This window comes from Myotis yumanensis, unplaced genomic scaffold (genome assembly GCF_028538775.1).
Source record: "Myotis yumanensis isolate MYYU_CA2020_CCGP unplaced genomic scaffold, mMyoYum1.0.hap1 SCAF_5, whole genome shotgun sequence".
In the NCBI taxonomy this organism is placed as follows: Eukaryota; Metazoa; Chordata; class Mammalia; order Chiroptera; family Vespertilionidae; genus Myotis; species Myotis yumanensis.
Genome location: NW_027223756.1, coordinates 20,646,354 through 20,762,502, shown reverse-complemented (window position 1 = coordinate 20,762,502; position 116,149 = coordinate 20,646,354). Strand labels below are relative to the sequence as shown.

The 116,149-nt window shown below is 52.0% G+C and overlaps 3 protein-coding genes and 1 long non-coding RNA gene across 6 annotated transcripts in view; 2 read left to right on the top strand and 2 right to left on the bottom strand.

Annotated features, from left to right (window-relative positions):
• The first annotated feature begins 28,715 nt into the window (after positions 1-28,715).
• On the top strand, positions 28,716-80,966 carry SYNPO (synaptopodin). Of its 3 annotated transcripts, XM_070414587.1 has the most exons (5): positions 28,716-28,737; positions 29,504-29,549; positions 43,936-44,544; positions 70,554-72,895; positions 78,282-80,966. In XM_070414587.1, exons 3-5 carry the CDS (start codon positions 44,145-44,147, stop codon positions 78,951-78,953), a joined length of 3,414 nt encoding a protein of 1,137 aa, XP_070270688.1. In that variant the 5' UTR covers positions 28,716-28,737; positions 29,504-29,549; positions 43,936-44,144; the 3' UTR covers positions 78,954-80,966. The 3 variants fall into 3 exon arrangements, with proteins under 3 accessions (XP_070270688.1, XP_070270689.1, XP_070270690.1); XM_070414588.1 differs by lacking the exons at positions 28,716-28,737; positions 29,504-29,549 and having other exon boundaries at positions 43,895-44,544; XM_070414589.1 differs by lacking the exons at positions 28,716-28,737; positions 29,504-29,549; positions 43,936-44,544 and adding an exon at positions 65,234-65,379.
• LOC139010318 (uncharacterized) lies at positions 58,043-89,317 on the bottom strand. The gene is made up of 6 exons (XR_011471499.1): positions 88,920-89,317; positions 77,188-77,284; positions 77,004-77,078; positions 66,500-66,574; positions 59,545-59,634; positions 58,043-59,010 (listed from the first exon to the last, which is right to left on the bottom strand). It is a non-coding gene; the product is annotated as an uncharacterized lncRNA (long non-coding RNA).
• On the top strand, positions 81,055-97,898 carry MYOZ3 (myozenin 3). The gene is made up of 6 exons (XM_070414590.1): positions 81,055-82,807; positions 84,711-84,772; positions 90,045-90,199; positions 91,238-91,367; positions 91,803-91,965; positions 94,865-97,898. Exons 2-6 carry the CDS (start codon positions 84,712-84,714, stop codon positions 95,031-95,033), a joined length of 678 nt encoding a protein of 225 aa, XP_070270691.1. The 5' UTR covers positions 81,055-82,807; position 84,711; the 3' UTR covers positions 95,034-97,898.
• A 6,719-nt stretch (positions 97,899-104,617) lies between these two features.
• Positions 104,618-116,149, bottom strand: part of RBM22 (RNA binding motif protein 22) — an 11,798-nt gene continuing 266 nt past the window's right edge. Inside the window, exons 2-11 of the mRNA XM_070414586.1 lie at positions 115,786-115,839; positions 113,390-113,419; positions 112,417-112,549; positions 110,870-110,970; positions 110,591-110,763; positions 109,582-109,782; positions 108,496-108,660; positions 107,501-107,589; positions 107,186-107,317; positions 104,618-105,704 (exon numbers count right to left, since the gene is read on the bottom strand). Of these exons, the coding sequence (XP_070270687.1) occupies positions 105,574-105,704; positions 107,186-107,317; positions 107,501-107,589; positions 108,496-108,660; positions 109,582-109,782; positions 110,591-110,763; positions 110,870-110,970; positions 112,417-112,549; positions 113,390-113,419; positions 115,786-115,839 (1,209 nt within the window). The 3' untranslated portion in view covers positions 104,618-105,573. The remainder of the gene's footprint in view (positions 105,705-107,185; positions 107,318-107,500; positions 107,590-108,495; positions 108,661-109,581; positions 109,783-110,590; positions 110,764-110,869; positions 110,971-112,416; positions 112,550-113,389; positions 113,420-115,785; positions 115,840-116,149) is intronic.

Sequence of the window (116,149 nt, the reverse complement as noted above, 5' to 3'; positions counted from 1 at the left end):
AGGGTCCTTTACAAGACTGACCTCTACAGTGTGACCATGTGGGAAGAGAATACTATAGCGTGTATGTGTTCTGGGAGTGTCTATAATAATAAAAGGGTGATATGCTAATTAGACTGGATGTCATTCCGGACAAAGCCGGGCTGGAGGGAAGCCCTCCCGGGTGCCAGTTGGAAGCTGGTGCCGGCAGCCGGGGGGAAGGAAGGCCTACTCTTGTACGAATTTGTGCATCAGGCCTCTAGTAGATATATATTTCTCACATCAAACATAACAGGAGGGGGAGGGAACAGGGAAGAGGGGTTTTCCTAGGGGACTTTAACTTTGGCTGAAACATTTTTTTAAAGAAAGATCATGTATTCATCGGTAGAATGAAAATGTTCTAATAAAAATAACTGGGAATGGGTGAAGCAGAAAGAGGCGGCTCCAGGCAGCTGTCCACTGTGAGATACGCCACAAAGGGGGTGACACTGCTGTCCTTCACCAGCCCGCAGGCTCCCAGCAGAGCCAGGGCCCAAGGAGGCCCCGGGCAGTGGGGGAAGGTCTCACCTTGCTGCAGTTTTCCTGAGCACTTGTCAAGACCCTGAGCTGAGGAGCCGGACTGCTGTGTGACTCGGGGCAAGTCTCCGCGCCGCTCTGGTCTTCAGAGCTCAGCTCCCACAGGCCCACAGATGGGGCCTTCGAGTTAGCGTCATCAGTCTTGGGGCAAACCAACGTCGTAGGAGAAGGACACAGCCTGTGCCGTTCCTGACAAAACCTGGTAACGTGAATCTAGCCAGGAGGAAGCGGCAGACACGTCCATGGTGAGGGACAGTTAGCAAAATAACTGGCCTGGCCTCCAAAGATGTCAAAGTCATGAAAGTAAAGGAAAGCTGAGAAATGTCTACGAAAGGGACCCGGCCATCACACGTCACAGGTGACCCTGGAGGGGTCCTGGACTAGGAAACAATGAGCTGTAAAGGATACCACAGGGACAACTGGCAAAACATGAATGCAGACTGTGGGGGTTGGAGAATAATCAACGTTAAATTTCCTGATTTTGATTATCCTACTGTAATGTATGAGTATATCACTGTTCTTACAGAGTACGCGCTGAAATATTTACAGGTAAGAAGAAAGAAAGGGAGCTGAATTTTGACTCTTACTCTAGGCAGCCGTGGGCAAACTACAGCCCGCGGGCCAGATCCGGCCCGTTTGAAATGAATAAAACTTAAAAAAAAAAAGACCGTACCCTTTTATGTAATGATGTTTACTTTGAACTTATATTAGTTCACACAAACACTCCATCCATGCTTTTGTTCGGGCCCTCCGGTCCAGTTTAAGAACCCATTGTGGCCCTCGAGTCAAAAAGTTTGCCCACCCCTGTGTCAGACTTATCTGGTGCAGTTCAGAATATGTCCACCAGGGGGAGATATCCCACTATCATCTCAAGGCTAGGTCAGGGTGAACCTCCCCATCGAAGACTGGGTTGGGGGGGTGGGATAAATGGTGGTGGGGTAATAATACTATAAATAAGAATATCAAATTAAATAACATGAATAATAAAAAGTATTTCTCACTCTGACTCAGCAGGTCCTCAGTTAGTAATATCTCTTAATCATCATGACAATCCTCTGAGGTAGGTATTATCAATCTCATGGTAAGCAGAACCTGGACATTATGTGCAAAAGTTTGAAGTTGGACCCTTACTTCACACCATATACAAAAATTAGCTCAAAATGAATTTTAAAACCTAAATTTAAGAGCTGTACTATAAAACTATTAGAAGAAAACAAGTGCACATTTCCATGACCTTGAAATTGGTCATTGTTTCTTAAATATGACACCAAAAGCACAAGCAACAAAGGAAAAATAGGTAAACTATTTGTCATTAAAATTAAAAACTTTTGTGCATGAAAGTACACTAACAAGAGAGTGAAAATACAATCCACAGAATGGGAAAAATATTTGCAAACAATATGTCTGGTAAGGGCTTACTATCTGGAATATATAAAGAACTCCAACAACTCAATTTAAAAATGAGCAAAGAATTTGATTAGACATTTCTCCAAAGAAGATATACAAATGGCCAACATGAAAATATGCCCAACATTCTTAGCCATCAGGGAAATGCAAGTCAAGACTACTTCATACCTATTAGGATGGCTATAACTTATTTTAAAAGGAAAATTAATTTGGATGAGGACATAGAGGAATTGAAACCCTCATACATTGCTAGTGGGACTGTAAAACAGAGCAGCCTCTGTGGAAAACAGTTCCTCAAAAAAAAAACCCGAAACATTATTTTCAACAGCCAACGCTGGGAACAACCTAGGTGTCCCATCAGCAGGTGAATAGATAAGCAAAATATGGCCTATGCACACATGGGAATATCATTTAGCAAAAAAGGGAAGAAATCCTGGTAAATGATAGAACAGGAATTAAACTTGAAAGCATTATACTAAGTGAAATAAGCCAGACACACGAGGACAAATGCTGTGTGCTTCCACTCCTATGGGCTATCTGGAACAGGCAGATTCACAGAGACGGGAGGTGGGCTAGGGGTTACCAAGAGCTGAGGGGAGAGAATGGGGCGTCATTGTTTCATGGGTCCAGAGTTTCTGCTTGGGGAGGTGGAAAATGTTACAGATAGTAGTGATGGTGGCACAACAATGTGAATGTAGTTAATGCCACTGAACTGTACACTTAAAATGGCAAGTTTTGCCACAATAAAAAAAATACACATATAGCACAGAAGGCAGCTCTTAAAAAATTGAGATGTAATTCACATACCATAAAATAATGCTTTAAAGTGCACAATTAATCCAGTGCTGTTTAGCATAGTCACAAAGCTGTGCAAGTATCACCACTAGTTCCAGAACATTCTATCACCTCAAAAAGAAAGCTCATGCCCATTAGTGGTCCTTCCCCATTCTTTCTTCTTCCCAGCCTCTGGCAAACACGACACTACTTTCTGTTTCTGTGGAGGATTGCTTTTTCTGGACAAGTCACGTAAATGGAATCCCACAATCTGTAGTCTTTTGTGTCTGGTTTCTCTCACCATAATGTTTTCAAGGTTCACCCATGTTGTAGCGTGTATGCGTACTTCAAGCTGTTTTCCACGGTGGCCAAACCATGTTCAGTCCCACCAGCAATGGAGGAGGGTTGCAATTTCTCCTGTCCTAATAAAAGCTTGTCATGTTCCGCTCTTTTCATTACATCTCTCCAAGTGGGTGTGAAGTGGTATTCATTGTGGGTTTTGACTTGCATTTTCCTGATAATTAATGACGATGAGCATCTTTTCATGTGTTTGCTGGCTGTTTATGTCTCCTTTGGAAAAATGTCTATCCAAGTTCTTTGCCCATTTTTGAATTGGGTTGTCTGTCTTTTTGTTGTTGAGTTTGTAAGAGTTCTTTATTCTGGATACTAGATTCTCATTAGATGGGTCATTTAGGTCTTTGATCCATTCTGAGTTGATTTTTGTGTATCATGTGGGGCTGGAGTTTAACTTCATTCTTTGGGGTGTGAATAGCCAGTTGTCCCAGCACCTCTTTGTGAGAAGACTGTTCTTTCCCCCATTGAATCGCTATGGCACCCTTGTCAAAATCCATTGTCCATAAATATAAGTATTTACTTATATCCTCAATTCTATTCCACTGATCTATAGCCAGTTTTAGACAGTCTTGATTACTGTAACTTTGTAGTAATTATTGAAGTCAGGAATGGTTCCTGTAGCTTTGGTCTTCCTTTTTAAAATTGTTTTTGGCTATTTTGGGGTCCTTGCATTTACATGTGAATCTTAGGATCAGCTTGTAACAAATGTACCTGGGATTTTAACAGGGATAGTGTTGAATCTGTAGACCATTGGGGAGTTGCCATCTTACAGATACTAAGTTTTCACCCTCCGCCATGCCAGGCTGTGTTTATGCAGTGCAAGATGGGCACAGATTCCTTCTCTGGATGATCCAAACAGCCCCATTAACCCCCTTTCCCCAAAGTCTCTCCCTTCTCCTCCATCACGACATTTTTGGAGGCTCATTTCCCCTACCTGTCAAATTCATAGCCCTTAAGCCTCTCTTCTTACAGGAAGTCTTCCTGGCTTGCCTCTATGTTCTCTGTGATCGCAGATATCCAAGATAGTCATTTAAAAATTTAAAATTTTATATTAAAGAGTATGATACAACAATATAGAATCTGATGTATGGGTTATAGTACAGATAATTTGACTATAGCACACTTCTATTACGATAGGACCTATGCTTTTATTATAGTACAGATAGGTATATTATCGGCCTTTAGTTCCAGTGCATAGATTTATGAGTTAAGCATAATGTGGTAGAGCTGAGAAGGCCCATCTGGTCTCTTAGTCCCTTTCTAACCCATTTTACAGATAGGCAAATTGAAGCTCAAGGGCACAGGTAATGGGGTTCAGGTGACTTTGAGGAGCCTTGGTCCCCATACCCCCTGCTCACTTGAATGTAAAAGCACTTAAGATTGACCCACCCAACTCTCTAACTGCCCAGCTCATGGCAGCTTGTAGTTAAAAATGGGAAGCAGAGGCAAGTCCTCGGTGGCCAGGCCAGCCCCCTGCGCCCCCAGCATGGACGAGGGGCCAGCCATCTGCACAGCTGGAGTTGGTTACCCAGCTGTTTATGGGTCTTTGCCTCTGGTGTTTATAGTTCTGCCTTTGGGCCTGCTCTGCGTCCCCACTAATTAGAACAAGACTGCAGGAGGCGGTGTGGGGTGGCGGGGAGCAGCGGGCGGGCTGGACCTGCGCCCTGGCTTCTGCCTTGCCTCCTTCCGCAAGGGTTTCGGGCCTTTTACAAGGAAGGACACAGGAAGGAGAGCAAGACGGCACCAATTAAAAGCAGGCGAGAAAGCAGGCACACAGTGGGAGAACGTGGAGGCAAGAAGGAGGCTAACAATGGAGTCCCCCGTGACTTAGAGACTCGATCTAGGCCAACTGTGGAGCCAGACCTCTCCTTTTTTATTTTTAATATATATATTTTATTGATTTTTTTACAGAGAGGAAGGAAGAGGGATAGAAAGTTAGAAACATCGATGAGAGAGAAACATCGATCAGCTGCCTCCTGCATACCTCCCACTGGGGATGTGCCCGCAACCAAGGTACATGACCTTGACCGGAATCGAACCTGGGACCCTTGAGTCCGCAGGCCGACGCTCTATCCACTGAGCCAAACCGGCCATGGCCAGACCTCTCCTTTTAAGAAAATACATTTTTATCAGAAAAGTTATAGATATTCGTTGTGGGAAATTGAGAACACAGACAAATGAGAAGAAAGGGGGATGCCTGTCCCTCTGCTCTGCGATACCATTGCTCATGTTTGAGGACGTCCTCTTCCTGGCTGATGTACAAAGTCGCTCTCCTAGCAATGGGATTCTGTTTTGCAAATCTCCTTTTAATGTAATAAATGGTCAACATCTTTTTGTGTTATTGAATGTTTTTTTCTGTGACATCAAATCATGTCGTTTCCAGTTTATTGTGACCCAAGATTATTGTGACAAAACTGCCATCATCAGGGAAATGCACGAAATCTAAAGACCAAGTATCCCTCGTGCCCTGGTGCCTGGGGTGAGACTCCTTCACACCTTCTCCTGTGCACGTTGCGTAGCTGGGTCAGCGTTTACTTGAATGACCTCTCGTGTTGGACACCGAGGTTGGGTACACAGCTGTGGCTGGGAGCCCACGGGCAGCCAGTGGGACCAGGGAAGCCTCCTGGTACCAAGAGCAGATGGGTTTCTCCCCCCAAAGTCTCGGAGTGCATCGTAAGCTATGTCCTCAACTACATGCTGGCAGCAGTGAGGTCCATAGGGCTGTCTCCTTATGAAGTCCTGCTTGTTTTTCTTTTTTAAAATTAATACAAGTCATACACATTCATTGCAGGAAAAATTTAAAAAACAAATGAGCGAACCTAAGAAAATAAACATCACTCGTGACATGGCGATCAGCTCTGCCCGCAGTGTGGGGCCTGTGATCATAAGAGCGAATGCGTACTGGACGCGTGGCCTGTGCCAGTTACACTCTGCTAAGTGCCAGGTGCCCCGGCCGGGCCCTTCCTCCCCCTTCACCGCTGACGCAGCGCGGGCTTTTCAGTTTCGTGATCGTTTGCTGTCTCCTGGCTGCAGGTGGCACGGCTGCCTTTGGACTTGGGCCCCTGGCTCCAGGTCTGCACTCTTACCCTGCAGCCCTGCTTCCCTTCCCTACCTGCCTGGGGGTCCCCTGTTCCACACGATGCTTTCTAACCTGCTGCTTCCCGTTAGAGGCGAGTGTGGCCGTCCTGTGTCGTTACCGCACTTCGCTTGCTGTTGAGCGTGCGGGTTATTTCAGATTTGTAGTGTCATGAACGAAGCTGCGCTGAATACTTTTGTGGCTTTACCTTTGAGCACGTCCATAGTTATCCTCACAGAAATGCCTTTCCTAAGGACCCTTACTGACCCGTCACACCAAAAGACCAGGGGCTGGGTGACGTCTCACCTTGAGGGAGACACCTGGTCCGTGCAGAAGACGGCAGGGGCCGCGTGTCCTTTAAAGCGTCCTACAAAACGGTCCCTCAGCGGAGCCCAGAGAACCGCTGAAAGGCTCAGAGCCAGGAGGGACCTGCTTGGCAAATGACCCCTGTGTAGCCGTATGGGTGCAGCCCCGACTTCACAGATGGTTGAGTTAAGAGAAGAGAAGGAAACATCCTGTCTGCAGCTGAGGGGAGAGGACGCATCTCCTTCCTCCACAGAGACAGACTCTGAATTTGGGGCCAGTCCCAGAGACGCCCACAGCCCCGGGCGCTCCGGGAATCACGGGGTGGGAGGTGCCTGGAGCCCAGGCCAGGCGGCTGCACCGGTGCTTGGCTGAGTCTCGGAGGACTGGCTAGGCAGGTAGAAAAGGACAGGGTTCCAGGCGGGTGAAAGTGCAAGCAGAGCCGGAGGTGCGGGACAGAGGGCCAAGGGCTGCGAGAACCCAGAGGCCTAATGGAGGCTGAAGGTTGGGGTGGGGGTGAGGGAGGAGCGGTGGGTCCTTGGGGCTTGTGCAAGGGGTAAGGATTCTACACATCATCCCCATGGTGACAGGACAGCCACACTGGAGACGTGAAACTCCCTCCCTCCCTCTGTTCTCAAATGCCCAGGAGCCCCTTCTCTGTGCCAGATTGTGCTGGGTGCTGGGCGGGAGGCAGGGAGAGGTGGCCCAGGCCCTCGGAGCAGGGCCTAAGGAAGCTCTGGGGGCGGGAACGGCAGCCAAGCAGGGAGCACGGCCCCCACAGCCCCGTGCACTGGAGGCCTCTGAAGGCGCTCTCCCTCCCCTCGGGCAGGCTGCCTGCCCCGGCCACGCATGCAGCAGAGCCCGGGCCCGACTGCATCACGCGGCCTCACCTGCAGCTCTGCCTCCTCTAGCTGCGTGCTGGCAGCCTGCTAGCCTACCCTGTCGGAGTCGGCGTTTTGTTATATGCAAAACAGCCACTGACAGAAGGAGGAGGAAGACCAGAGGAGAGGTGCTGCCCCCAGTCGGTGCTCAGCCAGCATTCGCATCTGGTCCTGCTATGGAAGCGGAAGCGTTCCTGCAGCAGGAGAAGTGGGGGGGGGGGGGGGGGGGGGGGGGGCGGGGGCAGGCCTCCTGGTCGACCCCCTTCATGGAGCAGAGGTCCCCTCTAAAGCTCCCTTTGTGAGGCCCCTTTGAGGTGTGAACCACAGAGCTGATTGCAGCCTCCCCCCTTCACAAACGAAGGCACCATGGACGCCAGCCCCTTGCTCCAAGCGGGGGCCTCTCCCTTCCCCATTAAACCACGTTCGTGAGCCCCTGGCCCCAGGCCCCTGGCAGGTTGGGCTGGACTCCAGGTATGAAGTGCACACCATGTGCCAGGCCCGTAGTACACACTAAGCATCACATCAGTGAATCCTCACAGCCCTGCTCCCCCACCCCCCACCCCCCACCACCCAAGGGGCTGTCATCTCTCTACACAGAGGGTGAAGCCAAGGCCGACTGAGACCAGCATGGCGGGGTCAGGACCCCACCCCCTCCAGAGGCCCCCTCACAGGCCTCCCTCCCGGAGGCTGCCCACCTGGCCCGTCCGTGCGGAGGTGAGCCCTGCGGCGCTCTCACAAGGCACCATTCATCTGCGCCGGCTGCTGATTGAAACCATGTGTGTGCGGCCGGCCGAGGTGGCGGCAGCTCCGGAAGCTGGGCCTGGCCGGGGCCTGTGGGTGCCGGGAGGACTGAGGGAGGAGGACTAGCTGACCCACAGCCTGCTGAGCTGGGGAGACCTCCCCCCACACATGCACACACCGAGGGGACACTGAGCTGCGGCCCTGACTCCTGGGCCCAGGCCTCGGGCGGACGCGGGAGGCAGAAGCTCGCTCCAGGTGAGGTCGGGGACTAGCCTGGAACACCTCGCCCATTCCAAGGCTGTTCTTGGCACAGCTTGGCTGCTGGGGAAGGTGTGCATGCGCCCGTGTGTGTGAGTGTGTGTGAGTGTGTGTGCGCCCCGAGCCCTTGGACTCATGATCTCCGCACGGTTTCCAAAGGGCGGTTTGGTGCAGTGGTTAAGACCATGGGCTCTGCAGGCTCGCAGACCTGGGTTTGAGTCCCACCTCTGCTTCTTCCCGCTGTGCCCAGAGGCAAGCTGCCCAGCCTCCTCTCCTCATTCACCAAAGGAAGACTGAGGCCTGGTCCGAGGGCCCAAGCAAAGGTGGAGCCAGTGCTCGGTGCTCCTGGCGGGCTCCAGCCCCAGGGCCCCGACTCCTGGTCTCTGAGCTGCGGCCTGTTTGGGAGTTTGGAAGGTGCTGAGCATGGGGTGGGTTTCCTCTGACGCCTAAAGGTGCCAGTTCGTGGGGGTGAGCAGGGGAGCGGCGGGTCCTGGCTGGTGTGAGGTGCAGCTGAAGCAGTCCCCCCTCCCCCCGGGGCCAAGAACAGAGCAGGGCTTTGTTCACGGGGCCGCCTCCCTGGCACTGAGGCCCCCACAGGAAGGGGTGGGCGGGCCACGGCATGGCCAACACCGACCGCAGTCTTGGCTGAGCCGGGACCCTTCTGGGGTCTGGTGCAGTGGTTCTCAACCTTCCTAATGCCGCGACCCTTTAATACAGTTCCTCATGTTGTGGTGACCCCCAACCATAAAATTATTTTCGTTGCTACTTCATAACTGTAATGTTGCTACTGTTATGAATCGTAATGTAAATATCTGATATGCAGGATGTATTTTCATTGTTACAAATTGAACATAATTAAAGCATAGTGATTAATCACAAAAACAATATGTAATTATATATGTGTTTTCCGATGGTCTTAGGCGACCCCTGTGAAAGGGTCATTCGACCCCCAAAGGAGTCGCGACCCACAGGTTGAGAACCATTGGTCTGGGGCCTCAGAAGGCGCCCTGGTTTCCCAGGATGCACATTCTGCTGGGCCACTCGGGCCTCGCCCAGGGTGAGGCTGGGGAGAGGGACACCTCGAGGGCGTTTGGCCTTGGCTGGGCATCTCCTGTGGGGTGCCCGTGGGACACCCCCGAGGGTGGCACTAACCTCAGAATAGGAGCTCCTGGGGACAGAAGTCCGCTAACTCCACCATGCGCTCCAAGGCCCGGCCTCCGCTGTCACACCCGGAAGAATCCCGCACCTCCTGACCCGGGACAGCGCGGAGGCCGGGGGGGGGGGGGGGGGGGGGGTGCCCGCGTCACACAGTCCTCAGGGGCAGAAGTTTAGTGTTCCCCTCCGGGTGGGCAGCCGAGGTCACAGGGAGTGAGCAGGTGGCTGTCATGAGGAGGGAACCTGAGCCGGTGTGGAACAGCCCTCTACCTCCCGGCTGAGTGACTAGGGCGGCCGCTCGCCCTCTCTGAGCCTCCGCCTGCCTCCACAGCAGAGAAGAACCCACCACAGAGGCTGAGTGAGGCTGGGAAGGACCAGGCTGTGAGGCAGAACTGGGAGAGGGAAGAGTATGAACTGGAGGCAACTTGGGTTCAGACCCCCGCTCCTCCTCTCAGCTCTGTGACCTTGGACAAGTCACCTTCTTCCAGAAAAGAGAATTTTACAAAACTTCCTCCTGGGATTATCAGAGAAACAAACCAGCTGACACCTAGTCGTGGACTTGGCATCCCATTAGGCCCAGGCTGTGATGCCAGTTTTATGTGCCAATGTGGTTAGGCTGCAGTGCCCAGTGTTCAGTCAAGCAGTCATCTAGGTATCTTATAGATTCGATTAGGTTCATAATCAGCTGATGTTAGTAAGGGAGATCATCCTAGGTGATTGGGTGGGGGCGGGGGCGGGGGCGGGGGGGGGGCGGGTGATGCATCAGTGGAATCAGTGAAGGCCTTGAGGGCAGAGCTGAGGCTTCCCCGAAGAAGAAATTTCATCTGTGCCTGAGAGTTCAGCCCACCACATGACAGCCCGGCTGTATTAGGCAGAGTTCTCCAGAGAAATGGAGAAACAGAACCAATAGAAGGTATATATTGTACCTCGCTTCTTTAAAACACACACACACACACACACACACACACACACACGGTGAGGTGGCAAGCTGGACCGGAGGAGAGCTGATGTTTTATTCTAGTTTGAGTCCAGCCTGAGAACCGGGAGTGCCAATGTTTCAGATTGAGTTCAAATGCAGGAAAATGCCAGTGTCTCCGTTCAAAGATAGCCAGGCAGAAAGAACTCTCTCTTGCGGGATGGTCAGCCTTTTGATTCTATTCAGGCCTTCACCTGATTGAATGAGGCCCACCCACATTAGGGAGGGCAATCTGCTCCCCTCAGTCTCCTGATTCAATTGTTGATCTCACCTAAGAGCATCCTCGGAGAAATGCCCAGAATAATGTTTGACCAGATATCTGGACACTTGGAAGCCCAGCCACGTTGACACATAAAAGTAACCATAACCTATGGACTTTAGGCTTGTCTGGCCAGCCCTAGAGTTGAGTAAGCCAGTTCCCTGTAATAAATCTTTTAATGTGTATCTCCTACTGGTTTTGTTTCTCTGGCTGAACGCTGACCAATATATACAGTAAGCTAAAATGAGAATAATAATCATGATCATTATCTCCTCTGAGAAGTCCCAGCAGTAAGTCCCTGGCAAGTGCCACGGAACCCTGTCCTGGAAGAGAGTAGAAGTCATGTTGTTTCTTCCACGACTCTATAGGGGTCCAAGCAGCAAACACAAGTTCCTTCCCAAGCCCCCAGCAAGGCAGCCTTGCAGCCCCATCCCATGGCCAGGCTTGCAGAAGAACAAACACAGGAGAGGAACCACCTTCAGATGCCATTGCACGCCAGGCCCTCTCCTCAACACTGCACATGTTAACCACTCCAACCCTCACAACAGCCCTCTGGCGTGGCTGTTGTGATTCTCCCCATTTTACAGAAGGGGAAACTAAGTCACAGGTGAGCTCACTGAAGGGTCTTGGCACTCTTGTTGAAAATCAGGCAAGCACAGATGTAAGGATCTATTTCTGGGTTCTCAGTTCTCTTTCACTGATATGTGTAGCCTTGTGCTGCCTTAATTATCGTGGTTCCGTAGTAAGTTTTGAAGCTGAACAGCCCTCCTATTTTACCCCTCTTTTTCAGGGTTGTTTGACTATTCCAGCTTGTCAATTTGTACAAAGTGGTCAGCTGGGATTGTGATAGGAATTGCATTGAATCTGTATATCGGTTTGGGGAGTCTTAACAATGCTCATGGAGTCTCCCAGTCCATGGATATATGATGTTTTTCCATTTATTTAGATCTTATTTAATTTATTTCAACAATGTTTTGTAGTTTTCAGAGATAAAATTGGCATTTCTTTTGTTAAATTTATTTGTATTATTTTATTCTTTTGGATGGTATTGTGAAGGAAATTGCTTTCTTAAGTTTATTTTCAGATTGTTCATTGCAAATGTATAGAAATACAATTGATTTTTGTCTGTTGGTCCTGGTTCCTACAAACTTGCTGAACTTGTTTATTATTATTCGTTCTAAGCATTTTTTAGTGGATTCCTTGGAATTTCCTATACACGAGATTAAGTCATCTGCAAATAGAGATTAGTTTTACTTCTTTCTTTCCATTCTGGATGCCTTTTATTTATTTATTTTTTCTTGCCTACTCGTCTCTCAATGTTGCATGTTGAGAGAAGAGGCAGGGGCAGACATCCTTGTCCTGGCCCTTTTCTTCAACAGTAAGAGAAGAGTGAGGAGAGAGCTTGGGTTTAGGGGTCACACAGACTCTACCATTGCCATGCTGTGTGACTCTGCACAGGTGACTCAACCTCTCTGAGCCTGAGTTTTCTCATCTGTTAACACGGAGACAAGGAGAGTGCCCCTCTCACAGGCATGGACACACAAGGCCCCTGTGTGAAGTGCTTAGCCAGGTCTGAGCAAAGCAGGGTGAGCCGTGCTAGTGAGGGTTAAGGTGCTCCTCCCAGGTGCCCCCTGGGAGACCCCTTTCCCCAGGAAAAGGCAGGGCCAGGGGGTTTGAATATGCAGACTGGGCTTGGTAGAGCTCTGTGGGCTCTAATAAATGGACAGGAAAAAAGATTCCATTACGCAGGAATGTCTGGGGAGGGGGAGGGAAGAGCCGACTCCCTCCCAGCACCAGCCAGCCCTGCAGCCTTGATTGATGTGCCTTGCACCACAGCAGCGTCTGGGCCTGGCGGAAGGAGGCCCCTCCACCACTCACCCCTCCTGGAGCCAGGCCAGCAGCCAGATGTTCCTGGCCTTTGGGGGGCGGGGATGGGGGCAGGGAAGGCCGGCAGTGGGCCAGGGGGCAGCCGCCCAGATGTCAAGCCCCTACCTCCTTCTCCGCAGCTGGGCTCCTGTGGCATTGGTCCTGCTGTTGACCTCTGGCCAGTGGCCCGTCTCCCTGGGCCCTGACTCGGTTCAGAATTGGGGACGGTGGTCCTCACTCACCCTGTGCTGATGGGAGGAGCCCATAGCTACCCAGGAAAGGGCTTTAAGCTCCAAAGAGGAGAATGCCCCCCCACACCCCAAGGCTCTGGGGGTATTCTGGCCAGAGCCACCAGGAGAGGCGTGACTGGGGCCTGAGCATCATGGGAGGGGGATCTAGGTGAAGTCTCTGGATTTCTGATTCTGATTCCGATTCTGAGAGTGAATCTGAAGGCTGATGCCGGGCAAGAAGGTGACGTTCCACCAGCAGGAGCTAAGACAGACCCAGCGTATTGCCTCATGTGCTCCTATCAAGGACCATGGTTAGGCAAGGAGTTACACAGCAGCGTCTCTGGGCTGTCCAGTGATTTTTAGAGAACAGGGAAATATATATGGAACAACAACAAAAAAGCTAAACATTCCCTCAAGGCTCACCATGAAGAGTGATTAACTGCTAACATGTTCCTGTACATTCTTCGGCTGTTTATATTCTGCGTCTATGTGTGTAAATATTTAAGTGTGCATATTTCTCCCAAAGTGGGCTCATCATGTACAGCTGGCTTTGTGACCTGCCTTCTGGCCCTGGCGCTGGGGAAGGGAGACCCACCCCCAGCAAGCTGCCGCCTTCCCCCATGGTACAGCTGCCTGGGTTGCTGGCTCTGGGCGATGTTCAGTTTCCCAAATATGGGCAATGCAGTGCCGAGTCTCTCTGTACCTACACCTTTGTACACATGGGGATCATTTCCGCAGGGGAAATTCCAAGACGTAAAATCGGTCCGTCAAAGAGTTTCGGGTATGGGGACTTGGGGGGTAGATGATCAAGCTGACTTTCGAAAAGCCTGAACCAATTTAACTCACACACACAGCCCTTGTTCCCTCAACCCCAGCTCGGCCCACATGCTCGCCCTGGAGCCTGCGGCCATGTGCACCCTCCCTGGCCCCATCTTTGGAGGAAGGTGGCTGGTGTTGGCTGCAGTGGGTCCCCTGTGGGGCCCAGAAACCAGAGGGCACCACGGGTGGAGAAATCCTGGACCTTGGGCAAGCCCTGCCCGGACCTCACTTTGCCCATCTGCAAACTGGGGAAGCCGGCTTCGCAGTTCTCTTCCAGTTCATATGGTCCCTGAACGCAGCATCTCCATAATCCCACCCGCTGGCGAGGACTTCTGTGACCCACACGGGCACTGTGGCAGGCACCAGGGAGGACGTCATTTTCTGAGCACTCACCCCAGGCACGGGCCGTGCAGTGACAGACCTGCTAACCACCAGCCGGACACGAGAAAACCAGGGTCGGGTGAGCAGCACAGCAGTACAATGGGCGGCTGAGGAGGGCTTGGTGGCCACCGTGGGTTCCTGGGGAGAAGGGTGTGTGACATCGCAGGAGCTGTGACCTCTCTGAGAATTGCTGAAGGGAAATGGACATGGAGGTGACCTCTCAAGGGTTCCTGGACCCCAACAATCCTGTGAGCTTTGCAGAAGCGGCGCCCCTTTCGCGACTGTCACGTGCACACACTCTCATTCAGCTTTGCCCACGAGGCCCACACGTCAGCCCCTCCCAGAGCACCCAGCATTCTCTTCCCGTCACACATGTGCACGCACACACACGGAAGCCTATACTTCAGCCTCGCACATACGTGATCATACTTAGACACACAATCATAATAATAGAATAGTGATAATTTTAATAACACATGTATTGCCCATTTACTACGTGCCAGGCACTTCCCAGGCCTTGTTGAGTCCTCCCAACAACAGGCACAGATGAGGTGAAGGCACCTGCCTGAGGTCACAGCAGAGTGAGGGGAGGAGCCCCGCCTTTGTCCCCCCCCATGCAAATTCCTCCCTGCCTCGCCCAGCCCTCGGTACACAATCGAACAGACCCCGCTTGTCCGGACTCAGGCAGCTGGAGACGCTGTAAATCCAAGCTGCAAACCGCGTTCTTGGCTTCTGCATAGACCCAGCGTTTTCCCGGACCTGCTCTGAGCGGGAAGGAGGCAGCACCCCACTCCGCCACTTTGCTGAGTCTGGTGCTGACTCCTTGGTTTTCCCATAGGTCCCCTGCCTCCTCCCTCCTCCCTCCTTCCTCTCAAGCCAACCTTGAGGACGGCGACTGACTGTATGTCTGGCTCTGAGGTCAGTGCTGGGCTGCAGTGGGAAGACAGCCCGGTTCCCATCCTCGAGGGACTGACCGCTCAGCCAGTCACATGAGGCCCAGAGGACGGGATTGCTCAAGGTCACACAAGAAGCGACAGCAGAGCCAGGCCTAACAGCCAAGTCTCCCTCCGCCCCGGCCAGGCTTTTCTCTGGGGAGACAGCACTTGCCCGCCAGGAGAGCGAAGGCATATACCGTTTCTCCAAAACGCAGGCTCTCCAGGCTGCACTCACTGCCGTGAGGAGGAAGGGACGGGCCCCCAGCTGGTGAAGGTTCTGCAGCAGGAGTTGAGCAGCTTTAAAAGGATGAGCGAGGGGATGGGAGGCGAGAGGAGCATGCTAGGAAGTGGGGCCAGCTGTAGCCACGGTTTGGAGCAGGGGTCCTCAAACTACGGCCCTCGGGCCACATGCAAATATAAATATTGTATTTGTTCCCATTTTGTTTTTTTACTTCAAAATAAGATATGTGCAGTGTGCACAGGAATTTGTTCATAGTTGTTTTTTTTTTAAACTATAGTCCGGCCCTCCAACGGTCTGAGGGACAGTGAACTGGCCCCCTGTTTAAAAAGTTTGAGGACCCCTGGTTTGGAGGCTGGAAGGTACCTGTGAGCCCAGCACCAAGGAGGAAGCAGGCCTATCGGGGGAGGCTGGTGGCTAAGGGAGCCATGCGAGCTCTTGGCATCCCTCAGATTCTTTCTGGAAGGAGGGGCTGACAGGTCTGGAGTGATCCCGGGGACTCTGCCAAGGTAGGCCCCAGAGGAGCCCCGGGAGGCGCTGAGCTGGGCAAAGGTCTCCCTGGCATCACTGACCAGGCCTCATGGAGGGCGGAGCCAAGAGGCCCTGTTGGCTGGGCCTCCCCCAGAGAGGGAGGCGGCCAGATGGGTGCAGGTACCAGGCTCTGAAGATCTGTGGGACACATTGGCTTCAAGCTCCCTGGCAGATCGGGCAACTGCAGGCCAGTGTGGCAGGTGGCAGAGGTGAGTGCTGGCCGGAGACTGGGAAATGGAGCCGGGAACCCCGCTGCACCGGCTGACTCTGTCGGGGAGGGGCAGCTGGGCCAGCACTGGGATCCCCAAATCGCACTGTAGCAGAACCAGTGAGGGATTCAGGCAGGAGCCTCCAAACCACAACCTGTGGGGGTTCACTATCCACCCCGATTCTAGTTAACCGCCTCCTCCTACATCAGGTCTCAGCTCAGGCGACCCCTCCTCAGGGAAGCTCACCCCGATACCTGCCCCACAACCCGCTTCACACCCTGGAGGTGTGGCCACACTCCTCTGGAATCGCACCGTTGGAACTGAGGCTTCTCCGAGCATCGTTTGCAATTATACTCTCCTTGATAGGGCTGTGTGATTGATTTTGTGCACCTTCTGTGAGCTCTGGGAGGGCAGGAGAGTGTCTGTTACGCTCACCATAATATCCGCAGGCCCTGGCATATAGTAGAGTCACAGGTGATATTTGTTGAACAAATGGGTGGGTGGACAGGGAGATGTATGTGTGAATGATTGGATGGGTGGATGGATGTGAGGATGAGTAGATGGAGGGATGGATGGGAGGGTGGGTGGATGGGTGTTGAGTGAAAGGATGCGTGGATAAATGGATGTGGGATGGCAGGTAGGTGAGTGGGTGGGTAAGTAGACAAACGGATGGGTGGATGGGAAGATGCATGAGTGGAAGGATGGATGGGTGCAACTTTGGAATGTTAGACTGTTAGAATGTTATCGTGAAACTCTGGATGCAGACTCAGAGAGGTGAAGTAGATTTGTCCAAGATCACGCAGCAAACCACGTGACCCCAAGCCCCTGCTTCCTAACCACTGTGCCAACAGCCTCTGGAAAAGGGGTCAAACTCCCTTATTCTAGTCCTGTCTCACTTGTGGTTTCTGTGTGACCTGGGACAAGTCCTTGGGCCTCCATTTTCTCTTTAAAAGAAACGGTTATAAAACCTAGGGTTTCCCTTAGCTTCTCGGGAAAGCCAGCCTCGCTGGGGTTTGCCCGGCCTGGTTCTCCCCACACTTTCCTTAAAGCCCAGTGGAACTGTCAGGCTGGGTACCAGGCCTCTGGGCTGAGGTGAGCCAGCCTGGCCAGCAGCCCTATCTCGGTGGGGATTTTCCACCCTCAGGTGTGCCCCGGGGGTGGGAGGGTGGGGGATGTAGGTTGTGGAAGGGGCTCCTCAGTGATTTTCTGGCTCCACATGCCCTGCCTGGAACTTTCTCACTATTCGTGCGACCGACCCCAGCCCAAAGCTGGGGGACAGCTCCAAGGAACAGGGGCTCCACATTTTGACAAGGAAGGAGCCTTTGTGGCAGCTGCCTTAGAAAGTAGGTCTTAGGCCCCAACACAGGACTGTGGGAGTCACTGGAGAAGGGGATCTTGGTGTGTGTGTGTGTGTGTGTGTGTGTGTGTGTGTGTGAGAGAGAGAGAGAGAGAGAGAGAGAGAGGACAGCTCTGTGCCCTGTGACAGAGGTGTGGGGTGCGGGAAGCCAGCAGAGGAGAGGAGGCTGGGGCATCAGTCACAAGGACTCCTAGGGCCATAAAATCAGGCAGAGGCCTTTGGACTTTATCCTCCAGGGCAAAGAACCATATATTTTTATTGATGTCAGAGAGGAAAGACGAGGGAGAGAGATAGAAACATCAGCGATGAGAGAATCATTGATCAGCTGCCTCCTGCAGGCCCCACACTAGGGATCGAGCCCACAACCCGGGCATGTGCCCTGGCCGGGAATCAAACCGTGACCTCCTGGTTCATAGGTTGATGCTCAACCACTGAGCCACGCCAGCAGGACAGGAACCATTTTTTTAAAAAAGGCTTTCTCTTTTTTCTTTCTTTTTTTGACTCTAGAAGAAATCATATGCACACTCATTATAATAAAATAAGAATGCTCGGTAAGAAATAAATTTCCCTTCTCTCTTCCCCAGTTCCCTCCCTAGAAGGCACCCCTATGCCAGGTCTTTCATATCTGTGAGATCTCGGCTGTATGAGTCAATGCGCCTATCCCTCCTTTTTACACAATGGACGCATATGCTACACACCATGCTGCTGTGCTGTGTGCTTTGCCGATCATCTCTTAGCATTGATTTTGCTGCCACGTGCCCTCCAGCTGCACGGACGCTCTGCACTTCATTACCCAGCCCCTCCCGATGGACAGTGACATTTTTTTCTAGCCTTTTGCTTCCACAAACAATTCTGCAGTGAATACGTCCTTGTTCCTCCACATTCGAGCACATGGGCTGCTACACGTGTCAGATAAATTCCTAGAAGTGGTGTTGCTGGGTCAGAGGGTATGTGTACCCAACACTCCCTCCACATGATCCAAGTGCCCCTGGGGAGGTTTTGAGCAGAGGAGTGACAGGCCTCCAGGTCCAGGCCACTGCGCCGGGTGCGTTTGGCGAGGTGGGGAGAGTGAGGTATTTGATGATGAGCCCTAGGTCTCGAGGTCTGAGACAGGCTCAGGGATCTTCAAATGAGGGTTCACTCTGTGTCTCCGAGAGCTCCCAGCTCGGGGGCTCCCTGGAGGGAGGGACGAAGGGGCCCCAGTAGACAGGTCCCTTGGCCGTGGGGAGAGGCCTAGCCCCTTGGCCACGCACGGACCACATCCCCCAGGCTGGCTGCACACAGCCCAGCGTGGGGAGAGGGACCGACTGCGGCAGCTGCAAGGGCCGAGTTCAGCCAAAGCCCTTGCAGAGGTTCTGCCAGGAGTTTCTTCTCTTCCTTTTCCCAAGTCTTATGCTTCAGGCGGGGCGCAGTGTCATCCTCCTGTTTCCTGTTACTTTACGAGGCTCCCTGGAAAGCGCAGTGCTGGAGGCCCTTTGATGTCTGGGCCCAGCCTGCCTCCGCCTTGGGGAGAAGCATCTTTGCTGAGGATCAGAGGGGAGTCAAGCTGAGATCGTCCCCAGGCTCCCCCCGGCGCCCCCACCGCCCTGCAAGGGCTCCCCTGGCTCTGCTCTGGCCAGGACAGCAGGCTCCTGGAGGGGCGGGTGGTGGTGGGGGGGGGGGGGGACCATTCCAGCCGGACCAAGGCCCCTGTGACAGAGTCCAGAAGAGCACACGGAGGCCCAGAGAGAGCAAGGGGCTGCCCCAAGCCACACAGGGGGCTGGTGACACGCTCCCTCTCAGGGGTGATCAGACACTGGGGGCCCTGGGGGAGGGATTTCTGCTGGGATCCTGGCAGCCTTGGGTTGTTGGTCTCAGTTTCCCCTCCTCACTTCCTGGGCCCTTTTCTGGCGCTGAGGTGGATGGTTCAGGCGAGTGTCTGCAGTCACTCCTGGCTCACTCCTGGGCTCTCTCTCTCTCAGCTGCGTGACCTTGGTCAAGTACCTACCACCTCTGAGCCTCAACCTTCTCTTCTTTAAAATAGGGTAACAGCCATCCCCACCCCAGAGGGTCTTCGGGAGGGAAATGAGAAGATTCAGAAAGTAGTTAGCACAGTGCCCAACACCTGGACAGTCTCAAGAAGAACAGCTCTTATCGCCCTGGCCAGTCTGCTCAGTTAGAGCATCTCCCCTCCCCGCCCTGCACCCCGCACCCCGCACCCCCACACCCAAGGGTAGAGGGTTCGATTTCTCAGGAAGGGCATTTATCTAGGTTGTAGGCTTGATCCCCAGCCCAGTGGGAACATGGGAGCGAGGCAACCAATCAATGTGTGTCTCTCACATCGATGTTTCTCCCCCCCCCCCCCACCCGCACTCAATCTAAAAGCAATGGAAAAATATCCTCGGCTGAGGATTAAAAATAAATAAAAGAATAGCTCTTATCACTGCTGTCAATGGTGATAAAAAGGATTGAGAAAGGGGGGTTTTGAAGGAGGAGGGGCTCGTGTGCAGGAGACTTGCTCATGCAGGTCCCCACCCTGTCCAGTCATGTTCTAAGAAAGGGCTGGCCCGGCCCTGCAATCCAGGGAATGAGACCCTTCTCTGCTCCTCCTCCTCCTTCTGAGCCTCAGCTGGAGGGGGTGGGGGATGGGTGGGGAGAGGGTGCTAGGCGTGGGTGGGGACACCGGTGGGGGTGCGAGGCGGGGGTGGGCGTCTGGGAGGCATAGCCCCACAGCCTGACTCCCAGGCGGGAGAGGGAAAGGGGGCCGGTTTCCTGGCAGAGCCGACAAGCTGTGGATTTGACTTGGAAACGCATTGAGAAGTCCCTGGCGGCTGCCTCCTCAGAAACAGCCTCTCTGAAGTTGAGCCCAGGCCGGGGAGGCTGTTTTCTATAAAAGGGGCTCGGGGGACCTCAGTGATGGAGGAAGGGCTGAAACCTTTCCCCCAGAATTGCAACACGCACAGCCTTTGCCCTTCCCAGCGCGCCTGCCCCGGGGGCTGGAGAATTCCAGCCACTGACCCTGCCTGAGTGGCCGGGAGGAAGGGATCCTGCCCCCAGGCACTCCCAGGTGGTGGTGGGGGGGGGGGGGCAGGCGGAATCTCGTCAGGTAGCGTCAGCCTTGTCCTGGGGGCTCCCCCTTCCTGGCTTTTTTTGTCATATCTGTGCTTAGCCTGTGATTTTACTTGCATAACATTTTTTAAAACTGACTCACTTGTTAAGACCTTGAATGCATTTCTTGAAAAAGGAACTGTACGCTGCTACTGTAAATAGAAGACTTGCGTCACTTGCCACACAGAGTAACCCCATAAATAAAATACAATAAAAAGAAAACAATGCTAGATTCTACATGGAGCCTGAGACTTGCTCTCTCTTTGATTAGAGAGAGAGATCAGCAAGTGTGAGAGAAAGACTGACTAGCAGCCACTAAGACTTTCTCCTTGATGTGAGCTGCCAGATCAAAATACAAGATGCCCGCCTGGCTGGCGTAGCTCAGTGGTTGAGCGTCAACTTATGAACCAGGAGGTCACGGTTCGATTCTCGGTCGGGGCACATGCTCAGGATTCAGGCTCCATCCCCAGTGTGGAGTGTGTGGGAGGCAGCTGATCGATCAATGATTCTCTCTCATCATTGATGTTTCTATCTCTCTCTTCCTCATCTTTCCTCTCTGAAATCAATAAAAATATATATTTTTTTAAAATACAAGATGCCCAGTTCATTTAAATTTCAGATAAACAAGGAGTAATAGTTTAGTGTAAGCAAGTCCTAAATAGCGCATAGGCCATACTTATCCTGAAAAAAACCATTATTTGTTGTTTATCTGAAATTCAAATTTAACTGGGCATCCTGTGTTTTTCTTTGCTAAATCTGGCCACCCTACCCTTGATGAGCGAAAGGCAGTATTAAATGAACAACTTTCTCAGTGCTAAGGGATTCGATGTTTGCATGTGGTGTCCCTAATGCCACCAAAAATAATCTTGAGAAAGGCTGTTCTGATTCAAGGTGGAGTTAGACCAAGAAAACACACCAGTGTGGGAATGTGGAGGCGGGAGGAGCACAGGGGTTGGGGAAATTCTGAAAGGCTCCCTGGAGGGGAAGGAGACTTTGGGGCTGGATCCTGGGGGCCAGTGAGTGCAGGGCAGCGGGCAGCAGCCTCTTGGAGATCTGAACACCCTTCCCCCCTCCAACCCTAAGGCTTGAGAGAGAGGACGCGCCTCAGGGATAAAGTCCTGACCCTGCTCTGCGAGGACAGAGGGGCTTGTGTTTGAGGAACTGCGGCTTGTGAGCGTGAGTGGCTGCATGTGTTTGCCCAAATCACACCCTCTCGGGACACAAAAGGGCTTTGAGGACATCCCCTCGAACACCTCCCTGAGCCCCTGCCCACACGACTGGGAATCTAAGACTTGCTTGCACTTCTCCAGTGACGGGGTGCTCACTACCTCCTTAGGCATCTCTTCCCATGGCCGGGCACCATGACTGTGAGAAAGCCCATCTTTAGACCGAACAGAAATCTGCCTTCCTGTCGCCTTCTATCTGCATATTCACTCTGGCTTGCGTAACAAAGTGCCCCCTGTGCCCAGGACAGACCTGATGTTTGTGGGCTGTGATGATAGCCCCTGGGGTCTGAAGAGACCCACTTCTTTGAACTGTGCCACTGATGACTTGATTTCTAGCTTCCTCATTTGCAGGGAAACCGGCTTAGGGCCTCGGACCTGGGACACTGCCTGGGGGGGCCCTGACTTGTGTGCTATCTTCAGGCAGGAGACGGGGAAAGGTTGCCCATGAGGAATGCTGGGAGCTGAGGTGAGGGGCTTGTGTTTGAGGAACTGCGGCTTGTGAGGGGAGTTCCTTTCTTGCAGATGCTCAGCCAGTAGGAGTTGCAGGAAGAGCCCTGAGATCTGGGGTCTGTTCCCCGCTCCGTCGTCAATTTGCTGTGGCTTCAGGAAAGTCCCCTCTCCTTTCTGGCCTCAGCTCTGCTTTATGTACTCAGTGGCTTGGCCTGTTCCCATCAGTAAAACCATTTGTGCCTGTTCTGATGGATGGGCGCTGGCTGGCCCAAGTCTGTTCTGGCTGGAGTTCTGGGATGAGAAGGATTCTGAGGCAGTGTCTGGGTTCAGTGGGAAAACGGGTCGTGTGTGGGAGGTGGCATGGTGGTCCGGGAACTGCATCTGTGCCAATCGTCGCCTTGAGGGGTCTGCGGGCCTGGCAGAGCACAGCTCTGAGATGGCAAAGCCAGATGCCAGGAGATGACCAGTGAAGTCAGGGGTGGGGGAGGGCTGTTCCTGCTGCGGGGAGGGAGGTGCCTGCGTGGTTTCGGTGGCCGGGCCCTGCCTTCTCCAGCCGGCAGACTATCACCCGTGTGCTTGCCCACGCCCTGCCACCCAGCCGGCCAGAGCACAGAGGCGCTCTGTGGAACCCTGTGAGCAGGCCAAGACACAGGCTAGCGGGTGGTGTGGAAGGCGGCAGGGGAGGCTGGCTGGGTGCGGCTGCGGGAGTGCGGCTGGGCCGTCTCTGCCAGGGGAAGGTCTCTAGGAAAAAAGACTCGGGTCAGAGCTACATAAAAGGGCTTTCTCCCCGTCCCTGCCCTGCACGGTCAGGAGGATGGAATAGGGGAAAACCCAGACTCCCAGTAGCTCAGAGGGCTCGTACCGAGTCTCCCAGCTGGACAGGATCCCTAAAAATCAAGGCGTCCTCCCCAGCTATGGACAGGCCTTCCTGACAGATGGCATCTCTTTCTTTGGAACGCAGTCCAAGAGGGGGTCCCACTACCTCCCCAGCTCTCTCCTTCGCTCCTTCTTGGTTCTCCTGCTCTCTTACCACGTGACCTTCACAAGTCCCTTCCCATCCCTCTGGGCCTCAGTTTCCCCAAATGCACGGGGAAGGACTTGGACAGATGGTCTCTGAAAGCCCTCCCAAGTCTCGCATTTGGGAATCCAGATTCCTCGTGCTAACAATAAGCTCTTGCCGCTTAGAGCTACTTCCCCCAACCCGGTGAGATGGACATGATGAGCGCTATCCCTCCACTTCTGTTCAGATGATGAAATGGAGGCCCACGGCAGGCACACCCCCAGAGTGTAGGGGTAGGGAGCATGCATCATAGCAGGCCCAACTGCTCCACTCGCCATTTGCTATGTGGATCTCCACGTAGGAAGTGTTGTGAGAAAAAATACTGTGTCCCCAAATGGCAAGCCCCGTGCTCTCCAAGGCGTGTGCGGTGGGAGCCGAAAAGGACCCCTCCCGCTGCACCCGTTCTGGGTCAGGGGCCTTGCCTGGACTTGGGCCAGAGCTTCCTGTGTCCAATGGTGATCAAGGGGATTTGCACATTTTTGACCAGAGACGTTTCCCATGGAGGCTGGACATGTTCACAACACAGAGAACCACAAAGTACGCAAAGGTGAGCGTCACAAAGTGTTAGCGCTGGAAGGATCTTTAGAAACCACCTGGTCCATCCATCCCTTCCTCCCTGCCCTTTACTGAGTGGAAACTGAGTCCCAGAAAGGGGAAGAGATTTGTTCCAGGTCACACAGCATCAGTGACAGAGATCGGACAAGAACTTGAGTCTCAGCTGCCTCCTGCACATCCTCTACTGAGGGACTGAGCCCTCTGCCCGAGCATGTGCCTTGACCGGGAGTCGAACCAGCAAACTTTTGGTGCACAGGACGACTCCCAACCAAATGAGCCACACCAGCCAGGGCCCAGGCCACTTTCTAAGGAGGCAACAAGGTAGGGGGACAGGGGGACAGGGGAGGGGGAAGAAAAAGAGAGGGCTGGGGGTCTGGGGGCAGTCAGACAGGAGGTATGTGGGGCCAGCCGCCTGCTGATAAGAGACCCACAATGCCATTGCAAGGGGATATTTTATCAAGATGTAATTTTTCCCACTGCAGACGCTATTTTCTTTCTCATGCAGACTATACTGACCTTCGAGATAAGGCACCTAGACATGCTCACACTAAGGCAGCCAAAACATGAGGCAGGAGGAAAAAAATTCCTTCTTAATCTCCCCCCACCCTAGCCCACTCCCCCCTCATTTCCTCTCATTCTCTCCAAGTTCTCATGTGCCCCCCCCCCGCCCCCCCACCTCCCTGGGGCTGGCTGGCCTCTTCCTGCCTTCCAGTAAGTCAGCCTAAAGGAGCCAGGAAGGTATGTGGCCCAGGGGAGGTCAAAGGAGAGAAGCCCAGAGGGGCCTCCCCTGGGAACAGAGGCTCAGGCCACAGGCGCTCCCACCACCATGTGCAAGCGAGGGCAGCAGTGGGGGACATGTTTTTATGGGCTTCCCTGGAAGCTTCTCTCCCCACCCCCACAGCCCTGCAAACGAAACCCAGAGCTCTCTCTGGTTTGGGGGTTTAAGCTGGAGGTGATTAGAGCCTTCCCCACCCGCAGATTCCCTGCTCAATGACCCTCACTCCTGACCTCCTGGTCCAAGGCCTGATGGGAATTTCCAGGGAAGGGGCTACCCTGCCTATTTCCACCTAAAAACTCCCAGACGTAAGAGACCTGGCCAGACAGGAGATAGGAAACCCACCAGTCATTGCTGGAGCACTACCTTCTGCTCTTTAGGCTCTCTTGGCCTCAGTCTCCCCATCTTCCCGCTAAGGAGGTTGGACTCAGGTGTCCTGGCCCTGAAATTCTACCCATGGCTTTTTCAGCAGACGATGTTCTACCTCGGGCCTCCTGGGCGCTCAGCAAGTTGGCTGTTTGGCCCCCGTGTATCAGTGCCCCGCCCCTGCTCGGCTCAGGAAGTCCACCCCGCCCTTCACATCTGGATGGAATTTACCCCCCAAAGCAATTCAATTACCGGTGATCTGATCAGGACGGCTCATGTGTCAGCGGGGGCCCTGGTGAGGTTGCTCCGCTGGAGAAGAGGGTGCCTGGGCCTGCGGTCCATGCCTCTCTCAGCCTGGGTGCCTCCTGAGGCCCCGGGGAGGCAGAGCGTGGTCACCAGGGTCCTGCTGAACAGGAGGTGGAGGCCCAAAAGGGGCTGCCACCCCCCCCCCCCCCGCCCTGACTCAGTCCCCCTACTCATTTAAGACCTAAGTCAGCACGTAGAGGCCAGAAGGAGAGGAAGATGGTGCATGACTTTTACACCAAGTGGCCCAGCCAAGTGCCCGGCCAGTGGAGTCTATGAGGGTGGTAACCTCATGACGTATGTTCCCATCCCTAGCAGAGGAGCCTGGCGGGAAAGGCTGGCGCCTGCCTGCAAGGCTGCGATAGGGGGGTTTTGGGAATCGAGTGCAGTGTCTTCGCGTGCCCTCTTGGGAATTAGGATCCTCCCTCCTGTCTTCCTGTGGCTTCTGCTAAGTTGGCGCGTGAGGAGCAGTGGGCTTTGGGGTCTCCTGTTTCTTCCAGCCTGCATTTATTACCTCTTATTCTGAGCCCATTAGTCAAGAACTGTTTTCCCTACCCTCACCATCCACACACAGAGGAGCGTTCTGAGCCCGGGAGTTCTGGGCTGGAGTGCACTGTGCCCTTCTGCAGAGTGACCTCCAGGGAGTGGGGAGCACCAGGTTGCCTAAGGAGGGGTGAATCGGGCCAGATTGGAAACAGAGCAGGTCAAAATCCTCACTCTCAGCAGCAGCAGGACCACACCTGTGAGTGCCCACTGCCCTCCAGGTAACACCATGGGCATGGGCATGGGCCGGGCAGGGCTTGCACAGCTGAGGACGCAGCACACACGCACACACACACCACCTCCTTCCATCAGAGAGTCTCACCAGGACCACTCTAGTGTTCATTCCAGCAAATATTCATTCATGCTCAGCTCTGATGTGGGGAGAATGGAAAGTCTGGGGCAGAATCTCCATCGCTCCAGGGGCTCACGCTGGCCCTGGAGATAGAAAACACTGGCCTAGAAGCCAGGTAAGAGCACGGGCTGGAGCCAGGTAAGGCGGCGCTTGAATGTGGGCTCTGCCCCGTTCTGGCTGGGGCTTCAGGCAAACCATTTAGCCTCCCCACCAGCCTCCTATGGAGTCAGGCTGTCGGGAACAAGTGTCTGGCACAGAGGACCTGCTCCACCAGCGGCTGCTTTATTATTATCTTATGAAACAATTAGCATCGAGACAAAGACGTGTCACTTAGGAAACCTTCCTACTGCAGAGCCCAGCCCAGAACTCATCTGAAGCCCTCCTTCTGAAGAGGCCGCTGAGCTGTTGCCACTAGAGTAGCAAGTTCATGCGCCAAGTTCGTGGACCAGTCTCATCAGCGAGCTGAGGATGGAGGGCGGATGATGGGCAGATGGTGGCTCAGATCCCTCTGGGCAGGAAGGCTTCCCGAGGCCAGAGGATGCCACACTGACAGGCGTGGAGAGTCCGGGTTGGGAAGGAGCGGGTGCTCCGGTGGGGGACCAGGTTTCCAGGAATCTTGAATGTCCCTCCAAGTCGTTGGCTGCACTGGGGCAATGGGAGCTGCTACTGGGTCACTGTGGGGAGGTGACAAGATGCAAGGGCTTCTCCAGGAAGCTGCTGGCGGCTGATACAGCTCACGCCGAGGGGCACTGCTGGTGAGGTGCCTGCTGGACCTGCTGGAACCCCGCCAGGACTTAATGCCAGGATCCATCCCCAACACGAAATTCCAGACAGGGGTATCACCATGCCCTTGGCGAAGCCCCCTCATGTCCTTCCTATCACATGATCTCCATAATTCAGTGACATCGTTACCATCACTTCACAGAGGAGAAAAACTGTGTCCTTAGATTGGGGATGTCACACAGCTGTTAGTGGCAGATTGCGGCCAGGAACCCAGCTCTCCTGCATCAAAACCCCTTTGTCATGGAAGGTTTGGGGTGCTCTGCCTGCCCACTCTCACTAAGCGTGCAGACACTCAGTGGTGACACGATGCTGGCAGTCAGGGGCCCAGGGCTGGGGCCCAGCAGCGAGCCCCCTGAAGATGCTGACCACTGGTTCTGGCCATCAGCTCTGTTACTTACTAGCAGTGTGGCCTGGGGAAGCTTCTGGACGTCTCTGAGCCTCGATTTCCCCCGGATGGGGAGAAGAGATCTGCACAGAGGGAGGCTCTCTCTCTACATGAGCCCAGGGAGGGTGTGGACTTGTCTCTTGTACCTGGTGCAGCCCCCGTGTCTGCATAGGACTCAGTGGTAGGAACTCAACAGCATCCTCATAAAATTATTCACATTTATTATGGGCACTTACTATGGGTCAGGCACTGTGCTAACTAAACTAATGGTTGGACAGCTGGCGAGAAGGGACTGAACTCTAACAGCAATGGGAAGCTGAGGCCGCTGCTGGGGGTGAGGTGAGGGAGGGGGAGACTGCAGACTGGGAGGAAGGCACACTGACCAGAGGGAGCTGGGGAGCCGGGCATGCCTGCGAAGAGTGTCAGCGAGCGTGCTCTGAAGACCCGGGTTCCATGTTCTGCTCTGCCATCATTTGCTGTGTGGCTTTGACCGAAGCCCAGTCCTCTCTGGGCCTCTGTTCTTCCTCCTGCAGGACAGACGTAGGACACAGGACACCTAGGGCCAAGCTGTCAGAGAGGGAGGCTTGCGCACCCGAGGCCTCTGGGCCTGTTGGGATCTGCCAGCCTGAAGGGGATTTCCTGGGACCAGCCCAGTTCCCAGCCCTGCTGACGTCTCCCCTGGACGGGTGCCCAGAGTTGGGGGGTTTGCTCCAATCAGCCCTCTAGTGAGAAAGGCATGCGGGCAGGCTCCCAGACCACACCTGGGCCCTAGGGTCTCCCCACCCCCTCCCCTGAGGTGGGGAAGTGGGAGATCTCTCCAGTTGAAAGGAGCCATTGCCCCTTGGCGCAACATCTGATTGCTGTGTGACCTCAGGCAAGTCCCTGCCCCTCTCTGGGCCTTGGTCTCCTGTCTCGGAAATGAGTAAGGCAAAGCTTTCCAAAGTCTTTCAGACTCTGACATTCCGGGGTCCTGCTGGGGGTTGGGGGTACTGGGACAGGGAATTGGGAGGCGGGGGCTGGACCCCAGGGACTTGCTTTTCCTGCCGCAGAGCCAAAGGCAGGAGGGTTGGAAGGAGGGCAGCGGGAGGAAAGGAGCCCGCGGCCTCCAGGTGCTGTTCGAGGGGGCGAGGCGAGTCTGAGGTTTTGGAAACATATTTATTTTTAAGTGTCCGGTGTCACAGGGGGGGGCTTTTTCTTTAGGTTTTGAAATGCTCCAGAAGTCAGCACTCCACATGTGCGTGTGTGCCGAGCAGAACATGGGCTGTATTTATTCATCCTTTAGCCCGAGCCCTTAAAAATATAGACGGCTAATGTCTTCAGTATGTATGAAATATCCCATATGCTCGGAAACAAAAGGGGCTCTGTTATTAAAGTTTCATTTCCACACGCCCCCTCCCCTCCCTCCTGCCCGCCCCCCTGACACCCTGCCCTCCTCCCATCCTGCTCAGCCTGCTGGAGACAGAGCAGGATCGAGGAGGCAGGCGGGCAGCCGTGGCCAGAGCCCGGGCACAGCCGGGCCCTGCGTGAGTGGGTGCGGATTCTGGCTCCAGGTGAGGGGAGGCCTCGGGAGAGGAGAGCAGGGTCTTCTAGGGGAGAGGGGTCTCCGGGGTCCCCAGGGTGGCCAGTGGGGGAATGGGGGGCAAGGTGGCCCTTCTTGTGGGCGCCGATGGGGCCGGGACCCTGGCAGGGCCCCACTGTCTGGGACGGAAATGCCCGCTCTGCTGCTAACTGAAACCACATGTGTCTCTAGGCAGCGGGGCAGAGACGCCGCCAAGCCTGGGGCCTGGGGCTCGGGGCTGGGGGGGGGGGGGGGGGCGAGATGCAGGCTGGCCCTCCGTGTGCTGTGCCCCGGGGTGTATGTGTGTGAGGGGGTCCCCTCAGGAAGGGTTGGGGTCTTTTGTATTCATACAAGTGAGAGCATGTCAAAGAGTGTGAGGGAATGTCTGAGTTCCGTGCGTGCGCATGTTGTGTGTGTGTGTGTGTGTGTGTGTGTGTGTGTGTGTGAACGTGCACGCGTGTCTGCTGAACTGGCCTCCCCTCTTGGCCTCCTGTGGCCCGAGGCCTGGGCAAACTCCTACCTGTCACCCAGAGCCTGGGAGGGGTGCCTCCTGAGGGTCCTCTAGGGAGGAGGCACCCAGCTGAGTTGGTGGCAGCCGTTTTAGGCTGGGACTCCTCTATGGCCACCTTTTTCCTCCAGCCAGTTCGGTCTTCTCACACCTGTCAAGCATCTACCCATTTCCCAGAGAGAAAGGCTGAGGCAGAGAGCAAGGGGCTGCTAACAATCTCTTCTCCCTCGTCTGTTTTCATCTCTTTCAGAATGCTCGCCTCCAGGAGTGCGGCATGTTCACGGTGGCTCTAGAAGGTGAGAAAACCAAGCCCAGGCGAGGGCACAGCTTGCCCACCGCATCAGGGAGACAGGGTGGGGCTGTCCAGGTCTGGAGGGGTCGCAGGATTCGTGGGGCCTGGGTTCAGCCTTGGGAGAAAGGCTGGAGGCTGTGCTCAGATTCTGTGGCAAATGGGGGCACCCTGGGAGCTGCGGGGGGACCTGAGTCCTGGGTGGTCTCTCCCTAAGGAGCGAGCCTGGCTGAGAGCTGGGTCTGGGTTCCTGCGGTGGTCCTGCCACTGCCTTGCTGTGGATGTTGGACAGGCCTCCTTTCTTCTCCAGGCCTCAGTTTCCCCATCTCTGCAATGGCAAGGCTAAGCCAAGATAGCATTTCCCAAAGTGTGGGTTTGCTGCTTTGAGATGGTGCTGTGTGGGCTACCAGATTTCATTTAACAAAGATTGCTGTCTTCACCCATATTAGGGGGGAAAACATAAAAGCACATCAAACCAGTGACTGGATTTCGATAAAAATATAAACTACCCAACCCTAATGAATGACGAGTGGGGACCCCTCGGGTCCTGTCCATTCTGGCAACAGGCTCTCTTTAAGCTTCGAACATTTAAAATGATCACAGGGGTTGGTCCTGGCTGTCTGGGACCCGAAGATGTGTGTAGACCACCTTTTGGTCCCCACAGATTAGCAGCCCTGTAATTCTTCGGTTAGAGTGAAAAGCTCAGCTGTCATTTTGGAGGGTGGTGTGTGTCTGGAGTGGTCGCGTGCGCGTGCTTTGCGTGGGAAGGGACAGGGGACGGAATAGGCAGAGCTGGGAACCAGATCAGCCCATCCCAGATCAGGGCTGGGTGCCCTAGGTCAAAGGCAAGGAGTATGGGAAAGAGATTGTTCCCTGACGGACATTTTCAAGTGCTGTGTCCGGCGTCAGCCCTGCTTTGAATTGCTAGGGTGTGTGGGTAGGCCAGGGGCCAGCCTGACTTCAGCTTTTCCTGCCATTCAGCCTTGGCTCCCTGGCCACTTGGCTGCATTTTATGAGCCAACCCAGGACCGGCCTGGGAGCGGGGAGGGGGTGTGGGGAGCCCCTCGGCAGGCAGAGGCACCCCCGTCACTTCCCCAGGCTGGGCTGGTTGGAGCTGGTGTCACTGGGGACGGGCCCCTGCATGCTGCCCCCTAACCGAGTGGCTTGCTCTTGCTCTTGTTACTCCTGACGGAGGTTGTTTATCTGTGAACCTTCACTGGTGATTGGTTTCATCCCTGCCCTCCTGCAGGGGGCGCAGCTTCCCCAATGGTCCCTCTTGTCTCACCCGCAACAGGCAGAGGCCACCAGACTTTGGCTCAAGGGTGTGGATGGCATCCTGGGGTGGGGAATGAATTCTTGACCCCGTCTTGGGGAGACAGCAGGTGCAGAGGAAGGAGCCCAGGGCAAGCCCCCGGCCCTCTCAGGGCCTCCGTGTTCCCCTCCGCCCCGAGGACGGAGTCCACGACAAGGCCGAAGTCATTCTCTAGCTCTGTCCTAGGACGGAGTGACATCTGTCTACTTGTAGGGGGTTCATGTTTCTCTAGAAAGACGCCCTCCCGGGGGTGGGAGGTGGGGAGCTTTAGTGCCAGGCTCCCTGGAGCAGGGATGGGTCACATGGAGTCATCCACACCCTTGGGCCCAGGTTCAAAGCTGTTTCAAATCCTGGGGAAGCAGCTGGCCAGGGTCAGGGGCACATTCCCTGCTTGCAGGACTTATCACATTCTAGCTGGCCTTGCGGGTCCTGCAGCTACACCCAAGGCCAAGGGCAGACAGAGGCCGGCTCTATGACTCGTTGGGCAGCTTTGTGGGCATCGTTATAGAGAGATCTGCGGGTTCAGGGAGTGGGAGGGAGCACAGTTTAGTGGGCAGGATGTGGGCTTAGAAAGGAACCTCTTCCTAATGAAACATTCTCGGTTGGAAAATGAAACTGTTTATAGGACCATGGTCCCCTTAAATATGTGGGCGAAGCCTGGGTTCAGAGGGAGGCCACGGGTTCTCGTTAAACTGGGGTTACCCACTCACAGCGACGCGCTGGGGCTCCCCCTTATTCGCTCGCCCCTTGATTTCTTTTTCCTGGGCCCCGGACAGGCCGAGTGTGGAGTGGCAACAAAGCGTTTCACCCACACAGTCACCTCCAGGTCTGCGGGTGACGGTATCAACTCCACGCAAAGGAAGGCTGAAGTTTGCTCTTGGGTGGGGGAGAGGGACTAGGAAAACAGGAGGTGGGGTGGCCGCACTCTGCTCCCAGGGCACCTGTGGGCCTTGCCAGGCCGCCGCGTCTCCCTCAGCTCTGCTTCCCTCATCTGTAAAATGGGTTTTCGTGAAGACCCAGGTGATGAAGCCCACAAGCCCTGGCACACACTGGGTCTGCCACCTGATCAATAATAGGTCAGAGGTGTCGGGCCTGTCAATAACTCTGCTGACTTAAGGAGGAGTGATGGTCATTTTCCATAAGAGAGAATGTGCCCTGAGATGAGGGAAGAGCACCAACTCTTTCTCAGGCCTCGGTACAGGCCCAGCCTCGCCCCTCCTAGCTGTGGAACTTAAAGAAGGTTACTTACCCCTCTGAGTCCCAGTTTCCTCATCTGTCACATCAGGGAAGCGATAGCACCTGCCTCACAGGGTAGCTATGGGGGTTGAATGAGCCAATCTAAGGCTCCTGCACATAGTAGGTGCTCAGTGCACGCTCCCTAGTTGGATGGGAACCTGGAGGCCAGAGACCTGGCCCTGGGCTGACCCCCAAATAGTCCCTCCAGTGCCCGGTCAGGACACAGCCTTTGAAGATAGGAAGACAGGGACCGAGGCGTGGGGAGCCCCAGGGGCTAGTTTCAGATCTTGCTGCAAACACTCCCAAACACCTCCTGGGGGATGCTGTGCCTCAGGCCCGGGCGGTGGGCGGGCAGTGACCTTGCTGTTCGTGATCATTGGCAGCAGGAGCACCGGACTAGTTCCTCCTACAGGAAACCAGGAAACTGAGGCTCGGACTGGGGAGGGGCCTGTGTGGGCTCAACGTGGCAGAGAGGCAGGAACTGGAGGGCGGAGGCAAGAAGCTGGGAACAGAGTGGGGAGAGGAGAGGGGAGGCCTTGTGCCTACCCTGCCAGGGCCTCCCTCCCAGCTCTGCTCGCTGGAAGCAGGGATGGTTAACGGGGAACAGGGAAAGGAGAGAAACAAAGCAAACAGTCAGAGAGCCCGGAGCTTGAAGTGCTGGGATTGTTTGGTCTGGCTGAGCACTCCTGGGCCACTCCCGGCAGCTCTGTAGACAGACTCCAACCCCCACCACATGTGTGTGTGCATGCGCACATGTGCACAGATACAGACACACAGCCACACACAGGCATACAGACATGCACACACACACATACCGACACCTATGCAGACACACCACACACACGCACGCACACACACATATGCACACTGACACCTATGCAGACACACACCACACACATGCACGCACACACACACATGCATACTGACACCTATGCAGATACACACCACACACACGCACACACACACAGCACGGAAGCTCCAAGCTCAGATGCTAGGGTGGCGGGTTTCTTCTAGCTCACCCTCCTCACTCCTCCCTATAACTGACACTAGCTCAGCCCCTCACTGCACCACCCTAACACCTACCGTGCACACCTGAGCTCTAAGCTCTTCGCGTATATAAACTTGTTTAATCCCCACAGGAGCCTGGGAGGCAGGTACTAATCACCCCTGGTTTGCAGATGGAAAAACAGGCTCGGAGAGGTGAAGGAACTTGCCCGAGAGCACATAGTTTGTTCAGCAGCCACTCCAATTCGGCCCCCAGAGCGCAGAGCGCAGGGGCCGACCACCGCCCCACACTGTCTCTGAGGGCAGCGGCTCTGGCTCTGTGCCAGGCACTGGGATCAGCACCATCACCCCCACTGTCCCTGCCATGTGAAGCAGCAACACGATGTTGCCCCTTTCTCAGGCCCAGGGGAGGGCAGTGACCTGCCGAGGTCACAGAGCCTGGAGGAGCAGGGCTGACGTCCTAGTGTGCGCTGAGCTAGGCTTTGGGGGTGAGGAGAGGCGAGGAGTTAGGCCAGCACCCTCCAGCCTCCTCTTGCAGCTTCCTCCGCCGTAGCCCCCTTTCCTCACCTGCCCGACCCCGAGACCGTGCCTGTGCAGTGTCTCACACCCTCACCCAGTGCAGCCCTCCCGCCATTGCCTCAACAAGTGTGTCCTGAGCGTCCTTAATAATAGCTTTGGATACTGTTGACAAAACATCTTTCCCTTCATCATTTCATTTCATCCTGTATGTGTGTGTTTGGGGAGATTATTATTTTCTTTTATCTTGGCTCCACCACTCACTGAGAGTCCTTTCCAGCAGAGAGCCAAACCGACTGAAATACATAGCAGAGTCCTCCATTGAGCTCAAAACGTCCTGCTGAGTGAGTGAATGCTGAGCAAACAGACGCGGTGCCAGCCCTGGTGGAACCAGAGGGTGACCAGCACTCCCTGAGCCCGTCCCCTGTGCATGGCCGATGCTTCTCCCACAACCTTTCATTGACTCCTCCCAGCAATGCCCAGGAGGTGGTGCTATTATTGGTCCCATTTTACAGATGAGGAAATCGAGGCTAAATCACTCTTCATGCCCTTGACTCCCCCACCTTATATTATGGATATTCCAACCCCTGTCTGCTGCCCTTCTGCCCACACTAGATGCTTCTCTTTTCCCTGTTCTCCCCATGGGGTCTTGCACGACCCTGGCCCCCAGTGGCACCGATAAGTGTTATTACATTCTGTTGGGTGGAAGGAAACGTAGGGTAAGCAGAGGATATGGGGAGGAAGAGAGGATGAGTGGAGAGACCAAGCCAGGGCAGACAGCAGCATAACTCAGTGTCCGTGCTGGCAGCCGTCTTCAAAGACCGTTTCATCCAGTGCCGCCCCCACCCACAGTCAGTTTTTGGACGCCCTCTAGAGTAGCCTGCCAGGAGTTTCCCAGGCTCTGCTTGCTCACCGCTGGCGACAGGTTGCTCAGCACCTACTGAGGCATGAAGTAATCCAGCGAAATGACTTCGCTTAGTGCCAAATGCTCCCCTGATCGCGGATCTTTTCTGAGTGCTTTCTCCGTGCCGGGCTCATGACGTCCATACCAAAGCCGTGGGGACAATCTTTATCCTAGTTTTACGGATGAGGAAACCGAGGCACGGAGAGCTATGTAAATTGCCCAAAGTCTCACAGCAGGGAAGTGGCATAAAACAGAATACAACTCAAAGCCAGGACGGGGCACGGGAGAGCATGCCCTCCTGACCTGTATGTAGGCCAGCGCTGTCCATCAAGATAAATGCAAGCACGCGTGCAAATTTAAATTTTCTAGCAGCCACACTAACAAAGTAAAAAGAAGCAGGAGAAAAAAAAAGGGAAACTATAAAATTTGTTTTAATGATACATTTATTTAAATCCAAAGTAGCATCATTTTAACATGTAATAAATCTGAAAGAAATGTTATTGAGACATTTTACCTTCTCCTTTGGGTACCAAGCCTTGGAAACCTGGTGTGTACTCTTTATTCGCAGCTCATCTCAGTTTGAACTCGCCAGATTCCAAGTGCTCAGTAGCCCGGGTGGCCGGTGGCCACCATACTTACTGGGCAGTGCACTTCCATTCTAGCCTGCCCTTGAGGTGCTTGCTGTGGTGTATCTTAGGGCACGGGAAAGATGTAATACACATTAGCCACTAGTACCATTATCTTTATCCCTGCTTGCTGCTGATGGTGGTCCGGGGGTTAGGGGGGCTGGGCGGAGGCCCCAAGCCCTTGGCATCCTCACTGATGTTTCTATTCTTAATTTGAGTCCTCAGAGCCAGCAGCTTGATGGCTCCCGGGCTGGGCCAAGCTGTGAGCCCTGGGCCTCTGGGTGAGAAGAGGCAGCCGCACTCCCTCTAAGAGAAGAGGGAGAGACCAGGCTGAGGTCTCCATCTCCCCGGCCGGCCAGCTGAGCACCACATGAAGGGAGGCCTCTTCGGGGTTTATCTGGCCCATCTGCCTGGAGTGTGTGGGGCGGCCAGGCGCACATCTGGAAGGGAGAGGGCCAAGGCTCCTCCTTCCGTGGTCCCTGCAAGCAGCACCTCCTGCGCGCGTTAGGCAGAGTAGGTCTTTAAATAGAGCAAACATCCCTGCCACTCTTTTCACACAATTTTTCCAAAAACAAAAACAACAACCCCGTGAGTTCAATGAAGCAGGAATGAGGGCTCTGCACTGTCCCTCATCTCTCTGTGGTTCCCGGACAGCTGCCAAGTGCTTGCAAAGAGGCCGGCAATGTGAGCCAGTGGTTCCCAGGCCGGTCTGCACGCTGGCGTCACATGGGAAATTTCAGAAATATGCTGGTGCCCCAGAGGTTACGACTGAATGGTCTGCAGTGTGGCCAGGGCTTTGGAAAGTGAAAAAGATCCTCAGGAGAGCTAACATGGAGATAAGTTTGGAAACTACTGTGCCATCTCTTAGGGCAGTCAGTGCTTCTCAACCTTCTGGCCCTTTAAATGCAGTTCCTCCTGTTGTGACCCAACCGTAAAATTATTTTCGTTGCTACTTCATCACTGTAATGTAGCTACTGTTATGAACCGTAATGTAAATATCTGATATGCAGGATGGTCTCAGGCGACCCCTGTGAAAGGATCGTTCGACCGCCAAAGGGGTCGCGACCCACAGGTTGAGAACCGCTGTCTTAGGGGCACAAGCTCATTCAGCCCTCACAGTAGCTGGGATGCAGGTGTAGTTATGGTTCCCACTTTCCAGATGGAAAAGTTGAGGCTCGCAGCCTAAGTTGCATAGTAGGAACCCACTAGCCAAGGTCTTGCTTGGTGGTGTGCTGGTAAATGCTTCGCAGCTGGCTCTCTGGGAGGGAAAAAGCCCTGCTTTGTAGCATCTGCCCATGGCCGTGGTGCAGGGACTCCCACCATGGCTGGTTTTAAGCTACCGGAGTGATGTCACTGACTGCACAGTTGGGAAGTGAGTCACACAGTTGGCGGACGGGTCAGTTCGGCGGCTCCAGCACACGGCTGGGTCACTCTGCCGGGTGAGCAGGAGGTCCTCCTGAGGGGGAGGCAGATACGGTTAGCTGTGTTCTGAATTTTAGCCATAGAACCCTCTCCCAAATGAGAATTTGAGAACCCCAATATACCCAGGAGATACAAAGCAGTCTGTTATCAGTAGAGGTTTATGTTATAAACTTAAATCTTAATATCTTGCTCCTGTTCAAATTGGGCGTGGCCAGTCTGACCCCCAGGGCGAGGGGAGAGGGATTTGTGAGGGGGCAGGAGGTGACATGAGGAGCAGCCTCTTCTCAAAGCCAGGAGCCTGTGCCCCCGGCCCACCTCTGACCCTCACTGCCCAGGTGACCTGGGGCTAGCCCCTGCCCCTGCCCCTCTGGGCCTCCGTTTTCTTATGTGCCCGGAAGGAGATGGGACTGCAAGCGGGACCCCAGGGACATGGTTTCCCAGGCAGACTTTGACCCCACCACACCTCCTGCCCGACCCCAGCCAGCCTTGACCCCGTATTTATATCCATGACTTCAGTCTCTCCAGTTCCGCTGAGGCTGGCTCCCGGGCCCACGTATTTATGAACCCAGCAGGGCAGAAATAGATGTGACGTGCAGGGGATTTGGCTGATTTTGTGAGCAGGCTGGATTCAGGGCATCCATTTGGAACGGGCTCCAGCCCGCCTGCATGCTGGGTGCCGGGAGGCAGGGGCAATCCAGAGACGAAGGGCACTGAGGGGCCCCACGCCCAGAGCTACATTGTGTGGTTGGGGGTCACCGAGACCCAGGAATAGAGGACGTGGCCAAGGTCACAGAGGGCAGGGCAGAGCCAGGGCCAAAATGAAGGATTCTTTGGGCTGTGCAAAATGGCCGCTCCTCCGGCCTCCGAGAACCCCCCAGTGTCCGCCCCAGCTTCCGGTCCCGGCTGGGTTGTTTTCCTGCTCCGGGACCAGGGGCAGAGATTATCGTCCGTGAGCCTCCATTTCCCCATCTGTTAAATGGGAATAGTAGTAGGTGCCTGCCTCGTGGGGTCATTTGGGGGAATAAACAAGATGGAGCTGAATATAATGGATCGTTGCGGAGCCCTGCACATAATCAATGTTTACTAAGCAGTCTCTTGTTCTGATTATATCCTCAGTCACCCCTTAACAAAAAGGACAATTATAATAACAAAATTTCATCCTTTTGAGCACTGACATGGTTAATTTATTTGACCTTCACAACAACTATATGGTATTATTATGATTATCCTCCAACTCATTGTATGGTACGTGTTTTACATTGAGGAGACACTCTATCGAGTTTATTTTTAATTAATAAACTTGAAAAAGAAGGTTCTCAAAGAAATAATGCCAATATGTGAGATCCTATTTTTATATACCAGGTCATAAAGAATACTGTATTAAATGGTAGCCATGTTCCTAGTGAAACACGAAGGTTCTAAAATGGTGAGCAATTGAATACTTGGAATATTAGCATCAGAATTATATCTCCCAGGCTCTGCCAGGCGTGTGGTCCTGAGTTCGCCACCTAATGTTGACTTTATGTGTTTATAGTTGCATATGAGAATTTAACATAATAATGAACTTGAGATGCACGTGCCATACAAAACGCGGGGTGGTAGCAGTCAAGGCTTTCTATGTTAATACCACTGTTTTCTCTGTCCTGATGACGTGCTGCACGCCTCGGTCCCCTTTCCTGCCTAATTGTTTTTCCATTGCACTTATCACCATCTGACATGCTTTCTTATTTATTTATTATCCGTCTACCCCGACTAACATGTGAGCTTCACGTGGGCAGGGTTTTCTCTTTGTTCACTGTGTACCGCCAGCACTTAAAATAGCGGATGGCACATAGGCGTTCAGTGACTACGTGTTGAATGAATGAATGTGAATGACTGAGTCTGAATCCCCATGCTACCAAGAAGGCAACTAAAATTCAGTGAGATGCGTGACTGGTCCAAAGCTACCCAGCTACCCTGAGGCTAAGCTGAGGCCTGGCTAACATCTCCCCTGACCACCCAGCATCCCAGCTTGGGGAGTTCTTCCAGCTTCTCACAGCTACCTCTGGCCCAGGACTGGTTTCCTGATGCCTCCAGAGCTCCCCACAGCTGCCCGTGATGCTGGACTAACCCTGACCCCTTCTGCCCCAGGAGGTGGACGGGAGCAGAGGAGAGGAGTGAAGTGGGGAGGGAGGAGCAGAGGTCAGAGCAGGCTGGGCCGCCTGGGCAGTGTTGGCTGGAGGCTGAGGCAGGAAGGAAGGAGGCCAGGATTGGTCAGCGTGTCCTGCGACGGGAAGGAGGGTGGGTGATGTGGGGTCGCACTTGCACGTCCTCTGGAACTGATTCTGGGAAATGCTGGGACAGGGCGGGTCCAAGAGGATTCCATCTTGATTACTGTCAGTCCCACCAACCCCTCTGCCCAAGGCCTTTTTCAGCTGGGGAAACTGAAAGACACATCGCCAGGACACAAATGCCAGGCTTCCTCGTGCTCGCCAGCCTGGAGGTTGGAGGAGCCTGGGATGCCCCCTTTAGAGATGGGAGAAGAGACCCACCTGGGCTCCATCCCTCCTTGGGAGAGAAGCACTAAGGCAGGAACATACTCTTTGCTCAGATTCTTGGGGGCAACGGAAGCTCTCTGCCTAGTGGCAGGGAAAACTCAGCTCTGGACAGGCCAGACCCGACTCCCACCCACTCCTGATGCCGAGTGGGGTGGGGAGTGGTGGGGCCGGTAGGGGCACCTTGAGCCACCTGGACCTGTTCTGAGTTACCCTTTTCCCCAGGGTGACTCCCCAGGTATATGTCCAGTTAATGCCTCAGCCGCACGGCATTCATTATTCCACTTGATAAAGATTTATTGAGTGACTACTATGCACCGGGAATGTACCAGGCACTGGAGATAGTTTCCTCCCTCTCTTCCTCCCATCCTCCTACCCTCCTTTCCTTCCTGCTCATTCTTCATTCATTCATTCATTCATTCACTCATTCATTCAGTAACTACTTAAACCATTGAGGCAGCACAGCTTTATGGGCGGCAGCGATATTTGGAGCTAGACTATCAGGATATGAACCCTGACTCAGTCACTTACTGGCCGTGTGAACTTGGCAAGTCACGTAAGCTTGATTTCCTATCTGTAAAATGGTGATAATAATAGCACCTTCCTTGTAGGGCTGTGATGAGGATCGAATGATGCCGGCTAAGTGTCTGGAATAGCACCTGACATAGTAAACACTTCACAAACATTAGCTATTATCGTTGTTATGATGTGCCTGGCACGGTGCCAGGCACGGAGGACATTGCTGTCAAACACTCCCTCACGGGGACCCTGCATGTCTCAGTCCGCCTCTTTCCACCCTGGTCTTCCTCCTCCGGCCCCTCAGCCCGGCCTCCGGTCCTAGGGACTCTGCTTGGACTCATGGAAGCTCAGGGGGGCAAGAAGGGGAAGCTGATGGCTCAGGGGGAGCAGGGCTGTGAGGAGCTGCAGCATGTGTCTGGGCTCCTGGGTTCAGGCCTGCTGTGCCCCCGGGGCGTCCCCTTCCACACCTGAGATGAGGACAGTGGGCTGGCTGGGCTCTGTCAGCCCCGCCTGCCGAGACTCGGCGTCTCTAGAGCCTGTGGCCAGAGGAGAGACGTGGATTTGGGGGAGGTGGCATCAGAGGACCCCCCTCTCATTTCTGCTGAGGCTAGGGCAGACCCACTGTGACCCACTGTGAAATGTGCCCACAGGGACCGGTGTGCTGTGCGTGAGCTTGCAGCCGCAGGGGCTGTGGCGGTCCCAGAGCCAGTCTGCAGCCGCTGAGAGCAATGGGCCCTGCGCCACATTCACCATCCGTGTGACTCTGGATACGGAATTGCTTTTCCATGCCTCTGTTTCCCCATCTGTAGACAGCACTCACACGCCCACCCCACCAGCACTAGCAAGTGGCAGCAGTCCAGCCGGTGTGGTTCAGTAGTTGAGCATCGACCTATGAACCAGGAGGTCATGGTTGGATTCCTGGTCAGAGCACATGCCCGGGTTGCAGGCTCGATCCCCAGTCGGGGGTGGGGGTGCGGGGGAGGTGTGCAGGAGGCAGCCGCTCAATAATTCTCTCCCATCATTGATGTTTCTATTTCTCTCTCTCCCTCTCCCTTCCTCTCTGAGATCAATAAAAATATATTAAAAGAAAGGAGGAAAATGGCAGCTGCCATTGTAGCTATGGGTCCCAACCTCCCTCCCTCCACCTTGCCTGGGGCTCCAGAGCAGGGTGGGTGTTCCAGGTCACAGGCCCACGTGGGGCCTGCCCAGGCCCCCGGCTGGGTTGGGAGCCCTCCTCCTGGGAAGGGAGACTTGCTTTGGAGTGCTCCTGCCAACCCCTCCCTCCAGGCTTGGCAATGTGAAGACAACGCTGGCCAAAAATATTTGTGTGGGTGGCGGAAAGTTAACTTTTCCGCCTCTCTCTTCTTTCCTGGAAACCGTGGCCACCATCAAATACAGCAAAACAGAAGCAGGGGTAGAGCGAGGAGAGGCCCCTGTGGGGCGTCAGAAGGAGCCCGGCCCCCCATGCCCACTCCTCCTGCCTCCAGCCATCTGGCCCTATGGTGGTGTGGGCGGCGGGGGGAGGGGGGCTCCAAGTGTTTAGAATCATGGCATCCTGCAATGCCAGGGCTAGACAGACACACCCCCCCCCCCCCCCCCCCCCCGCTACATCCTTTGTCCCAACCCCACCATTGTGCCTTTGAGCAAAATGACTCCAGAAGGCACCTGCCCAAGGTCACACAGCCAGTTAGGGCTCTTCAGAAGTCTACTGGCCTTTTATGAGATTTTAAGATTCTTTGAAATCCTAATGGCAGAAATCTGGCAGCAGCTAATGCGTGAGAAAGAATTTGGAGAGGAACAAGGCCCTGGAGCTCTCTCTGCTGTGTCTCCGGGCCCACATCGCGGGCCAGGTGTCAGAGCCCTGGCCCTGTTGCTCTGTGACTTAGGCGAGAAGTCACCTTGCCCATCTGAGCCTCAGTTTCCTCACCTCCGCAAGGACATAATAGTAACCGTCCCTCCCTCCGGGTTGTTGTGAGAGTTTACTTCGATCGCTTAGGTCAGTGGTTCTCAACCTGTGGGTCGCGACCCCTTTGGCGGTCGAACGACCCTTTCACAGGGGTCGCCTAAGACCATCCTGCATATCAGATATTTACATTACGATTCATAACAGTAGCAACATTACAGTGATGAAGTAGCAACGAAAATAACTTTATGGTTGGGTCACAACATGAGGAACTGTATTTAAAGGGCCAGAAGGTTGAGAACCGCTGGCCTAGGTGAAGAGCCCAGCACCCAACAGGTGTTCAATCTTGTGAGCACCCATTCCTCTCTCGACAGAGGCTGGCTTCTTGGCGCTGACGTCTCTGTCAGAGAGGCAGCTGTAACAGGTGCCCGTTATCTTTCTGATCCCGATACTTGTTTGCCTTCCCCGGTTTGGCATTGATTTTCCCCAGGGCCTGGCAATGTGCTTACCTTTCCTCTTGCCTACCACACTCTCCCTGGCACAGCTCCAACCAGAAGCGGAGGCCCTGACCCAGCCTGCTGGGGTGGGGGTGCGGGTGCCTAGGGACCGAGGCCTGGCCTCCAGGTCAAGTACCACAGCAGCTGAGGTCAGTCCAGGCCCTGAGGTCACCAATGTCCACAGACTTTCACAATTCTCAGGACTCTCCCTGCCCCTGGGGCAGCCAGGGTGTGTGTAGGGATCTCCTCTCCCTATTTGCAAAGGGCGAGATTCAGATGTTCACACTCGCGGAGTTCACACGGCTAAGAAGTGGTGGAATCAAGATCTGTTAACTGAGATCCACAAATTCCAAGTTTTCCTCCACGGCCGGTCTTGGGTCTCCCTGCCCGTCTTGGAGCGTCTTGTTCACCTCCACTCCGTGCCTTCACAAATGATTTGCAAACCTTTGGCTCCAGCCTGGAACTCCCCCTGCTCTCCAGGCCCCCGTGTGGCGTGACTGCGCTCATCTCCCCCGGAAATCCCAAATCGAATGCATCTCCCTGCTCCCCTGAACACCTGCTCCTCGGCTCCTTCCCGTTTATTCCTGATCTCTATTGATGAAAATCACGAAACCACACTGTCACCAGAGCTGCATCCTAGGCTCCTCCCCCTTCCTCCACACCCACACTCCATCTGCCTCCCAGCCCGGCCAATTCTTCCACCCAAGTTTCTCTCCCATCCATTCCCCCCTCGCATCCCTATAGGCAGCCTCCATCCCCTCTCTCCTGTGTAATCATCATAGTTAACATTTCTAAATCATCATGCTGTTATTATTATTCCCTATTATCATCCACAGCTCCCACCACCACCGGATTTTAAGGCTTCATGAGCCAGACTACCATATCTTTTTTTTTATCTCCACTGTATCCCCTAGACCTTTTATAGTGTCTGAAATGTGATAGGAACTCGAGAAATTTTTTGTGGGATGAAGAACTAGCCAACATGTATTAAGTTGCATCTCAGGGCGACCACAGGAGGACTGTGCTAAGTCCTCCGCATGCATTTTCTCACTTAATATTTTTTTAAAATATATTTTTATTGATTTCAGAGAGGAAGGAAGAGGGAGAAAGATAGAAACATCAATGATGAGAGAGAATCATTGATCGGCCGCCTCCTGCACACCCCCTACTGGGGATAGAACTCGCAACCCGAGCATGTGCCCTGACTGGGAATCGAATCGTGACCTCCTGGTTCATAGGTCAATGCTCAACTACTGAGCCATACTGGCTGGGCTCACTTAATCTTTAATGCAACACTATGTTGGAGATATTATAGTTCCCATTTTACAGATGGGGAAGCTGAGGCTCAGAGAGGTCAAGTGACTTGCTGCCCATCATGTGAGCAAGTGGCAGAGCTGGGGTTCCCGCTGAAAGCCTGTCATGTAAGCACATCACTGCACCGTCTCCCTTGGTGCACAGCCTTCTCAGGGGTCCCTGTCCCCAGCCTTGTGCCCTCTGTCACCCCGTTTCTGTGATTCCTGTGGCATAGGTACCATTGGTGGATGTGAGAGAATTCTTTCTCGGGGGTGCCCAGCTAAGTATTGTTAAATAACTAGATATTTATTTAATGTGTATGGGGAAAAATGACTTAGCCCAACATACTTGTGGTTTTCCTGCAATGATTGCTTAAGTCCAAAGTAATAGAAGTTATATAAAGTTGATTTACAGAAAAACATTAAGCAAATAAAGTGTCAAATGGCAGAAGGGTATGGCAACAAGTGGGGATGTGGAGTGCCTGGAGCTTGGCACTTTCCCATGGACGTCTGTGGGACTTGGACCCCCAGCCAGTTCTCAGGGCGACCTAAGGGGACAGGTCTCAGGAACTCAGCCGGAGCGGCCAGCGAGCTGCCTCATGTGCTGTTTCCTCTCTCCCTGCGCAGATAGATCGTCTTGAAGTGGGGGCCTCCCTGACCAGAGACGGGTTAAGAAGGAGAGCTTGGGGGCCCACCACCCCAACCAGCCCAGGAAGGCCGGCAGTGGGACCCCGCCCAGCTCTGTGCTTTGCCGGAGGAAGTTAAAGCTGCAGAGAACTGAGGAGGCCCGGAGAAGCGCTCACACAGGTGGCCTGCATCACTGCGGAGGCGGCACCATGCTGGGCCCCCACCTGCCACCCCCACCCCTCGGACCCAGCGAAAGCCGGCCTGCCCCCTGCGCCTTCCGGATCCCGGATGGGAGCTACAGGTGCCTGGCCTTGGAGGCTGAGGAGAGCGGTGGTGAGGAGAGCCTGCAGGGAGAGGCAGGGCTCGCGGACTTGGAGGAGGACAGGGTGGCCAGCAGGCATGCGGACAACTCCATCTACAGAGCCACCCCAGGGGCACCAGAGCTGCCTAAGGCCCTGGGCCTCCAGCCACCCAGCTTCTCCAGGGAGGCACGCAGGGACCCCCAGCATGACGACGGGGCCAGCCAGGACTGGGACGTGGTGAAGGCCCGGCAAGTGATGACAGCCAGCCCCAGCCCCAGCCCCGGGCCCAGGATTCCCCAGAAACCAGGTAAGCTCACGTCCCGTTTCCCCTGGACTTAACACAGGGGCTTTTGACCATATTTTCCCATGATGCATTACAGCCCATCACAGGCCCACGGGCACGCCCAGTTTGACGGCTGTGGAGACGATGGGAGGCTGTGAGCTGCGTGCACCTCCAGCTGTCCCACATCTAGGGCCATCTCTCTGCTAAAGGGGGCCCGTGAAAAGGCGGTGAGAGAAAGCTGTGCTAGCGCGCTTGGTTGAAAACAAATCCATCTCTCACTTTTGTCTGCCCTTTAGTTGTTGGTGCTAACAAAGGAATGGAGAGTGTGAACAGCTGATGGGGGCGGGACTGCCTGGTTGAAGGTATTGAGTGCCAGCTACCCGAGGGTGCTGGGGACCCAGCACTGGGCAAAACAGGTGTGGTTGCTGCCCCTCATGGAGCTTATGAGGTGGAGACTGAAGACTGATCTAGTCTGACCTCCTAATCTTACGGGGGGGGGGGGGGGGGGGGGGGGGGGACAACTGAGGCCCAGAGTGAGGAAGCTAAGGACCAGGTCACTCAGCCTGTCGGTGGCCGAGCCGGACGCACACTCCTCACCCAGGCCTCGGTTGTCCATCTGGTAGAGAGGACAGAGGCAGCACCCACATCACCTGGGCTGCGGTGAGGACCCAACCACAGGGGTGGGGGAGAGCTCCGTGCGAGCTGCCCGCACAGAAGGAAGGAAGGCAGGAAGGGCGATCACAGGCGGCAGGCATCCTCAGAGCAGGGCGGGTCAGGGAAATCGACGCTGAATCACCTCCACCGCCCGCTGGCCCATGGAAACGCTGAAGTGGGTCCAGATGGGGAGGACGTGAACCGGGCCGCGCTCGCTCAGGCCCAGGAGGGCTTGTGCGTCAGAAAACTGAAGGAACACTTCATTTCTCTGCGGGCGTTGCTGACGCCCCGGTTGGCATCTCACCAGCCATCCTGCCCACTCTTTTTTCTGAAATAATTCTTTCCGGGCTCTGATCACCCACCCCCATGGCCACCCCCCACCACCTCCCACACTTGGGTCACACAGTGAGGGGCTGTCAATGCATCTGGGGCAGGAAGGAGGAGGGCCCCGCAGCCTTGAACTTGCAGGTGGGCCCTCACGCCAGCGTCAGCCCACACTCAGTCCCCCTGGAGCCTGCAAGCCCGGGACTTGCTTCCTTCCCTCTCACAGACCAGGGCTGGGGGCCAGGAGGCACGGGTGCTGGTTCTGGGACCGACTAGCCAAACCCCAGCCAATCCCTGCCCCTGGGTGAGCCTCGGTTTCTTCATCTGTGAAAGTGAATACAAATATGAGCCCTATCTCCTTCACAGAGCTGTTGTGAGCTACAGTGATCTTAGATGGGGCAAGGTTCTGGAAATGTTAGAGTAACCTAGAAAAGCATGTAAAGATGTTAATCGTTAAAATGCCCCTCATCTGCTCAACAATACAACAGCTATTACTTGTTAAGCCCCATGTGCCAGGCCCACGGCGCTAAGAGCTTTACACATGTCATTTCATTTCTTCTCATAAGGATCCCAGGAGGGACATTCTGTTATTCTCTCCCATACACACATGAGAAGACTGCGGATCAGAGAACATATGTGGTTTGTCCTAGATTCATGGCTAGCAAGCAGCTAAGCCATGATCTAGTCACAGCTTTTTTTTTTTCAATAAGGGGCTTTGGCCGTGGCCACCACTGTATTCTGGATTTATAAGGGAGAAGTGTGGTCTGCTGGCACCTGGAGTGGAAGAGACCATAGAAGGAGAAGGGAGAAGAAGGAACTATATTAATGAATCCTGGAGCTTGGCACTTCCCCATGGACGTGTGTGGGACCTGGACCCCCAGCCAGTTCTCAGGGCGACCTAAGGGGACAGGTCTCAGGAACTCAGCCGGAGCAGCCAGCGAGCTGCGTCATGTGCTGTTTCCTCTCTCCCTGTGCAGATAGATCGTCTTCTCATATGGAGCTAGATCGTTAGTGTCGCCTTCTCATTGATCTCACTACAGCCTCTCAGGGCACAAATGTTCCCATTGTACAGGCGAGGCAACTGAGGCTCGGAGACTGAGGTCCTCTGCTCAAGGTCACCAAGTCCGTGTTGGAGCTGAGACTAAGAGCGTGCTCTTGCCTCACAGTCTAGTTCATTCCTCTCTTAAACACCCAGCCAGATGGTCCTCCAGTTCTGCCCTGAACATTTCTAGGGACAGAGGAGGCAGAGTGACCTCGGGAGGAGGAATGGCAGGGAAGACTCCTCAGAGGTGGAGGCAGGAAGGGGGCTGGCTCTTGCAGGAGAGTAGAAATCGGGTGCGCTGGGGCCAGAGCCACACTGGCCTTCTGCTCCCTTGGGAAAGGGAGTGGTCAGAGTCCCTTCTCTCTGCCCGGAGATCCGGAGGGAAGAGGCCAATGGAGTTGCCAGGTTATTAGTGGATTAGGGCTTCCTTTTAAAGCTTCCTCCCGTTCCCCTAGAGGACTATAAGCATCTTCAGACAATTACACCCGTCCTTCCACAATTATAACTGCCTCTCTTGACAGCTTTAAGTATGGGTCATGACATCTTCTGCCTCGGGTACCCACCACTTGGATGGGTGGGTACCAGTGCCATTGCTCTAAGGCCTGAGTACCAGCTGAGCAGGGCAGAATGGGGTCCTTGGCAGGCTGGAGAGTCAGGGGGTACAGACAGATGAGGTGGGCAGCAGTTCAAGTTCCCTGCCACCAGCTGCTGCCAACTGGGGAGAATATATGAGGGAAGGAAAGTGTCATGTAGGGCTCATTATTAGGCCTCAGCCCGCACTCCTTAGTCCACAGCTCACCAAGAGAGCCTCATGAGGCCCAGAGAATGTCCTCTCTGCAAAGTCTCAGCTGGTCATAACAGGAAGGACTCATTGAGATCCCTATGGAGACTCTGAAGCCCAGAGATGGCAATCAACTTGTTCAAAGTCACACAGTAAGTCGGTGGCAAAGCTAGAGCTAGAACCCAGGGCTTCTTTCTCCCAGCTCAGCCGCCAGGCTCTGTGCTAAATGCTTTGCATGGGTTACTTCATTTCATCTAACTAACCCTAGAAAATTCATACTTTTTTTTATCTGTTTCACAGATGAGGAAACCAAGGCAAAACGAGTGTATGGCTTACTTCATTTCATCCTCTAAATAACCCTAAGAAGTTCATATGTTTCTTATCTCTGCTTCATAGATAAGGAAACTAAGGCCAAGTCTCAGGCCGAGGCTGGAGGAGCTAAGAGTTGAACCCTGGGAGGTGTGGTCCATGCTTTACACTACCCTCTGTACTGCCTTGTCTCCATGGAGCTGAGGCAGCAGGCTGAGTTCTTCCACCCACCTGGGGCTGGGAAAAGGTTGCTCAGGCTCGGGGGGATGGCAGGGGGTTCTGTGAAGCCATCTTCCTCCCCCGTGGAGACACTCAGGGAGGCGTAGGATTCACGCTGACCTCACTCGTGGCTTTGGGAAGGTGACTTCGCCTCCTCTCCAGGCCGCTTGGTTTTGGGGGTTTGGGGTGTCTGGAGGACACTGCCTGAGCCTCTGGGATGGATCTGGGTTGTCAGATGAGCCCTGCCCCTGGCCATGTCTATCTAGAGGAGGCAGAGGAATCCATGCCCATGATAAGAGCTGACGGTGGTCACTGGCCAAGGACATGGCCCCTTCTCCTCAGTCCTTGGGAGAGAGGGCAGTCAGAGAGGCAGGGCGCCACCCACTGCTCCTCCCACTCCCCAACTCTACAGGGACAGTAATAGGAGGGTGATGGTGTGGGAGCAGGGCTCACTGGTTCATGTATACCTCACATGTACACTAACACACACACATGCATGTGAACACACATAGTTTATCACATCATGTTGTTATGCAAACGTGTGTATACTCACATCTGCATACACATGCACACATGTGCACACGTGCATGCCCTCAGGCACCCACACACCCATGCATGGGGTATACATCCATAAACACCCTCCCACAAACCCCCCTGACCCATACATGCCTTTTACATGTATCAGATTTGCATATATAGCTATAGTCCCACCTGAAACATATAAGCACACAGATTCCCTCAGATACAGGTTAAATCATGGTCTTTTCTCCATTTTCTCTTGCTCACACACCTACACTTTGAAATCTCTCTTACATATGCACACATTTTCTTTTACAGGCATATCCACTCTTGCACGCCCACTGTCACACACCTACGTACAGAACGAACTACTTTCTGTCCTCCTTCCTTTTCCCATCTCTTTCCCTTTCATACCCACCCACACAGTAATCCTAGCCTTTCTCTCCTCTCTCTCTCACCCACACAGTTTGTTTCCTGGTTTCCCGCAGGCTGGGCTGCAGCCACTTTCTTTGCACACACACTCACAGGGCAGGCAACACACCCTGCCTCATGCCAATCTCCAGGGCCCCTCTGTGCCTCCCACCCCAACCTGGGGCAGGCCCAGCACAAGAGCAACCACGGTGACAGGGGGATTCTCTGTGACCCAGGAGGCAGAGCGGCCAGGGAGGGCTTGTCCTCTGTCACCTGACCTGCACACTGAGCCCGCCCCCACTGGGGCTAGGGAATGTCCCCAAACCAGGCCACCTGCAACTCCGTGTTTGGGTACACAGCAGCACGATTCTGACTTCCTTTAGCAGAAATCTAAGCACAGAAAGAACCTGACATAAAAGACAAATGAAAGTGGAACCACCCTGGTTGAAGGGCTGGGGTACTTGGAACCCAGGGAAACTTGGGTGAAAACCCAGGCCAGCATCTTTCCACGTGTGGTTTTGTGTCCAAATTGTTGGGAGAGTGAAGGGTGCTTGTTCTCAGGCCGGTTTCCCAGCCCCGTACGTCTCCCCTTCCCTGGGCAGGGCACCAGAATGTGGGACTCTCGGCTTTTAGCAGCATCCCATGTGATTCCCATCACACTGACTGCTGCCTGCCACGGCTCTGCTGGGCTCAGTCCCGATGGAGTTTAGTTCCATGAAAAGATGGGGAACTGAAGCCCAAGAGGCACAGGGCTTTACCGCCCTTGTTGCCGGCCCACTGGTTAAGTCGGGGGACAGCCCCAGGCTGCAGGGAGGGGGTGGGGGTGGGGGTGGGGGTGAGGTTGACAGCCTCCCTCAGTTCTCATCTCCCTAAGTTCTAGTCTAGTCACTGGGGCTGAGGGGAGGAGGTGGGCTGCAGAGGGTCCTGCACCCGGTCTGAACGTGGGGGAGAGGGAGGCGGCGCTAGTTATGGGGAGAGAATCACAAAGGCAGATTTAAGTGGGGGTGGGGGTAAGGCGAGGACAGAGAGAAAAGGTGGAGGTGAGGTGGATGGGAAGTCTTGAAGAAACTAGTGGAACAGAAAGCAGAAGGGGTGACCTAGAGATGTGAAAAGGAGGAGGAAACGGAGAGGCAGACAACCAGACGCAGAGAGTGAGGCAAAGGGGGAGGAAAGATGGAGAGATTGGGGGACCGGGGACCGGAGGCCGGACCCCGTGGGGGTGGGGCTGGGGGAACGTCGCACCTCGGAGGGCGGGGAGGGGCGGGGCGGGCGAGGGGGCGGCGCTAGGGCCCGGGGGAGCGGCCTGCGGGAGCGCGGCTCCCCGCCCGGCCAGCCCTCCGGCTCCGGCTCCGGTCCCGAGCAGCCCGCTAGTCGGAGGAGGTGGCGGCGGCGGCGGCCGGGGAAGGCGCGCCCCGGCGGGAGGGGCGAGGGTCTCGGGGCGGGGCGGCCTGACGGACGCGGCCAGGTGCGCGGAGTGGAGGCGCCCGTGAGCCGGGGACGCGGAGGCTGCAGGTGAGTGAGGGGAGCCGGCTGGCAGGGGTGCCGGCACCCAGCGCACCTCGCCCTTCCCACCTGTGCGGTCGGGCGCCGCCCGGCTGGAGGTGGCACCTCTCGGCTCCCGGCCCCCCAGCAGGGCGACCTGGCCAAGGGGCTGCTGCGCTCGGGCCTCAGTTTCCCCGTCTGCACGTGCGGTGGAGGGCGGCCCGGAGGATCTCCAGGCTCCGGAGCAGCTCCGGGAAGCCTCTCCCCGGGCAGCGTGGGCGCCCAGCCCTCCGGCCCCAGCCCGCACCCCGGCCCCGGCCCGGGCAGCCCCGGCCCCACGGGTGGGCCGCCGCCGGAGGTCTGCGCGCCCCAGCCGCCCGGGGAAGGCTGGACTCTGCCCGGGGTTGACATGGGCGCCTGCGGGGCCGCGGAACGGCGTGTGCTCAGCCGCGGCCCCCCTTCCCGCGGGCGGGGCAGCTGGCGCGGGGTTCGGGCTGTGCGGGCGAGGCACGCGGGACTGAGCTGTCTGACGGGGGACCCCGGCCCGAGCCCCACCCGGGAAATCGGGGAAATCGAGGCCGATCCTGAGCTCCTAGGGGAGAGGGGGACTGTCCTATGGCTCCACGTCTAATGCTCACATCACGACTCTTGCTCCATTTGCCAGGTGAACACGGGGGCCCTCGCGGGTCCCCACTCAGGGCCCTGACAAGACACCCCCACCCGCCGTGCTGCCTGTCCGGTTGTCCACAGGGACAGGAGTGAGCGGGGAAACAGCACCCGCCCCGCTCCCACCCTGTCCCGAGTGGCAGGTGGCGCTGGAATGAATCCACTTGCTGTGTGATCTTGGGGCGAGACCCCTGCCCGCACTGGCTCCCAGGGAGAGGGTGGGAAGGGGGCCCCAAGGGGACAGCTGCCGTGCTGGTGGTGGCTGTAGGGGTGGTCGGAGCGTGCCCCACCCCTGCCGTGTTGCAAGGAGTAGGCTGAGACTGGATGCTGGCCAGAGGGACAAGGGGACGCTGGGGTGAGGGACTGGAGTCTTTGCTGGTGCCAGCCTGCCTGTCACCAACCCGAAGCCTGGCCCCCATCCTGTGCTGGGGCAGAGCCCCCACAAACTGACTACCTACTGTGAACCTCAGGCAGTGGACTGCGCCCCCTTAGGGGAGTGAAGATGGCCTGCTGCTTGGGGCGGGTCCCCTGCCTCTGTCTCCATGTGAGATCTTGGGCTGGCTCCTCCTCTGGGCCTCAGTTTCCCCAGTGAGGGGAATGGACTGAGGTCACTTAGTTTGATGCTCAGAGAACTTCCCACCTGGCTCCCTCACCTCTTTTCAGGCTGGCCCCCACTCTTCAGGCCCTAGGCCAGCCACCCCATCTCCCAAACTAGTACCCAAATTAAGCTGTGGTTGGAATCAGCATTTACATGGTTAAAATAAGCCTTTAACTCCCTCCCTCCCTTGTTAGCTGTTGACCTTCCCCTAGCAGTGGTTCTCAACCTTGGCTGCACATTAGAATCACCTGGGAATCTTTTTAAAATCCTGATTTCTGGGCCTCACCCTCCGGAAATTCTGTTTCTTTGTTATGGGGTGGGGCCACAACATTAATAACAAAGAAAGAGAATTTCCGGAGGATGAGGCCCAGAAATCAGGATTTTAAAAAGATTCCCAGGTGATTCTAATGTGCAGCCAAGGTTGAGAACCACTGCCCTAAGGTGAACAAAAGGAAAAAGACCCTGCCCTAGCTGGTTTGGCTCAGTGGATAGATCGTCGGCCTGAGGACCGAGGTCCTGGGTCTGATTCCGGTCAAGGGCACATGCCCGGGTTGTGGGTTTGATCCTCAGAAGGGGGCGTGCAGGAGGCATCAGATCAATGATTGTCTCTCATCATTGATGTTTCTATTTCTCTCTCCCTCTCCCTTCCTCCCTGAAAATCAATAAAAATATTTTTTAAAAAAAAGAAAGAAAAAGACTCTGACAATCAGGTGACTGGTTCCCCACTGATCCCTAGCCCCTTCAGTCATCGTTTTACCTAATCTCCCCATTTTAGAGTTGGGGAGACTGAGGCTGGAGAGGGGAAGAGATTTGCCCCGGGTGATTCTGTGAGTAGAAGGCAGCAGAGCTGCCTTTCCTTGGAACAGAGTTGCTGCTTTTTTTTTTTTTAATTACTCTTTTTAAAAAAATGTTTTTATTGATTTTAGAGAGAGAGGAAAGGAGAGGGAGAGAGAGAGAAACAGCGATGGGAGAGAGAAACATTTATTGGTTGCCTCCTGCATGCACCCTGATGGAGGATGGAACCAGAACCTGGGCATGTGCCCTGACCAGGAATCAGACCTGTGACCCTTTGGTGCACAGGATGATGTTCCAACCACTGAGCCACCGGCCAGGCCAGAGCTGCTTCTTGATAAGTGGGAGGGGGCACACATGGCAGAGGAGCCTTCTCTCTATCTCCTCTTCACCCTCCCACCCCACCCCCACCGGACCGGCTCCATGGTTGACATGCATTCCCCAGACCCTGCATCCATCCCCCTGAGCCTGCATCCCCCTGAGCCCACATCACAGCTCTGGGAGGGAGGCTGGGCAGGGTCAGCACGCTTCCTCCACCTGCCAGGGCTGTCATCCCACAGGCCCAACACACCTCCAGGCCTCGGGGCCTGGCCTGGGAGGCACCTTTTCCTTCAGAGCAGCTCCCAGGCTTCCAGACATGAGCTCATCGGAGCGGCTGATGCCAGGAAGGGAGGGACTGAGGGGGAAGCAGGCAGGGCCCAGACTGGGGCACTGTGGGCCCCTGGGGAAGTGGAGGGGTGCTGTTGTGGAGGACTTGCCGGCCCTGGCCCCCAAGGTAGTGTGGCAGCAGGGACAAGATAAGCCCGCAGAGTCGACTGGGGTGGGGATGGGGACAGCCTGCAGTGCAGCAACCTAGGTGCTAGCCACCTGCTTGCTGTGTGACCTTGGGTGAATCCCTTGCTCTCTATGGAGCTCAGTGTCCCTGGCTACCGGGGTTGGGGGGGAGGTGGGGGGGCCTTTAGGCAGGCATTGGAGTTGCAGTCAGGCCCCTGCCCTCAAGAAGCTACATTTTAATTGGGGAGATAGTTAAGAAAAGGGGAAGCAAAGACATCAGCAAGGTGATTCCAGAGAGATACAAGTGGCACCGTGACCTGTAGGCCGTGCTGCTAAGATGGAGAGGGGCTACTTTGTGTTGGTGGTGAGGGAAGGGCTCTCTCTGGAGGGGGCATTGGAGCAGAGGCCTGAATGTTATCTGAAGGTGTGGTCATGGCTGGCTCACGACCAGAACTCAGGTCTAGAAGAATGGGAAGGGATTTGGTTGGGAGGAAAGTGTTTCTGAGGATGGTGAAAGGTCGAAGCTAGGAACTGCAGGTATGAGGGGCCGGGGCATCGGCTGTGGTTGTGAAAATGCCTTCATCCCTTGGGGCTTCGGGGCTTCGGACTGTAGACCTACCCGAAGGAGCCTGGGACCCGTGATCTGGTCAGACAGGTGGCTGGGCTCTGTTGAGTTCGCCCAGTGTGTGTGTGAGCTCAGGGTCCTTTGTGAACTGTCCCGGAGGAGGGGTCAGTGTGGGGACAGCCTCCCGGCCCTGTAATTCCAGAGGCTTACAAAAGCCCTCTCTCTCCAGAATGAAATCTTTACCAACTGGCCACTGCCTGACATTCCACCATCCTAGCTTCATCTTTTCCACTTGGTGAGGCAGTATTGCATAGTAGTGGGTGACCCTGCACTACCCTGCCTGCGGCCCAGGGCTGCTACCGATGGACCACATTCAATCTGCTCCCACACTACCGGCTTCCCGCGAGGCTAACGCACAGATCCCGTGGCTGGAGCCCTGGGTTCCCCTGCCGAGTAGCTGGGAGATCTGGAGCATGTTATATAACCTCTTCAGGCTTCTGTTTTCTCGTCTATAAGATGGAAACAATCATAGATCTTGTCTTGTACTGTTGCTCTGAAAATTAAACGAGCTAATACTGCTAAAAAACCACACCCTATTACTTATTAAATAGTAGTATTATCATGTCTTGATCTCTGTTAAAATAGGAAGCCCTTGGGGAGATGGACACTCACTCAGGACTCATATCTCAGTTTAAATTACTTCTTGGCGTTTGGCCAGGAACAGGTTTTGAGGGGGGGAGGATGGGCACAGCCCAGTGGAAAGGGCCTGGCCCGCGCTTCAGGAATGGCTGCCTGAGCCTCGCGTCTTCGCTAACTGGCTCGCGGTCTTGGACAAGTTATTGTGCTTCCTCTAAGACTCGGGCCTCTGTTCTGAGCTGCCATGAAATGTGCTAAGAAGGACATGTGGGGGCCGTGGGGGTGGAAGAGCTCAGCAGACTCCAGAAACATGGGGTCAGCAGGAGGGGCTATCGAAGGGGCAGGCTGATGAGCCCCACAGGCAGGAGAGCGGGCTGAGCCGAGACTCGCTTTTATCCTCTGGAATAACATCTCTTAGAGATGAAGCGTGCTCAAAAGACAAGGCCAGTGCTCTCATGTTTATGGTAACTGACTATGTGCCAGGGGTGTTCCAATTTCTTTACATGCCAACAACGACGTGAAGTAAAGTACTATTATTATCAGCCTTTCACAGACGGGAAACTGAGGCACAGGGAGGTTAAGTGAGCTCCCAAAGTCACACAGCTGGTAAGTGGCCAGATTCAAACCCAGGCAGCCTGGCCCCAGAGCCTGTATGCTGCTACTGCACCACATAGTCTCTCCTGCTTTAGACAGTGTCAGAGGCTCAGAGGGGCCAAGCTACTTGCTTAAGAATACACAGCACTCCTCTTCGATCCTCATCATCTCTGTCCCTCAGGTCCTAGCAGAAGCCTCACTGGGTCTGGGGTCTGGGGCCTGAGCTTGGCCGTTGAGCTCAATCGGCCTCTCTCCCCTCTCTCCTCCCTCAGGAGCAGGTCAAGGAGGGTCAGGTGTGCCTGGGAGGGCTGTGGGCAGGGGAGGCCCTGCCAGGCCTGATGAGTGGGCGTCATTAGTGCTGTGGAGCTTGAGTGGATCCCATGGAGTCTGACTGCCTCCCATCACTGTACACATGGGGGAAACTGAGGTCAGAGAGTCCAGGGACAGGCCCAAGGTCATAAGCAGGAGGCGCCCTTATTCTCTGCGTCTCTGTCCTGTCCCTGGCTGCTTAGTACTTATGGGGTATGGGACTTGGGGACCCTACCACCCATCGCCAAGGGGGGCCTGGTCTCAGCCAAGATTCCTGCTGTGGGCCCGTTGGGAGGGCACATGGAGTTGGGGGATGGGAAGGGTGCTGATTAAAAAATAGACTGTCACGCGCATGGAGAGCCAGCATGCTACCACCCAGCCTGTGCCGGTTGGCTCCCCCATGCCCAGCTGCCAGGTCCCACTCAGGGTTCCCGCTGGGGCCCCACCCTCCCCACCCTGGCTCGGCCTGAGGCTGAATGCTCCCAGCCACCCTCTCCTCTGCCTCCTCCACCCCTGCCCAGCCTCCAGGCAGATGGTGCCCTCACCGAGCCTGGGTGGGCCCGAATCTCAGCTGTTGGCTTTAAGCTGTGCCAGGGGGGTCTGGCATCACCACACACTGGCTGTATGGCCTTGAATGAGGCCCTTTCCCTCTCTAAGCCTCAAACAAGGACAGAGTAACGCCACCAGTTAAAGCTCTTTACAGCTTTCAGCAGCTTTCTCCGATTCTGCCTCTCACACAGACCCACCAGCAGAGCTGGAGACCCATTCAGAGAGGCCACGTGACCTCGGGCCGCTCAGCGGCAGTGTGGCAGGGCAGAGGGCTGTGTACCCAGATAATCTCGCAAGTCCAGGTCCTGTACAACTTCTCCTGGGTAAGCGAGGTCACTTGAAACCACAGAGGTGAAGGCTTTGCAGTGGTAATATGAGCAGTGTTTTTATTCATTTATTCCCTTATTCAGTCAACAAGTATTTATTGAGCCCCAGCTATGGCGTGGGGGCAGAGGCATAGCAGAGAAATGATGACCAAGGTCCCTGCCCTATGGGGGCTGCTTAGGATCAGACGAGGCAGACTGATGCTAAAACAAATAATGATGGAATTACCACTCTGGTGGGAGTTTGGAGGAGAGACAGAGGGTGCTGTGGCAGAGGAATGTGACCTCCGAGGGCAGACAAGCCCTCCCTAGACCTGGAAACAGACCAGAAAGGGACAGCAGAGGGTGAGGGGAGAAAGGGGTCTAGGCAAGAGCAGCAGCCAGTGCAAAGGCCCTGGGGTGAGAGGTACTTGGTCCCTGTCTGAGCACTTGAAGGAGGGCCAGTGTGGCTGGAGGGTGAAGCACCCTGGGAGGAGTGGCGGGGTGGGGGTGGGGGGTCGGGGGGCAGTGGGCTACAACGGGCCTGGTGCCTGTGAAGTGGTTGAGGCCGTCCTAGGAAGGAGGAGCTGTTCCTTGTGCTGGTTTGGGAGGCTGGAGGCTGGTCTGGCCTCCTTTCTTTTCTTCTTTCCTTTGATGTCCGTCCTGATAGTGCTGCTGAGGGCCCCTCTGCACCCCCCAGCCTTCACCCGTGACTGCGACTGAATGTGGAGTGCTCGGCCCAGCTCTTCTCTCCATCGATCTGGTTTGCACTTTAACGGCCACCTGCTGCATCCTGCCTCCCAGGAGGGCTTGGTCCATCAAATCCCTGGTGGCGTGGATTTGCTCCTGGGCAGGAGGCTGTAGTCTCATTTCCTTTTACTAGTGTGGGAGCCTGTGGACCCAGAGGTTCAGCTTTTGGCGGAATAAAGGCCTGTCCCTGACCGACTCCTGCCGCCTGTAATTGCTGCTGTCCCTTATTTCACTCCAGACACCCCCATTCAACCCCAAAGTCCCCCTAGGACAGTGGTCGGCAAACCGCGGCTCTCGAGACACATGCGGCTCTTTGGCCCCTTGAGTGTGGCCACGAAGTTTCAATCACGCCAGCACCTGGTATTTTGTGGAAGAGCCACACTCCAGGGGCTGCAGTTTGCTGACCACTGCCCTGGGACAAAACCCTAGGAGGCGTCAGGAGGCCTGTGTTCTGAGCCCAGCTCTGCTCTGCGCTCTTGGTACATCCCTTCTCCTCTCTGGGCTTCAGTTTCTCCATCTGTTTTAAAGAGAAATACTCTAGTTTTTCTATACTCAGTGTTTGGCCCATGGATGCAGTATCAGCATCACCCAGAAGTTTCTTAGAAATGCAGACTATCAGGCCCCACCCCAGACCTCCTGAATAAGAATCTACAATTTAACAACACCTCTGAGTAATTACTGAGTATGTTAGGTCGGTCATTTAAACAGAAAAAAAATAGCATTAAAAGCTATAGACTCTTCCCCTCTCTCCAAAGTTTTACTTATGAGACACGGAGCACCCTCTCTGTATTTATTCACCACCTGCCGAGGGAGCGGAGGAGGTGGCTGGGCGGGTTAGAGAATTGGGCTTTTTTAGAATGGGAGCCTGGAGGGAAGGGAAGATAAAACAGCTCTGGTGGAAGAAGGGGGAGGGGTGCTCCATCTCCTCAGGCCTCACCCTCGTCCCTTGAGTGCTCCTGACCACCAGCCTCTAGGAGCCTTTCAGCTCTGACCTCGGGGTCCTCTGTCTCACGGGTGTGGAAAGATGTGCTGGGAGGGAGGGTGCTTGGCGGTCCACAGCCTGGCGATCTCTTTCCTTGCTTGTCCCCGACTGGATGTCCTACTCTCTTCGCCGTGGAATCCCTGAAAGGGTAGCCGGTGCTATTCTTAGCGTAACAAGTGGCAGGAGGAGAACATGCTAGTGCATTATTTATGCCTCTGAGTCAACAGGATTACGTTCAGGGCTCCCCGGACATGGCCTCCCCTCGTCACGGCCTTGGCAGGTGCAGGGCACTTCCCAGGAGCCACAGCCCCTCCCTCTGGCCCTGACCATCCCTGCGCAGTGCCTCCAGCCCCCAAGCTGGGAGGTGGGTCAGGAAATACAACGGTAAGCTAGGACTAGCAGAGTGGCTTTGGCGATATCATGTCTTCGTGCATCAGCACATTTTTATTGAGCGTGTATTACACGTGGTAGGTGTGGGTACACTGATGATTGAGAGAGAATCCCTGCCTCCCAGCAGCTCACACTAGCCCAGTGGTTCTCAACCTTCCTAATGCCGAGACCCTTTAATACAGTTCCTCCTGTTGTGGTGACCCCCAACCATAAAGTTGTTTTTGTTGCTACTTCATAACTGTAATTTTGCTACTGTTATGAATCGTAATGTAAATATCCAGGATGTATTTTCATTGTTACAAATTGAACATAATTAAAGCATAGTGATCAATCACAAAAACTATGTAATTATATATGTGTTTTCTGATGGTCTTAGGCAACCCCTGTGAAAGGGTCGTTCGACCCCCAAAGGGTCGCGACCCACAGGTTGAGAACCGCTGCACTAGCCTGTGAGTTGGTGGTGTTCCATCGTCACAGAAGCATAGGTGCCAGGCCTGACGCTGGGTGCTCTGCACATATGAGACCCGGTCCTCCCACTCACCCTGCAGGGTAGGAATTAGGAGACCCATTTACAGAAGAGGAACCCGAGGCCCAGCATATGGAGGCTCGCTAACAGTCACCGTCGGGAGTGATCGGCTCCGCCTGGACTGGAACTCAGGTTGGCTGGAACAGAAGGACCATTTTGGATCAAACGGCAGGTGTGGAGTTGGGGCTTTGGGAGCCCCCTGCACTGCCCACTGAGGAGGCCCTTAGGACTGGAAGGACGTTAGCTGGGTGAGGTGGCCCCATTCTCCGAGAACCTTGAGTTGTTGAAGTCATGTGTGTGCAGAGTTGTTGTAAGCCTGGAGTGAAAAGACAGGTACACTCAGGGCAGGAAGTCAGAACCACACGGGATGAGGTGATAAGGCCGGAGGGGGCACACCTCACGTGGCCGAGCCAGAGACCTGCGTTCTGCAAGGCGCCCTTGGCCTGCTCTGCGTCAGTTTTCTGGTCTGTAAAGTACTGTCACAGTTCCTGCTCGGCTTCCGTCTCTGACGGATGTGTCGGGGCTATAAAACTATAAAAATGTCGTGCGTGTTGAAGGGCTAGTATATAATTAGTGGATATAGTTATATACAAAATATATTTTCTCAAGTGCATTTTTTGTTAACATTATGCATTTTCCTGTGTGTTGTTACAAGCACATTTATAAAATCGTGGGCTCTAAAGCCCAGTGGCCGCCAACCTGACTACGTCAGAACCCCTCAGGGAGGCTGCTCACATGTGTGTTCTGTGGTGCTGGATCTGGGGCGGAGCCAAGGAATCTGCATTTGGGGCACACTCCCTGATGGATTCTGCGGGTTCCTGATTTGGGCTGGATCGGGAACGGCACTTGCCTGAGGCCTCACAATGAGTTGGAGACTTAAATCCAGGCCTGCAGCTCCCAGTCCGGCCCTTTCCTCCTCCTCTTCAGCTGCCCAAGCATCCTAAAGGGAGGAAGCCAGGGATGAGTGCAATGATGCTGGGAGCAGCTGGTAACATTTACAGTGCTGTGCTAGGCTTGTTACATGGCTTATCCGTTTGACTGCAGTAGTGTTAGAAAAGGGGACATTCTCCACAGCAACAGGGACGTTTGAGCATGAGGTGGCAGATTTTAGTGCACTCCTGGAAAAGGGAAACCATGGCTGAGGCGCAGACATGCTGGAGAATCGAATTTGAAACCACCCATGGAGCACTCACCATCTCCAGTAGCGTGTGCCCTCCAGGCAGGTGTTGTCCGGTAACTCATGTACCTGGAGACAGGGCATCTGGCAGGAGGGGGACACCTGTGCCCTCCTACAAGGTGTGCACCTGCTGCATGTGCATCCATGCCAGTCTGCCACCTGAGCACCTGTGTGTCCCCACGTGCACACCTCTGGGTGCTCAGTGTGCACACATCATGTGTGGGTTATGCTGTGTGTGTGTGTGCGTGTGCATACTCTGCTTCGTGTAGTGCAGGGGTGAAGCAAGCAGCACCTCCGTGCGCGGGCGTGTGCAAGGGAGCATGTGCTGCTGCTGGCTAGCTCACGCCAGCATTGAGAATACATGTGTGCTGCATGGTGTGTGTGTGTGTGTGTGTGTGTGTGTGTGTGTGTGTACAAATGGCAGCAATGCAGGGGATCCCTGAGATCCCAAAGGGCAGAGGCAGAAGGGCCATTAGAGAACCTGTTTTCCTCACTCGTGTCCCACCTCCACATTCCGTGCACCATCCTCAAACCTGCCAGGTGTGAGCCTGCCCCAGGACCTTAGCACCAACTGTTCCCTCTGCTGGGTCTCCTTCCCTAGACGTGCATATGCTTCGTTCACTCTCACCTTCTTCACTTCTTTCCTCAGATGTGACTTCTCAGTGATGCATTGCACGCCACGCCTCCATTTATCTCCAGTCCCTGCTTCATTTTTCTCTATAGCATCTACCACCTGACTTACGTGTCTAGTTACTCATATATTTATCTTGTTCTCCTCGTAGAATGCAAGCAGGGATTGTCTGTCTCTCCTCATGGCTGTGAACAGTGCCCAGCTGGTGTGCAATAAATAGTGGTCGAGTGAATGAGTCCGTGCACCACCTGACTTACTAATTGTCTTTAATTTGTCTAATTTTTGTTACTGAAATATCCACGTTTACCTCTCCCTAAGCAGTAATCAACCTTTCACAGGATCGCTGTGTTCATTTTGCTCCTTTCCCAATACACATGTGAAATTTACATAACTAGTAAGGTTTTCATGATCGAGGTACCACCTCAATCCCTTTGCTTCCACTGGAGGTGTGGGGCACCCCACTCTAGGAATCACTGGTCCAGGCCAGTCCCTCCTTAGAACACTCGAACAAACGAAGCCCAAAGGCTCAGGAATCAGTCCAGGGTCGCACCCAGGCTGTGACAGGACACACACTGGAACCAAATCTCCTGACCTCCAGTCTGCTTTTCTTTTGCAGTTGAGGGACGAGGGGAGGGGACGATGGGGCTGGATGAGTCAGCCTCTCCTCTGGCACAGACTTCTCCTGCTGGAGGGGAGCCAGACATGCCTGGTAATTAGTAAATGGCATGGGGGGCATGGCAGGGTCAGCAGCCTCTGGCATGCCCAGGGCCGCAGCGCCCTCCTGGCTGCAGGGCTGCGTACCCAGTGATGGGAGCCGACCTTGGCCGCACCTTCCCTCCCAGGAGTCTTGGACCTGGAATGGCTCCAAGGAGGCCTGGGCCCTCACATCTAGCGAGAGGCAGACCTGGCGTTCAAACCCTGTCCTCTCTGCTACACATATTGGGTAGACGGTGATGCTGGGGTCCCCTTGCAGAGAGGATTCTGGGGGTGAAGGGATGAGGGTGAGGGTAGTTGTGCTGTGCCTGACTGGGCTGAGCAGGAAAGAGAGACCAGACCCAGAGAGGGCTGGAGGGAGACAGACAGAGCCCTACCCTGGTACAGAGTTATACAAGGGTGGGTTTGTGCAAAAGACTGAAGTTACATCCCTCTCAGGTGTGCACAGTGCTATTCACTGTAGAAATTATTTCTTCATTTAATTTGCTCAGCAGTGGCTCTGCCGAGCAGAGACCGGCGTCCCTGTGTTACTGATGAGGCGGCTGGGACTCAGAGGGGAAGTGATTTCCTAAAGGTTGCCCGGCATGCCTTGGGAACAGGCTGCACCTCGGGCTGGATTTGGTAAACGAGGACTGTCTGGGGAGGGCAGGCCAGCTGCATGAACATGGAAGGGAGGAATGGGGTGGATAGCCTCGGTGAATCCCAAAACCTGTCTGAGCCCTAGTTTTCTCACCTGTGCAGCGAGTATAACAGTACCCCCAGTTCACAAATTGTGAGACAAAACAACACACTACAATAATGACAGTGCTGAAACGAAATGCCTGAACATAGCGGCATCCTGAGTAACAGAAGTGAAGTTTGCCTGGCGCCTGACAAGTGTGCCTCCCGAGGCCACCTGCCATGGCGGAGGGCAGATTCCCGGGCCTTCTTTGGCAGGTGCCAGTGAGCTGAGACCCCAAGAGAGTGAGCACAGACTGGAGGAGCCTCCAGGGGCTGGGGGGCCCCCCCGCTGGTGAGGACACCTCCTGCGCAGAAGCAGCAGAGACACAGCCTCAGCCCAGGACGGGTTCCCTCCACTGTTTACCCTGCGCTGGGCTCTGTGCGCTGGGCACTGCGACTCCAGCCAGCCAGTGAGCCGGGGGCTGGGACGTCATTGCCATTCCTCCTGTGTTTTTTCTCCCGGGTTATTTATTTTTCTGCGAGGAAGGAATGTGGGGAATTTACCACAGGGCGCTGGCCTCCGCTTTTGGCTGCTGGGCAGCTCTTCCATAAGAGGGAAGCAGCCGAGACAGATGGCTAAGGCCGAGGAGGTGGAAGCGGAGGCGGCGGAGGGTCCCAGCTGAATCAGTGGCTCCGGGCAGTGGAGAGGTTATGCAACCCACCCAGAGTCTTGAGGCAGCCAGCACAGTGCTTCTGGCCTCTGGGCACGATGAGCCCTAATGTCAGAGCTCCCATGGAACTCTGCGTGGACCAACCCATTCACCCTCAGCCTCCGGGAAAGCCCACGGTGTGTTCCTCTGCAAGCTGCCTTTCTGTGCACCTGGTCTTGATTTGGGGGGTGGGTGGGGGGTGGAGTGGGGTGGAGATTGCCTGAGCCTTCCAGCCTCTGCTAGACTGCCCCATTACTTGGAATGCTTCTACATCTCCATCTTTCAAAACTTAGGGCATATGCCACCTCCTCCAGGAAGACTTCCTAGGTTGCTTCATCCTAACTCATCTCACTCTGAGGCTCTAGATTTTCCCAGCACTTGGTGGAATATTCTGCCTCTTAGGTCTAACACTGTGGTTTAAGGTCTCATCTTCCTCTTCACCCACAGACTTGTTACTCCCCCAGTCCCTCCGCTTTCCCCAAGAATCACCCTCTAGATCTCTGATGTGGACTCTAGACAATCTGGGATCCAGATGAATCTAGAATTCATCTCCCTGGATGAGTGGATTTGGGCTGTGGGAGTGTTCGTCCCCCAGTCATTTATCTAGTCAACACTTGGCTATTAAACCCTTGCTGGGGGGCGGTCTCTGCTGAGTGTGGGGCATTTAGAGAAGATGGAGACCAGCTGCCGCCCAGGCTGCCCCAGGGCCTGGAAGAGGAGCTGTAGAGAGCCCAGAGTGTGCCAGGCCCTGGGCTGGGGGCCATGGACCCAGAAATGGCCGAGGCCCAGCTCTGCCCCTGGCAGAGGCAGAATTTAAGGGAAACCGTCACTTCTCCCACCGCCACCCCTCGCCAGCTCACCACCTCTTTTGTCTCCTGGATTAAGTGTTTCCTCTGTGAGGGAGGCCTGGGCAGGCTCAGCAGGGCTGGACTGGGAGGCAGGGGCCTGGGTTGGGCTCTGGGTGAACCAGCCCTTTCCAGTTTGCTGTGCACCTGGGGCTGAGCCTGCCTCTCTCTGCGGCACCATTTCCAAGTCCCTGAAAATCGAATTGTAGATTAATGTTTAGGCCAGTAGGGCAGGCAGGAGGGCGATGGTGGCTCCCGGCCCCTGGCAGAGGTGGACCCCGCAGCAGGGTCCTGGTCAGCCAGCGGGGAACAATGCGTGTGGCCCGTGGGGATAGCTGCCAGCCAAGGCCGCAGCCAACTTGGGAGCCCTTGTCTTAAGTTCCCCCTCAAACCACCCATCCTGCTCTGCCCGATCCCAACTCACTGTCAGCAGATATTGGGAGCTGGGCCACAGCCTCCTTCCCCTCAGCCTTGGTTTTGAGCTTTCTCAGCCTGTTGTTTCTGCCATTGAGTCTTCCTGCTCTGAGGCCCATAGGCCAGGTTGAGCAGAAGAGCACTGTCTAGGAATCTGAATGGATTGACAAGGGCTTCCTGGAGGAAGTGGCATTGAGCTGGACCTGGGGCAGTGGGTGAGGAAAGTGAGTGTGCTTTGTGGGCAGAGCTCTTCAGGAGGAGGTGTCCAGGCTCGGGATCAGTCAGATCCCAGCTCCGGCTCCCCTCTGCCTGCCCCTCGCTGGCTGCAGGACCTGGGTGAGTTCGCTAATTCTCCGGACCCCGTTTTCCCTCTGTCCAATGGAGTGAGGGAGCTTCCCTTATGACCTGCTGTGAGGACTCGATGAGAACATACATGCTAAACCCTTAGCTTGGCAGCAGCTGGTGCTCCTCACGGGTTGGCTGTCGTCATCCTCATCACTGTCATCCTTACTCTGTGAGCACCACGGAAGGTGGGGGGCAAGGGAGGAACAGCTGTGACGCAGTGGGGGCCCCTGCCCCCAGCTCCTGCAGTCTGTGGGGCAAAACTAGATTCAGGCCCAGATCGCTGCAAAGCCAGACACTGGAAGGAAGCAGCCTGGCCCGCAGGATGGGCCCTGGACTTGACCCAGGGCCAGCCTGGGTTTGAATCCCAACTCTGCCTCTGACTAGCTGTGCCAGCTGGAGCAAACCACTCACCCCTCTGAGCCGTTTCTCCTCTCGCACAGGGATGGGTACTGGGACTCCATGGGTAGCTGGAAATGAAGCAAGGGCCTGGCATGTGGTGAGCACACCCTGAGGAGCAACTTTCAGTAAAATGAGTAACGTGCAAAGTGATGAGGTAATCAAGTGCTGCAGATAAAGCATTAGGGGGTCGGGGGAGGGTTTCGGGAGGGCTGGTGGCATTGGAGATCGGTGGGAAGGCTGGGGATGTAGCGAGGATGCGAGACAGAGGAGGGCTCCCCGGGGAGGTGTCTGTGCAAACCCCACAGCAGAGGCAGGAACTCCCGTGCAGGTGTGGGAGCCACAAGCCGTTGGACCGCTTTGGCCATTGCGAGTGCACCGAGAGTGAGCTACAAGCTCTCAGGCAGTTCTGACGTCAGGGGCTCTGAATGCCACGGTGAGGGCTTGCTACTCGATCCCCCACGTCCTGGGGAGGCAGGAGAAAGACATGAGGGGAGCCCGGCGGGAGGACGATGAATCTGGCCGCGTGGAGTGGAGTGGGTAGATTGACGGGGGAAGAGATTGGGGGTGGAGAGGCCATTTAAAAGGCTGTTGCAAAATCAGTTTTCCTGATAAAGAGCTGGGCTGAGTCATCTGTGGAGGAGAGAAGTCACATCCAGCTCCTCCGCGTTGCTGGCGAGGTGGGATTTGCCTCTCTGTCAGCGAGGCGATTGGCTGCCTTTCCCAGAGGCTTTGAGAACCAAGGCCGGCTCAGCACGAAGGGGAACTGGGCGGCAGGGAAGACCCGGCCACAGTGAGTAAGATGAGCACTCAGAGGTGCCTTCGTGGTTTGGGGTGTGCAGCTTAGGGCATGTGGCACCCCTCTCTGGTCTCAGTTCCCCTCTGGGCCTCCAGGGAGAGGCGGATGGTGACTTCTTTCCGTGGCAAGGCTGGAGCTAGGTCTGAGGCTCCCCACTCTTGTTCCTAGGCATCGCTTCTGTCCTGGCAGTCCTTCCCACCGTAGTACGAATTATTCTCCTCCTGCGAGGGCTGGCCGTCTGCCGGGACTGTCAGGTTGCACTCACCAGGACTTTGGCATGGATGGAGAACTCTCCAGAGAATGACGGCTGTGTCATTTCCTCTTTCCAAGCGGGGAGGATATGGGGCAGGGGCTGGCAAGGTAGCCAGACCATTACTCAGCCCAGTTCATCTTCCTGCCCCCAGCTGAGCCAGAGGTTGTGCAGCGGCCAGCCATTGGCTCCTTCCTGACTCCACCAGGGGGGCAGTTTACCCAGCCTGTTTACCTGTCCTGTTGCCAAGCCTCCCGGGCAGCCAGAGTGGGCTGCCTTTAGCCGGTCTCTGTTCCTACCTCTTGCCCCCTGTCCCACTCCGCCCCAGCGGGGTGGATACTCCCATTGACGGCAGCCGTATGAAGAACATTTCCTTGAATTCTCTCGCTGTCCTGACCTTCTGCTCTGGCCTCCCTTCCCCTGCCCCACCTCCCTCCTTCGTCCAGACAGGCCTGCCGGTGGGCAGAGCAGGCTGCTGCCTGCAGAGCTGCTGGGGGGAGGAAGGGCATCACCCTGCCTGTACACAGCTAGAACTCAGGACCCTGACCCAACACACGTTCTTCCCAAACGAGCCTCTCATGTCCCAGCAATCATTTCTGCCTTAGTGAGAACTCTTCTCCCAAGAGGAGGAAGGGGAGAAACCCTGAGTTGTTCCTGGCAGCTGACCATGCGGGGGAGAGGGCACTGCGGGGCACTGATTGTGAGATGAGGAAACAGAGGGTTTGACTGACTGGAGCCTCAAGTCTAGCCTCTACCCGCTCCCCGCCCCCCACCCCCGCCCAGAGTCAGGGTCTGGAAGGCAGCGTGGTTAAGAAACGAGACTCAGCAGCCAGACTGTGAGTTCTGAATCCCAGCTCTACTTACAAGTTGTATGACCCTGGGCAGGTCTCTCTGACCTCTGATTTCATCTGCAAACTGGGAAGAATAACAGTCTTCTCTCTGGGGATTGTCAGAAAGATTGAAAAGACGATGAGTATAAAGGGCCTGGCACAGCACCTGGGCTGCAGTGAGGGCTCAGTAATTACAGCCCCATTGCATCCTCATTTTAATGTGTGCTCAGGGCTTCCTGTCCGCCTCCCCAGCTTGGGGTTTGAACCCTGGTGGACCCTGGCCCTCTGCCCCCTGCCTCCCTCCAGCAGCCCTTCCTTGCACCTGCCCTCACCCCGTCCTCTCCTCAGGCCTGTCTTCAGAGCTCCCGATCCATTGTCCAGGGTGGGTCTTTCAGGCCATGCAGAGGCACAGAGAAGGGGGCGGGAGGCGCTGTTGTGACTTGCACAGGTGCAGGCTGTACCAGGCAGATCGGGGGCTCAGTGAGGTGCCTGTTCCTGCCCTTCTGACACCAGGGAGCACAGTCTCGGACCCAGTGGCTGGGCACTGCCAGGGGTGGGATCCCTGGTCTGAGGAATTTTGGATGGAACTGCCTCCCTGGTGCCCTGCCGTGGGGACTCTGGTGCTGGAAGCTGGCCTGGCCCCTTCTTTCAGCTTTGTTTATGCAGGGTGGCAGGGTGGATTGCTAGCTGGGTCTGGTTCAAGCCTTCTGCTAAATTCCTTTTCCATGGAGTCACTGTGGGCTGGGGTGGAGGGCACGGGAGCTTCATCAGAGGCTGGGCTTTCTTGCCCCCTGGCCTTGTCTGCCATGTTCCTCTTGTCCCCAAACAGCAGTCGGGGAGGCTGTTAGTCTTGCTGGGGGTCAGCCCACCAGGTCCTGGCCCACCGCCTTCTCTGCAGCCCTTCCCTCTCTAAGCCGCCCAGGCCAGCTTATCCCACTGAGGCCTTCATGCCCCACCATTTGAGAACTTTCTAAATCCATGGCCTTTAGAACAGCCTGGGGACAGGACTGAAGCAGAGAAGTGGGGGGGTGGGGGGGAGTGCAGGGTCGTTTGGAGCCCTGGTTATTCAAATTGAAACGCTTTCTAGGAGCCTCGCACTGAGGGGACCTGCCAGCCAGGAAGGTTGGTGCTCTCGGGAGTCACGCAGAGCCAGGGGTGAGCCAGCTCCACTCCTTCCCAGCCCTGTGACCTCGGGCAGCTCACTTTACCTCTCTGAGCCTTGGTTTTCTCATCACTGAAAAGTGGATAACAATAGTTTGTGCTTCATAGGGTTGCCGTGGGAATGAAATGTCAGTACGTGGAGAGCACGTGTGTGGGTCCACAGTAAGAGCCCAGTGTCAGCTACGATTGTTGCAGCTGTATCCTGAGAAGTGTGAGGGGACTGGGCACGTTTGTCCTGACCATGCCGTGTGGGATGTGCTGTCTGTGAATCCCTGCAGGGCTGTCAGGTTGGGAGGAGGAGGCGTTTTCTCTGGGGGTGTTCGGGGGCAGAAGTTAATGAGAGGAGCAGCTTTCCAGCTGAGGAGTGTCCGTTAGTGGAAGGCACCTGTGTAGGGAGTGAGCTCCATGTCGATCGAGTGTGTAAAGAGAGGCGTGTACCCTCAGGGGCATGGTTCTAGGGATGCAGGCATTGGACCCAGTGACAGCCATCTCGGAGACTCTGAGGTTCTGTAATTTGGGGCAATAATCCCGGCCCCCTGCCCTGAGAATGCTGGAATCCCCTGCGGTGTGGCCTTAGGTCGCCTCCTCTCTCAGGCCCCTGATCTGTGGAGTGACTTTCCTTTGCTAGAAGAACCTCTGACCCCTCCCAGGAGAAGAGCGGGTCCCCAATTCCACTCCATCCAGGGTAGCATGAGCCCTCTCCCCAGGCATTCATGACCGCATTGCAGCCTCCCGACCCTAACGTCAGTGCTTCCATCCCCTTCTCAGTTAAGGAATGGGTCTGAGAGGTGCAGTAACTTGCCAGCAAGTGGCAGAGCCTGGATTTGGGCATGAGGCCTGGTTTCTAAGCAGAGCAGAGATGGGCACTGCATGAGCTGAGCAACCTCTCAGGGCCTCCTCATCTCCCCCAGGTGGGCACAGGTGTGTGTGTGTGTGGAGGGGGGTGGGGGTAGCCAGATCCTGATGGGAAGAAGAAAGGAGGTTGGGGCCAGCCTGTGGCTGCTGGGCCTGGTCCCAGTGAAACCACTGTCTGCAGCCACGCTGCTCTGTGTGGCCTCCCTGCTGGGAGCTCTCCCTGCACCCCTCTCTGGACCTGTTTCCTCATCTATAAAATGGGGGTGGTAGTGAAACTGTGCCTCTGTAAGGACCCTTCTAGCTCTGAGAGTCCCTGAATCCTGAGCTCTGCTGGCAGGAGACCTAGAAACACTGTCCCTGGCCACTCACTCAGCACATCATGGCCAGTACTAATGAGGGCAAGGGAGAGGAAAGGCAAGGTCAGATTCCTCAAGAACTAATTAGCTTCCCACAGCGGGGTTGGGGTGGGGTGGGGGAGGAATTTTCTCAGCCACTGAGTGAGCTGCTAATCCTGCCCACAGCCTGTCCCATCCACCTGTCCATCGGTCCATTTGTTCGTGCACCCATTTGTTTAGTCATTGCTCAATAGCATAAAGTGAGCACCGACTGTGTGCCAAGCGGGCACTGGGGATATACACAGAAACGGTTGCTGCCATGAACTTGGATTAATAGGAGTCTGACTGCAGCCTGATCCCTGACCTCAGGCCTGGACTGTAGCTCCAGACTGAACCCCGAGCCCTGCTGACCGTGTTCCCCCTACGTCCCAAAGGGACCTTTTGAAACAAGCATGGGCTGTGGACCCAAAGGGACCTGGTTCTGCCTCCAGCTCCGCCACCCTTTGCTGTGACTTTGGGTGAGTTATTTACACGTCTCCAGACCTCACTTTCCGCCTCTGTAGAACAGGGGCCAGGAATGCTTGTCGACTGGTGTTCTTGTGAGGGTAACATGAAGCAATGCAATGTTCTAGCTGAAATTAGCCCGATTTATTACTTTTATGTTAAAATATGAGAATTTTTAAATAATTATTTAAATAAAAATGGGAAGAAACTGTGCAAGGACATAGAAGAAACTAATGACAGTTGTTACCTGATTGTGATGAGGGCACTCGGGGTGGAGGGACACTTTTCACTTATACTTTCTTTTTGTCTTTGAACACTGTGTACTTTGTTTTTAACATTTTTAGATCATGTGAATGTATTGCCTGTTCTGAGAAGTGTTAGTGTTCGTGCTAATGACTATACTATGGGCTTGAAAGTGTGAAGGGCCCTCGGAAAAGCACATGGCAAGTGTCCTGGGCTCATTTGTGCATTCAGTCCTGCTTGCTGAGCGCCCAGGCTCTGTGCTAGGGGCCAGGCTTAGAGGGCTGAACAAGCCAAGCAAGGTCACTGTCCCCTAAGAGTTTATGGGGGGGGGGGGAGGGGCAGATAATAAACAAGGAAACAGATAAAGAAGATAATTGTGAATTGTGGTGAATGCCATGAAGAAAATCAACAAAGAGATGGGATAGAAAAGGAGAGGGCTGATTACAGAGAAAGGCCCCTCTAGAGAGGTGACACTCAAGTCCTGAATAGCAAGAAGGAGCTGACCTGGAATGCCGCCTGGGAGATCATTCCAAGCAGGGGGAACAGCAAGTGCAAAGGCCCTGGGGCAGGAACAAACGGCATTTTCAAGAAATAGAAAGAAAGCCAGCAAGGCAGAGCCTAGTGAGAGAGGAGAAGGGAAACGAGTCAGGATATAGCAGGGCCAGGACTGCTAGCGTGAGGTGTTCTTCCTGAGTTCGGTTGAGAGCTGTATCGGCAACCTGTGGGCTCCAATGAGGGGCTGGCTAAAGCTGAAATGGTCATCTGGGCAGGTTTACACAGCTGGTGCATTGGAGTTGAGCCCAAAATGGCTGGGTCAGGATTCTTTATGAGCAGACGGCATTCCAGAAAACAGGGAGTAGAGATCAAGATGCTGGAGGAAAAGGTCACCTGTAGGAGGGTCACGGGTGATTGTCTGTTGGTCTGTCTGTCGGTGTACCCCTGTGGCTCTGCATCCCCATTTGCTAACCCGACCTCTGTCCCTCCCTGCAGCGTTGGGCCGGAGCACGAGCCTCACCGAGAAGGATCTGAAAGAGGCCAAGGCGCGGAGCCAGCAGATCGCAGCCCAGCTGACCACCCCTCCCAGCTCCAACTCCCGAGGCGTCCAGCTCTTCAACAGGCGCCGGCAGAGGGTGAACGAGTTCACCTTGGAGAGCCACGGCCGGAGGGGACAGAAGCCCAGCCAGGAGTCCCCGAGAGGGCCCCCCGGCAGCCCTGCAGGCCATGCCCCAGGGCTCAGCCTGAGTCCTGCCTCACTTCACGAGCCAGGCCCTCAGAGGAGCCCCGACGGCCAGAGCCCTGACCTAGGGGTCCCTGGTCACAGCATGGAGGGGTGCTCAGAGGAAGCCAGCTTGCTGCGGCACCTGGAGAAGGTGGCCAGTGAGGAAGAAGAGGTTCCCCTGGTGGTTTATTTAAAGGAGAACGCAGCCTTGCTGACGGCCAATGGGCTCCACCTGTCCCAGAACCGAGAGACCCAGAAGAGTCCACCCACCCCGCCTCCAGCTGAGGTCCACAGCCCAGCTCCAGATGTCAACCAAAACCTTGCCTCCCCCAGTGCCGCACTCAGCACACCAGCTGCTAATGGCAGCCACCACCTGCCAGCCACAGATGTCAATCAGAACCCGGCGGCGGCGGTCACCCCTCAGAGCCTGCCGTGTTCTAGCCTCCAGCAGAACTCCTTGGAGGCTCAGCTCCCACCGCCTGGCACAGTGCCAGATGCTACACCCAGCACCCAATGTGCTGGCGGGCAACCCCAGGAGCAGGTGAGACCCAGCACACTCCTAACTGACAAGGTGTCAGCTCCATCGACCACCAGCAGCACCTTCCCCAGAGAAGTGGCTCCCAGCTCCGGGTCCCCAGCCCCAGACTTCATGTCCAGCTCCCTGCTTGTCGATGTCCAGCCCAGCACCCCAGCGGTGTCAGCAGAACAAGAGACATCTGGGCGGGCAGTGGCCACCACGCCCACCACGCCCACCAAGCTGTACAGCGAGGTCCACCTCACACTAGCTAAGCCCCAATCCGTGGTCAACAGGACGGCCAGGCCCTTTGGGATCCAGGCACCAGGGAGCACTGGCCCGATGGAGCGGAGCCCCATGGTAGAGAGAAGACACCTCGGGGGGAAGGCCCCGGCTTCCCAGCCCCCCAGCATGGCCGACAGGAGCCCTCGGCCACAGAGACACGTTCTGTCTCACAGCCCCATGGTGGAGAGGAGGCCCATGGCACAGCGCAGCCCCGCCTTGGAGAGACGCCCCTTGGGGAACTTCGCCCCACCCCCCACTTATGCTGAGACCTTGTCCACGGCTCCCCAGGTGTCCCGGGTTAGGTCTCCCCCTTCTTACTCTGCCTTGTACCCCAGCTCTGACTCCAAGCCTTCCCATCTGAAGAGCCAGGCGGTTCCTGCCGGCAAGACGGGAATTTTGGAGGAGTCTATGGCCCGAAGGGGCAGCCGGAAATCCATGTTCACCTTCGTGGAGAAGCCCAAGGTGACGCCAAATCCAGACCTGCTGGATCTGGTACAGACAGCTGATGAGAAGCGGAGGCAGAGGGACCAGGGGGAGGCTGGAGGGGAGGAGGAGCCCTTCGCGCTGGGGGCTGAGGCCTCCAACTTCCAGCAGGAGCCAGCACCCAGGGACAGGGACAGCCCCACCACAGCCGAGAATGCTGTCCCCGAGTGGGCCTCCTGCCTCAAGTCCCCGCGCATACAGGCCAAACCGAAGCCCAAACCCAACCAGAACCTGTCAGAGGCCTCCGGGAAAGGGGCTGAGCTCTATGCCCGCCGCCAGTCCCGCATGGAGAAGTATGTCATAGAGTCTTCGGGCCACGCCGAGCTGGCCCGCTGCCCTTCACCCACTATGTCCCTGCCTTCGTCCTGGAAGTACTCCTCTGGCAGCCTCCGAGTGGCATCCCGAAGCCCAGCTCGGACCCCACCTGCCTCCCTCTACCATGGCTACCTGCCTGAGAATGGGGTCCTGCGCCCAGAGCCCACCAAGCAGCCGCCCTACCAGCTGCGGCCCTCGCTCTTTGTCCTCTCCCCCATCAAGGAGCCAACCAAGGCCTCACCAAGAGCTGCCTCACCCGCCAAGCCGAGCTCTCTGGACCTGGCGCCCAGCCTGCCCAAGGCGACCCTCCCAAGGTCACCCGCCCTGCCTCGGCCCTCCCGCTCCTCGCCAGGCCTCTACACAGCCCCGGGCCAGGACGGCCTCCAGCCCACTGCCGTGAGCCCCACCTACAGCAGCGACATCTCCCCTGTGTCTCCCTCCAGAGCCTGGTCTCCCCGAGCCAAGCAGGCCCCCAGGCCCTCCTTCAACACCCGGAATGCCGGGATCGAGGCTCAGGTGTGGAAGCCTTCCTTCTGCTTCAAGTAACGGACCCACAGGGATCCCACTGCCTGTCAGGGCCCCATCTCTGAGGGCAGGATGGAAAGCAGATGTAGCAGGAAATGGCACAGGGCTGAGAGTCAGGAGTACGGGGACTCAGGGCTCAAGGGCTGATGCTGCTGCCAGCTAGCTTTGTGACTGACGCCGGGCAAGTCACCTCCCCTCTCTGAGTTGCAGCTGCCAGTTCCCTGCTCTGAGGGTGGTTGGACTCCATGTCAGGGATAGAAAGCTTGCTACTGGGCGGGAGGAGGGTCATGGAGGCGGGCGCCAATGAGGCTGGGGCTTCCTCTGGCCTTTGTGAGCTATTAGGATGCCAGCGTCTTGCTGGGGAATGGCCTGGAAGGGGACCTTCACACAGGCTTCTGGAGCAAACATCCTGCCAGAGCCTGTGGGACGGCGGGGCCGCCCTCATGTGGCCCGACTCCTGGCACCTTTCTGCCTGTTGCTGGATTCTCACCTCCACGGGTCTGTCTCTTCCACCTCTGCCTTCTGGACACCGTTTCCTCTCCGCCGCTTCAGAGAGCTTTGCCTCGGCCTCCACATTTCCTCCTGCTGGATGAAGACTTAGCCCACTGCTGTCTGATGCTTTCCTCCTGCCCTCTGTCCGCTGTCTCCATGCCTTCTCCAAACACCTGGCTCCGCTTACGGGACAGCTGAAGCAGCTCATCCCAGACCTCTACCCTGGTTCCACCTGGCTTGCCCCCACTACTCTAGGGAAGGGGAGGTCCCAGGGACCCCTGAGAGACAGACCTGTAGAAGGCTGTGCAGTGAGGAGAGAGTCCCCTGGCAATGTATCCGATGGCTGCTTTGGCTGCAACCTCAGCCAAGATCTGCCCGACTGAAAGCAGCCACCTCCATGCAGTGGAAGGGAGAGAGGCAGGAGAGGAGGGTCTGGTCCATCTCAGCCTCTCATTTGCTGAGTGACTTTGGCCAAGTCACTTTCCCTCCCTGGGCCTCAGTTTTCTCATTTAGACAATGAAGGCTCCACCAGTTGTGACAATCTGTGAGGGTGAGAAGATAGGCTGGTGCTTTGGGAGAAAGGCCTTGTAAGTGATGACAGTCCCCTGGGAGGAGAGGGGAAGGAGGTGGGCAGTTGCTGTAGGACAGATGGAGATGAGATGTCTGCAAGGTTGTTCTGGGGTGGGTGTGGCTGGAATGAGCTGCTGGAGGAGCCGAGGGATTGGAAGCCTAGACTGGGATGGCTCGGTGCAGGATTGCTGGGGCAGTGGGAGCAGAGCAGCTCAGGGAGATGGGACGGAGGAGACCTTAAGGTTCTGAGGAAAAGCCTGGGACGTAAGAGTTGACTCCATGTGTATCTTTGGGTCTCAGTTTCCCCATTCATATACAGTGAGGGTGCTCAGTCAGGTAGTATGAGCACTTCACCACCTCTGAAAGCTTTATGTGCTGCAGCCCCCCAACACCAGGCTTTGTGGGGGGTGAAAGAATACGGAGGCAAGAGGCAGAATTCAGATGGAAGATTCCCAAGGCTGGGGCCCGAGCACCACCCACTTACTCTTTTCCAGCCCTATTTCTGGGCTCCCCAGTGGGGAGAGGGGTGGTGGAGGCGGTGCCCATGCTGGGCTGAGCCTGCAGTTTTCCTGAGCTCCGGGCTCATCTCCATGGGAACGGGGTGCCTTCCCAGTGAGTTCATTCTGCCCAGACTGCAGGGGCATGTATGGGGAAGTCTTGAGTGAGCTCAGCAGATCCATGCAGCCCCCTCTCAGGACAGAGTGAAGCCCCTGCCCTAGACCTGCTCCCTTGACTCCTGGAAGAGCCCACCCTCCATCCGGCAACGCCTGCGGCCAGGCTGGCCAAGCTCTTCCCCCACTCTGTTTTCTCTCCTGTTCTCAATACACTCTGCCTCAAACCTGTCTTGCTTTCTTTCTTCCGTGCTCGCTGCCTGGAGGTCAGGGCCGTCTCCCTCCTCCCTGATTCTGGCCTGGGAAGTGGGGCGGGACTGTTCAGTTAGGTGTGAATGTGTGGTGTGTCTCCTGTGCTGCCTGCATCTGCTGTGTCTGGATCAGCCATGGGCACAGATGTGTGCTGGCTTGGAAGCAAGGTGCCTTCTTCCCCAGAAGCCAGAACCCGATGGAAAGCACGTTCCTCTGTTTTCTCCTTCCTCAGAGTTTGGCTAAAAAGGCTGTAGAACCTGGGGAAAACCCACAATCTCTTACAGTTCAGGTTGGTTTGAGTTCTTAAAAAGTGGAATTTAAATGCCAGCGCATACATTTTCCTGTTCCCTCAGGTCCCCTTCTCTCCCTACAACAGCGGTTCTCAACCTGTGGGTCGAGACCCCTTTGGCGGTCGAACGACCCTTTCACAAGGGTCGCCTAAGACCATCCTGCATATCAGATATTTACATTACAATTCATAACAGTAGCAACATTACAGTTATGAAGTAGCAACGAAAATAATTTTATGGTTGGGTCACAACATGAGGAACTGCATTTAAAGGGCCAGAAGGTTGAGAACCACTGCCCTACAATGTAAATCTGGCCATTTCCCAAGCTCATCACCACCTGCCTCCAGAAAACACTGAATTTCTGCCCCTGGTGGAGAGGAACACACTGCCATTGAGTCAGAACTGGATTCCAGTCCCAGATCTGCACCTGACTTCTGTGACCTTAGACAACCCCTTCCTACCTCTGGGCCTCAGTTTTCCCCTTCCATTGCAATGGAAGAACCTCAGAAGGCAGTATGGGACTAGGTCTGGTCTCTAGCAGTTCCAGTCTGACTTTGCTCTCCTCATGCCTTCACCCCACACATGTGCCCTGCTTTGGGGCTGGTGCTGGGTTAAGCATGCACTTTGTGAATTTTCACTCATGTGTATTTCACAGTAGTCCTGGTATATACAGAAATTCAGGGTGCATTGAGATCTTTGCCAGAGAGTGAACAGCTCTGATTTCCTGCAGCCTTTTTGTATTGTGCACCCCTCCCAACCCCCCCATACACACACACAGAGAGTCAGTATCCAGCCATGGCAATTCCGATGAGGTCAGGCTCTGGCCCACCTCCAAATGATGAGGAGCTGTTCACCACTGCCCCCAACATTCCAATACAAGCTGTTATTCCTTCCACTTGCTGGCCCTAACTTTCCCCTTGTGGCCACCAAAGGCAGAGACAACCCTTAGAGATTTCAGACAATTACCTCAGCTCCCCCTGCCTCAGACTACTCTTCTGGCTAAAGAGCCCTGGTTGCTCTGCCTCAATGCGTGTTGATGGGCTTTGATCATGAACTCTTGGCCCCACTTCCCTCAGCTGGGCTGACAGCAAGCTTCCTGGGATGTTGCGCAGACAGAGCAGCTCCCAGAGTCTCTGGCTCACGTATAAACAACTCTGATCCTGGGAGTATAAGGGTGGATCCCATGCCAAGCTTTAACTTTCTTACTTGGTGACTGAGGCCCAGGTCACTCCAGCATTGCCATCCCGTGAAGAACTGTTCAGGCGGCTGTACAAACTGCATCAAGAGTCAGAGCTGGATTCTAGTCCCGTATCTGCACCTGACTCCCATGTGACCTTAGACAACCCCTTCCCACCTCTGGGCCTTTTTCTCCTTCCATGCAGAAGGTTCAAATTCTGTGTCTGGACTCATCTACTAGCTACTACATTGGAGAAAACAGATACTTGTGTCCACTGCTTGCTTTTGATTGGGATAAATTAGATTCTGATCAGATGAGAGGCTGAAGGGCTTGGCTGTGGCTGATTACTGATTGGATTAGAGAATGGATGTTATGAGATACTGACTGAGCAGGAGGCACTGAATGGACTGGCTAGTTCTGGACTCTGAGGGATGATTGGTGGTGAATTTGGATTGGATTGAAGGCTGAGTGGACTGGTTTGTTGCTGGGATCTGATTGGATGAACAATTGGTTTAGCAGATCCATGCTGGGGAAGGATCCCCACTCCCTACACTTTCATACCAGTTCAGACTGTTTAAGCATGATGTGGCCTTCAAGCAGCAGACAGTTTCTCTTTCTCTCTCTCTCTCCCCCTCTCATACTCACACACACACACACACACACACACACATTCTCTGGTGAGCAGAACATACTGGATAGTTACTTACATCTTTGAACTTCATCTTCACCATTGGAAAATGGGTGTGATAATGCCAGCTATGTCACCAGTCTGTTGTGAGGATCTAATGTGAGACAAATGAGACTGAGCCTTGTAGACTGGAAAGTCCCTAAGTAGGCAGGAAATAAATATGATAGAGTATTTATAAGCTTAAAGATGTCCATACTACCCACCTCATGCCAAAAGAAGTCCAGTGAGGGGAGCGTGCTGTCTAGAGAGGAATGACACAACTTCCTTTTGTGTTTCCATCTGTCAGTGGGAACTTCCTTCCTGCTCAAGACATTCAAGGAAAAATTAGAAGGCGACCATGGCAACAGGGCAGTGGAGTTGGGGCTGAGAGAGTCTTTGCCTAAGCCCAACCTTAATAATAATGATAAAAATGTTTTAATTTTAGAATAGATAATACATCCATTTGGTTCAAAAATCTAAACTTACATAAAAAGTGATACAGAATGCCTTATTCCCACCCTTGTGCCTGTGTGCTTTGCCCCACTCACCCCATTTCCTAGCGAACCACTTCGGTTAGTTTCACGTGAATCCCTCCAGTATTTCTTTATGATGAATGACATCTAGTGAGCACTTTCTTTCTCCCAGTAAATCATCTAATACATGTAACACTCTTTACATTAGTTATCTCATTCAATTCTCACAATAGCCCGATGGGGTACGTGCTGACATGAGACCCCCATTTTACAGAGGAGGAAACTGAAGTCCAGAGGTTTCCAGTTGCTTCTGCTGCTGAAGCAACTTGCCCAAGTTCATTCAGTAAGTACAGGGGTCTGTCTCCAAAGTGAGAGTTCGTGACCAGTAGTCACCTGCCTCCCTGTTAAGTGCAGGGGCAGGCATGTGGGCTTTTTCTTTTAAATAAATATATTTTTATTGATTTCAGAGAAGAAAGGCGAGGAAGAGAGAGAGAGAAAAGAAACATCAAGGATAATGATTGATTGGCTGCCTCCTGCACGCTCCCCACTGGGGATCGAGCCAGCAACCCAGGCATGTGCTCTTGACCTGATTCGGACCTAGGACCCTTCAATCCGCAGGCTGGCGCTCTATCCACTGCGCCAAACGAGCTAGGGCCAGCGTGGGCTTTTTCAAGCATCTGGGCTGAGCATGGGGGCATCTACGTTTTATTGCAGGCACTACCTGACTTTAGTCGCTGGCTTTCCTGACTGTACAACGGACAAATCAAACTCGGCCCCTTCCAAAACCCCGGCGTGGAGCACCCCAACACTAACGCTTGCCCCCACCCTCTCTGCTCTCTCCACAGGACCGCCGCGAGAGCCGGCCCACCTCCCCGCCCTGGACGCCAGGCGCGTCCCGGCCCCCCAGCAGCCTGGACGGCTGGGTGAGCCCACGGCCATGGGAGCCCGCCCGCGGGGGCAGCATGAGCAGCCCCCCGCCTCTGCCGCCGCCGCCACCCATGTCTCCTTCCTGGAGCGAGCGCTCGGTATCCCCACTACGACCTGAGACGGAGGTGCGGCCCCCCAGCCGCCAACTGCAGGCTCTGCTGGCCCGAAACATAATCAACGCGGCCCGGCGCAAGAGCGCCTCCCCGAGGCCGGCGGGCGCCGAGAGCCTGCGGCCCTTCTCCCCGCCCAGGGCACCGCTGCCACCGCCACCACCACCGCGCATGCGCTCGCCGCAGCCTGCCCGCCCCGGCCCAGCAGCCACCCCGGGGGCCACGTTTGCCCCAATCCCGCGGAGCCCGCTGCTGGCTGGGCCCTCGCCCTGCGCCAGCCCCCGCAGCCCGCCGCCCACACCGTCCAGGCCCTTCCCCTATCGCCGCTCGCCCACGGACTCCGATGTGTCCCTCGACTCTGAGGACTCCGGGGCGAAGTCGCCCGGCATCCTGGGCTACAACATCTGTCCCCGCGGGTGGAATGGGAGCCTGAGGCTCAAGCGTGGCAGCCTCCCCACCGAGGCCTCCTGCACCACCTAAAGCCTCCCCCTTCCCATCCCAGGAGGGCCTATCAACCTTGGGATATCTCAGCACCACATCCCCAAAGGGTCTGGCCCGTTTGGACAGCCCCAGAGATAAGGGGTTAAGGGCCAGAGCTCTGGGCGTGGAGTAGTGATCCAAGCTTGGGTTCTAGCTCTAACGATATCATTCAATCTGAGAAGGCTAAAAGGAGTCCTTGTGTGAACCTGGCAAAGACCCTTCCTCTGTCTGACCCTCAGCTTTTCCAATGAGGCTTTGGCCAAAGCAATCTCCGAAAGTCTAAATGCCCCCAACACACACACACAGGCCCCCCGGCCTTGGAAGAGTTGATGCATTCCAGGGTTCCATACTCCCTCCATTCCTGGCTCTCCTCTCTGGAGTCTGGCAAATGAGGGGTATGTTCAGAAGATCCTAGGCCTAAGTTCCCTGTCCAGGTCCTGGCTTGACCATCCTCCTTCCTGGCTCCAAGTCCCAGGCAATAGCAGCTGTTTTCCATCCCTGCCCAGACAAGCTCTATTTTTACCACCGTGACCTTTAGTGAAGTCTCCCAGGCCAGCTCAAGGTGCCCCGCTCCTCTGGAGAGAAGAGGCAGGAAGATTCCTCCTCCCAGATCCCTCTTATACTTTTCTCCATCCCAGCTCAAACTGCCGAGGGCATCTTAACTGCAGCCCAAGAAGAGAGCTTTACTGCAATGATTTCCCCCAGGCCCAGGACTTGGGCCTCTAGGAATGCTATAGGTGCCTCCAACCCTATCCCTTCTGGGCCCTTTCATGGCAGCCCTTTCAAAGCTGAGCCCTTTCAGAGTTGACACGGAGCTCTCTGCTAGCCTGTGGCTTTACCTGATGGCCCTGAGTTTGAGGTTGACCATATGGAAAGAGGGAAGCAAAGATTTCCTTGTTATAGGATGTACGCAAGCAGTGGCCAGATGCACAGAAGATATTCTAGTAGAAAATGGATTGGCTCAGATGACCTGAGGGCTCTTCCAGTCCTGAAATGTATTCCTCAGTATTAGGAAGGGAAGGAGAGTACTAGTGGAGATTTGGATGGGCAGAATTCAGGGGCAGGTGAGCTTGGGTGGGTGAGAAGTTAGACCAGAGCCAACCTATGTTTCTGGTTTCTTAGGAAGCATCCACTCTTCAGTTCCAGGCCCCAGCATCCATATCATACCCAGATGAGTGGGCACTATTCTATCTCCTTCCCATTGCACTCTGGCTTAGCTAGTACCCGGTGCCCAGTGACCTTGGGGAGCCTGGCAGCAGACTCTAGCATGTCCCTTAAATCCTGGTGGCTCTGATTCCAATCCCCAGAGGGACATGGGAAGGAAGTGGCTAAGTTCCACAGTTTCCAGAGTTGGCTGTGATGCCCTCTAGAAGTTCAGAATATTTACTTTAGGATATTAAGTGCGGGGGTGCAGGTGGGGGTGGTGGTGTTAGAACTGGCTGAAGATCAGAGGTGTGTAGGTGAAAGGATACCAGGATGTTGCTAAAGATGAAGGATAGAGTGTGATTTTGGGTTGGGGTAGACTTACCCTAACCCAAACTCACTTGTTAGACCTGGAACCCTTAAGTGAAGCTAGGAGAAGCTGGGGATCAGGGTGTGACTGGGGTGCTTGGAATAAAGAAGTGATCCCAGAGGGTTCCTAGGGTATAAGGATTGGGAACACAGGCTCTGTTGGTGGGAAGATGAGGGGTCAATGATGAGTGACCACATTTACCAAAGTCCTCTCCTGCTTCAGGGTCCCTTGTAACATAGAAGCCAAACTAAGGCCTGTTTCAAAGAAGAGACATTATTAGGCCACTGGCTAAGGCAGTGGCATAGAACAGCTACTTCTACCTGCATTTACACAAAGAGCCAGCAGGAGGCAGCCTTGGAAAGCTGAAGTTCTGTATGGCTATTCCCTTGCTTCACTGCCTTCTCACTATCTTCTCCTCTAACCCACTAGAGATTGCCTGCGTCCTGTCTCTTGTCTCCTATAGAATTCAGCTCTGGCCCTAAATAAATGCTTCCTGAATCCTTTTGCCTCCTGGGTCATTTTCGGCTGTGTCTAAAGCCCTTCCTTTCTCCCCAACCATGGGACAGTCCATGGGACTTAGGGTGGATGAGAATGTTTGATACACATGGGATGGGAGCTTGAGAAGTAGCAACCATGAGAAGAGATAGGGAACAACATAAAAACTCCAGGCCATAGGAGATGTCACTGAGTTGAAGTCCTGGTTCTATCGTCTACTAGCTAGGTGACCCAGGGTAAACCCACTCCTTTTCTCTTTAGGCCTCAGCTTCCCTATCTGTGTAATGAGTGAGCTGGGCTAAGATGTCTCAGGGTGGTATTGCCCAGGCCCTGACCACAAGGCACTGTCACTGGAGTGTGCAGGGCCAAGCTGGGGCAGGGCTCAGGGCTCTGGGCTGCTTCCTCAGAAGCAGGTCAGAGCTCCAGGCAAGAGCAGGAGGTAATGTTCAAGTCCAGACAATCCTAGTGAGAGCAGGACAAACCATTAGGAGTGCTCCTCTCCTGATGGGGGCATCCTTTGCCCGAAGAAGGGAACTGTGGCCCCACTCCCAGGTGAGGCCATGCCTGCCCTAGGAACATTCCTCACCTTCCTATCTGGACGCTCAGGCCCTGCAGAGGCTGAGTAGAGGAACCCAAGTGGAAGAAAGCCGCGCCCAGGCCGTCTACAGCAAAGTCCAGGCTCTTCCTAAGAAGGTTGTCAGAAATACGTCCTTAGACAGTGTCTGTCACACAGGTACAGATACCCCTGCCCAGGCCCTGTGCATCCTTGCTGCTCCCACCCTTCCATGGGAGTAGTTGGTATGCCTCTCCCCCAATCTTTATTTTTAGCTGGAGCCTTCCCTGAATGCAGTATCCCCCCTGCCCAATCTGCTCCTCCTGTTACCTTCCTTAGTCACCTAAGCCAGACACCGGAGTGGCCCTCTCCTCACCTCCCACATTCAATCTCTCACAAGGACCTAGTGATTCCCCAAATACCCCTCGAATCCCTCTCCTCCTATGGATGCCCTCTGTCACTGCCCATTAAGGCACCCCATCCCTCCCCTGACCATAGTGAAGGCCTGCCTCCAGTATGACCCCTTCCCTGCACCCCCCCCCCCCCCATTTTCCATATGGCAGCCAGAGATATCTTTGGAAAAATGCCAATCTGACCACTCCATCCCACCACTTTAAACTCTTCACGGCTCTTTATAAAGCACACTTGCCTTTTGAAAAGCTTGCTGTGATCTGGCCCCTGCCCACCTGTCTGGCCTCATCTCTCAGCACTGCCCCACCCCCCAGTTCTGGCTCTACTTGCCGACCTCCTACCATCTTTATACATGACCCGGCCTCTGCCTGCAATTCCTGTGTCCTCTCTCTGCCCAGTGAACTCCCACTCAGCCTTCAAGGCCCAGCTCAAATGTCTCTTCCTCTGGGAAGCCTTCCCCACCCCCAAGGCTGAGCTGATGGCACCCTCCCCTGGGTCCTCCCAGAGCATTTCCCATGATGCGTCTCAAAGGCTTATTTATGGGCCTGACTTGGGCCTGGCTGAGCTCCTTGAGCACGGAGTCCTGCCTTATTTATTTACAGTCCATAGAGGCTCAGAGAATGTGAGAAGGTGGAGGGAGAGAAGAAGGAAGGAGGCAGAAAGAAGAAGAGAAGGCAGGAAAGAAAGAATAAGTCAAACAAAGATACTGAAGGACAATTCATCCATCCACCCATCCATCTACCTATCCATCCATCCATCCATCCATCCATCCATCCATCCATCCAACAAATATCTATGGTAATCCTATCAGGCTCCATTCTAGGCACTAAGGATACAATTAGCAAGCTCAAGTGACTGGAGACTGACTCTCAGCATTTCCAGGTGACTTTGGTGTGTGCATATGAACGTTTGTGTGTTCGTGTGTGCAAAGCCTTCTGTCGGCAAGGGCCTGCTGCTGGGGCACCTGTCTTCCCTGGGGCCTGGTGCTTTTAGCATCTGTCCCTGGATCCTGTTGCAGCCCGAAATAAGGCTTTGAGCCACAACAAGGCAGGGACAATTCGTCAGCTGAAGCCAGAGCTGGCTGCAGGGCACACTCAGCTCTCTGACCGCCCGACGGCTGCACGGACACTGACCACCCAACTCTCAGCTCCTCGACAGAGGCGTTAATCTTGAGGGTCTGATATTCTCTCTGCCCACGGTGGTCCCAGCGCTCAGGTACCAGGATCCTAGGGGAATTTGAGGAGCTGTGGGGAGTGGGTGGAGGAGATGAGCCAATTCCCAGAGCCCCTTCCTGTCCAAGAAGGGGAAGGGACTGCAGAGTCTGGGGAGTGTGGGGCCTCGTTGAAGCCTGAATCCTGAGTTGGAAAGGGAGGGATTCTAAGCCTAGGTTACTCTAGGTTAAACGGGGAAGGGGTGGCTAGGATTCATGGTGGGGGTTAGCTAATGGCTCTGCTCAGGATTCCAAGATTTTTAGGGAGTAGAGGGAAGTAGGGTGCCTGTCTGGAAAATGAGGGGCCCTTCCCAATGTCTGTGAATTTCTGAAAAGGGGGTGATGATCGAGAAACAGGTCTGCGGACTGTGGAGTCCTCAGGGGTCACAGCCGGAGCTCTCTCAATCATCTCATGACCCTCACCCAAATGCGTGCAGACGTGCTCATGTTTGCATCATTTTAGGGGGCTCACGGATGCTTTTGAAGCCCATCCATGGATCCCCATGATCTAGCCCAACCCTTTATGTTACAGAGGGGGAAACTGAGTCACAGAGCTGGAAAGCAACTTGCTCACAGTTATAGAGGGAGTCAGAGACACCGATTAGCTGCCAAGCTACCCAGCTCAGTGCCCACTGACCTAGGCTGGGAGTGAGTGTGGGGGTCCAGACGGTAGGAAGGAATATAGGAAAATCTGGAAAAAAGCAGAGGTGTGTAACAGGGGTGTGTAATCTGTCGGGGGTTCAAAGGATCTGCCTCCTCTTTTGGGGGGCAAGTTTGGGGATTTAGACTTGGGGCCTGCAGGGGTTTGGGGGAGGTTCTGAACCTCATTTTATTTGCAAATTTCCTAGAAAGTGTCATGAGATACAAATGGGGGGTGGGTGGAGGAGGAGAAAGAGAAGGGTGAGAAAGAAGAGAGCACCATGGGGTACTAGACTTATTGGGGTGATCACTTCGTAAGTTGTATAACTATCTAATCACTATGCCATACACCTAAAACTAATATAATTTTGTGTGTCAACTGTAATTTTAAAATAAAAACATTATTAAAATAAAAGGGAGCATCATGAAAGTCAGTTCTGGGGTGAGGGTATAGGAGGGGATGATGGTTTTCTCAGCTTCCTTGGACCAGCCTGTGCCCTCAAGTCTTAGGGCCAAGTACTAGGGAAAGGAAGGGAGGGCCAGCCTTGCAGACCCCAGTGTCACCCATGCCTATCCACCTATACCCCTTCTCCCCCTGATGTAAACCTCCAACTTCTTTCAGCCACTGATCAGAGCTCACCTACATCAGTGGATGAAAATAGTTTGAGACCCCCACCTCCCACCCGTAATGTCCCAGAGTTTACCCCCTAAAGAGAGAGTGCTCCTCTAGCTGCATGGAAGCACTGAGCATCTCCCTCACCCTCCCTGGACTCAGCCTCCTCCTCTGTATGTAGAGACCCCAAAGGCCCACCCAGCTCAGACAGCCCTTGCTTGAGACCTTGGGGTGGGCTGGAGTTGAGTGGGCCAGGGACTTGAAGGAGGCCTGGGAGGGCAATGGAGGCGGCCTGGCCCATTTGTGGATCATCTCATCTACAGGATGATCCCCAAGGAGCAGAAGGAGCCAGTGATGGCTGCCATGGGGGACCAAGCTGGACCAGGTAAGGTGGACCCAGCCTGTGTGCATTCCTCAGACCCCATCCTTTTTTGGTCCCAGATTGCAGTCACTCAGGTCTGCTGGCCCCAGGCCTACAAAAACAGGTATGAGTTCCAGGCCAGCCCCAAGGGAGTGCCTGTGGAATCTGCCACCTGGGCTGGAAGCTCCCCAAAGCATTGGGAAGGGCGTTGCCCTGCTGTCCTCACATCCAGAAGCTGCAGTTGCGTGCCCTAGACCAAGCCTGGCCCCAGCTAAGTCCTTGCCTCAGTCTCAAATGGAACTCGACGGGCTCTGATCCCAGATCCAGCCTTAACTGCAGCCCCAAGCTCCCCACACGCTTGTCCTTGCTTGTTGAAACTGCGTCTCACGGAGTCCCCATGGCAAGAGACGGGTTGGGGGAAAAGTGGGCAGGTGTCAAGAACAGGCTACCCCAGTTGGACTCAAACCATTTCACTTAAAAACCGACTCATCCTAATGCATAAATCATCTAAAATACATGTTTATCAACTTTATAAGACCTCTCAGAACTCTTGGCATAATTTTGGAGTCTATATACTTGGCTTACTTTAGAGCATTTCAAGAATTTAAAAAAAGCAAATTCAACTAAGTCAGGCCTCTCAAACTTTCATGTCAATCACAGTGACATGGTGTTGGTTAAAATGCAGATTGCCAGCATCCACCCCAGGGGTTCTGACTCAGTGGACCTGGGGAGGGGGCCATGCATTGCCTTTTAGACCAGCACCTGGGTTATTCCGACACAGGTGGACAGTGAGCCGAGCTCTGATAAACCCTAAGTTCACTGCTAAGTTTTGCCTAAGAAGTACTTAAGCATATGTGAGTCATCCTCTTAACCTGTTTTATGTGTTCTTGCCTCCTTTTGTGTGAGTCAAGTTTTTTCTTTTATTCCATGATTTCATGTGCTGAAACACACAACTTTGTGAAGTGTTGGTTGGTGCTCTAACCAGAAGAATAGGGCCATGCATTCTCTCTTCTAAGCAATTAATTTGATCCCAAAATATTGGCACACATCATTTATGCCAGACTGGAAATATGTAAAATGTTGACTATTGCTAGGTTATTACTTAAAGACAATTTTGAAACTAAAGAAAAATATAAAGTAAAAAAACAAAACAAAAACTACCTCATGGTTTTGCTACCAAAAGACACCCATTGCAGAGTAAGAATAATGAAAATACCATTACTGTGTGCTTATCATGTGTCAGATACTGTGCTAAGAGCTTTGATGCTTTATGTTACATAACCTCCACAACAACTCTGTCAACTAGACATTATTATCACCATTTAACAGATGAGAAACTGAGGCCCAGAGGAGATAGGTAGTCACACATCCTAGTAGGTGATATAACCGAGATTTCACTCCAGATCTGCTTCTTTACTATATGGTTATACAAATAACACATCTATACATATAAAAGCCTAAGCGACCGGCCAACCAGCTGACCAGCCGACTGGCTGGTAGCTATGACACGCACTGACTACCAGGAGCTGCTGAGCTGCGGTGACTTGGCAGCTGTGGTTCTCGGGTGATGCACCGGAACCAGAGAGGAGGGAGCCCGATTCTGGGCTGTGTCACCCGAGAACCACCTCTCGCAATCTGCGACCCCTCGGGGGATGTCAGGGAGTCAGTTTTGGCCCGATCCCTGTAGGCCAGGCCGAGGGACCCCACTGGTGCACACATCCATGCACCGGGCCTCTAGTCATTTTAGAAAATATTCAGACAAAACAGACATGAAGGACTTTGAAAGTGAGAGTTCCTTCTAGTAGAACCATCTGGAGATAACCAATGTTCTAATATTTATGTCAACCCTTTTTCTGTTCATATATAAACATATTTATATAAATGCAAATACACACGTGTGGTCTAAAGACTATACACTGTGTTCTTCAACTTAAATTTCTTTTCACTTAGCAGCATACCACAGACTCCTTTCCATCCTCACCACCTCCCCCTGCTTCCCTAGCATGTCATATGTTATATATTTTATACTCATACAAACCTTCAAATGGTGTCATGAAGGCTCGTCTCAGGGTGGAACCCTTAGGAGCAGAGTATGAGGATTCTTGAGCAAGTGACTTACTGAGGTTGCACTCTCAGGAGAAGGGAAGTGAAGTAGGACAGGGCAGGGGAAATTGCTGAGCAAGGATGTAGGCTCAGCTGTAGCTCAGATTTAGTCTGACCCTGGGGGTGCCACAGAAATCACCCCATCTTCAGCAAGAACCATGACCCCTTCTGTCCACCTGGGCAGTTTTTTGCAGAAGGTGGCAGTTGTGGGCTGTCAACCACTGATAAAGGGCACCTTGGCAGCATCCACCACAGACTGATCCCAGGTTTCGTAATTTGAAACCTCACTGTAATAAACATTCTTGTACTTATATCTTCGGGCATATTTATTCCATTTTTCTCCCCAAGAATGAATGCCAGAATTGCTTAGTCAAATAGGTTTTGTCTATAGCTTTTTTTCTTTTCTTTTTTTTTTTTAAATACTAAACTCTGATCGTCTGGATAATATTTGAGAATATAATGCCAGAAGACTTTTTGTTATATTTGTTTTTTATGTTTTTGTTTCTTTCTTTTTTTTTGTATTTTTAAGTGTGCAGTACATTTTGTTTTAAAAAAATAACAGTGCAAACAATTACAATTTCTAGCCCTCCATCTTCCTCTGTCCCATAAGTCATCATTGCTAATATTAGGCATGGTCTTTGCAGATTTTTCAATGCATGTATGAACATATATTTATTTATTTTTTAAAATATATTTTATTGATTTTTTACAGAGAGGAAGGGAGAGAGATGGAGAGTTAGAAACATCGATGAGAGAGAAACATTGATCAGCTGCCTCCTGCACATCTCCTACTGGGGATGTGCCTGCAACCCAGGTACATGCCCTTGACCGGAATCGAACCCGGGACCCTTCAGTCCACAGGCCGACGCTCTATCCAGTGAGCCAAACCGGTTTTGGCTATTTATTTTTTTAAATATACAAGTGGGACCTTAGAATATAGATTTTCCTGAAACGTACTTTTCCCCCTTCTAACCTACAGCGGATTCCTTTATGCCCCTAACATGTAGAAGGTGCTCTGTCTATATCTGCTGAAAGAATGAGAAAAACATCAACCTCCTTTTCAAAAAGGCTCTGTAGGAGTCCACTGAATGGAATGAGTCACAGCCCCTGACTGGCCTCAGTGCTGCCTGGTGACCATGTCCATCTCCCCGGCCTGTTCACCCACCCATGCTACTCTCAGACAACTTTGGCAACCTCTCTCCTCAACCCTCCAATGCCTCCTCCCCCATCTTCATTCTCAGTTAATGACCTTCTTATTTCACTGAGAAAAGTGAAGTCACCAGAGAGAACATCTGCAAGCTGCCCCCTCCACAGCTGTCCATTGCTTGGCCTTATGTCCACGTTCTCAGTTTTCCTTCCTGATGTGGTAGATGAACTCTCCTTGCCAGTCTGAAGCCAACCCTTCTAGTTGGGCACCGGATGCCCTCCCCTCCCTCTCTCTTACTCAAGGACAGATATGCCTTCAGTAATTCTCCACTCTCTCTATTGCATGTCAAATTTTCCCATCAGCTAACAAACATGCTGTTATTTCTCCCTCTTTAGAAACAAACAAATAAACGAACAACCCCTCCTGACTGCACAGCTGCCTTCAGCCATGGTCTAGAGCAGTGTTCGCCAACCGGTGGTCCGTGAGGTCGGAAGGGTTGGAGAACGCTGGTCTAGAGCACAGCTCCTCAAAGCAGTTGTCTCTACTTTCTTCTCCTTCTCTTCTTCTAACATTTTACCAAGCCAATTTCCAAACACGTAAAAGGAGAGTGCAAATCCCCATGGCCCTCCTTTCATTTCTGGAATCCAAAGCAAATCCCAAAGAGTATGTCATTTCATGCTCTAAATACTTCCGAATGCTTAAAAAACATAAAAATGATTTCCTTACACACCACAAAGTTATCAGCACACAAAACAAAATTAGCAATACTGTCTAATAACCAGTCTCAGTCAACTTTCTCCAATCTTCTACTTTGTTATAATGAGGATTCAAATAAGGGTCATTGTTTCTATTTGGTTGCTATGTCCCTTAAATCTCCTTTAATCTAAAACAACCCCCACTTATTTTTCCCATGTCACTCACTCTTTTGAAGAAACCAGGCCAGTTGCCCTGTAGAATGTTCCACGTCCTAGATTTGGCTCATTGCTTCCTCGTGGTGTGGCCCAACGGTTCCTCTGTCCATTTTCTCTTGAACCCTCTCCAATAAGGCTTTGACACCCAATACTTCCCAGCAACTGCTTCTGTGAAGATCACCAATAGTAACGGCACATTACTAAATATCATCGTCAATTTAGCCCTCATCTTACTTGACACATCAGCAGCATCTGAGTCTGTTGATCAGCCCATCTTCCTTGAAATGCTTTAATCATTTGGTTTCCAGGACACCATGCTCTAGATTTCCTCCTGCCTCACTGGGTGCTCCTCCCAGGCTCCAGGGCTGTGTCATTCCTCCGTCTAAATGTTGGAGCCCCAAGCTATAAACTGGCTATTGTCTCAACTATAAGAGGAGAAATAAGTGTGATGTTCTTCATTGAAAACATCACACTTATTTCTCTTCTTATGCCCCAATCTTGATCTCAGGTCAGTTACCTCCCATGAACTCGAGTCTCTCCACATGGATACATACAAGTCTCTTTAAACCTTATATGCCCAATTTTGAAGAAATGAGGGGGTCTTAAATATGGAGTAAGCATTATATAAAACAGAAATTTGCTCACTTGGAAAGGTCGAGATCTTAAACTGAATTCCCAACTCTCCCCACAATTTCTCCTCCTCCAGACCTTCCACATCTCAGGGAGTGGCCGCTCCAACCTTCCAGTGACTCGGGCCAGAAAGCCTGCTGTCGCCCTCCCACTCTACCCTCTCTCTTTCGTATCCCTTACCCAGGGCTTACCTTTAAAGATATCGAGGAACTGGCCATTTCTCACTACCTCCACCGCTGTGGGCAAAGAGCTGCACAGGAAATCCATGGAATAAGTAAACACAAACGGCCAAAGGACATCTGAAACGATGCTCATTTCACTGTCAGACACATGCAAATTAAACTCTGAGGTGTCATCTCTGCCCACCAGGTGGACAGAGTCCACTGAATGATGGCACTCAGTGTTGGCAAGTGTGGGGAGAAGCCGGCATTCTCGCACACCACGGACAGTGCCATGAGGAGATATCCTTAGAAGTGTCTCTGAGTGGCCTGGCCTCTCCCTGCAGTCCCTTTGCTGGACCTGGGCAAGAAGCTGAGCATGCCCCAGGACTTAATGATGGAGGAGCTATCACTACGCAACAATCGAGGATCCCTCCTCTTCCAGGAGAGACAGCGCCGTGTGCAGAAATTCACCTTTGAGCTTGCTGCCAGCCAGCGGGAGGTAAGACCCCATTGTGCTCATAGGGAAACTGAGGCCCAGAGAGGCCAGCGGTTTGCCTAAAACCAAATAGCCAGGTGAGGACCTCTGGCACCTGGGCAGTCCCTCAAGCTCCAGCTAGAGAGGGCTGTGACATTCCCATCAGACTGACCCCCTGCCTTGCTGTGTGAACCTAGAAGTTTTGTCTTCAATGCACATCTCTCTCCCAAGACAAAATATAACATGGAGTGGGCAGGGGGAGCTGCAGAGTGAAGGGGCTCCAGCTCCTACCAATGGTGCTGAAAAATAGTCATGTGTGCTGGGCTGAATTTGCAGCAAGCTAAATTTAGATTCAACCTGATCTAAGATGGAAAACACAGAATGTCCCTTTCTCTGCTTCCCACTGGAAGAAGGACAAGACCGCAGACCAGTCAGCTGGTAGAGAACGGAGGCAAGGATGCTTATCCTCAGGCTTCAAAAAGGCAGCAGGCAGTTTCGGCCACCCTAATGAACGCAGGGGCATCTCATCCGTACTCCACCCAATTTCTGGATGAGACAGGAGGCAACTGAGTTTTATGGCAGAATAATGAAGGTAACAAACACTTACCTTTGCTATGTATCTAAGACACAGGTAGCTAAGAACTTAAATGTTATCAGCTCATTTATCGCTCAAAAAGTGAGTTTATCATCATCTCCATTTCACAGAGAGGGAAACTGAGTTCAGGGAGGTTATTTGCCCAGGGTTAATATTATAGTAGCAACTATATACAAAGTATCTCTCTGTCCTGGGCACTGGGTTTAGGGCACTGCACAATTCACTCATAACCCTCCCCCAACATCTCCAGGAGGTAGGTGCTAGGATTATGTGCCCCTCTTTTTTGTGGAGGGTGATCCCTGGCCCCTTGCCTACCCCTCACTCCCACTCCCAGACGGTGGCTGGAAGAGCACTTAGGGGACGGTGACTTGGAACAGCAGAACCAGGGACAGTGAGTGTGGAGGGAGACCCCACAAGAGGGGACGCTGGGTGATGGGTCTGCAATATCAAGGCTATCCATTGCCCAGGTTGCCAACAGCCTGGAGTTGCAGAACTGCCACTCAGAGCTCCACATCTTCCCAGCCGGGGACCCTGAGGATGCCCAGCCTGAAGCTTCCCGGGTGAAGCGCGCCCCTAGCCCCAGCGCCCTGGCACCAGGTGAGTGGCCTCCCCAATCTGGACCAAAGAGGAAGGGCAGGGTTATGGGGTAGGAATCAGAGTGTGGGCACACTGCTCCACAGTGGGGCAGGAAGAGAGCCCAGAGCATCTAGTCCACCCCCTTCCCTATCCAAACACACACACCCCTCCATGGACCTAACCCAAGAGGAGCAGCAACGCACCCCAGATCACACAGCAAGTCAAGATTAGAAGCTGAACCTCAACTGGTAATTCCCCTACTCCAATCCTCCTTGTTCCCAGGGATGAGGAAGGTTACCTTTTGAGGGAACAACTTTTGGCATCACCCTCCCTGCCACACCCCATATACACTTCCCTTTCCCACCTTCGGTCTTCCCTCCCCCAACCCCTTTCTGAGGTGGGTGTGGGTGTGGGGGCCCAGGGAGAAAGGAACCCGAATGCCGTGCTCACCTCCAGGCTATGCCGAGCCACTCAAGAGCATCCCGCCAGAGAAGTTCAACCACACGGTCATCCCCAAGGGCTACCACTGCCCGTGGCAGGAGTTTGTCAGCTACCGAGACTACCAGAGCAATGGCCGAAGTCACACCCCCAGCCCTGCACAGTATCGAAATTTCAACAAGTAAGGCAGGGTGGGCAGCTTGGGGAGAGGGCGGGAGGGTGCACAGGTGCCAATCATAACCACAGCAGTAGCTGAATTTCCTGAGTACTTTCTACATGCCCGGCTGTATCTGAACATGTTATAAACATTTATTGAGCTCTTGGCCTCAGCACATAGTAGGTCCTCAATAAATGTACAGGGACTGTGCCACACATCTCATTGGATCCTCCCCACAACAGGGTGAGGCTGGTGCTACAGTTTTCCGTATTCTGCCTGTGAAGAGACCTGTTCAGAAATATCAGCAACCTGCCCAAAGTCCCAAAACAAGAACATGCAGGGCAGGGCTGGGGTCCAAGTCTGGGCTGTCTGACTCCAGAGCTTAGTTTCTTGTTCTCCATCACTACTGTGTGCCCCCTCTTTGATGCTCATAGAGGTATGCGTCCTTCCTGGGTGGGACCCCCTGATCTCACCCGTCCTAGATAGCGCAGCCTGTTCCTCATTTTCATCAATGCCTAGGAAGTGGCTTTGAGGCTGCACCAAAGCAGGGAGTAGCAGTGAGACGAACACTGGAGATGAGAGTCACAGAGGAGTGGTTTATAGTGTTTACAGCATGGGGCCTCAACGTGGGCTTAAATGCAGATTCCTTAACTGACTGTGTGACCGTGGGAAAGTGACTTAACCTCTCTGAGCCTCCATTTCCCTATCTGTAAAATGAGACTATTATTGTATCTACTTCATAAGATTGTTGTGAGGATCACATAAGAAGCCATAGCCAAAGTTTCTGGCAAGCAATAAGCTTTCAATAAACAAGAGCTGCTATTATTATCACTATTATTTACAGGTTGAAATGATAGTTGGAAAAGCTAATGGGGAATAAAAGGATATATTTAACATTCTGCCCTGAGGGCTCAGAAACAAATCATAGGGATCAAGACAGGAGCTTGGCACTGGAGGAAGACCTTGGGCTGGGGGATAGATTTCAATTGCAATTGGCTTCCTCAGACTGATGCTATTTCTGAAAAATGCTCCTCCGGCTTGGACCACAGTAAGTGTGAAAGTGGAGGGTCCGTGGAGAGGAGGCCACAGTCCAGCTCTTCTGGCATCTGCTCAGACCACACGTGGAGACTATGTCTGTCTGACAAAAATTGATGGGTGGCGCCAGGGCCTGGAGACCAGGCCCCCTGAGGAAGAGCTGAAGGAACTGGGGGTGATGAGCTTTGAGAGGAGACTGCTGAGGCAGCATGTGACTGCCCTCTAAGTCAGGGAGGGCCTTGATGGAAAGAATTATACCCAAAGGGTGTTGTGTGAGCCATGAGCCATTGGCAGATGTTCTGGGGTCTCTCGCCAGCCAGGCCTGTGCTCTCTCACCTCCTGGGGCCGTCAGACCCTGCCTGCCCAGCTATTTAAAACCGTCAGCAGACATTCAGTCCTGACAGCCAGCTTCCAGGCTGGCCAGCTCAGGTTGCAGCCCCATCCATCTAAACCTCAGGTATGACAGACAGGCACATTCTCACCAGCAGAAGGGTCTTAGGGAGCCCTGAACCTAGATCCTTCTGGGGCAGAAGGGCCAACTGAGGCAGACTGAGGAGGAACAGCAGTGTTGGTGGCCAAGCTGTGCTCAGGAGCCAGGTCTCTGGGCTCCTAGTCAAGGGTCCAATTGTGAGGCTTGCATTGGCTTGGAAACATCCCAGCCTGTCCCTAGGGGGCCTGGCTGTTGCTGCCACAGCTGGGGTAGTCCAAGCAGAAACCCTATCTCGGCTGGAACCCAGGCCCTGGCCCAAGTTTTGCCTTTCCACCCCAGGGGCAAGCACTCTCCTCTTCCCATTGAGCCCAGCTTGTGGAGAAAACAGCACATGATCAATGCTTTTTATTTCTCTTAAAATTAAAGAATAGTTTTAAAGTCACATACTTATATTCTCTTAAAAACAAACTAACTATGCAACTACAAAAGAAGGGTTTCTTTGTCCTCAATCCCAGTTTCCTTTCCAAAGGTAACACTGTTGTCAGGTTGGTGTGTAAGTTTTCAGAACATTTTCTAAGAGCAGCCACATACCAATAGGGGATATAGCATTATTTTGTGTGTATACATGTGTTTTAATACTTTGCATCTTTTTGTAACTTGCTTGCTTTTTTCACTCAACATTACGCTTTTAAAATCTACCCTACTTTATATTATTTTCATTCCTTTTGAGCTACTGTATAATATTCCATCATGTGACTACACTACTTCTGTTGTGTCCGTTCCTCTGCCAATGGACCCTGAGTTGTTTCTGTCTTGTCACTAATCCCTGCTCATATCTGCTTCCTTGTGCGTGTGTGCATGCGCTTCCCGAAGCCATATGCTTACAGGTAGAGTTGCTGGATGGCAGAATTTGCATATTTTCAGATTAAAATGATCCTGCTAAACTATCCTCCAAGGGAGCGGCACCAGTGTGCCCTCCAAACAGTAGTATATGAGTGAAGCTCTGCCCCGTTATCCATCATTTCTTCTTGCCAGTCTTATGGTTAGAAACGCAGGTCTGTTGTAATCTGCACTTCCCTGATTCTCAATGCTCTTTCTCGTCCTCCCCTTTTACTTCAGTTTGTGGCATGGTTCTCTGAGGGGAGATGAAAAGACAAAGGAAACACCCTGTTCCAACTCTGCTGCCTTCTGGAGCTTGCTTATGGGGAACCTAGAGTTCTGCTTAGGACAAGCCAATCCCAACTCTGAAAGCTTGGCTCCAATTTCTAAGCAACAAGCCATCCCAACTAGGGGCAGAGCTAGAGAAACCTGTTAAAGGTAGTGCAAAGCCTTGCTGTACAGAAGGGAAAACTGAGTCCTGGAGAGAGGCAGGGAGAGGCCCCACATAGACCCGCAAGTCAGTGTGCTGCCATCTTGTTCCTTCCCAGCCCACCTCTCCTGCTGCTCTTCTTCCCCTAGGAACCCCGTGCCATTTGGAGGACCCCTGGTGGGGGAGACCACGTCCAGGACAGGCACCCCCTTCCTCCCAGAGCTCACCAGTGGCTTGGAACTCCTCCGCCTCAGACCCAACTTCAACAGAGTGGCCCAGGGCTGGGTCCGCAACCTCCCAGAGTCTGAGGACCTGTAGCCCCAGCCTTCAGTCCCCGGTCTCAGAGTTTGGGGAATACCAGGAGCCAAGATTTGTGGACTGCACTTCACAGTTTACAAAGGGCCTTCACACACAAAACCTATTGCAAATGGCCTCAAAGGTCACAAAGTTCGGTAGTTCACAGATAATGGGGTTTAGAAAGTTTTTCCTTTTACTGAGATGCTGTCGTCTTTATTCATGCTCTAACATTTACTAAGCACCTACTATGTGCTAGACATTGTGACAGCTCCATGCAGAGGAGTCTGGTCCCTGACCTAGAGTAGGAAAAGATAGTAGGGAAGACATATTTATAAAGCAGTAAATTATCTTAATTTTTCCTAAAGCACCTGAAAAACAAAATGTAGTGAGGCAGGGGAGGGGATCTTGAACCCTGGGTGTGTGTGTGGGTGGGGGAGAGGGGGATCAATTCCAGGGGATTTGAACAGGACTTCAGAGGAGGAGTAAGAGTCGATTAAGGGAAGAGGGTGTGCTCCAGGGGAGGCACTCTTGGCCAGTGAACCAGGGTAAGCTGGAAGGGTGGAGAACTGCCATAGGGCAGGGTGTTCCTGAGCAGGGAGAGCCTGTGTTTAAGCAGTCGGTGACTCCTTGGAACAGTGGTCGCCAACCGGTGGTCTGCAGACCACTGGTGGTTTGCGAGGTCCAAAAGGTTGGTGACTGCTGGTTTAAGGAAACCTTTGGAACAGCGTCGCCAACCGATGGTCTGTGAGGTCCGAAAGGTTGGTGACCGCTGCCTTAGAAGGCCAGGTTGGGGTAAGCTGCAGTAAGAAAATGGGGAAGGTTCTTAAGCTGGGGAGTCAAGGGTCTCAGTGATTGCTATGTGGGCACAGATTGGATCAGGAAGCCTTCCAGGAGCAAGGCCTGAACTAGGAAGGTGGCCACGGGGATGGGAAGAAGGGACACCTCCCTGGGCACCTTGCAGGACAGGTGCAAAGTGGAGAACCTGTAAAGACTCCTTCCCACCTCCTTCTGCTCACCACTCTGAGCAGGCCTTGGGTAGATCTTGCCAAGTTTCCTATTGGAGTCATTCAGGGCTCTACTCTGGCTCACTAGGAAGAGGAGAGAAAGGAATGCCTTAGTTCAAGTGGTAATGAGGATGTGGTGATGATGATGGCGGCTTTTTATTGGATGCCTCAGTGCTTCAGCTGCTAGGAGGTTCTCTATATGTCCAATTTCTAAAATTCAGTACAACCCTAAAAAAAAGTATTGTCCCATTTTACAGATGTGAATATCCAGGCTCAAAAGGAGAAAAGGGCTTGTCCAGGGACAGAGCCAAAATAGATACTGTCCTATTCCAGTGGATGTCTTTTTGTACTGGGTGGCCAACCCATTGCCCACTCACTCTGGAATCACCTCTTAATAGTGCCCTGCCTTAGAGTTTAGAGGTTAAGAGTGCAGGCTGGGAAGTCAGACTGAATGGGATGGTTCTAATTGCCACTTCCAGCCATTTCTCCCCTGTGGGCCTCTGTTTCTCACCTGTAAGATGAGGACAAGAATAGTAGCCCCTGTAAGGGGTTGTTGCGAGCACAATGATGGACACATACATAATGAGCGCTAGATCATTAGACTTCATGCAACTACTGCTCTGAACTGAAGAGATGATCTTGCAGTGGATGCAGCTTGAGAAGCAGGCCTAGGATGAGACTGGAGAGAAGGAAGCCTCTAATCACTGCAGGCTCCCTTGGCCCATGAATCACCTCTTCCCCTTGCTTCCACCCGCCTATTCCCCGACCCCATTTCTCTTGAGGGGATGAGAAGGCCAGGAATCCATCTGGTTTCCAGGGCATGTGGGATAGCGGTTACCTTTACCTTCTGCTCTAGACCTTCCCTGTGTCCCACACAGTCTCAAGGGGCAGCAGCCTGACTCTTAGAATTGTTTGCAATCAATGTATCTTGAATTTGGGCACTGCTGTTTAAAGCCATGTTTCCATGCGCTGAAAACCAACCATTAAAGTGTCCTAAACAAAGAAGAGCATTACGACCACCTTAGGTTGGCTCTGCCGTGCTCTGGAGGGTAATGGCAGCCACCACAGCACAGCTGACAAGAGCCTGATGGGGAGCCTGCTGCACCCAAAGCAAATCCTCATTCCTTTCTTCTTTCGATAAAATGACTTTCACTGATGTTGTTTAAAAAAAAAACGAAAGAATTTTTACTGTAAAGATTTATATACAAACAAATAAAGGAAAAAGTAAAATGTGAAGGTATCTGCCCACATAGCTCCTCCCCTACAACACAGACCTTCCCGCCCTCTTGCACTCTGCCCCATTCCCACATACTATAGGTAACCACTGGTAGTAGCCTGGTGCTTCTAGAATTCTAGGATTATTTGAAGAGATAAATATGTACAGTGTATAGCTGTGTAAGTGCAAAGACATGTTTTTGTTTTCATGGGATCATACTGTATTATATTGTATTTTGCTTCTTTATTCAACAATAAGTAAAATGTGGATCCTGAAAAAGCCATGTCATTAACCTTTCATGTAATTTAAGGGCCCAAAACCCTTCATATAAAACTCTATACTTTTGCCTGTTTTGTTCTTTATGTAAATGAAATCATAGTGATATGGAAATGAAAAGGACCGAGAACAGCCAAAGCATTGGGAACCTGACATTAGACATAGCAGCCCTGAACATGAATGAACTACAGTTCCATGCAGCAATACAGAGACATCTCAGAACCAAAATGGTAAGCAAAGGGAGACAGGTCCATATGCATATGTTTAGTGATGCAAGGCGGTGTTAAATAAAGTCAGGGTAGTGGTAACTTTGGGGGAAAGAAAGGGTTGTGCTTGTGAGAGGACAAACTTCTGAGAGAGCTGGACATTTTCTATTTCTATGATTGTGACACAGACATTGACTTTAAAATACTTAATTTAGTTATAAATTTGTGTTTTATGCACTTTTCTGTACATATGTTATATTTTACTAAAATAATCCCTCCTTTTAAAAAAGTTAATAGATTAGTAGCAGATTAGATGAACACGAAGAATTAGTGAACTAAAATCAGCATTATATATACTTGAAGAATTTGCAAACCCCCACAGTGGGATGAAATGGACAAATTCTTAAAAAAATACAATCTCCCAAATCAAATCAGGAAGAATCAGAAAACCTGAATAGGCCAATAACAACTGATGAAATAGAAGCAGTAATCAAAAAAGTCCCAGCAAACAAAAGCCCTGGTCTGGATGCATTCACAAAGGAGTTTTACTAAACATTCAAAGAAGAACTAACACCTATCCTCGTCAAACTATTCCAAAAAATCCAAGAGGGGGGAACACTTCCAAGCTTTTTATGAAGCCAGCATTATCCTACTTTCAAAGAGAAAAACACTACATAAAGAAAGAGAATTACAGGCCAATATCCCTGATGAACATAGATGCTAAAATCCTCAACAAAATATTAGCAAATTGGATCCAGCAATATATTAAAAAGATCATACACCAGGACCAAAGGGGATTTATTCCAGGATGCAAGGCTGGTACAATATTCGAAAATCAATGAACGTGATACATCACATGAACAAATTGAAAGACAAAAATCACATGATCATATCAATAGATGCAGAAAAAGCATTCGACAAAATCCAATACCCATTTCTGATAAAAACGCTCAGCAAAGTGGGAATAAGAGGGAGCATATCTCATCATCATAAAGGCCATATATGACAAAACTACAGCCAACATCATACTCAATGGGCAAAAACTAAAACCATTTCCCCTAAGAACAAGAACAAGACAGGGATGTCTGCTTCACCACTCTTATTCAACATTAATACTAGAAGTTCTAGCCACAACGATCAGATAAGAAGAAATAAAAGGCATCCAAATTGGAAAGGAGGAAGTCATTATTCGCCAATGACATGATATTGTATATTGAAAACCCCAAAGACTCCACCAAAAAACTACTAGATTTAAGAAATGAATTTGCCAATGTAGCAGGATACAAAGTCAATAGCCAAAAATTGATAGTTTTTTTATACACCAATAATGAATTCTCAGAAAGAGAAACTAAACAAACAATCCCATTTACCATTGCAAAAAATAAAATAAAATTAAGATACTTGGTTAGAAATAAACTTAACCAAGGAGGTAAAAGATTTGTACTTGAAAAACTACAGGACTTCATTGAAAAAGAGATAGAGGAAGATATAAACAAGTGTAAGAATATATGGTGTTCATGGACTGGTAGAACTGACATCATTAAAGTATCCATACTACCCAAGGCAATCTACAGATTATGTGTAATCCCCATTAAAATACCAACAACATATTTGCTAGAACAAATACTCCAAAAATTTATATGGAACCAAAAAAGACCCTGAATAGCTGGAGCAATCTTGAGAAAGAACAAAGTTGGAGGAATCACAATACCAGATAATCAAGTTTTACTACAAAGCCACCATAATCAAAACAGCCTTTTACTGGCACAAGGACAGGCATATCTATATAATAAAAGCCTAAGCGACCCTTATGGCAGAACAACCAGAACGACTGGTCACTATGGTGGTCAGTGTGCTCCCACAGGGGGAGTGCTGCTCAGCCAGAAGCCGGCTCACTGTGGCAGAGGCAGGAGCCTCTCCAGCTTCCACAGCAGCACTAAGGAGCAGTGAGCCAAGCGGTCAGGAGCAGTGAGCAGGCAGGCTGTAAGGAGCGAGGGGTCCCAGGCTGCGAGAGGGATGTCCGCCTGCCGGCTTAGGCCCGCTCCCTGCCTCCCCCCCGCCCCCCGAAAGAGACCCCAGAAATCAACCCAAGGCATTACACTCAATTAATATTTGACAAAGGAGGCAAGAACATACAATGGAGTCAAGACAGTCTCTTTAATAAATGGTGTTGGAAAAATTGGACAGATACATGCAAAAAAAAAATGAAACTAGACCACCAACTAACACTATACACAAGGGTAAACTCAAAATGGATAAAAGACTTAAATGTAAGTGGTGAAACCATAAAAATCCCAGAAGAAACCATAGGCAGCAAAATCTCAGGCATCTCTTGTAGCAATATGTTTATGGATCTATCTCCTAGGGCAAAGAAAACTAAGGAGAAAATAAACAAATCGGACTACATCAAAATAAAAAGCTTCTGCACAGCAAAAGAAAATGAAAAGGGAGCCCACAGTATGGTAGAACATATTTGGCAATGATACATCTGAACTCATATGCATATATGCATAACCCATGGACACAGCCAATAGGGAGGTGAAGGCCTGGGGCAGAGTGGGATAAGTGGGGTCAACGGGGAAAAAGGGGACATATGTCATACTTTCAACAATAAAGATTTTAAAAAATAAAAAAATAAAAGTGCCCATAATGTATCACAGAGAAGTAAAGAAATGGAAAACATGAGAGAAAAAGTTAAAAGATATGGAAAATAAAATTAAAATGCTCAACACTACTACCAGGAGTTCCAGAAGGATTGTAAAAATGACTGAGGGTTTCTCAGACTTGATGAAAAACATAAACTCACATAATCCTCACCCTGTATGAGAAGGATAAATTAAATCCATATTTCAGAAACACTATACTAAAATTATACAACTCCAAAGTCACAGAGAAATGTCAAAGGCACCCAGACAAAAAAGTTAGATTACCTACAAAAGAACAACACTTAGATGAAAAAAAAATCTTCAAAAAGAGCCAAATAAATAAATTTTCAGACAAAGAAATATTAAAGAGTTTTCCACTTACCCCTGCAAGAACTACAAAAGAACCTTGTTTTGGGAAGGATCCAGAAAGAAAGCATAGAATTTAAGAAGCAACAGTAAGCAGAGAAATCAATTCCATAGGCAGCAGAAAGGATGCAAAAGAAGCAAAGACAAATAAAATAAAGTGATATAAATACATTCGACCATATCAGTTATCACAACAGATATAGATGTATAGGACTCACCAGTTTAAAGACAGATTCACAGATCGGATAATAAGTAATTCCAGCTCCATGCTGTTCACAAGCAGCACTCCTAAAAACATAACACAGAAATAAAATAAAGAAATGGAAAAGGATAAATCAGTCCAATACCATCCCAAAGAAATGTGTTCTGTCCAGCCAGTTGTGCTCAGTGGTTGAGCGTCGACCTATGAACCAGGAGATCATGGTACTATTCCCGGTCAGGACACATGCCTGCGTTGCGGACTCAATCCCTGGTGGGAGGCGTGCAATAGGCGGCTGACCAATCATTCTCATCATTGATGTTTCTCTCTCCCTGCAATCAATAAAGATATATATTTTTTTAAAAAGAAATATGTTCTACTCTCATACACTGTTGGTGAAATTATAAAATGGTAGAGACACTATGGAAAGCAGTATGGAGGCTCCTCAATTAAAAATAGAACTACCGTTTAATCCAGCAATTCCACTTCTTGGGAATATATCCAAAAAAATCCAAAACACAAATTCAAAAAGATATATGCACCCTTATGTTCACTGCAGCATTATTTACAATAGCCAAGATATGGAAACAACCTAAGTGTCCATCAATAGAGAAGTGAATAAAGAGGTGGTGCATATATACAACAGAATATTATTCAGCCATAAAAAAGAAGGAAATCTTGCCATTGCAACAATGGGAGGATCGACCCAAGCTAAGTGAAATAAGTCAGACAAAGAAAGACAAATACCAGATGATTTCACTTATGTGTGGAATCTAAAAAATCAAAATAAATGGACAAACAAAACAAAACAAACTCATAGCTAGAGAAAAAACTGATGGTCACCAAATAGGAGGGGGATTGGGTGGATGGGCAAAAAAGGTGAAAGGGATTAAGAAGTACAAATTGCCGTTATAAAAATAATCATGGGGATATAAGTACAGCATAAGGAATATATTCAATAATATTGTAATAACTACATATTGTGCCAGATGGATACTAAACTTATTGAGGTGATCTAGTCACTATGTTGTACACCTGAAACTAATATATGTCAACTATAACTGGAAAATAAATTTTTAAAAAAGAAATGTGTTCTAGCCATATTACTAGCAAAGTAAGGCTTTCTGACAAAAAGTATTATTGTGATAAGGATCTTTACATAATGATAAACCTATATTCATAATGGAAGATTTAATAGAGTTTTTTAATTATTGACCAGTTATCAGATGAGTAAAGATATAGAAAATTTGAACAAAATAAAAATGTAGAATCCTGTACCAGCAAATTAGAGAATACTCATTATTTTCAATTACCTATGAAACACTTTTAAAAAATGAACACACAAAATTAAAAACTTTTGTGTATCAAAGGACACTGTCAAAAGAGTGAAAGGCAACTCACAGAATAGGATTATACCTCAGAGAATAAACATCCATGAATCCACAGTGATGTAAATAAATGACTCAATAAAGGGGGAAAAGGGACAAGCCTTACTTTTTTAGACTTCCAAATACATATAAATAATCCCCCCCAAGAGGAGGGTTGTAATTCCCCTCCTACTGATTAGACTTGGCTTATTGGTTTCCAAGAATAGAGCATAGCAAGGGAAAATACTACATTTACCAAGAAACCTGCGACATCACCTTAACCAGTGATCAAGCCAGAGACCTGGGGACAGAGGTCATTCTAGACCCCCTCCTCTTTCACCTCCATTTACTTCAGGTTCAATGTCTCACTATAATTTGCCTTCCAAAAATCTGCCACATCACTCTTTGCCCCATGGGCAGTCACTTCAGTTGTCATGATGCTATTCCTTCTGAGCCTTCTCCATGAGGGGAGCAGCTCAAAATTCAGGTAGTGAGAAGGGTTAGAAGGTGAGGCATTGATTCGACAGAGATAAGTAACATGACCAAGGTCACACATCGGGGAGGTGCTGAAATGAGGATTTGAAATCAGGTAATCTGGCTCCAGGTTCTGTTTCAACCATTACTTGGTACAAACAAAAATGGTTTTTTAAAAAAAATTTTTATGATCAGGTTTGACTACATCGCAGTAGAGGAACACTAGCTGCTGTAACAGAAAAGTCCCCAGGTCTCAATGGCTTACTACAACAGAATCCTCAGATAACAGTGCTCTACTCAAGGCAGTGACAGGGAAACCCACTCCCTTTGCTGTGTGACTGCCACCTTCCAGAGATGGTCCTGCACATTTAACCAGCAGACTGGGGGGTGGGGAGGAGAACTCATAGGGTTGGGTGAGATGTTGTCACAGACCAGGTCTGGGAATGGCAAAGGTTACTTCTCACCAGTGTACCCCCAGCTGTGTGCCCTAGAAGAGAAAGAAATGGAGTTTGGTGAGCACCTATTTTTGCCAAAATCTAATTGCTCATAATTCTGACTTAAGAAACACTGAGCATCTATTCTACACTTCAATTTACACTGGCTTATGCTTTTCAAAAAATACGTATATATCCATTGCCAGACAGTGCACAAAATTTAGAATCTCTTCCTTCTCAAAAAGGCAGTATATGATTGGATAGTCATACATTTACTTATGCATATATATAGCTATCAAATTTGGCAATTATTAAAACACTATATGATTCATATCTTATTCACAAAAGTTAAAATCTGCCGTAACCGGTTTGGCTCAGTGGATAGAGCGTCGGCCTGAGGACTGAAAGGTCCCGGGTTCGATTCCGGTCAAGGGCATGTACCTGGGTTGCAGACACATCTCCAGTAGGGAGTGTGCAGGAGGCAGCTGATCGATGTTTCTCTCTCATCACTGTTTCTAACTCTCTATCTCTCTCCCTTCCTCTCTGTAAGAAATCAATAAAATATATTTAAAAAAAAAAAGTTAAAATCTTCTATATGCTCAAAAGAAGACAAAACCCCCACAAACCCAAAACCCTACCCAAAACGGTGTCAAAATATTTGAAAGTACCCTATATTCCTAGAAATAAAATCAAATTTTTGAAGTGTTTCTAATTTTTATCTTTTTTTAAAAAAACACACAAAACCCTCTAGAGCAGTGGTTCTCAACCTTCCTAATGCCTCAACCCTTTAATACAGTTCCTCATGCTGTGGTGACCCCCAACCATAAAATTATTTTCATTGCTACCTCATAACTATAATTTTGCTACTGTTATGAATCGTAATGTAAATATCTGATATGCAGGATGTATTTTCATTGTTACAAATTGAACATAATTAAAGCATAGTAATTAATCACAAAAACAATACGTAATTATATGTGTTTTCCGATGATCTTAGGTGACCCCTGTGAAAGGGTCGTTCGACCCCCAAAGGGGTCGCGACCCACAGGTTGAGAACTGCTGCTCTAGAGGAAAACAAAAATTCTCCAGTGAAGCAATGGTGTTATATGGAGTATGTCCATCCCATAAATACATATTTTCAATAAAAATGACATGGAATTTTGGCTTCAGGAAAAAGGGATTTGTAAATTTTGCATTTCCTTTTCAAATGACTTGTATAATATGAGAATGATTTTAAAGTTACCATTTATCAACCACCTGCTGGCTGTGGGCCTTTTTATCATCAGAGTGGACAGAGATAAAAATCAAGTTTAAAGCAACAATTTACATTTATATATAGCTTGTTTTTAACTTCCATTAACCCCAGTTCATCTACCAAAGGATAAAGAAAACAGAAATCTAGAAATAAGCCCATGACATTTGGAAAATTTACCCGTTTTAATTTTTTAAAAACAAAAAAATAAAACACAACACAACATCAAATTATGTTTTACCATCTACAATTCAGTTATATCCAAACATCCTAAGACCAAACAGAGTTCCCTGCCCAGAGTGGGGAATTAAAATGAGACACACGAAATGCTGAAGATAAAAGTTCCAGCCGAGGTCACAAGTCTTCCATTCAAACACACTCCAAAGCTTTTCGTTTCAGTCTATTAAAGTGTTTTACAGGAAGTTCTTTAAAATAATTTCATCCCAGACACCAGGTTTCTTCAATGATACACAACTTCATGACATTTGTTTCCATCCAAAAGGAATACAAAGTAATTTTTATTGTTGTCTCTTTTGGTAGCGTAGAGAAGTACAACTATCAGCCAGATTCCTTTAGCCATCAATGAGGGAAGGCGAGCTTAAGAAGAGACCTGGGCAGAGCTGCCTGCTGGATTCCACTTGTCTTTCTGAGGGTGTGACTTCAGAAGTGTTAAATCACACTTATGCCACTACAATGATTAGTACTAGTAATCTTTTTTTAGATGATAAAAAGGAAAATACCTAATGGACATAAAAACAGTCAAAAGATTCTTTCCGCAGGTTAATGCCCCCCTCCCCCTCCAAAAAAATAATACAAAATGAACATATAATTGGGATGGAAACTCCAATGGATATTCCAACTCACCCCACTGCTTGCTCCCCATAGAAGGGGAACAGGCATTAAGTTTTATTAGTAACGTTATAGTAACCAGATGTGTCAATGGCAGCTTATTTGAGGTCCATCAATCAAAGCATGGCTATAGTTTTCTGACTGCCCACATCTGAACACATTCAGCTACTATGGAAACTACGAAGGAAGGAAAAATATATTTATTCCGAGATTCGTTTACTGGGATTTTTAAGCGCCCTGTCTTCTGTAGAGCCCCAGAATGGTGATAATGTGCTAGGGGCTGCTGTGTTTCCCAGCATGAGCTCCCATTCTCTGAGGGTCCTGAGAAGGATAGTGGATTGGTCCCGGAGCCCTCATGAAAGGAGGAGGTGGTCCCATTGGGTGGAACATATGTGGCCCAAAACCTGCAGATGGGAGAACAAATGTGTTAGACTTGCAGTTCGCCTGACCACCTTTCAAACCTCTGCATCTTTCTGAGGTCAACACCTCTTGCACATAAACCAAATGACAAGGAGTTTCAGAAAATGTCAGTTCATAAGACTTGCTTAGAAATGTCTCCCTGTATTACTTTCTCAGTTTGAGAATCCATTCCTCTCAGTCCAGGTTAACAGAAAATTCCACAGGACTCAAGGTATCTGATAGTATGTCTTCCAAGCCCCTGCTAGCTATCAAACATGCCAATCCTGCCAAGCAGGATTTCTCAGGATCTGGGAGGTGAGGAAGAAATCAGGCTGACCCTGATTTGATGGAATCAAATGATGGAAGACCCTGTCATCATTAACCTCAATGATTCATATTAGAATGGAGGGTGTTCTAAACCAGGACTTTCTTCAAAGAGTACGGGAATTCTGCCACAGGGGCACTGGCCACCTGTGACTTACACTGTTCGCACTGTCACTAACATTTTTTAAAAAATGTACTTTATTGATTTCAGAGAGGGAGAGGAAGAGAGGTAGAAAAATCAATGATGAGAGAGAATCATTCATTGATCAGCTGCTTCCTGCATGCCCCACACTGGAGATCAAACCTGCAACCCGGGCATGTGCCGAGCCTGGGAATCCAACCATGACCTCCTGGCTCATAGGTTGACATTTAACCACGGAGCCACACCGGTTGGGCTGTCACTGACATTTTCTAGAGCAGCACTATACAAACTGCCAGTCTTTCAACTGTGTACTCCTGGCCACCAACAAGGTAAAGACTGTGAGCCAAATGTAACTAATTACACAACCAAGCACACTATTTAGTTTGTCTTATAATTTTTTATATCAAGACTTTCATTTACATTCTGGCACAAGCTCCTTATCTTTGTATACAGGTAACAACACTTTGTGAACTGGTGGACGTCCACAGCCTGCACTTTAAGCAGTAGTGCTCTAGGGCATCAGGATTACATTAGAACAGGGAACAAACTGGCCATATGTCACTGTAATCGATGAACTCCTATTCTGATTTTAAATATACACAGATCTTTAGAAAACTGGTGACTTTCCCCTCCTTGGCAGGCCAGAAAAAAAAAGAAATATCAGGAATCCTAACAAATCAGATTTACTTGAGGATTCTATGAGACAAACTCAAAGAATTTAGACCAGCCGTGGGCAAACTACGGCCCGCAGGCCGGATTCGGCCTGTTTGAAATGAATAAAACTAAAAAAAAAAAGACCGTACCCTTTTATGTAATGATGTTTACTTTGAATTTATATTAGTTCACACAAACACTCCATCCATGCTTTTGTTCCGGCCCTCCGGTCCAGTTTAAGAACCCATTGTGGCCCTCGAGTCAAAAAGTTTGCCCACCCCTGATTTAGACCAATAGACATGACTTTCAAAAGAACTTTTTAGGGCTAAGTCAGACTTATTTACTAAGAAGGAAGGTAGAATTTACCTGGGGGTGGGGGTGGGGCAATTCCAGGGGGTGGCGGCAGGGCGATGTTCACCACAGCTGGAGGGCCACTGGGGGGCAGGTTGAAGTAGTTGGCAGAGGCTTCTTCCTCTGCTGCAGGAGGAGGGGGAAGAGCTGGAGGAGAGAAGAGAGCCAACAGTTAGAAAGGAAGACAACTGTGCAATGTTGTTTCCACTGCCTTTAAATTTGGGAGTTCTGAGCGAAGACAGAGCTGTAGCTGGAGCCAGAGACATGGGTCTCTTCCAACACTCAGGGATCATCAGAGCATCTGTAGCTAGCAAGAAAGCCTGCACTCACCTCCTGGCAGGCCTGGAACAGGCTCCAGCTTGATGCCAGAGTCTGTGGTTCCGTCTTTCTCTTTTTCTTTTCCTCGGGCTGCTTGGGACCTGAGAGACAGACATACACATCAGCAGTGTGTCCCTTCTCTCCACCTCTGCTTCTCAGGCTTTCTAGTCAAATGGAGTTTCTTCACTCCTTGCCCCACTTTTTCCCTTTAAATGTCACAGTGCAGTGGATAAGATCAAAGGGTTTTTGTTTTGCTTTTTTCTAAAATATATTCTGATTGATTGCAGAGAGGAAGGGAGAGGGATAGATAGAAACATCAGTGATGAGAATTGTTAATCGGCTGCCTCCTGCACGCCCCACTGGGGATCTAGCCCACAACCTGGGCATGTGCCCTAACCAGGAATCGAACCATGACCTCCTGGTTCATAGAGGTCAATGCTCAACCACTGAGCCATGCCAGCTTGGCACGACCAAATGTTTTGAAGCCAGAAAGACCTGGGTTCATAACTTGCTGGAACTATTATAAGGACTAGAAGAGGCAACCTATGTATATTTAGTACACAGCCTAATTAGCACCCAGGAAGCACTCCATAAGGGTCGCTGCTGCTATCAGCAATCTTTTCCGTGGCTCCCGGTGAGAAACATGTTCCCCTTTGAACTTTCAGGGCATTTCATCACTTTCAAACCTAAATTAGTTTTTCTTCCCCACTGGGCAGTCAGCCTCTAGAAGACAGAATCTGGTCTAATTCATTTGTATCCACCTTCAGCCCCTGGCATTATACTTAGCCTATAATAACTGGTCACAAAACACATGAACCCTCAAAGATTACTACACCAAAACCCAGAATAACAGTCCAAAACAGAATACTCTGAACATCCACAGGAATGAATGTTAGATAGATGAGGAAAAATTCTCTTTGACCCATTCACCAAAAGCTCACTAGCCCCAGGTAATGAAACAGTTTTCTTGAAAATCTCAAAGATGTTTTAAAATAGTCTATCCTCACCTTCCCCATTTCACATTAAGTCGACGGCCATTGACAATTAGCTTATTAAAGGACTTCTCTGCAGCCACTTCAGCAGCCTGCCTTGTGGCAAACTGGATGAAAGCACATTGCTGTCTCTGCACCACGGTGATCGTCCGAATCTCTCCAAACTGGTAGAAATGATTTCTGAAGGGATACAGGCAGAGAAAAATGATAACGACACACACGTTCCCAGGAGGGTGACAGCAGGTTATTCACTCTTCTACTGACTCACCACAAGGTACATGGCCCCATGGTTATCTCCCTAACTACCTGTAGGTAGTCTCCCCAATACCTTACGTACTATGAGGCTGCGTATTGAGAGGAAAAGAAAAATAATGGGCAAATCTCAGGGTCTTTCCCATGGAGGAAAGGGGCCCCAATAAGTTCCTTAAGGACCCTAAACCCTAGATAAGGGGATAGCCAACTATAGTCTCCATGGCCCACGAGCCAAGAATGTTTAAAGAAATGTTTTAAAAGGTTGTAAAAAGAAGATGAGAAGAAGAGTCTGCCACCCCCTGGAGACTGTCTAGCTCACTTAGGGTGTAGTGCAGACAGGCTACCAAGGCAGCTTATAAACTTATAGGAGTTTCTTTACCACTTTCTCTCTTTGGGAGAGGTATTTCCACTCTCTGCCCAGATGTCTCATTTAGCTGACTAAAATACAAGCTGAGAATCATACAAATTTACCAAATGCCAATCTCTTTAAAAAGCCAACAATTTAAATCATAAGAGTCTTATAATGGCAAAACTTCCCTTCCCCTACATAATCAGCCTACTTGATTGTGTGCCCTATTCTAAAAACTCTATTTGGCTATTAGGCCAAATAGGATCTCATGTAATTATCACCACATGCAAGAATGGACTAAGCACTGTTGATGAACATTACTACTCTGGCATCGTAAAGAACAATTTTATAAAAATTCTAGTCGGCATATTTACTGACTATAAACTAATTAAAGAAAAATGTATTTTTAAAGGATTATCATGCTTGCCTGTTATTGCCCCCCACAAGTTATTCCAAGACAGCTAAAAGCAAAAAGAACTCATAAAATTATATCCACAAACCTTAGATCTGTCTCAGTAATGGTATCGCCCAGACCACCAACATATAGTGTGGTGATAGTCTTGTCTTCTGGCGGGTCCAAACGAGGCATTGTTGAAGCCCGCTTTAGAAGCTTATCTGCCACAGGGTCATTGATTCCATAATATCGGTCTTTAATGTTCTGATCAGCAAGGGGGTCATCTGGATCTGTAGGCTTCTCATGTCTATGATTCAAGAAAGAACAATGCATAAAGATGAAACAAAACAATTTATAGGTATCACCCAACAGTAGCTACACCCAAATATATACCCAGAAATGCCTTTTAAACTAAAACCCTGGTCATACCAAAACAAAATTATTGATATAGAGCTGATATCAAGTGATTTACTGTATTACAAGGACTTGCCAGCCTCCTGAAACCCATTGAAATGACCATCTAGGGCAGCAGTTTCCTTAGAAATACTTTTGGCACAATTCACCCCCAAACAAAGGGTAACCAAAACATTGTTATCTCTCTCAAGGTCAATGGTTCTTAACATATTTGAGGTCTTGCATTCCACTCAGAGTCTGATTAAAGCTATGGACCCAGGCCTAGACAACGGAATAATTTTTTTGGTGGGGATGAGATTAACCAACCCCAAGTTAAGAGCTCCTAATCCACATGCTTGGCAGTCCTGACGGAAACATACTCACACACCCTTAGATGCCTGGCCTTAATTTGACCTCATCAACCCATTGAGATTCAAGCCAGTGAGACCATAATAGTGAAGATTTATAACTCAGGGTAAACATCTGTGTTATACAGCACAGTAATTTAGCTTCCCAATGCTTAGTTATAAGTAAAAGCTCTATTATATGTAAAAACGATTCAATCAAGCTTTTCTAAATTTAAGTCTTAAGATATGAGATATACCACACTAGCTGTATACACTTTTAGATTTTAAGGCAGAGATTGTTTAAACTAGCACCTCCCACTTCTTAGATGACTAACCATCTGAAAGCAAATACTGAAAACGCACTTCAGCTCTTACCTGTATGGACATTCCTCTCCTCTCTTACATTCTCCTTTCACCCAGAAGGAGCAAATGTGGGGTCGATTCCTTTTGTAGTAGGGTGTGGTCCGGGCCAGTTTGAGCAGCATGTCACTGGTGGATGTGGCTTTCCCCAGCATGCCAACTGGCCGTGTTCCATCAGAGTTAGAAATCTACACACAGGGATGGCAAATTCAAAAGATAAATTATATAAACTGTGTCAATCCATTAGGATTCTTTTACCAAATAAAAGACTACCTCAAGAAAGTGGCAGCATACCTCCCTCTCCATATTCTGTGTGTAGTACTCTTTGTTGACATCTGATTTTGGCATGTCATCCTTAAAAGACAGCCCTGCATCACGAACCTGGATGGGCAGGCCTGGTACAAAGGAAAGGAGGAAAAACAGGCATATTTAAAAACATTGCTGAATATACACACAGAATACAGTATCATCCTTTCTCCACTTTCTTATTTAGTACCAGAGGCTTTACTATATTTTTACTGAAAATATTTAGCACCATCAGGCAAATATTGCTATGGAGCATTCTAAGAAATTGTCCTAATTCCTGAGCTAGCATGATTCTGAAACAAATGTTTTAGAAAATCTTTTAGATGAACAAACTTTGGGTATAGTCAGATTTGACTTATAAATTAATAATGTATCTAGCCCGAACGGTGTGTCTCAGTGGACTGAGCATCGCCCCAGGCACCAAGTGTCCACTCAGGAGCTAGGAGATCACGGGTTCAAAGCCCAGGTTGTGGGCTCAATCCTCAGCAGGGGGTGTGCAGGAGGCAGCTGATCAATGTTCTCTCTCATCGATGTTCTATCTCTCTCTTCCTTCCTTACTCGCTCTCAAAAAAAAACAAAAAAAAAAAACACACAATAAAAACATATTTTAAATAAATGCAAAATGTGGTTCATTTTAGGTTAGTCCTACAGACTGTCTGGATAGTCATGGTCATGTATGGGGTCATTGTATTATAAGACCAGAACCTCTCCTTAACAAACATATAAATAGGTGACCAGGGCCGTAGTTGGTTTGGCTTAGTGGATAGAGCATCGGCCTGGGGACTAAAGGGTCCCAGGTTCAATTCTGGTCAAGGGCACATGCCCAGGTTGTGAGCTCAATCCCCAGTAGGGAGTGTGCAGGAGGCAGACAATCAATAATTCTGTCTCATCATTGATGTTTCTCTCTCTCTCCCCCTCTCCCTTTCTCTCTGGAATCAATAAAAATATTAAAAAATAGTAACAATACTGTGAACAGGATTGAGAAACAGAGCAGCTTTCTGAATTTAACATATATAAACTCGTATTTTCCTTTTACCGTACAGCAGAAACTCTGTGGAAAAAGTATTTTCTCATAAACAAGTCACTTTCAGTTAAGAAAAAAAAGGAATTACTCTGAAACAGTGGCAGCATATCAGTCCTAACAATACAGTTGAGACAAAAACCTAAAGCAAGATTAGCCTATGAGCTTCTGGTAGGAACTGTGGAAAAAAGCTTTGGATCTAGAAAGAAGCCCAAGGCAAAGAAATTACCTACCATAGGAACAAGGCCTTTACCTCCCCTTGGCTACAGATGCACCGAAGGGAGTTTTAGGCTAGTTCTAATTAATTCCCAACTTTTCTCTACGTTCCTACTGCTGTTCAGGAGTTCTCTAGGATCACCTAGTATGGTTCTCCCCTTACAATAAAAAGCAGACCACAGCACACATTCCAAATTGGGGTCAGAACAGAGGTAGGGTAGACATGGGAGGTGAAAAGACTGGTTTGTTGTCTAGGGCACCTGCATACTTTCAGATTTATTGGACAGGACAAACATACCATACTCCAGATCCAAGAGGCAAGTCTGACAGACATTCTTCAATTTACTACAGGTTTGGCACACTTCAGTCTTCTTGAAACGCATGCGGACTCCGGGGCACCAGCGAAACACTGTGAATGGCCTGGCACAGATCTTTAACACAAAATAAGAGCCACAGAGTGTGAATAGTCCTGATCTGGACAGTGAATCCAGACTTAATAACAACGGGGGATTCAAAGAAAGGACCCCCAAATCTAGGGTTTACGAGAAACCTTAGCAATCATCTAGCCTAAACGCCATTTGATATTTCAATCATATTTACAACGCTCTGCCCCAGTAGTAAAAAATTCACATAGCGCCCTGACCAGTTTGGCTCAGTGGATAGAGCGTCGGCCTGCAGACTGAAGGGTCCCAGGTTTGATTCCGGTCAAGGGCATGTACCTTGGTTGCGGGCACATCCCCAGTAGGGGGCGTGCAGGAGGCAGCTGATTGATGTTTCTCTCTCATCGATGTTTCTAACTCTCTATCTCTCTCCCTTCCTCACTGTAAAAAATCAAGAAAAATATATTTTTAAAAAAAATTCACATAGCACAGAAAGAGGAATTTTCAGTCCTCTCCACCCCATTAATAATGTGACCCTTAATCCTTTTCATGGTGAGTGGGGTGTGTCATACACTCCTTTGAGAATCTTATGACAGCTGTGATCTTCCTCTGCAGCTAAAATTCTCATGTGCACAATCAACACTTGGTATACAATCTCAGGGGATTCAAAGCCCATCCACAGACACCAAGTTAAGAACCCCTATATTGAAGGGCTCATTTTCTTACCTCACACACTAAACAGTTAACAGCCAATGAGTACATAAATGATATATGAAAGTTGCGTAGCACTGACTTTTACCGGAAGACCTCAAAGCTCAGCAAGTTGAAAGCTAATTTGGTAGAGAAAAGTAAAATAAAATGAAATAATTACTCTTTAACAGACATACTTACTTTGCATTCCTTCCCGTACTTTTCTTTTGTCTGAAATAGAAAAAAACAAACAAACAGAAAAGAACGTGAGTTCCAGAAAAAAAAAAAAAGACTAGATGTCTGCTTCTTCCCCCAGTACAACCCAAGAAATGTGTGTGGCATCCTAAAGGGTGTGTGTGTGTTGGGGGGAGGGAGGGAAATAAATTCTAATCACCTACTATGAGCTCTAACCTCTTAAAAATCTTATGGATCTAACACCAAGTAGCATGTGTCTTTAAACAGCCACAATTTTCAGGCTCACCACTGTCTCCCAAGAACGAAACCGCCTAACTCAACCTGTGGGTCGAGACCCCTTTGGTGTTCGAACAATCCTTTCACAGGGGTCGCCTAAGACCATCCGGAAACACATATCCTATCTAATAAAAGACAAAAAGGGTAATTAACCGTACCTCCGCTACGCTTCCCATTGGCTAATCGGCGAGATATGCAAATTAACTGCCAGCAAAGATGGCGGCCGGCAGCCATGCAGCTGAAGCGAGCAGGAGGCTTGCTTGCTCCAATGATGGAGGAAGCTAAGGTTCCCCGCCTGCCGTGGCCCGGCTCTAAGCTCCAAAAGCAACAGCTCCAAAAGCAACAAAGTTTCAATTATAGAAGCCAAACAAACCCCAGATACCTGCTTTCAGCCAGCCGAGGCCTCAGAGCTGGGAGCACCAGTGACGGCAACAAAGTTTCAATTATAGAAGGTAAATAAATCCCAGAATAAAAAAAAAAAAGAAGAAAGAAAAAAAGGAGAGGCTGGGAGCTTCAGTCGCCGGTCAGCCTGAAAACGTACCTCAGCCCCTCACCCAGACTGGCCAGGCACCCCAGTGGGGACCCCCACCCTAAAGGGGGTGTGGCCAGCCTGAAAACAGCCATCAGCCCCTCACCCAGGCTGGCCAGGCACCCAAGCAGGGACCCCCACCCTGATCCGGGACACCCTTCAGGGCAAACCAGCTGGCCCTCACCCGTGCACCAGGCCTCTATCCTACATAGTAAAAGGGTAATATGCAAACTGACCCTAACAGCAGAAAGACTGGGAATGACTGGTCACTATGACACACACTGACCACCAGGGGGCAGACGCTCAATGCAGGAGCTGCCCTCTGGTGGTCAGTGGGCTCCCACATGGGGGAGCTCTGCTCAGCCACAAGTCAGGCTGATGGCTGCCAGTACAGCGGTGGTGGTGGGAGCCTCTCCTGCCTCCTCAGCAGCACTAAGGATGTCTGCAGTTTAGGCCTGCTCCCCACTGGCAAGCGGACATCCCCCAAGGGCTGCCGGGCTGCCAGAGGGATGTCTGATTGCCATCTTAGGCCCAATCCCCCCCGGGGAGCAGGCCTAAGCCAGCAAGTGGTCATCCCCTGAGGGGTCCCAGACTGCAAGAGGGCACAGGCCAGGCTGAGGGGACCCCCCCCCCCCCCCCGCCCGCCCCAGTGCACAAATTTTTGTGCACCGGGCCTCTAGTTGAATATATAATTACATATTGTTTTTGTGATTAATCACTATGCTTTAATTATGTTCAATTTGTAACAACGAAAATACATCCTGCCTATCAGATATTTACATTACGATTCATAACAGTAGCAAAATTACAGTTAGGAAGTAGCAATGAAAATAATTTTATGGTTGGAGGTCACCACAACATGAGGAACTGTATTAAAGGGTCACGGCATTAGGAAGGTTGAGAACCACTGCCCTAACTGTTCCCACAGTTCCCGATTCGGGAAGGCTGGAGCCATGGCCAACCCATCTTTTACAAAGTTTAGTCAGAAAGTAACTAGCACAGACCCTTCGGATATCCTGCATATAGTAAACGTTCCCTTCCCAAAGCTATTCAACATCTTGCACAAATTAACCTATCAACACCTGGGACAGATCCCAATAACACAGTCCTGATTACTATTCAATGGTAACAAATGTAACCCTTATTTGTGATGACAGGGAACACCTGACATTAAAGAGACAGACAAGGTGCAGTGGCCAAGAGGCGTTTGTTTAGGAGTAAGGACACCCAGCTTCCAGTCCTGTGTCTCCAAACTTGCTGAGGTCCCTGGAGTGAGACCATATGCATTTAAATCCCAGCCCCACTCATGACTTGCTAAATGAACAGACATAAACCCGGCTTCTGGTTAATAGATCCATCTCCCAGGTAAATGCTCAACAAACCCAAGCTGTTTTATATGACTCCTACATCACGGAACTGAGTTTCAACGCGACAGAATAAGCATGACAGTCCTCTGTAAACTGTCACAGACCCGGTTGGTACAGGAGCACCGTTACTTCCGCCGGCTGGGAGCAGCACTTCGCGGACCGTGTGTGCAGGTATCACCACGTTGACAGAATGCCAACAACTCCCGTTTCACACACCCTCACTCACTCACCATTCGGATATACGGGTTTTCTCCAAGACACGTCTGGCACAGGATGGGGAAGTCCTGGTGACAATGGGAAATCTGGTTGAGGGCCAGGCTCCGAAGACCCTGCCATCTCAGCCACACCGGCGGGCAACGGGGAGACTGGGAGACGGGGAGACGGGGGGTGGGGGAGGGACGAGGAGCGAGGGCGGGGAAGCGAGGGCAGGAGCCCGAGGTCCAGCGCGGGCCCAGTCGCGGGAGGGGGCGGCGGCGGGAGGAGAGCAGCACCGAGAGAGAGGCGGAGGCAGGCATGCAAAGGGGGCTGGTCTCGGACACCTGGCTGCGCCCCCTCCCTCCACGCCCGCAGGAGGGCCGCCCGCCGGCCTCCCGC

What these genes read in the sequence shown, in the direction of transcription:
- SYNPO (XM_070414587.1), top strand. Translation starts at nt 44,145, where the DNA reads ATGCTGGGCCCCCACCTGCCACCCCCACCCCTCGGACCCAGCGAAAGC. An exon ending in CAGGATTCCCCAGAAACCAG is followed by an intron (nt 44,545 to 70,553) that starts GTAAGCTCACGT and finishes CCCTCCCTGCAG; the next exon opens with CGTTGGGCCGGAGCACGAGC. An exon ending in ATGCCGGGATCGAGGCTCAG is followed by an intron (nt 72,896 to 78,281) that starts GTGTGGAAGCCT and finishes CTCTCTCCACAG; the next exon opens with GACCGCCGCGAGAGCCGGCC.
- MYOZ3 (XM_070414590.1), top strand. Translation starts at nt 84,712, where the DNA reads ATGATCCCCAAGGAGCAGAAGGAGCCAGTGATGGCTGCCATGGGGGAC. An exon ending in GGGGGACCAAGCTGGACCAG is followed by an intron (nt 84,773 to 90,044) that starts GTAAGGTGGACC and finishes CTCTCCCTGCAG; the next exon opens with TCCCTTTGCTGGACCTGGGC. An exon ending in TTGCTGCCAGCCAGCGGGAG is followed by an intron (nt 90,200 to 91,237) that starts GTAAGACCCCAT and finishes TCCATTGCCCAG; the next exon opens with GTTGCCAACAGCCTGGAGTT.